General features: G+C 47.8%; 2 protein-coding genes across 3 annotated transcripts in view; both read right to left on the bottom strand.

Moving 5' to 3' along the window:
• RMC1 (regulator of MON1-CCZ1) overlaps positions 1-56,126 on the bottom strand; it is a 204,160-nt gene extending 148,034 nt beyond the window's left edge. The window contains exons 1-4 of one of the 2 annotated variants that reach the window (XM_063923596.1): positions 55,815-56,126; positions 28,343-28,419; positions 26,508-26,592; positions 8,407-8,463 (exon numbers count right to left, since the gene is read on the bottom strand). In XM_063923596.1, coding sequence (XP_063779666.1) covers positions 8,407-8,463; positions 26,508-26,592; positions 28,343-28,419; positions 55,815-55,916 — 321 coding nt within the window. In that variant the 5' untranslated portion in view covers positions 55,917-56,126. The remainder of the gene's footprint in view (positions 1-8,406; positions 8,464-26,507; positions 26,593-28,342; positions 28,420-55,814) is intronic. The other variant, XM_063923595.1, reaches the window with a different exon arrangement.
• A 24,928-nt stretch (positions 56,127-81,054) lies between these two features.
• Positions 81,055-121,393, bottom strand: RIOK3 (RIO kinase 3). Its single transcript, XM_063923593.1, has 13 exons — positions 120,929-121,393; positions 97,766-97,887; positions 96,550-96,695; positions 96,356-96,463; positions 90,186-90,295; positions 88,830-88,973; positions 88,569-88,696; positions 87,862-88,044; positions 86,622-86,781; positions 86,132-86,212; positions 85,876-85,965; positions 84,073-84,180; positions 81,055-82,087 (listed from the first exon to the last, which is right to left on the bottom strand). Exons 1-13 carry the CDS (start codon positions 120,965-120,967, stop codon positions 81,977-81,979), a joined length of 1,530 nt encoding a protein of 509 aa, XP_063779663.1. The 5' UTR covers positions 120,968-121,393; the 3' UTR covers positions 81,055-81,976.
• Between the last annotated feature and the right edge of the window lie 22,786 nt (positions 121,394-144,179).

Genomic DNA, 144,179 nt, shown 5'->3' with positions numbered 1-144,179 from the left:
CGTCCACCCCTGTGTTCCCCAGAATCGATCCGACCCCCGCCCAGAAAGCCCGCAGCACCGGACAATCCCAAATGAGGTGCCAAAAAGTACCTGCAGTCATCCCACACTTAGGGCAGTCACCCACACGACCCGTCCCGAATTTGGCCAGTCTGGCCGGGGTCATATATATTCTATGCAAAAGGAAGTATTGTATCTGTTGATACCTGATGGATTTGGTAACCGTGCACGGAGTTTCCAAAGCAAGGGCCCAGTTCTCTTCATCTATGGGGCCCAGATCCTGCTCCCATTTGACACGGAGACGTGTCAAAGGATCTATATGGAGTTTGGCGAGTAGATAACCATAAGCATGGGAAATCATCTTAACTCGACCCAGCATACTTACAAAGGTCTTAATGGGAAATGGTATAATTTTAGGGGGGGAATTGGCGAATTGGGACTGCAAGGCATGTCTGAGCTGGAGGTATCTAAAAAAATAGGAGTTAGGCAAATTAAACTCATCTTTTAGTTGTTGGAAGGATTTGAGCGTATTATCCGTATAAAGGTGATTTATGGAAATCACTGATTTAGGGGCCCAAACTTCCCTCCCCTCGAGCGCATACAGTTCAGGGAGCCATTTAGAATACCAGAGGGGGGTGTCCGGGTCCAATCCATCAAATTTCAAAAGAATTTTTAGTGCCTGCCACACCTTCATGGCTTGGTATATAAGAGGAGGGAGGAACCGGGCCAAGCTCCCACTCAGCAACACCTGCAGGGGGGATAAGTCGAAGAAGTAGCATTGGACAAATACCCAGTGTAGAGAAGTGACGCCAGTATCCTGTACCCATGCACTAATATGAGACAGCTGAGCGGCATAGTAGTACATCTGAAAGTTTGGCAAGGCCAGACCTCCGTCGCTGCGCAGCCTGGTGAGAGTGTTCAGTTGTATTCTAGGACGTTTGCTAGCCCATATTAAAGAAGACAGGACACTATTCAATTTTCTAAAGAAGGATGGATGAATATATACAGGGGATTGCAGAACCACATATAGAATCTTAGGTAGTATTATCATTTTTACGAGGCTGACCCTGCCAGATACAGTCAATGGAAGCTTACACCAAGTCTTGGATTTACGAGTAATTTGTTGCATGATCGGATCAAGGTTCAAAGGTGTAAAGTCAGAGGGGTCATTGGTTACCTGAATCCCAAGATATTTAAATTTCGCCGTCCAACATAGCGGTAGGGAGATTTTAGGAGCAGCAGGGGGGGGGGGGGGGCAATCACAGGCATAATAGAGGACTTAGACCAGTTAATATGAAGGCCTGAATATACACCGAACTCCTCAATCAATTGCAACACTGTAGGCATAGACCTGGTGTAATCCTGCAGAAACAACAGCATGTCGTCAGCGTAAAGGGCAATCCTATCCTCACGAGGGCCGGTATGAATGCCCACCACGCCTGGGTGGGACCTTATTAGACAGGCCAAGGGTTCGATGGCCAGGGCAAACAAGGTTGGGGACAGAGGACATCCCTGCCTGGTCCCGCGAAACAGGCGGAACGAGGGAGAGATATAGCCATTCACTGAGATCCTGGCAGTCGGGTGCTGATAAAGCAATTTAATCCATTTTATAAAATTAGGCCCGAAACCCATAGCTGTCATGACCTCCCATAGATAGGACCACTCGATACTGTCAAATGCCTTGGCGGCATCCAGTGAGACCACTACCGAGTCAGAGGGGAAGTCATATGGGATTTGTAAAATGGTATATAATCTACGTAGGTTAATAGAAGTGGACATCCCTGGCATAAAGCCGGTCTGGTCGGAGTGGATAATGGAAGTAATTACGGTGTTGAGTCGAACTGCTAAAATCTTTGCCAGGATCTTAGTGTCAGTGGGAATCAATGATATCGGTCTATAGGATTCTGGGGATCTAGGGTCTTTTCCGGGCTTCGGGATCACTATAATAATCGCCTCCGCCATAGAGGGGGGAAGTTGATCATTAACAAAAATATCAGAATACAGGGCGTGAAGCCTAGGACCGAAGAAATCAATGTGGGTCTTGTATACCTCTGAGGGGATGCCGTCATAGCCCGGTGCCTTGCCGCTGGGAGACAAGCCAATAGCCGCCGTTACCTCTTCCAGAGTTAAGGGTGCCTCCAGCATCTCAGAGGCCTCCGGGGGGAGTGTGGGTAGGGGAATATTACTTAAATAAGCGGAGAGGTCTGATGTCGAGTCTACCAGTTGTGAACTGTAGACCTCAGCATAGTAGGAGCGGAATAGCTGCGCAATTTCCGGCGTGGTGTTCACAAGGGCACCATCGCTACCGGTCATCTGAGCAATTGTAGAACCTGGGCGGTCACTGTGCACCAATCGAGCCAACAGGCCACCTGGCCTATCGCCCTGCATGTAAATATTAGTAGCCTGAAATAGAAGCGAGCGCGAGTTTTTATCAGACAGATGAGCCACCCATGCCGACTGGGCCGCCAGCCAGCGTACCTTCAGCGCAGGGGTGCCATCCACCAAGTATCTAGATTCCAAATCCCTGGCGTCACTCTCAAGGGCTCGCTCTCTCTCCCTGCAGGACATTTTGAGGACAGAAATACGTCTAATATACGTTCCCCTTAGGAATGCCTTAAATGAATCCCAAACCACTGTTCCGGGGGCCGAGCCTACATTGTCAGTAAAGTATCCCTCCCACTGAGTCACCTGGTCAGAGCAGTCACCTATTTGCAGCAGCCAGGAAGGATGCAGTTTCCAATAAGATTGACCCCTCTGGCTCACCATAGCGAGAGTCAACACCATAGGGGAGTGATCAGATATACCCCGGGCCTCGTATTGGACGTCAACCACCCTAGGGAGAAGAACGGGGGAGAGTAGGGTCAGATCGATCCTGGAGAACAAACCATGCGTGCCAGAGAAGCATGAAAACTGTCTAGTCGTAGGGTGCCGAGCTCTCCACACATCCACCCACTGCAAATTATTCAGAAAATCAGCAAATTTAGTAGGACTAGAGCGGACCCCAGCAGCCTGCGGAGAGCGCCATCTGTCTAAAGCTAAATTCATGACATTGTTAAAGTCACCCAAGCAGATTACCGGGTGTCCGGAGAGGAGGCTATGAATGAAGCGGCTTGCTGTAGTACATCGTACGAGAATGGGGGGGGGATATAAACCGCCAGTATGTAGTAGGGTTGGGAACTTAGTCTACATTCAAGGAACACAAATCGACCGTATTTGTCAGTCTTGACCGATACCAGCTCAAATTGGACCGATTTCTTTATCAGGATTGACACACCCCTGGAGGAAGAGGAGTGAGAAGCGTGATAGGCCCAGCCCACCCAGGGTCTTCTAAGTGACAGTAACCTATTCCCCTCCAAGTGAGTCTCGCAGAGACATGCAACATCCGGGCCATATTTCCCAAGTGTAGTTAATACTAAGGAACGCTTTATCTTATTATTTAAACCTCGAACATTCCATGTCAGAAATTTCAAATTAGCCATAGATCTGGTAATATTCTATGTAGTAACCTAAAGATACAGTCCAGCGAATATTCCTGGAAATTGTTAGTGAGGGTAATAACAGTGCTATACTACTCAATCCCTGATTCTTAATCGACAGTATCCAATGCATCAGACATACTTCCCACATCAAAATGAATGTACTCCAAAACAAATTTAAGCATGAGAAAAATAAACTATAGAAAGAAAAAAACTTGTGTAAGGCACAGCAACAAGCTGTTCGCTGAACTCTCCCCCCCTCCCCGTATACCACCCCTAACTTCGGCATACTTAAATCCCAAACTATCGTTTCTATCTCTCAAGGGCTAAATACTAAACAAAACCCTTAACCAAAGTCAAGCGATCAAGAGAAAGAAAAGAAAAGTCCTGAGCCACCAACGCCAAGGGGGGGCTCCCTGGACAATGGGTAGATGCCTCTGGTGGTCCCAACCGATCATTAGACAGTGCAGGGCCTCAATCCGGGGCCATCTGGCGCGCTCCCGGAGCATATCTGTCCAGCCATTGGGCCGCCTCTCTAGGGGAATTGAAGAATTTGGTTTCCCCGTCCGCTACCACCCGGAGTCGGGAGGGGAATAGCATAGAGTAGGAGACGTTCAGGTCTCTGAGGCGCCTCTTGATAGGCATAAACTGGGCTCGATCCTTCTGGACTTCCGCGGCAAAATCAGGAAAAGCAGACACGGTAACCCCGTTTCTGGTAAGGGGGCCTTTTGTGCGTCCCAACCGGAGGACCGAGTCACGGTCCTTATAATGCAGAAATTTGGCGATGAAGGTGCGCGGAGGGGCGCCAGGAGGTAGAGGATGAGATGGTATCCGGTGTGCACGCTCCACCGTAAACTGTGCCGTGAAGGATTCAGCGCCGTACAGTTCCTTAAGCCATGACTCCAGGAAGACCTCAGGCTGGGAGCCCTCCTCCTTCTCCGGCAGGCCCACAAATCGCACATTATTTCTACGCAGCCGACCCTCCATGTCTAGTAATTTGGATTGAAGGGATGTTACTTGCTGGGTTACCGTGGAAATAGATTGTTTCATAGGACCGCACATATCCTCCAGATTCGAGACACGGGTTTCTGCCTCTCCCACTCTCTCTCGTATGCGCTGGACGTCCTGCCAAAGCAGTGAGAGATCACACTGCACTTTCTCCATCTTATCTGAAAGACGCTGTTCCGATACAGCTATTGCCTCCAGCACTTGTTGAAGAGATGGAGCTGCGGGTGTGTTAGGGGATTCAGCAGCTGTTGCAGATGGGGAGTAGGAGTGGGACGGAGAGGCCCCCTGCGAAGCGGCCTGCGAGGCCCGTTGGTTTAGTGGGTTAGGTTGTCTGGCAAATTTCTCCAGCTTCGCCGCAGCCGTGCGCTGGCCGTCCCGAACCATGACGGACAATAGGTAGTAACAGACACTCCGGTATAATCTCAGGTCAAAAGCGTAGAAGGAGACTTCAGCAATGAGTGAATTTTAGGGTTGTAATAAGCAGAAACACATCCGCAGCTGGTCTCCAAAGTAGTAGGCAAATGTAAAAGAAAGTACTGGCAGCGTCCCAGAATATAGGTGAGAGCAGGAGCGATGCGGTTATTTAGTATGTAAAATAAGACAGCAACTGAAGTCAAAGTGTAATTTGATCCCAGGAGGTAGAAGTCACTCACCAGTTACATATCAGTCAGCCTTTAAGTGAGAGTGTTCCCTCTATGACTGGAAGCAGCAGTCCAGAGCAGTGGGGCCGGGAATCTCCAAAATTGAGGCCGGGGATCCGGAGGAGGTATAGGCCGCAAATCCGGAAGTATGTCTCCTCGGCCGTACAGACCCCGGGGAGAGCGGGGAAATCGCCTGCCGGTGCCCTGCAGCGTAGGGAAGAAAAGCAGGGTATTCAGGCACACCAAAGGGGCCAGGATATTACAGGAGGATGTTTAATCCAGGGAGCTCCCGGGATCTGCTTCCTACTCCTGTGCTGCCGTGCCCCCCCCCCCCCCCCTCTCTTTTTTAACCCTTTTCTGTGTTGTAAACTGCAGGGGAGAGCTAGGGAGCTTCCCTCCATCGGAGCTGTGAGGGAAAATGGCGCCAGTGTGCTTGAGGGAGATAGCTCCGCCCCTTTTCCGCGGCCTATTCTCCCGCTTTTTTATGGAATCTGGCAGGGGTATTTTCCTCATATATAGCCCCTGGGGCTATATATTGAGGTATTTTTGCCAGCCAAGGTGTTTTTATTGCTGCCTCAGGGCGCCCCCCCCAGCGCCCTGCACCCTCAGTGACCGGAGTGTGAAGTGTGTGAGAGGAGCAATGGCGCACAGCTGCAGTGCTGTGCGCTACCTTGGTGAAGACTGAGTCTTCATGCCGCCGATTTTCCGGACCATCTTCTTGCTTCTGGCTCTGTAAGGGGGACGGCGGCGCGGCTCCGGGACCGAACACCAAGGACTGGGCCTGCGGTCGATCCCTCTGGAGCTAATGGTGTCCAGTAGCCTAAGAAGCCCAATCCGGCTGCAAGCAGGCGAGTTCGCTTCTTCTCCCCTTAGTCCCTCGCTGCAGTGAGCCTGTTGCCAGCAGGTCTCACTGAAAATAAAAAAACCTAAGTCTATTTCTTTCTAAGAGCTCAGGAGAGCCCCTAGTGTGCATCCAACCTCGGCCGGGCACGAAATCTAACTGAGGCTTGGAGGAGGGTCATGGTGGGAGGAGCCAGTGCACACCAGGTAGTCTAAGATCTTTCTAGAGTGTCCAGCCTCCTTCGGAGCCCGCTATTCCCCATGGTCCTTACGGAGTTCCCAGCATCCACTAGGACGTCAGAGAAAAGATTTTAAACCTACCGGTAAATCTTTTTCTCGTAGTCCGTAGAGGATGCTGGGCGCCCGTCCCAAGTGAAGACTACTTCTGCAAGACTTGTATATAGTTATTGCTTACATAAGGGTTATGTTATAGTTTCATCGGTTTTGGGCCGATGATATGTTGTTCTTCATACTGTTAACTAGATAGTATATCACAAGTTATACGGTGTGATTGGTGTGGCTGGTATGAATCTTGCCCTTGGATTACAAAAATCCTTTCCTTGTACTGTCCGTCTCCTCTGGGCACAGTTTCTCTAACTGAGGTCTGGAGGAGGGGCATAGAGGGAGGAGCCAGTGCACACCCAGAGTCAAAGTCTTTCTTAAAGTGCCCATGTCTCCTGCGGAGCCCGTCTATCCCCATGGTCCTTACGGAGTCCCAGCATCCTCTACGGACTACGAGAAAAAGATTTACCGGTAGGTTTAAAATCTTATTTTCTTTTGGGTACCCCCTCTTATTAAGCACTTTTTATCACACCATAGATGCTGATCAACAGGTAGTTATACAAGATTTCTGCAGCACCTTACGTAGTGTTTATAACTATTATAATCCCGTGTATCGGGATTGAAAAATAGCATCCGGGATTGGCTTTTAACTATGTGCCCGTCCCCTCGCCCCGCCTCGCACACATAACTCACCATATACCAGGGGCGGGCAGGTGGGGAACATCCTCCGCTCTCTCCTGGCAGCTCCCAGCGGCGTGTGACGGTGTAGCGTGACCTCTCACGCTGCGCTGGGGAGCCGGAAGAAGGAACCTGGGCAGCATCTGAGTGTCCTGTGGACGCTCAACGCTGATCCCTCAATCCCCGGGATTGGAGCTTCCAATACCGGGATTGAATCCCGGACGTTTTTGGCTCTAAATCCCGGGATCCCGATCCCGGGATTGGCCACCATAACTATAATCTTGTACATTCATCATATGCTATCATCGTGTACAGGATTCATGAGAACATCCAATAACATGCCCAACTTCAGTAATGTGTTGTGTATTATCTTTCCATGACATTCATTATTTTCTCATCAGGACAATATTAAGTCATTAGTTTATAAAGTGGAGGTATTTATTTTTCAGAAATATAACACTAGGATTAAAATGTCAATGAAAATAGATATCCATTTACCATGTATGATACTTTCTAATCTATTAACATACAAACGGGTAGAATTATGAAAGTGTCTGTTTTGAAGTTTAAATCTACCTCATAACGTTTATACTCCTTTCACACCGCACAAATAACCCGGTATCGACCCGGCATGGGTCTGCGTGCGGTGTGAAAGCGCCATAGCCGAATGACCCGCCAATTCAACCCGGTAATAAAGCAGTGTTATTCCAGGGTTGAATACCGGGTCAATGGCAGTGTAAACAGGCGCGACCCGGGACCCGTTCACTACAACAGGGAGAGGTGGCGCGGAGATAATCTCATCTCCCAGCGCCGCCTCCGCCCCCCGCTGCTATGGCAACCCGCCCAGCATATTGCCCGGTTGGGGAAGCCAGCAGCAGCGTCCAATGCAGGATCCCACCCGGGAAGGACTCGTTTCCAATTCCCGGGTGGGATCCGGCATTGGCAGTGTGAAAGGGGTATTACTCACATCAAATAACCAGCAAAAGAAAGACTGTGCTCAAGAAATGGTGCTTTTTTTGTTGCAATGTCCAGAACAATGGTTCCTAAACTTTTTTGAATAACTGTGCCACAGCGTGTAACATATTTTTTAGTTTTTTTTTACAGCACCCCTAGGCCAAAAGTTTCATATATTGATATTCATTAAAAAAAATAAAAAAAATCTAAAATGAAGTAAATTGTGTTTATATGTCATTCTTAGGCTCACTTATGTGGTGAGGAACAGGATTCGCTTCTGTTTATCCACCACATATTTTATGACTGGAAGCCAACAAGCACTGGTTTTCCTTATCACATTGACCATGCATAATTTTAATTGGTCCTGGACCACCAACTCATGGCACCCCTGCAACTGCCCTAAGGCACCCAGTTTGAGAACCACTGGTTTAGAACATAACAACTGCTGGCTATGCCAAACAACACTCTTTTTAGCCAACAGTTTCGCCATCAGAATCTCATTCCGAAACTCGCAAACAAAACACATTTACCTTACATTCCTGAAAATATTCCAGCTGAGAATAGTCCTGAATCAAGTTGATAAAATCCTGAAAAAATGGAAATAATTATCCATAAACCAAAGGATAATAGGCAGAAAAATGAAAAGGTGCTAAAATCAGAATGTTTATAAAATAATACATTCAATAAAAAAAAAAGTTATCTAAAACACTTATTGAATAACTGTAAAAATAATATTTTGCGTAACCACTTAACTGAAGAATATTTTTTTTTAAAAACGCTTAGAGATTTTTGTTTTTTTTACTTTTGATTGAATTAGGTTAAGAACATTTAAAAATAAGAATTTACTCACCGGTAATTCTATTTCTCGTAGTCCGTAGTGGATGCTGGGGACTCCGTAAGGACCATGGGGAATAGACGGCTCCGCAGGAGACTGGGCACATCTAAAGAAAGATTTAGGTCTATCTGGTGTGCACTGGCTCCTCCCCCTATGACCCTCTTCCAAGCCTCAGTTAGGACACTGTGCCCGGAAGAGCTGACACAATAAGGAAGGATTTTGAATCCCGGGTAAGACTCATACCAGCCACACCAATCACACCGTATAACTCGTGATAGGAACCCCGGTTAACAGTATGATAACAACGGAGCCTCTGAACAGATGGCTCGCAATAACAACCCGATTTGTGTAACAATAACTATTTACAAGTATTGCAGACAATCCGCACTTGGGATGGGCGCCCAGCATCCACTACGGACTACGAGAAATAGAATTACCGGTGAGTAAATTCTTATTTTCTCTGACGTCCTAGTGGATGCTGGGGACTCCGTAAGGATCATGTGGATTATACCAAAGCTCCCAAACGGGCGGGAGAGTGCGGATGACTCTGCAACACCGAATGAGAGAACTCCAGTTCCTCCTCAGCCAGGGTATCAAATTTGTAGAATTTTTCAAACGTGTTTGCCCCTGACCAAGTAGCAGCTCAGCAAAGTTGTAAAGCCGAGACCCCTCGGGCAGCCGCCCAAGATGAGCCCACCTTCCTTGTGGAATGGGCTTTTACAGATTTAGGCTGCAGTAGTCCCACCGCAGAATGCGCCAGCTGAATAGTGCTACAAATCCAGCGCGCGATAGTCTGCTTAGAAGCAGGAGCACCCAGTTTGTTGGGTGCATACAGGATAAACAGCGAGTCAGTTTTCCTGACTCCAGCCGTCCTGGAAACATAAATTTTCAGGGCCCTGACTACGTCCAGTAACTTGGAATCCTCCAAGTTCCTAGTAGCCGCAGGCACCACAATAGGCCGGTTCAAGTGAAACGCTGAAACCACCTTCGGGAGAAACTGAGGACGAGTCCTCAACTCTGCCCTATCCGTATGGAAAATCGGATAAGGGCTTTTATAGGACAAAGCCGCCAATTCTGACACACGCCTGGCCGAAGCCAGAGCCAACAGCATGACCACTTTCCACGTGAGATATTTCAAATCCACAGTCTTAAGTGGTTCAAACCAATGTGATTTCAGGAACTCCAAAACCACATTGAGATCCCAAGGTGCCACTGGGGGCACAAAAGGAGGCTGAATACGCAGAACTCCTTTGACAAAAGTCTGAACTTCAGGCAGTGAAGCCAGTTCTTTCTGGAAGAAAATCGACAGGGCCGAAATCTGGACTTTAATGGACCCCAATTTGAGGCCCAACGTCACCCCTGCTTGCAGGAAATGCAGGAATCGACCCAGTTGAAATTCCTCCGTTGGGGCCTTCCTGGCCTCACACCAAGCAACATATTTCCGCCAAATGCGGTGATAATGTTTTGCGGTGACATCCTTCCTGGCTTTGATCAGGGTAGGGATGACTTCCTCCGGAATGCCCTTTTCCTTCAGGATCCGGTGTTCAACCGCCATGCCGTCAAACGTAGCCGCGGTAAGTCTTGGAACAGACAGGGCCCCTGCTGCAGCAGGTCCTGTCTGAGCGGCAGAGGCCAAGGGTCCTCTGAAAGCATCTCTTGAAGTTCCGGGTACCAAGCTCTTCTTGGCCAATCCGGAACCACGAGTATAGTTTTCACTCCTCGCCTTCGTATTATTCTCAGTACCTTGGGAATGAGAGGCAGAGGAGGAAACACATAAACCGACTGGTACACCCACGGTGTTACTAGAGCGTCCACAGCGATCGCCTGAGGGTCCCTTGACCTGGCGCAATCCTGCTGAGGTAGTCTGCTTCCCAGTTGTCCACTCCCGGAATGAACACTGCTGTCAGTGCTAACACATGATTTTCCGCCCATCGGAGAATCCTTGTGGCTTCTGCCATTGCCATCCTGCTTCTTGTGCCGCCCTGTCTGTTTACATGGGCGACCGCCGTGATGTTGTCTGATTGGATCAGTACCGGCTGGTTCTGAAGCAGGGGCCTTGCTTGGCTTAGGGCATTGTAAATGGCCCTTAGCTCTAGAATATTTATGTGAAGCGAAATCTCCTGATTTGACCACAGTCCTTGGAAATTTCTTCCCTGTGTGACTGCGCCCCAGCCCCGAAGGCTGGCATCCGTGGTCACCAGGACCCAGTCCTGTATTCCGAATCTGCGGCCCTCTAGTAGATGAGCCCTCTGCAGCCACCACAGCAGCGATACCCTGGTCCTTGCCGACAGGGTTATCCGCTGTTGCATCTGGAGATGGGACCCGGACCATTTGTCCAACAGGTCCCACTGGAAAGTCCTTGCGTGGAACCTTCCGAATGGAATTGCTTCGTACGAAGCTACCATTTTTCCCAGGACTCGTGTGCATTGATGTACCGACACCTGTCCTGGTTTTAGGAGGTCTCTGACTAGAGATGACAACTCCTCGGCTTTTTCCACTGGAAGAAACACTTTTTTCTGGTCTGTGTCCAGAATCATTCCCAGGAACAGAAGACGTGTCGTCGGGACCAGCTGTGACTTTGGAATATTGAGAATCCAGCCGTGCTGTTGTAGCACTTCCCGAGAAAGTGCTACCCCCACTACCAACTGTTCCTTGGACCTCGCCTTTATCAGGGGATCGTCCAAGTACGGGATAATTAAAACTCCCTTCTTGCGAAGGAGTATCATCATTTCGGCCATTACCTTGGTAAATACCCTCGGTGCCGTGGATAACCCAAACGGCAGCGTCTGGAACTGATAATGACAGTCCTGTACCACAAATCTGAGGTACTCCTGGTGAGGAGGGTAAATGGGGACATGCAGGTACGCATCCTTGATGTCCATGGAGACCATGTAATCCCCCTCGTCCAGGCTCGCAATAACCGCCCTGAGCGATTCCATCTTGAACTTGAACCTTTTGATATAAGTGTTCAAGGATTTTAGATTTAAGATGGGTCTCACCGAACCGTCCGGTTTCGGTACACAAACATTGTGGAATAGTAACCCTTCCCTTGCTGAAGGAGGGGTACCTTGACAATCACTTGCTGTGAATACAGTTCTTGGATAGCCACCAACACTGCCTCCCTGGCAGAGGGAGTTGCTGGTAAGGCAGATTTTAGAAAACGGCGGGGGGGGGGGGGGGGGGGACGTCTCGAATTCCAGCCTGTACCCCTGAGATACTACTTGAAGGGCCCAGGGATCCACCTGTGAGAGAGCCCACTGTGTGCTGAAATTTCTGAGACGGGCCCCCACCGTACCCGGATCCGCCTGTGAAGCCCCAGCGTCATGCTGTGGACTTACAGGACGCGGGGGAGGACTTCTGCTCTTGGGAACTGGCTGTATGCTGCAGCTTTTTCCCTCTACCTTTGCCTCTCGGTAGAAAGGATGCGCCTCGAGCCCTCGTGATTATGGGGCCGAAAGGACTGTACTTGATAATACGGTGCCTTCTTTTGCTGTGGGGTAGCCTATGGCAAAAATGTCGATTTCCCAGCCGTAGCTGTGGAAACGAGGTCTGAAAGACCATCCCCAAACAGTTCCACCCCCTTATAAGGCAAAACTTCCATGTGCCTTTTTGAATCGGCATCACCTGACCACTGCCGAGTCCATAACCCCCTTCTGGCGGCGATGGACATTGCGCTTATTTTTTATGCCAGCCGGCAAATATCCCTCTGTGCATCACGCATGTATAAGACAGCGTCCTTTATATGCTCTACTGTCAGCAAAATAGTGTCCCTATCCAGGGTATCAATATTATCCGACAGGGAATCTGACCACGCAGCAGCAGCACTGCACATCCATGCTGATGCAATCGCTGGTCGCAATATAATGCCCGTGTGTGTATATATAGCTTTTAGGGTAGCCTCCTGCTTTCTATCAGCAGGATCCTTTAGGGCGGCCGTATCAGGAGACGGTAGTGCCACTTGTTTTGATAAACGTGTAAGCGCTTTATCTACCCTAGGGGACGTTTCCCAACGTGACCTATCCTCTGGCGGGAAAGGGTACGCTGCCAATAACCGTTTAGAAATTATCAATTTCTTATCGGGGGAAGTCCAGGCTTCCTCACACACCTCATTTAATTCCTCAGATGCAGGAAAAACTACTGGTAGTTTTTTCTCACCGAACATAATACCCTTTTTTGTGGTACCTGGGGTACTATCAGAAATGTGTAATACATTTTTCATTGCCTCAATCATGTAACGGGTGGACCTATTGGAGGGTACACTAGTCTCATCGTCGTCGACACTGGAGTCGGTATCCGTGTCGACATCTGTGTCTGCCATCTGAGGTAGCAGGCGTTTTAAAGCCCCTGATGACATTTGAGACGCTGGAACAGTCACAAGCTGAGTAGCCGGCTGTCCTATGTCGTCAAACCTTTTATGTAAGGAGCTGACACTGTCACGTAATTCCTTCCATAAGTCCATCCACACAGGTGTCGACCCCTCAGGGGGTGACAACACATTTACAGGCATTTGCTCTGCCTCCACATCATTTTCCTCATCATACATGTCGACACAGCGGTACCGACACACAGCACACACACAGGGAATGCTCTGACAGAGGACAGGACCCCACAAAGCCCTTTGGGGAGACAGAGGGAGAGTATGCCAGCACACACCAGAGCGCTATATACCACAGGGATATCACCTATAAAGAGTGTTTTCCCTTATAGCTGCATATATATATTATACTGCGCCTAAATTTGTGCCCCCCCTCTCTTTTTTACCCTTTCTGTAGTGCAGGACTGCAGGGGAGAGCCAGGGAGCGATCCTTCCAGCGGAGCTGTGAGGGAAAATGGCGCCAGTGTGCTGAGGGAGATGACTCCGCCCCTTTTTCGGCTGGCTTTCTCCCGCTTTTTGTGTTATTCTGACAGGGGTAATTTACACCTATATAGCCTCTGGGGCTATATATGGTGTCAGTTTTGCCAGCCAAGGTGTTAATATTGCTGCTCAGGGCGCCCCCCCCCCCCCCAGCGCCCTGCACCCATCAGTGACCGAAGTGTGTGGTGTGCATGAGGAGCAATGGCGCACAGCTGCAGTGCTGTGCGCTACCTTGGAGAAGACAGAAGTCTTCAGCCGCCGATTTTCCAGACCTTCTTGCTTCTGGCTCTGTAAGGGGGACGGCGGCGCGGCTCCGGGAACGGACGACGAGGTCGGGTCCTGTGTGCGATCCCTCTGGAGCTAATGGTGTCCAGTAGCCTAAGAAGCCCAAGCTACCACCACTTAGGTAGGTTCGCTTCTTCTCCCCTTAGTCCCTCGCTGCAGTGAGCCTGTTGCCAGCAGGTCTCACTGTAAAATAAAAAACCTAAACTATACTTTCTTTCTAGGAGCTCAGGAGAGCCCCTAGTGTGCATCAAGCTCGGCCGGGCACAGAAATCTAACTGAGGCTTGGAGGAGGGTCATAGGGGGAGGAGCCAGTGCACACCAGATAGACCTAAATCTTTCTTTAGATGTGCCCAGTCTCCTGCGGAGCCATCTATTCCCCCATGGTCCTTACGGAGTCCCCAGCATCCACTAGGACGTCAGAGAAATAGGATTTTAATACCTACCGGTAAATCCTTTTCTCTTAGTCCGTAGAGGATGCTGGGGATGCATCAAGAACCATGGGGTATAGACTGGATCCGCAGGAGACATGGGCACACTATAAGACTTTGAATGGGTGTGAACTGGCTCCTCCCTCTATGCCCCTCCTCCAGACACCAGTTATAGGAATTGTGCCCAGGGAGACGGACATTTCGAGGAAAAGGATTTAATTATTTTAAACTAAGGTGAGATACATACCAGCTCAAACCTCCAACACGCCGTACAACATGGTATTCAACAAACAACGCATGCAACGGCATGACCAACAACAGTCACAGATTGACTGAACTCAACGCAACATGAGCGTAACTATAGCCAAACTGCAGATACAGCCCGCATTGGGACGGACGCCCAGCATCCTCTACGGACTAAGAGAAAAGGATTAACCGGTAGGTATTAAAATCCTATTTCTCTAACGTCCTAAGTGGATGCTGGGGACTCCGTAAGGACCATGGGGAATAGCGGCTCCGCAGGAGACTGGGCACATCTAAAGAAAGCTTTAGGACTATCTGGTGTGCACTGGCTCCTCCCCCTATGACCCTCCTCCAAGCCTCAGTTAGATCTTTGTGCCCGAACGAGAAGGGTGCACACTAGGGGCTCTCCTGAGCTTCTTAGTGAAAGTTTTAGTTTAGGTTTTTTATTTTCAGTGAGACCTGCTGGCAACAGGCTCACTGCATCGAGGGACTAAGGGGAGAAGAAGCGAACTCACCTGCGTGCAGAGTGGATTGGGCTTCTTAGGCTACTGGACATTAGCTCCAGAGGGACGATCACAGGCCCAGCCTGGATGGGTCCCAGAGCCGCGCCGCCGGCCCCCTTACAGAGCCAGAAGGCAGAAGAGGTCCGGAAAATCGGCGTCAGAAGACGTCCTGTCTTCAACAAGGTAGCGCACAGCACTGCAGCTGTGCGCCATTGCTCTCAGCACACTTCACACTCCGGTCACTGAGGGTGCAGGGCGCTGGGGGGGGGGGGCGCCCTGAGACGCAATAAAAAACACCTTGGATGGCAAAAAATGCATCACATATAGCTCCTGGGCTATATGGATGCATTTAACCCCTGCCAGAATACATAGAAAAACGGGAGATAAGGCCGCCGATAAGGGGGCGGAGCCTATCTCCTCAGCACACTGGCGCCATTTTCCCTCACAGCTCCGTTGGAGGGAAGCTCCCTGTCTCTCCCCTGCAGTCACTACACTACAGAAAGGGTTAAAAAAGAGAGGGGGGGCACTAATTACGCGCAGTATTAAAGATACAGCAGCTATAAGGGGAAAAACACTTATATAAGGTTATCCCTGTATATATATAGCGCTCTGGTGTGTGCTGGCAAACTCTCCCTCTGTCTCCCCAAAGGGCTAGTGGGGTCCTGTCCTCTATCAGAGCATTCCCTGTGTGTGTGCTGTATGTCGGTACGTTTGTGTCGACATGTATGAGGAGAAAAATGATGTGGAGACGGAGCAGATTGCCTGTAATAGTGATGTCACCCCCTAGGGGGTCGACACCTGAGTGGATGAACTGTTGGAAGGAATTACGTGACAGTGTCAGCTCTGTATAAAAGACAGTGGTTGACATGAGACAGCTGGCTACTCAGCTTGGGCCTGTCCAGACGTCTCATAGGCCGTCAGGGGCTCTAAAGCGCCCGTTAACTCAGATGGCAGATATAGACGCCGACACGGATACTGACTCCAGTGTCGACGGTGAAGAGACAAATGTGACTTCCAGTAGGGCCACACGTTACATGATTGAGGCAATAAAAAATGTTTTACACATTTCTGATAATACGAGTACCACCAAAAAGGGGTATTATGTTCGGTGAGGAAAAACTACCTGTAGTTTTCCTGAATCTGAGAAATTAAATGAGGTGTGTGATGATGCGTGGTTTTCCCCCGATAACAACTGATAATTTCTAAAATGTTATTGGCATTATATCCTTTCCCGCCAGAGGTTAGGGTGCGTTGGGAAACACCCCCTAGGGTGGATAAAGCGCTCACACGCTTGTAAGGGCTCTACCCTCTCCTGAGATGGCCGCCCTTAAGGATCCTGCTGATAGAAAGCAGGAGGGTATCCTAAAATGTATTTACACACATACTGGTGTTATACTGCGACCAGCAATCGCCTCAGCCTGGATGTGCAGTGCTGGATTGGCGTGGTCGGATTCCCTGACTAAAAATATTGATACCCTAGATATGGACAGTATATTTTTGCCTATAGAGCATTTAAAAGATGCATTTCTATATATGCGTGATGCACAGCGGAATATTTGCCGACTGGCATCAAGTCTAAGTGCGTTGTCCATTTCTACCAGTAGAAGGTTATGGACACGTCAGTGGTCAGGTGATGCGTATTCCAAACGGCATTTGGAAGTATTGCCTTATTAAGGGGAGGAGTTATTTGGGGTCGGTCTTTCAGACCTGGTGGCCACGGCAACAGCTGGGAAATCCACGTTTGTACCCCAGGTCGCCTCTCAACATGAGAAGACGCCGTATTATCAGGCGCAGTCTTTTCGTGAACAAGAGGGAGAGGAAAAAGGCTGCAGAAATCAGCCAGTTCCCAGGAACAGAAACCCTCTCCCGCCTCTGCCAAGCCCTCAGTATGACGCTGGGGCTTTACAAGCAGAATCAGGCACGGTGGGGGGCCCGTCTCAATGAATTTCAGCGCGCAGTGGGCTCACTCGCAAGTAGACCCCTGGATCCTTCAGGTGATATCTCATGGGTACAAATTAGAATTCGAGACGTCTCCCCCTCGCCGTTTCCTAAAGTCGGCTTTACCGATGTCTCCTTCTGACAGGGAGACAGTTTTGGAAGCCATTCACAAGCTGTATTCCCAGCAGGTGATAATCAAGGTACCCCTCCTGCAACAGGGAACGGGGTATTATTCCACACTGTTGTGGTACCGAAGCCGGACGGCTCGGTGAGACCGATTCTAAATCTAAAATCTTTGAACACTTACATACAGAGGTTCAAATTCAACATTGAGTCACTCAGAGCAGTGATTGCGAACCTGGAAGAAGGGGACTACATGATGTCTCGGGACATCAAGGATGCTTACCTTCATGTCAAAATTTACACCTCTCATCAAGGGTACCTCAGGTTTATGGTACAGAACTGTCACTATCAGTTCAGACGCTGCCGTATGGATGGTCCACGGCACCCCGGGTCTTTACCAAGGTAATGGCCGAAATGATGATATTCCTTCGAAGGAAGGGAATTTTAGTTATCCCTTACTTGGACGATTCCCTGATAAGGGTAAGATCCAGGGAACAGTTGGAGGTCGGTGTAGCACTATCTCAGGTAGTGTTGCGGCAGCACGATTGGATTCTCAATATTCCAAAATCGCAGCTGGTTCCGACGACTTGTCTTCTGTTCCTAGGGATGATCCTGGACACAGTCCAGAAAAAGGTGTTTCTCCCGGAGGAGAAAGCCAGGGAGTTATCCGAGCTAGTCAGGAACCTCCTAAAACCGAGCCAAGTCTCAGTGCATCAATGCACAAGGGTTCTGGGTAAAATGGTGGCTTCCTACGAAGCAATCCCATTCGGCAGATTCCACGCAAGAACTTTCCAGTGGGACCTGCTGAACAAATGGTCCGGGTCGCATCTTCAGATGCATCAGCGGATAACCCTGTCACCAAGGACAAGGGTGTCCCTCCTGTGGTGGTTGCAGAGTGCTCATCTTCTAGAGGGCCGCAGATTCGGCATTCAGGACTGGGTCCTGGTGACCACGGATGCCAGCCTGCGAGGCTGGGGAGCAGTCACACAGGGAAGGAATATCCAGGGCTTATGGTCAAGCCTGGAGACATCACTTCACATAAATATCCTGAAGCTAAGGGCCATTTACAATGCTCTAAGCTTAGCAAGACCTCTGCTTCAAGGTCAGCCGGTGTTGATCCTGTCGGACAACATCACGGCAGTCACCCACGTAAACAGACAGGGTGGCACAAGAAGCAGGAGGGCAATGGCAGAAGCTGCAAGGATTCTTCGCTGGGCGGAAAATCATGTAATAGCACTGTCAGCAGTATTCATTCCGGGAGTGGACAACTGGGAAGCAGACTTCCTCAGCACGACCTCCACCCGGGAGAGTGGGGACTTCACCCAGAAGTCTTCCACATGATTATAAACCGTTGGGAAAAACTCGACAGGTATTGCGCCAGGTCAAGGGACCCTCAGGCAATAGCTGTAGACGCTCTGTTAACACCGTGGGTGTACCAGTCAGTGTATGTGTTCCCTCCTCTGCCTCTCATACCCAAGGTACTGAGATTGATAAGATGGAGAGGAGTAAGCACTATATTCGTGGCTCCGGATTGGCCAAGAAGGACTTGGTAACCGGAACTTCAAGAGATGCTCACGGAGGATCCGTGGCCTCTACCTCACAGAAGGGACCTGCTCCAGCAAGGACCCTGTCTGTTCCAAGACTTACCGCGGCTGCGTTTGACGGCATGGCGGTTGAACGCCGGATCCTGAAGGAAAAAGGCATTCCGGATGAAGTCATCCCTATCCTGATCAAAGCCAGAAAGGATGTAACCGCAAAACATTATCACCGCATTTGGCGAAAATATGTTGCGTGGTGCGAGGCCAGTAAGGCCCGACGGAGGAAATTCAACTGGGTCGATTCCTACATTTCCTGCAAACAGGAGTGTCTATGGGCCTGAAATTGGGGTCCATTAAGGTTCAAATTTCGGCCCTGTCAATTTTCTTCCAGAAAGAACTAGCTTCAGTCCCTGAAGTTCAGACGTTTGTAAAAGGGGTACTGCATATACAGCCTCCTTTTGTGCCTCCAGTGGCACTTTGGGATCTCAATGTAGTTTTTTGGGTTCCAAAAGTCACATTGGTTTGAACCACTTAAATCTGTGGAGTTAAAATATCTCACATGGAAAGTGGTCATGCTGTTGGCCCTGGCCTGGGCCAGGCGCGTGTCAGAATTGGCGGCTTTATCCTGTAAAAGCCCTTATCTGATTTTCCATTCGGACAGGACGGAATTGAGGACTCGTCCTCAGTTTCTCCCTAAGGTGGTTTCAGCGTTTCACCTGAACCAACCTATTGTGGTGCCTGCGGCTACTAGGGACTTGGAGGACTCCAAGTTGCTAGACGTTGTCAGGGCCCTGAAAATTTATGTTTCCAGGACGGCTGGAGTCAGGAAAACTGACTCGCTGTTTATCCTGTATGCACCCAACAAGCTGGGTGCTCCTGCTTCTAAGCAGACTATTGCTCGTTGGATTTGTAGTACAATTCAGCTTGCACATTCTGTGGCAGGCCTGCCACAGCCAAAAATCTGTAAATGCCCACTCCACAAGGAAGGTGGGCTCATCTTGGGCGGCTGCCCGAGGGGTCTCTGCTTTACAACTTTGCCGAGCAGCTACTTGGTCAGGAGCAAATACGTTTGTAAAATTCTACAAAATTGATACCCTGGCTGAGGAGGACCTGGAGTTCTCTCATTTGGTGCTGCAGAGTCATCCGCACTCTCCCGCCCGTTTGGGAGCTTTGGTATAATCCCCATGGTCCTTACGGAGTCCCCAGCATCCACTTAGGACGTTAGAGAAAATAAGAATTTACTTACCGATAATTCTATTTCTCGTAGTCCGTAGTGGATGCTGGGCGCCCATCCCAAGTGCGGATTGTCTGCAATACTGGTACATAGTTATTGTTACCAAAAAATCGGGTTATTGCTGTAGTGAGCCATCTTTTCTAGAAGCTCCTCTGTTATCATGCTGTTAACTGGGTTCAGATCACAAGTTGTACGGTGTGATTGGTGTGGCTGGTATGAGTCTTACCCGGGATTCAAGATCCTTCCTTATTGTGTACGCTCGTCCGGGCACAGTATCCTAACTGAGGCTTGGAGGAGGGTCATAGGGGGAGGAGCCAGTGCACACCAGATAGTCCTAAAGCTTTCTTTAGATGTGCCCAGTCTCCTGCGGAGCCGCTATTCCCCATGGTCCTTACGGAGTCCCCAGCATCCACTACGGACTACGAGAAATAGAATTATCGGTAAGTAAATTCTTATTTTTCTCATACGTCCTAGAGGATGCTGGGGATGCTTCAAGAACCATGGGGTCTATACCAAAGCTCTAGAACGAGCGGGAGAGTGCGGATGACTCTGCAGCACCGATTGACCAAACAAAAGGTCCTCCTCAGCCAGGGTATCAAACTTGTAAAACTTCGCAAAGGTGTTTGATCCCGACCAAGTAGCAGCTCGGCAAAGTTGTAACGCCGAGACTCCACGGGCAGCCGCCCAGGATGAGCCCACCTTTCTGGTAGAATGGGCTTTCACCGATTTCGTTAACGGCAATCCTGCTGTAGAATGAGCCTGCTGAATCGTATTACAAATCCAGTGCGCAATAGTCTGCTTAGAAGCAGAAGCCCCAATCTTGTTGGGAGCCCACAGGACAAACAGAGCCTCTGTTTTCCTAATCTGAGCCGTTCTGGCGACATAGATCTTCAAAGCTCTGACCACATCGAGAGACTTTGAATCCGCCAAGGCATCAGTAGCCACTGGCACCACAATAGGCTGGTTCACGTGAAATAACGAAACCACTTTCGGTAGAAATTGCTGACGAGTTCTCAACTCCGCTCTATCAGCATGGAAAATTAAATAGGGGCTTTTGTGAGACAAGGCCGCCAACTCAGACACTCGCTTTGCGGAGGCTAAGGCCAACAACATGACTACTTTCCAAGTAAGGAATTTTAACTCAACCTTGCGCAAAGGTTCAAACCAATGCGATTGCAGGAACTGCAACACCACATTAAGATCCCACGGTGCCACAGGAGGCACAAATGGAGGTTGGATGTGTAGCACGCCTTTCACGAAGGTCTGAACTTCTGGAAGGGAGGCCAATTCTTTCTGAAAAAAAGATCGACAAGGCCGAAATCTGTACTTTATAATGGAGCCTAACTTTAGGCTCGCATCCACACCTGCTTGTAGAAAATGGAGCAAACGCCCCAGGTGAAATTCTTCCGTAGGAGCCTTCTTGGATTCACACCAAGACACATTTTCTCCAAATACGGTGATAATGCTTTGCTGTTACTTCTTTCCTAGCCTGAAGAAGTGTGGGAATGACTTCACTTGGAATACCCTTTCGGGCTAGGATTTGGCGTTCAACCGCCACGCCGTCAAACGCAGCCGTGGTAAGTCCTGATACACGCATGGCCCCTGTTGTAACAGGTCCTCCTGAAGAGGAAGAGGCCAGGGATCTTCTATGAGCAACTCCTGAAGATCTGGATACCAGGCCCTTCTTGGCCAATCTGGAACAATGAGTATCGCCTGAACCCTTGTTTTTCTTATAATTCTTATCACCTTTGGAAAGAGTATAAGTGGAGGGAACACATATACCGCTGGAAACACGCACGGTGTTACTAAGGCGTCCACCGCTATTGCTTGAGGGTCCCTTGACCTGGAACAATATCTCTGAAGTTTCTTGTTGAGGCGGGACGCCATCACGTCTACTTGAGGAACTCCCCAACGACTTGTCACTTCTGCAAAGACCTCTTGATGAAGACCCCACTCTCCTGGATGGAGATCGTGTCTGCTGAGGACGTCTGCTTCCCTGTTGTCCACTCCTGGAATGAAGACTGCTGACAGAGCGCTGGCATGTCTTTCTGCCCAGCGAAGAATCTTCGTGGCCTCGGCCATCGCCGCTCTGCTCCTTGTTCCGCCTTGGTGGTTTATGTACGCCACTGCTGTCACGTTGTCTGACTGAATCAAGACAGGCAGACCTCGAAGAAGAAGATGTTCTGCTTGCAGGATGCCGTTGTAAATGGCCCTTAATTCCAGAATGTTTATGTGTAGACAAGCTTCCTGGCTTGACCACTTTCCCTGAACGTTTCTTCCCTGTGTGACTGCTCCCCAGCCTCGGAGGCTTGCATCTGTGGTCACCAGGATCCATACCCGAATCCCGAACCTGCGTCCCTCCAGAAGGTGAGAACTGTGCAGCCACCACAGAAGGGAGATTCTGGTCCTGGGAGATAGAATTATTTTCCGGTGCATGTCCAGGTGAGACCCGGACCACTGGTCCAACAGGTTCCACTAAAACACCCTGGCATGGAACCTGCCAAACAGAATGGCCTCGTAGGCCGCCACCATCTTCCCCAGCAACCAAGTGCATTGAAGAACTGACACCTTTGCTGGTTTCATAATCTGTTTTACCATGTTCTGTATTTCCAGAGCTTTTTCCACTGGAAGAAAAACTCTCTGTAATTCTGTATCCAGAATCATACCCAGGAACGACAGCCGTGTCGTCGGATCCAACAGTGATTTTGGCAAATTTAGGAGCTAACCATGTTTTTGCAGAATCGTCAGTGAAAGGGCAACATTTTTCAGAAACTGCTCCTTGCATCTCGCCTTTATGAGGAGATCGTCCAAGTACGGGATAATTGTGATTCCCTGCTCGCGCAGGAGAACCATCATTTCTGCCATCACTTTGGTGAAAATCCTCCGTGCCGTGGACAGACCAAACGGCAACGTCTGAAATTGGTAATGACAATCCTGAACAGCAAACCTCAGGTAAGCCTGATGTGGAGGATATATGGGGACATGCAAGTAGGCATCCTTTATGTCGACCGACACCATAAAATCCCCCTCCTCCAGAGTGGAGATCACTGCTCGGAGAGATTCCATCTTGAATTTGAATTTTTTTAGAAATAAATTTTAGGGATTTTTGGTTCAGAATCGGCCTGACTGAGCCATCTGGCTTCGGGGCCACGAACAGGCTCGAATAAAAACCTTCCCCCTGTTGTGCCGGGGGCACTGTAATAATTACTTGATTTTGACACAACTTTAGTATTGCAGCGCTTACTACCTCCCTTTCTAGAAGAGAAGCTGGCAAGGTTGATTTGAAAAATCGGTGAGGGGGCATGTCTTGAAACTCTAACCTGTATCCTTGGGTTACTATCTCTATTATCCAAGGATCCAGGTCCGAGTGCACCCAGACCTGACTGAAGAGTCGGAGACGTGCCCCCACCGGTGCGGACTCCCGCAGAGGAGCCCCAGCGTCATGCAGTGGATTTGGTAGAAGCTCTTGGGAACTTGCCACAGCCTGTGACCTTTTTCCCCTTCCTCTTCCCCTTGCAGCAAGGAAGGAGGACCCACGTCCTTTTTTGAATTTATTGGGCCGAAAGGACTGCATCTGATAGTGAGGTGATTTCTTCTGCTGTGCAGGAACATAAGGTAAAAATGAAGACTTACCCGCGGTAGCTGTAGATACCAGGACAGTGAGGCCGTCACCAAACAAGACCCTACTGTTAAACGGTAGAGACTCCATCGCCTTCTTAGAGTCAGCGTCAGCATTCCATTGATGAATCCACAATGCTCTCCTCGCTGAGACTTCCATGGCATCGGCCCTTGATCCCAAAAGGCCAATATCTCTTACAGCTTCTTTTAAATATGCTGCAGCATCCCTGATGTGACCCAGAGTCAAAAGCACGCTATCCCTGTCCAGGGTATCTACCTCAGATGACAAGTTATCTGCCCACTTTTCAATAGCGCTACTCACCCATGCTGAAGCAACGGCAGGCCTGAGTAGTGACCCTGTAGTGACATAAATGGATTTTAGTGTATTTTCCTGCTTACGATCCGCAGGATCTTTTAGGGCTGCCGTGTCAGGAGACGGAAGCGCCACCTTTTTGGATAGACGCGATAAAGCTTTGTCTACCGTGGGGATGGACTCCCACCTTTCCCTGTCCCCAGAGGGGAACGGATATGCCACTGAAATTCTTTTGGGAACCTGTATCTTCTTGTCAGGATTTTCCCAAGCCTTTTCAAAAAGCGCGTTCAGTTCATGAGAGGGAGGAAACGTTACCTCCTTTAAACATACAGACTCTAGTATCAGGAACAGCAGGGTCCTCAGTTATATGCAACACTTCTTTTATTGCCACAATCATGTACTGAATACTCTTAGCCAGTTTTGGATTTAATCTGGCATCACTATAGTCGACACTGGAATCAGAGTCCGTGTCGGTATATATATCATCTATCTGGGTAAATGCACGTTTCTGTGACCCCGAAGGGGTCTGGTCTTGTGACAAAGCATCCTCCATGGACTTCCTCCATGTCTGGTTCTTAGACTCAGATTTATCAAATCTCTTAGTCAACCGAGTCACATTTGCGTTTAAAACACTCAACATATTCATCCAAACATCCGTCGGCGGTGCAGACACAGCCACTCTCACAGTATTGTCTGTCCCCACTCCAGCCTCCTCCTGGGAAGAGCACTCAGACATGTCGACACACACACACGTACCGACACCCACAACCACACTGGGGCTATAGGAGACAGACCCACAACAAAGCCTGTAAGAGAGACATAGAGGGAGTTCTGCCAGCTCACAACCCAGCGCCTATCCCGGTACTGAAGCAAGTAAAAAGACTGCCCAGACCTGTTAGCGCTTTCTATATATATATATAAATTAGCACCAAATCACTTGTGCCCCCCCCCCCCGTTTTGCACCCTGTTACTTGTAGAGCAGTGTGGAGGTCAGGGCCAGCGTCTCTGCAGCTTCTGTGAAGAGAAAATGGCGCTGGTCAGAGCTGTGTGGGCTAAGCACCGCCCACTACATGGCGCGCTTCAGTCCCGCTTAAGTTAATATTTATACTGGCAGGGGTCCCTTAACTAGTGCCTAGGCACTGTTATCACTTATGCCAGTGCTGATTGAGGTGTCCATGCTGCCCAGGGCGCACCCCCTGCACCCTGCAGTGCCGTGTTATGTGTGGGAGCATGGCGCTGCGCGGTACCTCAACCGCCATGCGGTACCTCAACCGCCGTCTTCTGCCGTCACTGAAGTCTTCTGATCTTCTCATACTCACCCGGCTTCTGTCTTCTGGCTCTGTGAGGGAGGTGACGGCGTGGCTCCGGGAACAAGCAGCTAGGCGCACCAAGTGATCGAACCCTCTGGAGCTAATGGTGTCCAGTAGCCTAAGAAGCAGAGCCCTTGAACTCAGAGAAGTAGGTCTGCTTCTCTCCCCTCAGTGCCACGATGCAGGGAGCCTGTTGCCAGCAGGTCTCCCTGAAAATAATAAACCTAATAAAAGTCTTTTTCTGAGAAACTCTGGAGAGCTCCTCAGTGTGCATCCAGTCTCACTGGGCACAGAATCTAACTGGGGTCTGGAAAAGGGGCATAGAGGGAGGAGCCAGTTCACACCCATTCAAAGTCTTATAGTGTGCCCATGTCTCCTGCGAATCCTGTCTATACCCCATGGTTCTTGAAGCATCCCCAGCATCCTCTAGGACGTATGAGAAATAAAGGTTGCCTGAAAAGAAAGCCAAAACTAACATTTAAGGTAAAAAAAAAAAATTGGTGCAAACATCGATGGTCGGAACATTGTGACCATCAATGATCGGAACATTGCCACCATCGTGACTTCCTGCTTCAGATCCTCTCAGCAGCCCCTCAGGAAGTTTTTTTACATTTCCCCAGTGGCTGCTAGTGGTCTGTAGCCGTTGGGTAGGAGGTGCTGCCAGGCTGACCGATCAGCAGCATGGCAAGCACTAGGGGGGGATCAGGAATAGAGGGACCGGAAGTCCCCCTGAGAGCAGCAATTACATGAAGCGTCACTTCCTGCTGCTGCACAGTGAGCGTTCTGACTGGTCGCATCAGATGCAACCATGTCAGGGAAAGCCCAGCCTGGTGTGGTCGCATCTGATTCGACCATGCTAGCCAAGTGATTAAAAGTTGTTGCTTGACATGTGGATACATGGTGACTCCCCATCTATGTCTTTACTTTACGCCTTCCGTATGCACTGGCTGGAGGTTACCCCTCATAAAGAGGAGAACACAGAAAAAATTATTTCAACATTAGGAAGGTTTTATAGGGGATGGGTACAGGATCCTGGCGCTTACAATGCCGGTGGTCACATGACCAACACCAGCATCCCAAGGCTAAGAATTCAGGCACTTAGTGGTTAAGTGTGGTAACCCTGTATCTATAAATCATTTTTAACTTAAGGTTGGAAGAGCAAGCAATATTCTACCGTGTACTAAATGCAAATAAAATAAAAAATCAGGCAAGTCAGGGCAAACCGCAAATAATGTTCCGGGTTCCTTATTGCAGTCTAAGCAACATCCGGTGCTGTCGTCAGTATATTAACTTCTCATGGGGTGAGATTGGGAGGATGTCCACGTTTCATGTACGCATTTTGTATTACTAGATCATTACTTATGCGTTATCAGTTACACTGTTATATGAAAAGAAGCACATTACTAACCACAGTCTTACTGGTCCTCTGCACAGCGAGAATCTTATTTCCCAATGAAAACTTAATACACTTCACTTCTCCTTTGTCTTCCATTCTTGAGAGAGAACACAAAGCGATAATAATGGACAAAATGCTTTCAGACACAATTATATACTAAAACTACATATGAAACTAATGCAGGAGTTATTTATAAAATACAGTTCAGTATGTTATAGTAAAGGTAAGTCCCAATTGCTCCACTCTGCCTTTACATTGATTTATACATGAATGAGACATATTTTCAGCATTCAGCCTCCATTTAATTTAATATAAGTACTTCAGAGAACGGCGACCAGAGCAGTCGTGTAGCAGAGGTGACGTAATGGTGAAATCAACTGCTCAGGTGCAGCCTTAATCAGAGCTTTATGACCAACAGAGCTTCACCTGCAGCCCTAACCCTTAAACTGGCCATATGACAATTGACCATTTGCCCTGAAATCCCGAAGCACTGACAAAAACGATCATTCAGACAAATTGGTTAAATCAAATGGACTTAACCAACACGTCTGATTGACCATTTTTGTCAGTTTTCTGGCATTTCGGTGCAAATGGTCAATTGTCATTTGCTCCCATGCATTACCAGATTTTCATTCCAACCAGACAGATTGGACAATAAATCTTTAGGTGTAGGGCCAGCTTTAAGCCCCGTACACACGGTGCAATTTGTCCTTACGATTTCGACTATATAGGGGTGTATTCAATAACTGTCGGAAGCTGCCGTCTTGTCGGAAAGATGGCAGCTTCCGACAGTTTTAGGTCGGAAGGGGTTCCAACCTATTTATTACAGCCCCATTTTTTCCGACAAGTCGGGAAACCCGACTTGACGGAATGCACGCCGATCGGCGGCTTCTGCCGCGATCAGCGTGCATTGTCGGAAGCGGGACCAAACCAGACAGGTTTTAGCCCCGTTTCCGACAATCTCAATCCAACTTTAAAAAAAAAGTCGGATTGAGATGAGGGAGCTGAGAGCAGGAAGCAGGAGACGGAGGGAGCAGCGGGGAGAGCAGGAACCCAGCGGCAGCGTCCACCCGGCTCCAGCAAGTGAGGTCCCGCTTGCTGGAGCCGGGTGGACGCTGCCAAGAGCCTCCAGTTACGCTGCTCCCCCCATCTCCTCCCTACCTCCCCCCGTCCGCTCAATCTCCTCCGCCGCAGACATCCCCCCCCCCTCCCTGGCGCTGTCAGCGCACCCGCAGCCGCTGACAGCAGCAGCAGGTCAGGAAATCGGGAATGGCCAAATTCGTCAGTCGGATTTGGCCGCTCTCTGAATAGGGGTTGTCGGGTCCATTCCGACAACTGCATGTCGGAATGGACCCGACTCTTATTGAACATACCCCAGAGTCAAATTAGTAAACAAAGTTACTACAAATCGCACCATGTGTATGCTCTTGCGATGCTGATGCCTGCTCCCACAGGATCCGCATCGTAAGAAAATATAGACTGTGCAGGCAGGGTTAATATTGGCTAGATCGGAGGCTCATGCCTCCGGGCAGTTTCTAGCCGATATTGGCCATAAGCTGAAATCGCGCCGCGTGTACGCACCATCACTTAGCAGTGATGCGGAGTATGGTATACAGCAAACAGTAAGTGCTGGGAGCAACTGGAAGACATGGACCAGGAAGAAAGCTGGAGGATGCAGATGAGGACTCCGCGGATCACAGATTGCTCGAGGGCTACCCCGTTACCCATTAATGATGTGCTTATAATTTTGGATTCTTTGTTTTGCGATATAATACTTTCATAAAACAATGCAAATTAAAGATTTAATTTATAACAGCAATAATGTTTTATCATTGGAATACTATTACCTGAAAGAGATGGGAATCCTGTCTTCGGGACCCTTAACCACAACACCAATAGCTCCGCCAGACCGTACTGCAAATACCTTCACGAGAAGGACATTTATTATCATTATGCAAAAAAAGATTAGAAATGTCCATTTAAATATTACAAAATGGATTACAATGTTTTGTCACATGATCAAACATTAGGAAAAAAATATTATTTTTTGTTTCAATCTAATTTCGCACGCATGTAATTAATTGAAAAAACAAAAACAAAAATACACGGGTATATCCTGTAAATATTTCAGAGGTACAGACTGTAATACAATTTTGCCATTAATTTCCGTACATGTAACCTAGTCAGCGGTTTTATTGTTTTTATGAAAGGGACATAATGAAAGTCCACAGCGCGTTTTAGAGGATTAGGAGTCTGTCACCGTAAGGTTTCCCCAGATTACTAATCGATAAAAGGACTGCTCGTAGCACAACAACTGATTACAAATCCACTTTTATTATATTTGCACCCTCCGGGTTTTATATTTCTATTACATTGAACTAGGACAAAGGTATCTATTTTTACATTCAGTCTGAATAGCCTGATTCTTTAGTGCTGAGATAACTGTATTAACTAACTGGAGCATGTGTGTGTCATTAGCTTCCTAATTTACCATACAGTCTACTCTTTCACAATACACCAGCTCACAGAAGTGCTTGCATGTCTCATGTGCTAGTAGCAGGCACAGAACACAAGTCATTCATAAGCAATAAGAATAATCACTGAATCACACAGAAATTACCACATAGGTTATACCACCAATGAACAGGATCGGCTATCAATACATTGTTAACTCATACTTGCCTACTTTTGAAAAAGCATTTCAGGGAGATTGTGAAAGTAACACCTATCAGCGCGGACGTGTACTGCTACATCTGAGAGGTGTGTCCTAAACATGACTTACATCCAAATGTAAATGAGCCCCAAAGTAATGGTGTGTACATACGGTGAGATTTTTTCTTACGATTTTGACTATATAGTCAAAATCTAAGAAAAGTTAGTGCAGATCGCAAAGTGAAAGTCACCTTGCGATCCCGATTCAATTCCGATGCGCGGCCCCACCTGGTCGGCATCGCAAGAAAATATAGACTGTGCAGTCAAGTCAATCCTTGCTAGATCGGTGTACTATCTAGTTCATACTGCAAGTAGCTAGTCAAAATCTCACATAAGCCAAAATCGTAAGCACACATAGTCCATATCTCAAGAAAAGTTAGTCAAAATCGGTGGTGCTGGGCTCCGAGGAGTTCAGGGGAAATCGCAAAGTGAAAATTGAACATAAGACAGAATCTCACCGTGTGTACACACCTTTAGTAAGATCTACTTGTTGAAGAGGGTATGGGTCGTTGGGTCGACTCAACTTAGGTCGACAGTCATTAGGTCGACAAAGGTCGACATGAGCATTAGATCAACATGTACTAGGTCAACATGGGCATTAGGTCGACCTGTACTAGGTCGACAGGTGAAAAGGTCGACGTGAGGTTTTTTTGGGAGGGGGGGGGTTGGTGTCATTTTCTTTGTCAAGTGACGGGGAAACCCAATGAATGCACCGCATCCCCTTGCATGGCTCGCCATGCTTCGGGCAAGGTGCCTCGCTCCGCTACCACTGCGCTCGGCACAGGTTATCGTTCCCAATTGTAGTCCATGTGGATCGTAAAGTATGAAAAAGTCCAAAAAGTGAAAAAAAGTGAAAAACTTATGTCGACCTAATGCTCATGTCGACCTTCAGTGGTCGACCTAATGACTGTCGACCTAAGTTGAGTCGACCTAACGACCGTATCCCGTTGAAGAAAAGACACTTATATTTTTCAGGATTTGTTTGTGTATTGTGTTTTACAAGAGGTTCCATATACTGTAAGTGGCCACAAGAAACCTTATTTAAAATGCATGTAGCGATAGGGATCATTGTACCTTATAACCAATGCAGGGAAATGACACTGATGATGCCATTTGAATGTATATATCTATGATTTCTTTTTTACTACAAGAATGTAACAGCTACATAATTGGGATAAGGTACAATCATTAAGATTGATGGACTATTCAGGGAGTCAGGGTGATTGCTGCTATTTCAGGGAGTCTCCTGCAGAATGAGGGAGGGTAGGCAAGTATGTATTAACTATACATCCAAAAAGTTTTTTTTAGATTTTTTCTAATTTATTAAAAATAAAAAATCACATGTATGGCTTCCGTCTGACCACTCTACCATACAGGCCTGATTGGTGGATTGCTGCAGAGATGGTTGTCCTTCTGGAAGGTTCTCCTCTCTCCACAGAGGAATTCTGCAGATCTGACAGAGTGACCATTGGGTTCTTGGTCACCTCCCTGACTAGGGCCCTACTCCCCAGATTGCTCAGTTTAGATGGCCGGCCAGCTCTAGGAAGAGTCCTGGTGGTTCCAAACTTCTTCCATTTATGGATGATGGATGCTACTGTGCTCATTGGGACCTTCAAAGCAGCAGGTATTTTTCTGTACTCTTCCCCAGATTTCTGCCTCGAGACAATACAGTCTCGGAGGTCTACAGACAATTCCTTTGACTTTATGCTTGGTTTGTGCTCAGACATGCACTGTCAAGTGTGGGACCTTATATAGACAGGTGTGTCTCTTTCCAAATCATGTCCAATCAACTGAATTTACCACAGGTGGATTCCAATTAAGCTGTAGGAACATCTCAAGGATGATCAGTGGAAACAGGATGCACCCGAGCTGAATTTTGAGCTTCATGGCAAAGGCTGTGAATACTTACGTACATGTGATTTCTTAGTTTTTTTATTTAAATAAAATTGCCAAAATCTAAAAAAATATATTTTTTCACGTTGCCATTATAGGGTATAGAATTTTGAGGGGAAAAAAAATAAGATTTTAAACCTACCGGTAAATCTTTTCTCCTAGTCCGTAGAGGATGCTGGGGACTCCGTAAGGACCATGGGGAATAGACGGGCTCCGCAGGAGACATGGGCACTAAAAAGAATTTTAGATATGTGCACTGGCTCCTCCCTCTATGCCCCTCCTCCAGACCTCAGTTAGAGAAACTGTGTCAAGAGGAGACGGACAGTACGAGGAAAGGATTTTTGTTAACCTAAGGGCAAGATTCATACCAGCCCACACCGTATAACATGGAATATACGAACCAGTTAACAGTATGAAACAAAACAGCATCAGCCAACTACTGATCCTAACTGTAACATAACCCTTATGTAAGCAAAAACTATATACAAGTCTTGCAGAAGATAGTCCGCACTGGGACGGGCGCCCAGCATCCTCTACGGACTAGGAGAAAAAGATTTACCGGTAGGTTTAAAATCTTATTTTCTCTTATGTCCTAGAGGATGCTGGGGACTCCGTAAGGACCATGGGGATTATACCAAAGCTCCAAAACGGGCGGGAGAGTGCGGATGACTCTGCAGCACCGATTGAGCAAACATGAGGTCCTCGCCAGCCAGGGTATCAAACTTGTAGAACTTTGCAAAGGTGTTTGAACCCGACCAAGTAGCAGCTCGGCACAGCTGTAATGCCGAGACACCTCGGGCAGCCGCCCAAGAAGAGCCCACCTTCCTAGTGGAATGGGCCTTTACAGAATTTGGTAACGGCAATCCAGCCGTAGAATGAGCCTGCTGAATCGTGTTACAGATCCAGCGAGCAATAGTCTGCTTCGAAGCAGGAGAGCCGACCTTGTCGGCTGCGTACAGGACAAACAGTGCCTCTGTTTTCCTAACCCGAGCCGTTCTGGCCACATAAATTTTCAATGCCCTGACCACATCAAGGGACTCGGAATCCTCCCAGTCCCGCGTAGCCACAGACACCACAATAGGTTGGTTCATATGAAAAGATGAAACCACCTTGGGCAAAAATTGAGGACGAGTCCGCAATTCCGCTCTATCCACATGGAAAATGATATAGGGGCTTTTGTGAGATAAAGCCGCCAACTCCGACACTCGCCGCCGATGCCAAGGCCAACAACATGACCACTTTCCAAGTGAGATACTTTAATTCCACCGTTTTAAGTGGTTCAAACCAGTGAGACTTAAGGAACCGCAACACCACGTTAAGGTCCCAGGGTGCCACTGGAGGTACAAAAGGAGGCTGGATATGCAGCACTCCCTTCACAAAAGTCTGTACTTCCGGGAGAGAAGCCAATTCCTTCTGAAAGAAAATGGATAGGGCTGAAATCTGAACCTTAATGGAGCCTAACTTTAGGCCCAAATTCACTCCAGTCTGTAGGAAATGAAGGAAACGGCCCAGATGGAATTCTTCCGGAGGAGCATTCCTGGACTCACACCAAGATACATACTTCCGCCATGTACGGTGATAATGTTTTGCCGTCACGTCCTTCCTAGCCTTTATCAGAGTAGGAATTACCTCATCCGGAATGCCCTTTTCCGCTAGGATCCGGCGTTCAACCACCATGCCGTCAAACGCAGCCGCGGTAAGTCTTGGAACAGACAGGGCCCCTGTTGTAACAAGTCCTCTCTGAGAGGAAGAGGCCACGAATCTTCTGTGAGCATTTCCTGCAGATCCGGATACCAGGCCCTTCGCGGCCAATCTGGAACAATGAGAATTGTCTGTACTCCTCTTCGTCTTATGATTCTCAATATTTGGAGATGAGAGGAAGAGGAGGAAACACATAGACCGACTGGAACACCCACGGTGTCACCAGGGCGTCTACCGCCACCGCCTGAGGTTCCCTTGACCTGGCGCAATACCTCAGTAGTTTCTTGTTGAGGCATGACGCAATCATGTCTATCTGAGGCAGTCCCCACTGACTTGCAATCTCTGCGAAGACTTCCTGATGAAGTCCCCACTCTCATGGATGTAGATCGTGTCTGCTGAGGAAGTCTGCTTCCCAGTTGTCCACTCCCGGAATGAAGACTGCTGTCAGAGCGCTTACATGATTTTCCGCCCAGCAAAGAATCCTGGTGGCTTCTGCCATTGCCATTCTGCTCTTTGTTCCGCCTTGGCGGTTTACATGAGCCACTGCGGTGATGTTGTCTGACTGAATCAGAACTGGTAGGTCGCGCAGCAACTGCTCCGCTTGACGAAGGGCGTTGTATATGGCCCTCAACTCCAGGACGTTGATGTGAAGACAAGCCTCCTGGCTTGACCAGAGACCTTGGAAGTTTCTTCCCTGTGTGACTGCTTCCCAACCTCGGAGGCTCGCGTCCGTGGTTACCAGAACCCAGTCCTGAATGCCGAACCTGCGACCCTCTAGAAGGTGAGCACTCTGCAACCACCACAGGAGAGATACCCTGGCCCTGGGGGACAGGGTGATCATCTGATGAATCTGTAGATGTGACCCGGACCACTTGTCCAGAAGGTCCCATTGGAAAGTCCTCGCACGGAACCTGCCGAATGGAATGGCTTCGTAAGACGCTACCATCTTCCCCAGAACTCGAGTGCAGTGATGCACCGACACCCTTTTTGGCTTCAATAGGTCCCTGACCAAATTCATGAGTTCTTGGGCCTTTTCCATCGGAAGATAAACCCTTTTCTGGTCTGTATCCAGAATCATGCCTAAGAAAGGCAAACGAGTCGTGGGAACCAACTGTGACTTCGGGATATTGAGAATCCAGCCGTGCTGTTGCAACACCTTCAGGGAAAGTGATACTCTGTTCAGCAACTGCTCTCTTGATCTCGCTTTTATTAGGAGATCGTCCAAGTACGGGATAATTGTGACACCCTGCTTGCGCAGGAGCACCATCATTTCCTCCATTACCTTGGTGAAAATCCTCGGGGCCGTGGAAAGCCCAAACGGCACTGTCTGAAATTAGTAAGGACAATCCTGTACAGCAAATCTCAGGAACGCCTGATGAGGTGGATATATGGGAACATGAAGGTATGCATCCTTTATGTCCAGGGACACCATATAATCCCCCACTTCCAGGCTGGCGATGACCGCTCTGAGCAATTCCATCTTGAACTTGAACCTTTTTAAGTAAAGGTTTAAGGATTTTAAATTTAAAATGGGTCTGACCGAACCGTCCGGTTTCGGGACCACAAACAGGGTTGAGTAATACCCATCCCCTGCTGAAGCAGGGGAACTTTGACCACCACTTGTTGAAGACACAATTTTTGAATTGCATTTAAAACTATCTCCCTCTCTGGGGGAGAAGCCGGTAGGGCCGATTTGAAAAATCGGCGAGGAGGCACCTCTTCGAATTCCAGCTTGTAACCCTGGGAAGCAATTTCTATTGCCCAGGGATCCACCTGTGAGTGAACCCAGACGTGGCTGAAAAGTCGAAGACGTGCCCCCACTGCGGTGGATTTTGTAGAGGCCGGGGAGGACTTCTGCTCCTGGGAACTAGCTGTGGTTGGCAGCTTTTTCCCCCTGCCCTTACCTCTGGCAAGAAAGGAAGATCCCCGTACTCTCTTGGGTTTATGCGACCGAAAGGACTGCATCGGATAATGTGGCGTTTTCTTAGGCTGTGAGGAAACATAAGGCAAAAAAGTTGATTTACCTGCCGTAGCTGTGGATACTAGGTCCGTGAGACCTTCCCCAAACAATTCCTCACCCTTGTAAGGTAAAACCTCCATATGCCTCTTCGAGTCGGCATCACCCGTCCATTGTCGGGTCCATAGGGCTCGTCTAGCAGAAGTCGCCATAGCGTTGGCTCTGGAACCCAGTAGGTCAACGTCCCTCTGAGAATCTCTCATATAGAGGACAGCATCTTTAATATGACCCAGGGTCAATAAAATAGTTTCCTTATCCAGCATATCTATATCAGCCGATAAGGTATCTGTCCACGCTGCTACAGCGCTACAAACCCAAGCCGACGCTATAGCCGGTCTGAGTAAGGTACCCGTATGTGTGTAAATTGACTTCAAGGTAGTCTCCTGCCTGCGATCAGCAGGATCCTTGAGGGTTGCCGTATCTTGAGATGGCAGCACTACCTTTTTGGATAAGCGTGTCAACGCTTTGTCCACCCTTGGGGAGGATTCCCACCGTATCCTGTCCTTAGCCGGGAAAGGATACGCCATAAGAATCCTTTTGGGAATCTGCAGTTTTTGTCTGGAGATTCCCGAGCCTTTTCAAATAGCTCGTTCAGCTCATGAGATGGGGGAAAGGTTACCTCAGGTTTCTTTTCCTTATACATGCGCACCCTCGTGTCAGGGACAGAGGGGTCATCTGTGATATACAACACATCTTTTATTGCAATAATCATATAATGAATACTTTTAGCCAATTTTGGCTGCAACTTTGCATCATCGTAGTCGACACTGGAGTCAGAATCCGTGTCGATATCAGTGTCTACTATTTGGGATAGTGGGCGGTTTTGAGGCCCAGAAGGTCCCTGCGACATAGTGAAAGGCAGGGTTCGACTCCCTGTACATTCCCTGGACTCTGCTTTGTCCAACCTTTTGTGTAATAAATTCACATTTGCATTTAAAACATTCCACATATCCAACCAGTCAGGTGTCGGCGTTGCCGACGGAGACACCACACTCATTTGCTCCACCTCCTCCCTAGAAGAGCCTTCCGCTTCAGACATGCCGACACACGTGTACCGACACCCCACACACTCAGGGACTTCTCTATCTGGAGACAGTTCCCTCACAAGGCCCTTAAGAGAGACAGAGAGAGAGTATGCCAGCACACACCCAGCGCCAATGACCCTGGAAAAAATACCCAGATAGTGCTTTTATTATATTATATTCACTGCGCCAAATTATGTGCCCCCCCCCCCCCCCCCCCCCTTCTTTAAAACCCTCTGTCACCATGTTCAGCAGGGGAGAGTCCGGGGAGCCAGCTTCTCAGCTGTGTGCTGTGGAGAAAATGGCGCTGGTGAGTGCTGAGGGATCAAGCTCCGCCCCCTCAGCGGCGGGCTTCGGTCCCGCTCGATTCCTTTTAAAAACTGGCGGGGGATCTCTAATATACAGTGCAGAGTATATATATATATATATATATATATATATATATATATATATATACATATATATATATATATATATATATATATATATATACACACACACACATACTCTTTTTGCCAGTCCCAGAGGTTTAAATTGCTGCCCAGGGCGAAGCCCCCCATTCGCCCTGCACCCTTACAGTGCCTGCCGTGTGTTTTTTGTGTGGGAGCAATGGCGCTGCGCGTTACCTCAGTGAAGATCTGAAGTCTTCTGCCGCCTCTGAAGTCTTCTTATATTCTCATACTCACCCGGCTTCTATCTTCCGGCTCTGTGAGGAGGACGGCGGCGCGGCTCCGGGACGAACAGCTAGGGGAGACCTGCGTTCCGACTCCCTCTGGAGCTAATGGTGTCCAGTAGCCTAAGAAGCAGAGCCTAGCATTTAAGAAGGTCTGCTTCTCTCTCCTCAGTCCCTCGATGCAGGGAGCCTGTTGCCAGCAGGCTCCCTGAAAATAAAAAACCTAACAAAAATTATTTCTTTCAGGAAACTCAGGAGAGCTCCCTGTAATGCACCCAGTCTCCTCTGGGCACAGTATCAAACTGAGGTCTGGAGGAGGGGCATAGAGGGAGGAGCCAGTGCACACCCATATCTAAAGTTCTTTTTAAATTCAGTACTTTTTTTATTAGTTTTCAGATTAACATTAAACACATTACAAAACAAAACAAAAAACACAAAAAAAACAACAGCACAACCCACAGTAGATCCCCAGCCCAGGGAATACGCAGATTCTCCTGTCCACTAGGGACCAATTATCATAGTTATCATAGAACACCGGTGCAGGCCTAACTTCCGAAACATAGGTTGTACTTTAGAATCAGTATTGCATGCTAACAAGGCGCATATAAATCAATGAAAGCTGTATATGGATATCTATGGCAGCACATCATAAATTTGAGCTGATTTCAGAGCTAAAGCAATGGCAGGGGAACGGGAACGGGAATGGCTGACCGCGGGCGCAGGGGATAACATAGAGAAAAGAGGCAGTGTACCCAGTGCAGATTAAAAGTCACACACCCGCTCTAATCCCTTGCAGCATATCTAAACACCTCGGGTTCCAGAAAGCGGGGACTCAAGCCATCGACCCCACAGGTCCTGATATTTTTTCTCCGCTTTTCTAGCTAGGTATACATATTTCTCGTGAGAGGCCGTATCATTGACAAGAGAGACCCATGATCGCAGTGTGGGTGCATCTCTGGCTAGCCAAAGCCTAGCGATACACACCTTGGCCAGGCCGCACAGATTAATTACATATCGTTTGGCAGGGGGGTCCAGGGCATCCTCCTCCACAGCAGATAACACACATGTCGTCGGGGAGCACACAGACGAGGGAATACCCGTTGACACCAGGGCGTCAGTAACACCCGTCCAGAATACGGCTATCTTGGGACACTGCCAGAGAATGTGCCAGAAGTCTGCATTCAGACTATCGCACCTAGGACATCTGGAGGAGTGGGTACCCCCTACATGTCTCAAGCGCACCGGCGTCATATATACTCTGTGTATTATAAACAGTTGAATTTGCTGATATCTAGTGGTGGTAGTGGATAATCGTGGAGAACATAAAGCACCCTCCCAGATCTCATCAGAGATGGCACCCAAGTCAGACTCCCACTTGTTTCTGAGAAGGGACAACGGGTCAGAATAGTGAGAGCGGAGCATGCTTGCATAAATGTTGGACACCAGATGTCCGCTTCCCAGGGACCGCAGGAGAGACTTGACCGGGGAGTCGGCAATCATTGGAGGAGTTTCGGGAAATTGTGCGTTAAGCGCGTGTCTCAGCTGCAGGTATCGGTAGAAATGAGAAGAGGGCACACTGTACTCCTGTTGAAGCTGCAGGAAGGACCTCAGTATACCATCATTATATAAGTGGCCCAGGGACGTCACACCCCACCTCCCCCACACCGCCCCAGTCCGCAGCGAAGCCAATTCTGGGAAGCCGAGGGCATTGTCCAGAGGGGTATCTGGGTCAATACCCTGGCCTAGTAGGATAACATGTACCTTTTTCCATATGAGGACGGCCTGTCTTATTATAGGGATCTTGGACAAGTTAGGGTTCCCACAAAGAAGCATCTGTAATGGAGAGCCGGCAGGGTATATCTGGAGAAGCAATTGGGAGTGCAAAGTGAGAGCATCCGTGGCGTTCACCCACTCCCATATATGTGCCAACTGTGCGGCATAGTAGTAAAATCGAAATAAAGGGAGAGCTAAGCCTCCCAACACTTTCGGCCTGGACAGAACGTCTAGTCTCAGCCTTGCTCTCCTGCTGGCCCATATCAAAGAGGAAAGCAAACCGTCAATCTGTCGAAATGTCTTCAGGTTAATATATATAGGGGATTGCTGGAGAACGTAAAGGAGTTTGGGCAAGTATACCATCTTTACCAAACTGACCCTGCCAGTAACAGTCAGGGGCAGAGACCCCCAAACCCTAACCTTCGAGCGGAGATACCCTATCAGCGGCATGACATTAAGGGAAACATAGGTACAAGGGTTATTCGATACCCATATCCCCAGGTATTTGAAGGAGTCTACCCATTTAAGGGGGGTTGGAATCACCGGGGCCTCCGAAACCGGGCCTCTAAGTGGAGTAATGGTGGATTTATCCCAGTTAATTTTGAGCCCGGAGAAACGTCCATAGTCAGTTATCAAGTCAAGAAGTTTAGGTAAGGAGGAAACAGAATCGTCCACAAAGAGCAACAGGTCATCAGCGTATAACGCTATCCTGTCTTCCCTTGCGCCAACCCTAATACCCTCAATATCTTGAGCTGCCCTAATCAAACACGCCAGTGGCTCAATAGCGATAGCAAACAGAGTCGGGGACAAAGGGCAGCCCTGCCTCGTTCCCCTGAATAGGGGGAAGGAGTCCGAGACAAACCCGTTCACCGAGACTCTGGCCATGGGCTGAAAATATAACAATTTAACATACTTGATAAAGTTGGGGCCCACACCAAACCTACTCATAGCCTCCCAGAGGAAGGCCCACTCCACCGAATCAAAGGCCTTTGCGGCATCTAAGGAGGCTATAACGGCAGAGCAGTCCTCCTCCCGAGAAGCCTGAAAATGAGTAAACAGGCGCCTCAAGTTCACAGCAGTAGACTTGCCAGGCATGAAGCCCGTTTGGTCCGGGTGGATAATTTGGGAGACAACCCGGCCAAGTCTGGAAGCCAGAACCTTGGCCAGGATTTTAATATCCGTGGGCAACAGGGAAATAGGACGATAGGATTCAACCCTCCTGGGGTCTTTATCCGGCTTGGGAATCACTATAATCAATGCCTCCGCCATAGACGGGGGAAGCGCACTTTGGGCAAGAATTTCACTGAACAACTCAAGCAACCGAGGGGCAAAGAATTTTATATATTTCTTATACAGTTCTGACGGGATGCCATCAAGGCCAGGGGCCTTACCATCGGGGGAGGCAGAGATCGCAGTCTCAATCTCCTCCACTGACAAAGGAGCATCTAGAAGGGCCCTGGCCTCACTGGAGATGGAGGGCAAATGGACCCCATCCAAGTATTCACATAGCTCCAGTGGGGAACAGGTCAACTGAGAACTATATAATGCCTGATAATATGAGACAAATTCCGCCACGATCTGGGGGGTGCGATCCAGCACCGACCCAGCCGAGTCCAAAATCTCCACTACAGTATGAGAGGAACGGTCACCCCTTGCAAGATTGGCCAAATAAGAACCTGGTCTATCGCCCGTAGCATACTGGACATGCGAGGAGAAGAGAAGTCTGTGCTGAGTTTTCCCCCACAGATAATCATTCCATTCACCCTGCGCATGAAGCCACACCAGCTTAGAAGCATCCGTGCCATCACGCACGTACGTCACTTCTGAAGCGGCCACCCGAGCCTCCAATTCAGACTCGTGTTTTCTAAAGGAGGATTTAAGACTCCCCACCCGTTTGATCAATGTACCTCTCAAGAAAGCCTTGAAAGTGTCCCATAGCAGAGACACATCCGAGGTGTCATCATGCATGACAAAGAATTCTAGCCAGCTAGCCTCCAAATCAGATCCCTCGCCCATATGCGTCAGCCAAAAGGGATTAAATTTCCACACTGCTTGGCCTCGCTGACAGTTTAAGTCAATATGTAACGATATAGGGGAGTGATCCGAGATACCCCTAGTTTCATATCTTACATTCTGAACTTTGGGCAAAAGCTCCCGGGACAGAAGAGCTAAATCTATCCTAGAGAAGGAAGAATGAGAGCGTGAAAAACATGAGTATTGCCTCAAATCAGGATTCTTCAATCTCCATGGGTCTATCAGACCCAACTCTGACACAGTGTCTGCAAACGGGGAGTTCCCGGGTCGCGGGTTGGAGGACACCCTGGACAACCTATCCAACTCATGATTTAAAACATTGTTAAAGTCCCCCATACAGATAACGGGCATGTCAGGGGAAGCAGCCATAAAGACAGATGCCTTTTTAAGGACATCGTGCGAGTATGGAGGGGGTACATACACAGCCAGCAATAACAAGGGGACGGAGTTAATTCTGCACTTAAGAAATACATATCTACCCCATTGATCCGTTTGCACAGAGTCAAGCACAAAGGGAACAGATTTCCTAATTAGAATCGACACTCCCCGGGACGCAGCTGTATGCATAGAATGGTAAGCCCATCCCACCCATGGTTTTTTAAGGGACATAATCTTAGTACCCAGTAGGTGGGTTTCCATCAAGCAAACAATATCCGACGCATAAGATTTAATCTGTCTAAGGATCAAGGAGCGCTTAACCTTGTCATTGATCCCCCGCACATTCCACGACAGAAACTTAACCGACGCCATAACAGGGCATTGTTGTGATTTCGCATAGCACCCGCGGCCAGCCACCGCCAGTGAATACCAAAGAGGATACGCCTGCAGTCAGCTGCAACATAAACACAGCGGAAATAAGCACATTGCACAGCAAAAAATAAGAACACCTGAATGTTAACAATCTAAAATAACCCCCATCCCCACCCCGTATACCACCTAAAACTAGCGGCATACCTGATTCCCTAACAACAAAACACCCTAAGGGCTAACAATCCCAACTATGGCGGAGAGCCCAATAACATACTCCACCAGTACCAACTAAGGTCAAATTCCTATATCCACTAAGGGGGCCAAGAATTTAATGACCATAAGACAGGAAAATCCCCCAGCTAAACTCAAAACAAAACCAATCCCCCCCTAGACCTTTACCCCCACCCCAACTGAGCACCCGTTAACCCCTTGAGGACTGTATGGCAGAACAACCACCGAGATCATAAGGCCCAAAATAAGCATAAAGGCAACCTCTACCAATCGCCCGTCCACAAAGCCACCCCCTCCCAGTAAAGGCCCGTAAGGGCCGCAGATAGCCCTCCGTAAATCACATAGCAGCACATTACAAACAGTGGCGTATTGACTTAGCTGAGAAATCCGAGACAGGAGTGCAATCAGCAGCCATTGCTCCCCCATTTGAAAAGTGTCCCTCCAGCCAAACTGACATCTTGCAGGGAATCATACGGAACATAACCACAAACAACTATACATCCCTCCCAAGACAACATAACAATAACATATCGAGCATAAACTAAGCAGTATACTTGCAAGTAGGGAAATCAAACACATAAGTTCAATCAGCAGCAAGCGCTCGCCGTGCCGGAAAGCGTCCGTCCAGCCACATTGATGCTTCGCGAGGGGTCGTGAAGAATTTTGTTTCCCCATCCGAGACCACCCGCAGTTTAGACGGAAAGAGCATGGCATAGGGGATATTCAATTCACGCAGCCTGCGTTTCACAGGGACAAACTGCGCTCTATCCTTCTGGACATCGACAGCAAAATCCGGAAAGACTGACACTGGGGAACCTTTCCACTTAAGGGGACCCTTGGTGCGGGCCAGTCTCAGAATCACATCTCTATCCCGGTAGTGGAGGAGCTTGGCAATAAATGTACGGGGAGGTGCCCCTGGAGGTAATGGGCGCATCGGGACCCTATGGGCGCGTTCCACTGCGAAATGTGAAGTGAACTCCTCCGCTCCAAATACATCCAACAGCCAGCGTTCAAGAAATTTTTCAGGGGAAGCACCCTCTTCTTTCTCCGGGAGTCCGACGAAACGGACATTGTTTCGCCGCAATCTCCCCTCCATATCCGTCATCTTTCTATGTACATCCATCATCTGGGACTCCAGAGCAGAAGTGCGTCTACCGAGAGGCGTAACAGTGTCTTCCAGCGTGGAGGTGCGCGTCTCAACCTCACCAACCCTCTCTCGCACCCGCTGAAGGTCCTGGTGTATAATGGATAAATCCGACTGGACCTGACCGATCCTGTCGGCCAAGCGGGCTTCACTGGCCGTGACCGCATCCAGCACCCTCTGCAGAGCAGCATCGGCGGCATCCGCAGATGAGGAGCCAGCCGACGGGGAGGGCGGCGCTGAGGTCGACTGCACCTCCCCACCCTGTTGGGACCGCGTCGGCGGATTTCTGACATACTTTTCCAACTTCGCCGCGGCCGCGGCAGACCGATGCGGCTTGACCATTATGGCCGATCGGGCAGCAGGAGGCAAGAATATATGAAATAGTATATCAAGAACTGTCCAGGGACGGCCAAGGAATAACTGAATGTAGTATATCAGAATTATCCAGTCGCTGCTTACGGGTAAGTATAGTATACCAGAACTGTTCAGTGACCGTGTATAATACCGGGAGCCTCAGTTAGCACAGAATAAATATTTGCGGGAGGATATATAGAAATCTTTCCTTCCCTCTCAGCATATGAGGCACAATAAATTGAAGGGAAGTGTGTGCTGGGAGGCTGGGGTTGACCAGCGTGTTACAGGGTGTTACAGGATCTGCAGGGGTTAACTGCACTGCTCCCTATCCTGATGGAGCAAAGCTCAACTAGGCATCAGTATTAGTATTATGGGGAGGGCACAGGCACTTATAAATTCAGCCGTGCCGTGTACCTCCTCCCCAGCGGCAGAGCACAGTGCAGGAGCCGGAGGGCACAAGCCGGGGCCGCCGGAGCGAGCAGGGAGAGAGAGCGGCGGCGGGTCACGTGGTGCTGCAGCGGCCGGGGGAGAGTTCGCCCGCCGGAGCACAGCAGGAGAGGCGCCACAGAGGGGAAGCCGCGGACCCGGCGAGGACGGGAGCAGGTCTCGGTGCGGGATGACGGGAGCCGGATGCAGGTCTCTGTGGCGGCAGCAGGAAGCCGCGGACCCGGCAATCAGTGCCCAGGACGGGAGCCCGGTGGAGGTGACAGCAGGTCTCAGTAGGGAAGACGGGAGGCGGGTGCAGGTCTCTGTGCGGGCAGCAGGATGTCAGCTACCCACGTGTAGTAGCAGGCCCGGGGCCCCCCGCACACCGCAGTCACTCTAATTCAGAGGGTAGTTTGCTGGCAAGTCTCCAAGCGGGCCAGGGGTACCCCTACACTATAATGCTGATATTGGGGTGGATTGCAGGCCCAGGGGGGGACACAGGATATTGGTGCAGGAGTTTAATAGCTGGAGAGACACACAGTCTGTGTGCTACTCCATGTCCGTCGAAGCCACGCCCTCTAAAGTTCTTTTTAGTGCCCATGTCTCCGGCGGAGCCCGTCTATTCCCCATGGTCCTTACGGAGTCCCCAGCATCCTCTAGGACGTAAGAGAAATTAATTTATTCCATTTTGGAATAAGGCTGCAACATAACTGTCACAACTGAGGGCCTGAGCTGACGGGAGGCAGCCTCAGTTGTAGGGGCTGAGATGTACCGGAACCTGGGAGGTTGTATCAGACCCCTGGACATGTAAGTAACATGAATAATAACTGCCCGAAGGCGTGACCACGACAACTTGGATAAAAGTCAATGATGTTTATTATGACAACTCCGCAACACAGCAGCAGTAAAAGAAAACGTAAAAAGTCAGCAAAGAATAAATACAGTTCCTGGGTACTACAGGATGGCAGGAGCCACAGGGCACTGGTAGTGTGAGATAGTTCTTATGATCTTCTAGATGGAAAGTCCTTACCAGGCCCGACTGTAGCAATGGAGATAACCCAGGATTGTGCCAGCTGGTGTTCCAGGAAAAGCTGGGTTGCTGAAGATAAAACAGCTGCTGTGGATACTGGCTGGAACCAGACTGTTGTTAGCACGGAGTGGATACTGGCTGGAACCAGTTAAATAATAAATGAACTTGGGAGCGATGAAATATGAACTGAAATGTAGAACTTGAGAGCGGAGAAATAATAATACCGGTGGAGAGTGGTAAAGTGTAGAAAGGACACCGGCCCTTTAAGGGAAGCTGTACTCTGCTGGAAGCTGAGCTGGAAGCAGGTAATGTTGTAGCTGGAAACAGATGAATCCACAATGGATTGGAGAGTCAGGCTACACCGCAGGTGGAATGCTGGTGCGGGTCTCTATGGTGGAAGTCTTGAGACAGGAGCTGGAACCTGGAAGACAATCACAGGAGAGAGACAAACAGGAACTAGGTTTGACAACCAAAGCACTGACGCCTTCCTTGCTCAGGCACAGTGTATTTATACCTGCAGCAAGGAAGGGATTGGCTAGGCAATTATGCAGATTATCAATACTGAGAACAGATTGGTGGAAATGATCAGCTGACAGAATCCAAGATGGCTGCGCCCATGCAGACACTTGGAGGGAAGTTTGGTTTGTAATCCATGTGGTAATGAAAACAGTAATGGCGGCGCCGGCCACCGGAGACAGGAGGCGCCAGGCTGACAGATGCACATCCAACCACGCGGACACAGCGGAGGCCGCGGCTGACGTAATCGCCACTCAGACACTCTGCATGCAGAAGTTCAGGGACGGCGGCGGAGGCCGCGGGAGACGCCATGCCAGGTGTAATATGGCATTTACTGTGACAGCGTCCCAGAGTGACAGGAGAGGATACAGGAATGTACACATCAGGATAACAGATGGGATCCGGTCCTGGAGCACTGAGCCAGCCTTAGGAGGCATCTGATGGGTAAGAAATGGCGTCCAGATACCCGGATCGTGACAGCACCCCCCCCTTTAGGAGTGGCCCCAGGACACTTCTTTGGCTTTTGAGGAAACTTGGAATGGAATCTCCGGGCCAAGGCAGGAGCATGGACATCAGAAGCATTGGTCCATGAACGTTCCTCAGGACCATAACCCTTCCAGTCAATAAGATATTGTAGTTGACCGTAACGGTGACGTGAGTCCAGGATCTTGGCCACTTCATACTCAACGCCTCGTTGAGTTTGGACTTTCGGAGTTGGAGGAAGTGAGGAATGAAACCGATTCAAGATCAGCGGTTTCAACAGGGAAACATGGAATGTCCTGGGTATTTTTAAGAAGGGAGGCAACTGGAGTCTGTAAGCAACAGGATTGATGACTTGTTCAATCTTGAAAGGACCGATATAGCGAGGTGCAAACTTCATACTGGGAACTCTTAACCTCAAATTCTTCGTGGATAACCATACCCGATCACCCACCTTGAGAGCAGGAACTGCTCGACGCTTCTTATCCGCAAACTTCTTGTACCTGAACGATGCCTTGAGCAGAGCTGATCGTACGCTCTTCCAGATATTGGCAAATTGATGCAAGGTGATATCCACTGCGGGAACAGAAGTTGCTGGAAGCGGTTGGAACTCAGGGACTTTAGGGTGGAATCCAAAGTTAGTGAAGAATGGTGTTGAAGCAGATGAAGAATGATACTGGTTGTTATGACAGAACTCGGCCCAGGGAAGTAATTGAACCCAGTCATCTTGAGAGGAGGACACATAGATGCGGAGGAAGGCCTCCAAGTCCTGATTCACCCTCTCGGTTTGACCATTGGTCTGAGGATGGTAAGCCGTGGAAAACTTTAGCTTGACTTGGAGGACTTGACATAAACTTCGCCAGAATTTGGCTGTGAATTGAACTCCTCGATCTGAGATAATTTCTTCAGGAAGACCGTGGAGTCGGAAGATCTCTTGTATGAATACTTGAGCCAACTTGGAAGCTGACGGAAGACCGGTGAGAGGAATGAAGTGTGCCATCTTGGTGAACCGGTCAACTACCACCCAGATGGTATTGAACTTGTTGCACATGGGTAAGTCTGTAATGAAATCCATCGACAAGTGGGTCCATGGTCGACGGGGAACGGATAGTGGAACCAGTTGCCCCGCAGGCGACTGGCAGGATACTTTATGTTGGGCACACTTTGGGCAAGATGCAATAAACTCCAAGACGTCCTTTTTCAGAGTTGGCCACCAATAGGACCTAGAGATAAACTCCAGGGTTTTTTGGATACCTGTATGTCCGGCAAAACGGGAAGCATGGGCCCAATGCATGAGCTTCTTCCTTAGCATCGGCTTCACAAAACTTTTCCCTGATGGGGGCGTAGAGTCCATCCCTACCGTGGAGAATGCCAACGGATTTATAATAGGATGCTTGTCTGAAGACTCTGACTCATTTTCTTGCTCCCATGAGCGGGAAAGGGCATCGGCCTTGCGATTCTGAGAGCCCGGACAGAACTGGAGTTTAAAGTCGAACCTGGAAAAGAAAAGTGCCCATCTGGCCTGACGAGGGTTGAGACATTGTGCGCCCTTCAGGTATAAAAGGTTCTTGTGGTCTGTAAGTATGGTGATTGAATGAGAAGCTCCCTCCAACAGATACCTCCACTCTTCTAGAGCGAGCTTGATGGCTAGCAACTCCTGGTCGCCAATGGCATAGTTGCGCTCAGCTGGGGAGAACTTCCGGGAGAAGAAACTGCAAGGGTGTAAATGGCCATCTTTAGCCCTCTGAGATAACACCGCTCCTACTCCAACGGAGGAGGCATCCACCTCTAAGATGAAAGGAGAGTCGATGTCAGGCTGTTTCAGAACAGGCGCAGAGATGAACCTTTGTTTTAAAAGATGGAATGCTTGCATGGCTTCTTCAGACCACTTGGACGGGTTAGCACCCTTCTTAGTGAAAGCAGTAATAGGCGCCACAATGGTGGAAAAGTCTCGTATAAACTTTCGGTAATAGTTGGCGAACCCTAAGAACCTCTGGACCCCTTTGAGGGTTAAGGGTACCGGCCAATTTTGGATTGCTTGTAGTTTCTCAGGATCCATCTCTAGTCCGGAACCGGACACAATGTACCCTAGAAACGGAATGGACTTGACTTCAAAGACGCATTTTTCTAATTTGCAATAGAGATGATTGACACGGAGACGGGACAGAACCTCTTTAACCCAAAAACGATGTTCCTCTAAATCGTTGGCAAAAATGAGGATATCGTCTAGATAGACCACGACATGACGGTATAGAATGTCTCTGAAGATCTCATTGACAAAATGCTGGAAGACAGCTGGAGCATTGCTCAATCCGAAGGGCATGACGAGGTACTCATAATGTCCGTCACGGGTGTTAAAGGCGGTCTTCCACTCGTCACCCTCACGGATCCGGATGAGATTGTATGCACCTCGCAAGTCCAGCTTTGTAAAGATGGTAGCTCCGCTAACTCTGTCAAAGAGCTCAGTAATCAGGGGTAAAGGATAACGGTTCTTGATGGTAATGTCGTTCAAACCTCTGTAGTCGATGCACGGCCGCAGACCACCATCTTTCTTTTTTACAAAAAAGAAGCCTGCGCCGGCTGGGGAAGAAGAAGGTCGAATGAACCCCTTTGCTAGGTTCTCTTTAATATATTCCTCCATAGAATGCGTCTCAGGCAGAGACAACGGATAAGTTCGGCCTCGAGGTGGAACCTTCCCTGGAACGAGATCAATCGGACAGTCCCATTCTCTATGAGGAGGAAGGATATCAGCAGAAGCTTTACTGAACACATCCGTGAAATCTTGATATGGAGGAGGTGGAACATCAGACGACCTGGGGGAGGAAGAACAGACAGGCAATACTTTAAACAAACATGTCTCAGCACAGGAGGAACCCCATGCCAGGATTTGCGTAGTCGTCCAATCAATTGTAGGATTGTGAAGACGGAGCCATGGAAGGCCCAGGACCACAGGATGTGTGGCTCTTGGAATCACTAAAAAAGAAATAAGTTCGGAATGAAGAACTCCCACTCTCAGACGAACTGGTAGAGTCCTTAAAGAAATAACTGCATCAAAAATTTTGCTGCCATCCACGGCAGTTAAAGAAATGGACGAAGGAAGTCTCTCGGTGGGTAGGGACCACCGTTTAACATAGGCTTCGGTAATAAAGTTCCCAGCTGCTCCGGAATCAAGGAGGGCAAGGACGTTCCGATAACGTTGAGCAACTTGAAGCGAGACTGGGAGATTACAATCTTGAGGAGATGGAGAGGAGATCATTACTCCTAGCCGGCCCTCTCCATGGCGAGCTAGGATTTGGAGTTTCCCGGACGTTTGGGACAGGCATTAATGGTGTGAGACGGAGCTGCACAATAGAGACAGAGAAACTCGGAGAGACGTCTTCGGCGCTCAGCAGGAGTTAAACGGGAACGGCCAAGTTGCATGGGCTCATCTTTAGATGGTGACAGTTGACGAGGAGGAGGAGCAGAAGATTTTGGAGCAGATGATCTTCCACGCTCAGTTGCTCTCTCTCTGAAACGTAAATCAACTTTCGTGCAGAGTGAGATAAGCTCATCTAACTTAGAAGGTAAGTCTCTGATAGCTAACTCATCTTTAATACGCTCAGATAAGCCATGCCAGAATGCAGCATACAGGGCCTCGTCGTTCCATGCCAGTTCGGATGCCAGGATCTGGAACTGTATCAGATATTGTCCTACAGTACGTGACCCCTGGCGTAAACGGAGAATCTCGGATGAAGCTGAGGTTACCCGGCCTGGCTCGTCGAAGATGCGCCTGAATGTTGACACGAAGGCAGTGTAGGAAGATAGCAGGGTGTCGGACCTCTCCCATAACGGTGATGCCCAATCAAGGGCTGAGCCACTGAGAAGAGAAATAATGTAGGCAATTTCTGTACGGTCACTGGGAAAATTGCCAGGTTGTAGCTCAAACTGAATCTCACACTGGTTGAGAAATCCCCTGCAGAATCTTGGAGATCCGTCAAATTTTGCTGGCGTTGGAAGATGAAGACGTGGAGCAGAAATGGGTAAGGTGGGTGGGGTTATAGCTGGAGTCACTGTGGTTGACGCACCAGACGCGCCTGATCCACGGAGAGTTGTCTGAATCCCATCCAGCCGAGTAGAGAGATCCTGGAGACAGCGGATGATGTGGCCCTGTGCAGCCTCCTGATGTTCTAGTCGGGCTGCCAGTTCTTGCATCGGCCTGGCCGCTTGATCCTGGTCTCCGGCTGGATTCATTAGGTCAGTGCTTACTGTCACAACTGAGGGCCTGAGCTGACGGGAGGCAGCCTCAGTTGTAGGGGCTGAGATGTACCGGAACCTGGGAGGTTGTATCAGACCCCTGGACATGTAAGTAACATGAATAATAACTGCCCGAAGGCGTGACCACGACAACTTGGATAAAAGTCAATGATGTTTATTATGACAACTCCGCAACACAGCAGCAGTAAAAGAAAACGTAAAAGTCAGCAAAGAATAAATACAGTTCCTGGGTACTACAGGATGGCAGGAGCCACAGGGCACTGGTAGTGTGAGATAGTTCTTATGATCTTCTAGATGGAAAGTCCTTACCAGGCCCGACTGTAGCAATGGAGATAACCCAGGATTGTGCCAGCTGGTGTTCCAGGAAAAGCTGGGTTGCTGAAGATAAAACAGCTGCTGTGGATACTGGCTGGAACCAGACTGTTGTTAGCACGGAGTGGATACTGGCTGGAACCAGTTAAATAATAAATGAACTTGGGAGCGATGAAATATGAACTGAAATGTAGAACTTGAGAGCGGAGAAATAATAATACCGGTGGAGAGTGGTAAAGTGTAGAAAGGACACCGGCCCTTTAAGGGAAGCTGTACTCTGCTGGAAGCTGAGCTGGAAGCAGGTAATGTTGTAGCTGGAAACAGATGAATCCACAATGGATTGGAGAGTCAGGCTACACCGCAGGTGGAATGCTGGTGCGGGTCTCTATGGTGGAAGTCTTGAGACAGGAGCTGGAACCTGGAAGACAATCACAGGAGAGAGACAAACAGGAACTAGGTTTGACAACCAAAGCACTGACGCCTTCCTTGCTCAGGCACAGTGTATTTATACCTGCAGCAAGGAAGGGATTGGCTAGGCAATTATGCAGATTATCAATACTGAGAACAGATTGGTGGAAATGATCAGCTGACAGAATCCAAGATGGCTGCGCCCATGCAGACACTTGGAGGGAAGTTTGGTTTGTAATCCATGTGGTAATGAAAACAGTAATGGCGGCGCCGGCCACCGGAGACAGGAGGCGCCAGGCTGACAGATGCACATCCAACCACGCGGACACAGCGGAGGCCGCGGCTGACGTAATCGCCACTCAGACACTCTGCATGCAGAAGTTCAGGGACGGCGGCGGAGGCCGCGGGAGACGCCATGCCAGGTGTAATATGGCGTTTACTGTGACAGCGTCCCAGAGTGACAGGAGAGGATACAGGAATGTACACATCAGGATAACAGATGGGATCCGGTCCTGGAGCACTGAGCCAGCCTTAGGAGGCATCTGATGGGTAAGAAATGGCGTCCAGATACCCGGATCGTGACAATAACACTGTGAAAAAAGTGAAGCGCAGTGAATACTTTCCGGATGCACTGTAGGTCCAGTAATAAACCAGTTGTAGCAAATAGAGGGGCAGATGTATTAAGCCTGGAGAAGTGATAAAGCAGTGATAAGTGGAAGGTGATAACGCACTAGCCAATCATTACGGGTTTGAAAAACTACAGGAGTTGATTGGCTGTTGCGATATCACCTTCCACTTATCATTTCTCCAGGCTTAATACATCTGCCCCAAAACTTTAGACCATTATATAATTTGTTTCCACAGCAGCGCACTAGAACTGAGGGGAGGCACCACCAACCCCTCCCCTCAGGGACATAGTGCCCAGACCTCCTCTCCCTGCCCATGTCAGTCACTTCCCCACCTCCTTTAACCCCAACTCCACCAATCTGGTGATGAATTATGCCCAAGCTCCACCCACTTCAGTCTCTATGTAAGAGAACCGCACCATCCTCCCTCCTCAACTGACGCAGAAGAACTCGAGTAATGCTCTCCTCATTGCAAAAGTCCGTCACGCATTAATCCAGTGAGCAGTCTCACCGATCTCCGTCCTTTTTTTTTTTTCCTTTTGTATCATAAGCTATTTGCTATAGTTATAATTTTTTACTTTTTAGAAAGAGCAAGATGGAAATAATGATGAAGAACATGCATATACAGTAAGTAGCATATTGTAAAAAGTAATGAAAAAGCTGTACATGTTACATGATAGAAAAAGAAAACAAATAATTCCAGCGCCTCTCAACCACCTAACTAATACAATTTGGTCGTATGTGTTGAAAAAAGCAGCTCTCAACTGGACAGTACTGACCTGTCCACCAACAAAACAGCACAAGAATGATAATACAGGTTGAGTATCCCTTATCCAAAATGCTTGGGACCAGAGGAATTTTGGATATGGGATTTTTCCGTAGTTTGGAATAATTGCATACCATAATGAGATAACATGGTGATGGGACCCAAGTCTAAGCACAGAATGCATTTATGTTACATATACTCCTTATACACACAGCCTGAAGGTCATTTTAGCCAATATTTTTTTGTAACTTTGTGCATTAAACAAAGTGTGTCTACATTCACACAATTAATTTATGTTTCATATACACCTTATACACAGGGCCTGAAGGTCATTTAATACAATATTTTTAATAACTTTTAGTATAAAACAAAGTTTGTGTACATTGAGCCATCAAAAACAAAGGTTTCACTATCTCAATCTCACTCAAAAAAGTCCGTATTTCGGAATATTCCGTATTCCGGAATATTTGGATATGGGATACTCAACCTGTATATTATCAGAGAGCGCATATAGCTGTATATATATCCAATTTATTACATATAAAATAAACACATGCACATATAAAATAAAAGATAAAAAATCAATTAAAAATTCCCCCTACTGCAGCGGATTGAATTTGACCGGACACTTCTACAATATCCAGATTTAAAGTTCATAATATGGAAATATTCTCAATGTAAAGTCCCGAAAAATATACAGTCCTATTTATAAGAACAGTTGATGATGCCTGCCGTTTTTATCCAGCTGTGAGCATTTTCACATGCTCTTAGAGATCTCCTTATGTATCTGATGGACAGCCGGCTTTCAACTCCCGTTAATTGGTGCCGCAAACGGCCAGGTGCTTTAGATGTTTAAGCCTTAATGTCCGTATTTAATGGACTTGTACATCTACTCTCACTGTGCTAATAGGGCCACATTGCAAGATTGTCCACTTTACTCACGGCCAAGAGCGTGCCTGTTTATCATCCGTGGACGGCCCCCTTTGTCGATGTCAGCCACAGTCGAGAGATGGCACCTTTCTTTGTTGCGGGGTTTTTCAAATCACTGTATGTAACAGCCAGCAAATAGCTGCACTCACCTGAAAGCCACAAGCTTGAAACACATCTCCGTCTTTTCTGATAGGTAAAAGGACTGCACCACCTCCCTCTTCAACATAGGTAGCAGAAACTCTACTAAAGGCCCATAAACATTAGACCAGAAAGTAAAAGATCTCGCTCAGAAGGGCCGATCTGAGCGAGATCTTTCCCAATCTCGTCCAGTGTGTAAACTAAATGTCGTTAAGGATACGCGCTCCCGTGCATGGTTAATGACCCCCTCCCTCACCTGAACATGTACAGACGAGGGAGGTCCTTGTTGACGACAACCATGCTTCAGATGCAGCATGGCCGTCGTCGTCGTCCCCCCGCGCCAGTATCAGCATGTATCACTTGTCGATGCCGGCACCCCGCCGGGTGTACTGGGCTTAATATGTGATCACACAAACATGTCACGTGTTAGTCTAGTCCCTCCGCATCCACTGAGGAAAGTGGTGAGGCGCAAAGAGTTCTTGTTGATATCGATGTGGATCATGGCAAAGGCAGCAAGGTAGGGAGAAAAGAGTGGAAGAGGAGAGCTAGATGAGGCAACACAGGTAAAGAGAGAGAGAAATGGATGGGATTAGGAGAGCCAGATAAGGGATAGGGGTATCCGGACTATAGATCGAACTAAAAAGGTCGACAGTCAATAGATCTACCACTAATGGTAGACATGCAGAAAAGTGACAAAACAGCCAAAAAAATAAAATAAAATTGTGTCTATCTTTTTTGTGTCTACCATTTCCATGTCGACTTTTGACCCTGTTGACCTAATGCATGTCTACCATTAGTGGTAGACCTATTGACTGTAGATCTTTTTAGTGTAAATCTAATAATCCACACCCAGGGATAGGACAGGTAGAGAGACACACAGTGAGATGGGAGAATAAGCGGGCAGACATGGAATAGAGGGAGTGGGTTCAAAGGGCGTTTTTCAAATGATATATCACGCCCAATCTCCTTTCTAAAGTGATCCCCAATATCGTGAGTTGGGCGCCCTCGCTACCCTGGGGGTAGCGAGCTGAAATAATTATACCACGCCCGTCAGCAGAAACAGAATGGGTGTGGAAGGGGGTGAAAAGAATTGAATACCGCCAAAAGAATCCCACACTATCCACAGTAGCTGCAGTGAGAAAATGAGACAGAAGGAAACTAATACAGAGGTAAGAATAGCACAAGAACAATAGTATTAAGGGGAGAGAAGGAAGAAACAAGAGGAGATGAGAAAGAGAGGTAGATGGGAAGAACAGAGCGATAAGTAGTGGCAAGAATAGGGGGTGACAGGATCAATAGAAAGATAACTATTATGGCAATAATGGGGGAGATGCCAAAAATAGGGGGAGATGGGAGGACTAGGGGAAGACGGGTGAAATGGGGGGACAAATGGGGGAGATGTGACAAATAGGGTGAATAGCAAGAGAGGCAGGAATAGCGGGAGATGGGGAAAATGGGGGACAAATAGGAAGAAACAGGGAGAATAGGGAAACATATAGGATAAAAGAATAGGAGATGGGAGAGATAGAAGGAATAATAAAGGGATACGGAAGGAATAGAGGGAAGGAGATGGAAAGCTGGAGAAAGAACGAGGAAATAATGTAATATAATAGCTAGTGACACAGAAAATGAGGAGTGCAAAATACTAGTGCGTCAAATAGGTGTATGGGGGAAAGTATCACAGCTTGGAGAGTGATAAAGTGGTTACAGGCTGTGTTTGAAAAATGACAAACTGATTGGTTGGGAGTTTCTCTCTCCCCAAGCTTTGCTAAATCCCTGCATATATTATCTCGGGTTGGGTATGTGTAACCGGCGGTCACAACGCTGCGGGATCGGTGCGCCAAAGGTTCTATTCCTACTCTATGGGTGTCGTGGACATCCACGACCAGAGGCGTAACTAGGGTTTTCGGAGCCCAGGGCAAGATGAAGAGTGGTGCCCCCCCCCAAAAAAAAAAATAAGAATTTACTTACCGATAATTCTATTTCTCATAGTCCGTAGTGGATGCTGGGACTCCGTCAGGACCATGGGGAATAGCGGGCTCCGCAGGAGACAGGGCACATCTAAAAAAGCTTTTAGGTCACATGGTGCGTACTGGCTCCTCCCCCTATGACCCTCCTCCAAGCCTCAGTTAGGTACTGTGCCCCCCCCCCCCAAAAAAAACCCACCAAAGAGAGTATGTGCGCGCGCCGGGAAAATGGGCATGGCCACACTCCAGAAGGGGTGTGGCCACGCACCAGAAGGGGTGTGGCCACTGAAAATGCCCCACAGTGCCAGATACATGCCCCACAGTGCCAGATACATGCGCCAGTATGTATACATGCCCCACAGTACCAGTTACATTGCCCCACAGTGCAAGTTACATGCCCCACAGTGCCAGTTACAATGCAGTGCCAGATACATGCCCCACAGTGCCAGTTACATGCCCCACTGTGCTCCCCCCCCTGGTCACTCACCGCTTCTTTGTGTTGTGGCTCTGATATGTGAGGGGGAGGAGAGCGCAGCGCCTCTCCTTCCCCTCACCGCTCCAGGTCTCCGGCAGCGGCAATGTAGCGCCGGTTCGCTAGCCAATCAGAGCTCGCGGACCGGCAGCCAATCAGGAGCCGGTCCGCAAGCTCTGATTGGCTAACGCCGCCGGACACCGGACACACGCAGCGCTGCTGGTGTTCAGGTGCTGGCAGCGGCGGTGAGGGGAGGGAGAGACGCTGCGCTCTCCTCCCCTCCAATTGCGGCGTGACGGGGGCGAGTGGGGCATGATGCCCTGGCTGCCGCCGGCGCCCCCCTCTGCTGGGCCTGCCAAGGCGACCAGGGCACGTGCCCCACTCACCCTATCCTAGTTACGCCTCTGCCCACGACTGGGAATAGTCCCTGTTGGTCAGCATGCCAACAATCGGGATAGTGAGGGGGCGGGATGTAGATGCCGGTATCACATAACTACATCCCATTATCTCTCTAGAACTTGTCACACAGCCGCTAAGACAGTATAAAATAAACTTTTCAGGCATTATTATTATTATAAGGACACTAATATACAGAGGAGCTTCCGTCCTGCCTGTGTAACACCTCTACTAATTGCTCCCCAATATACAGCAGAATATTAGCACATATCATGCAGCACTCGTCTCTATCACCTGTTTATTGGCCTCATCGAAGAACACGCTGTTGACATCGGTGGCTTTTTCAAACAGAATGGGCCGGTCACACAGCTCCAGGTAATAATCCTCCCTCTCCATAGCTGCTGGGTTCGCTGTGCTATATCTTTGCGGGGACTCTCTCGTCTACTGTATGTGCATAGCGCGATGCTCCTGTAACAGCTCTGCCTTGTACACAATTTACACCGTTCCTGCAGCAGTTAACAGTGTGTATTACAGTCCCTTCCAGGCTTCCACTGCCAACCCGGAAAACAAACCATGAGTTTATTTTGTCCCGGGTAAATGCATCATTTTGTTGTAGCCATACAACTACACTTTGACATATGATCTCTTCCAACATGGCCGTCTTTCAGGAGAATCACTTTAGTAGGAAGTCACTGAATCACGTGGATGTACAGCTGCTATCACTAGAGTGCGCATAGTACTGTCAAAAAGCGTCTCGGTGACAGCTCGGCGGCCATTTTGTTGGTTGTAAATACTTTCTCAAAAACAATAGCTACTTGTAATTTGTAACTTACTAGCATTATATTTTCTTTTTTTAATAGGCAAGGTTCCTAATACATGCTTTTTGCAGATTTTAAATAGCCAAATCAGTTGAAAGAATTGCCTTTTATTATGTTCGAACGCAAATAATTTGGGCACAGAACACTGTCAGAAAATCCTTACTATACCTACAGTATAGCCAGGGGTGTCCCTATGCCCTGTATCACCCGGTGCGCTGTACGCTTCCCCCCTGTGCTGGCTAAAGGGGGCATGCATAGGCAAATGCAGGGGGGGGTTCCGGTTGCCCAGAAACCCCTCCTCTTGGAAAGTGGCTCCAATTATGACAACTGTAGCAATGGTATATAATGCGATTACTAGAGCTGCCCCCACAACATGCAGTTTAAGGGGCATAGCAGAGCTGCTACACATGCCCAGTGGTAGCAGCACAGGCTTACCTACATTCTGGCTGCTCTCTGCGGGAGAGAGCAGCCAGGTCAGCTCAGAGGGCGGCCAGGGGAGGCTGTGATGTCGAGAAGGGGGTGGGCCGGAGGCGGAGTAAGGGCGGAGCGGGGGCGGTGCGGGGGTGGGGTCATGACGAAGCCTCTTTTAAGCCACGCCCCCCGCTCTGTAATGCCGCGATCACCGGCATTACACTGCAGGAGGCGTGGCTATGATGACGCGATTCAGAAAGAATCGCGTCATCAACTGCCCAGACCGCCCACTTTACACACTAAGTGGGCGGACGGGCAGGGGGGACCCCACGAATCGGGAGACTTGCCTGACCGGGAGGGTCACCCGATTTTTGGGAGCCTCTCGGCCATTCCGGGAGAGTAGGCAAGTATGTAGCAGCATCTTCTACCAAGTTTGCTTTGTGTGTAGATCTGAGTCCTCAATCAGTGCTCTGATCCAGAAAGTAGCTACCAGGAAGAAGAGACAGGAGCGCGTGCGTGTGTGTGTGTGTGTGTTTAACCTTTTCCTGACCACTTATTTATATTATTTAAATATGTTTGATACAGTCTATACTATAGACCATCTAGTGTTAAATATTAATACTGTATTCCATACAGTATCCAGTGTATAAAACCAATGTGTACATTAATGTTCTGGGTTGTTACTTTGTTCTTCTGCCGCCTTCCTAGACTCCTGCATTTGCTCCAATGGTCTGCAGAGTGGGATTGTGGACTGCATTAGGAAACCCCCCTCTACAAATCCTACGTTTGCCACTGGCATGGTCCCTCATGAAGGGGGAGTGGTCTTGAGGCCCAACCTCCATTTTCATCACTTCGGGGGTCCAGGAGATGCTGGACTCTGTGTCCGTCAGGTTCACAGAGGATTTGCTTCCAGCTCATTATACCGGGACAATGTTTAGAGGCACCTGGTTATCTGCACTCGCATTCACATGCAATACAAGTAGCTGGTGTAAAGAGCTGGGTGCTTCTAAACATTGTTACGGCATGAATGGACCAGAAGCAAATCCCCGATCAGCCAGGCCGACACTAAATAATAAAATCCTACAAGTAGTGCGCAATAAATATACCTAGCTGCCTGCATCAGAATTTCTGAGGGTCTCTCAAATGCACCCTCTACAAAAGCATCATCTTTCATTTAGCCAGGCCGACACTGGCTGGGCTATCCCTGGACGCTGTTGTGGCTGCTGTACTGCCGGGTTGCAGTTATGCCGGTCTCCTGACCGCCAGTCACGCATACCCATACCTCCCAACATGACCCTCCCAGGAGGGACAAAATGCTCTGCTTCTGGACTTTTTTTTTAATTGATGATTGCCGGCACCTGTGTTGAACAGGTAAATGGATAAGAAAGGTGTTTCAGCACAGGTGATGGCAATCCTAAATTAAAAGGGAAGTCCAGGAGTAGAGCATTCTGTCCCTCCTGGAGAGGGTCATGTTGGGAGGTATGCATAACCTCCCAACATGACACTCTCTAGGAAGGACATAATGCTCTGCTTCTGGACTTTTCTCTTAATTTATGATTGCCGGCACCTGTTTGGAACAGGTTAGTGGATAAGAAAGGTGTTTCAATACAGGTGATGGCAATCATATATTAAGAGGGAAGTCCAGAAGCAGAGCATTCTGTCCCTCCTGGAGAGGGTCATGTTGGGAATATGCTGTAACAGGAGCCAAGTGCTTCTCATGTAGGCTGACCATATTATCCCTTTAACCTGGGACACTCATGAATTACACAGGTTCTGTGGCTGGCTGGCTACAAGCCTGCATTTCACCTGGTTTTAAGCAGCCACAGAACCTGTGTAATTCATGAGTGTTCCATGTTAAAGGGATAATATGGTCAGCCTAACTCATGGCACTGAGGAGGAGCTAGCATTTTGGTGTCACCACTCGGAGGGTGAGACCCAGGAGCGTCCCCCACCCCCCTAGTGACGCCACTGCCCATAGCTTTGATGAGTAGGATTGCAAAGTCAGTTATTTAAAATTGTTAAAGGTGTGATCCTTGCTATGCCCAATTTTGACTATGCGATTTCCCTTGAACTCCCCCAGAGCCCAGATAGCCCCAATTTTGACTATCTGTACTTGAGATTTTGACTATGCACGATTTTGACGATAGTACACTAGATAGTCAAGATTGACTTGCCTGCACAGTCTATCTAGCCTTGCAACACGAACCCCGCGGCAGTGCTCATTGGAATCGAGTCGGTATCACAAGCTGCCTAACACCTTGAGATGTGCACTAACTTTCCTTAAGATTTTGATTGATGGCAGGGATCCAATGGTTTGTATACAGATGGATGGTCGACAGTAACCATGGCAACATCCATAATGTCAACACCACAATGTGAACATCTACATGGCTCAAATTTCCACAGGCACCATGTGGCACCTAGCCCTAACCGTTGGCATCCTCAGACTGTCAACAGGTTCACAACATCGACATCTAAAATATTGCCAAATGTCGACAGTGTGAGGATGCCGACAGTTACAGATGCACAGGATGGGTATAGTTAGCCTGCTGCTGGGAGAAGGTAAGGGACGAGGGGTCCACCAGTGATGGCTTGTTGGCAGTTCATCATGTTGACATATCTGGGTAGACAAGATAAATTTTTATGTCAATACGCTGAGTACACCAACATGCATGTCAACCTAAATACTTTTGACAACTCATACCACACACCAATGGTTCTCTGCCATTGATGGCATATTTATTTTTTTCCCTTGGTGCTGGGATACAATACCTAGCCACACCTCCTGGTTGGACCACAAAGCCCTGGCCCACTGCCTGATGAGTAACAGAACAAGGATGACTATTAGTGGGTGAAACCGTTAATGCTTTTCATCAATGGTTTCATACCGATTACCATCATGGGTGACAGTCGGTGGTTAACCCACCAATGCCCAACCTTAGCTGAGAGGTATGAAAGTTAACTAAGTTTGCCCATTGCTCAGTTCCCCTTGTCTGCTGCATGCTTACCTCCTGGGGGGGTCCTCCTCCTCTCCTACTAGGGCCTGTCTCTCCGTTCTAGCTGTACGAGCCATTAACGGTGCATGTTCAATCTACCATTGCACATGCACGAAGGACAGCCTGATGTCTAGCGGATAGCATGGCCATACAGAGATATTTTACTGTGTATGTGCTACAATATTTGCTGTCCTCCTCTATGAATGAACAGGGGAAATTTCAGTAGGTCAGCCGCAGCAGTAGATTGTTCACAAGGACCAGAGATTAAATCTAAAAGCCTTGTAGGTCTTGTTCTTGACCATCTCCACTTGTGCAAAACTGTAATACACTGGGTAAGAGCTATTAACTGTCCATACAAGCAACAGGCAGATTTGGAAGCCCCCACTATAATTCATTCAGAGGTATGCTGTATGGATGTAGTGGTTACTGTGCAGTTATAAAACAAGTATTAATGCAGCATATACCTAAAACCTGGCAACCATACTTACAGAGCCTGGAGATTAGTGTGCCACTGAATATTACCAGGTATTTCTTTACGTTTACCCTTTGTTTTCTATACATAGGGGTCAATCGAATTACCTTTGAAGGGTGCAAAGTGAAGTTGCAATGGCATTTAAATGCCAGCATTGGCACCCGATGTTGCACCCTTCTTGGCCACGAATCAGCCACAAGTCACACAAAACTGCTCGGACCTTTATGGGGTGGGGAGCAGTCTTGTGCAAATTCTGTCCGCCATAAAGTGCGTCTGCTGCCACGCTGATTTGTAGCTGCGATAACATCGCAGCCAATTGAATTGAGCCCCTAGTAAGCCGAATAAGTGTTGGGTTTGTGAGACACAGCCTTTGCCCTGCATCACTACTGCCATCAGCAGTCCCAGAATGGATCACTGCCCATGCATCGTGACTTAAAGCTTCTACTGCCAGGAAATAGTTGACTATACCAACTAAAACTAATAAAAGGATTTGTGAGAGCATTCCCGGATGGGAATTACACAGTTAAAAAAAAAAAAAAAAAAATTAGTTTTATGGTAAGAACTTACCTTTGTTAAAACTCTTTCTGCGAGGTACACTGGGCTCCACAAGGACTGGACAATGGGGTGTAGAGTAGGATCTTGATCCGAGGCACCAACAGGCTCAAAGCTTTGACTGTTCCCAGAATGCACGGCGCCGCCTCCTATATCACCCCACCTCCCAGCACAGGAGCTCAGTTTTTAGTTAACCAGCCCAATGCAGTAACAGGAAAAGAGACGACAGCGGTTAATAGCCACAACACCGCATTCTCACGACAGGAGACGTGTCAGCGTCTGATGCCATACCAACCCAAAGAAGCTAAGTGCGTCAGGGTGGGCGCCTTGTGGAGCCCAGTGTACCTCGCAGAAAGAGTTTTAACAAAGGTAAGTTCTTACCATAAAACACGTTTTCTGCTGCGGGGTACACTGGGCTCCACAAGGATTGGACAATGGGGATGTCCTAAAGCAGTTCCTTATGGGAGGGGACGCACTGTAGCGGGCACAAGAATCCGGCGTCCAAAGGAAGCGGCAGTATCGAAGGCATAGAACCTTATGAACGTGTTCCCGGAAGACCACGTAGCCACCTTGCACAATTGTTCAAGGGTCGCACCACGTTGGGCCGCCCAAGAAGGTCCAACAGACCGAGTAGAATGGGCCTTAATGTGAACAGGAGCAGAGACCAGCCTTCACATAAGCATGTGCAATCACCATTCTAATCCATCTGGCTAGGGTCTGCTTGTGAGCAGGCCAGCCACGTTTGTGAAATCCAAACAAAACAAAAAGAGAATCAGATTTTCGGATAGAAGCAGTTCTCTTCACATAGATAAGGAGAGCCCGTACTACATCCAAAGACCGCTCTTTGGGAGACAAATCAGGAGAGACAAAGGCTGGAACCACAATCTCCTGATTAAGGTGTGATATAGATAAGTGAATACACAAAATGGAAGCTGGATGTCAGTTTGTCTATTGCTTAAAAGAAACTGTTGCTTTAAATGTGATTCTTATATGTTTGCAGAAACTTTGATTTTAGTAGCAATTAAGGAAGTTAGTCTAGCTTTACAGTATTTCATAGACTGTGGTTAGCTAGTATCCTATAGAAAAGGGAAGTCGAAAGTATGTTGAAGGTAAAAGTATATTTTTAATGTAACAGTCATAATCACAAGATGCTGAGCTAATTAATTGGAAATCCCCCATAAGGGGAGTTTATAAATTATAATATATTCTGATATTTGAAATGTAATTGGTCTATGTATATGATTGGCTTGTTAATTTGATTAGATCATGTAATGCTATGATGAAAGTATATAAGATGAAATCAACGTGTCAATGTGCAGTTCATGATATTCTTTTATCGTGAGCCCTGTGAACTTCACAATGCAATAAATCTACCAAAGAGACTTCATTGTTCTTCAATTATTTTACATGACCATATCATTTTGGAGGTCTGTGCCACCGAGATCAACCCAACATTGACACACGAAGAAGGAAGGTGGGCTGGAGCCGGGACACCTGAACCAACAGTGGCCACAGGTAAGAGCTGTTATCTTACTTCTGCTCCATGTGTCCCTGCCTCGGTCTGCTGACTTTGTGTGTTATTGTTGGCTTGTAACTCCTTGAAGTCTTTTTGGAGATTGTGAGTATGGAACCAAATTGATTTTAACTGCATTTTATTACCAGATGCAGTGATTAGTATAGAGTGTTAAGATTGTAATTTCTGTCATTATCATATTTAATGATTTTATGGGATCTTTTGCCTGCCATATCTTGCTAAATTAAGCGTGAAGTCTGTGAGTGATTATGAGTGTGATTGGCCGAGGCTTTACGCCGGCAGATTCTGGACAGGGCCCAGGTAGGAGAGAGGCTCCGGTTAAACTCTCCTATGCTGGATAGTATCAGGGATACTCACCCACTGTGAAAAGCACCTTGTACACTATAAGGCCAAGCTTAGCAGAGTGTGGAACACGTGTGCCTGTTCAGAGCCGTGGCACCTGACGAGGTGGTGAGGTTTCCTAAGTGGAGTAATATCTCTCTAAACAAGGGGAGCGTCCCTGTTTACCATTGTATTGGACATTGAGGCTGGACTGTAAAATAAAGATTAGCCATTACAATGGGTCAAGAGATGTCCACACCGAAGGGCTCTTCTATGTTAGAGATCCCGCACGGCAGTCCAGCGAGTGTGATGTATCAGAGACAAGGGAGTGTGGCTGTGAAATTTCTCAGGAGATGGCATGCAAAATACCTTGATAGATCATTCATAGGAACCTTTAGCATAGACAAGTGGATAGAATTAAGTAAATTAAGGGAAAAAGGCTGAAGAATGGAAGGTATATACATTATGGCTAGAAACATCTCGTTATATTCCCCCTTCTGCCTATTTAGCACAGATATCATTGTTTAGAGAGAAATGAAGACAATGAATGTGTTCCACTTAAAAAGGGAAAGGAAAAAAAAAAAAAGGGTGCAAATTATGCCAACATACACCCAGATAACATGACTGCAACTGGAATTACATGAAGTAAGGTAGCACAGCAACAAACACTTTTACGTGCTCCACTAAGAGTAGTAACTACTGATGAGGTCAAGTTATGGTCAATCCATGGGCCCTGGACCCTAGAAAAATTTAACCATTATAGGGGAAAGCCAAAGTAAGTTAATCAAGCTAGTACGGCTGTATAAGACACATTCATTTACACATAGTAATATGGTACAATTGTTTACTGGTTAATTAACAACTGAAGAATAAAAGGCACTCACTAAAGAAGAAGGGTGAGAAAACATCCATTTCAAACACACAGGATACAAATAGAGTAAGAAAAGATGTTTCTCAGAGACCTACAGAGAAAACATACCAGAGATTATTGGGTAAGGTTCAAACCAGAAGTACAAAATTATGGACAAATAAAAGAGATATTTGATCACAAGAAACCTTTTACAATGTTGACCATTGCTTTTGTTGAGGGTCTTAGATCGCATATCAAAAATTGGTTGACCATTAATGATCTACTGTGGCGCACACAAGTCCCAGAGGATTTGACAACCTTAGCAGTACACCATGAAGATAACTTGGTGTTCAATAAAGTTAGAAACAAGTTAAAGTTGCTGAAGTCACTGGTAATATGGCTGGGTGGGCAACAGAAAGGTACCACCCCTAGACATAGACCGTTTCAGCGTGAAACAGGCAGGTGTCCAATCTGATCAACTGGATACTTGCGCTGTCGAGCTGAAATTGTTTGTTAATTCTGTAGAAACCAACTGCAGATAATACGTTGTTAATTTGACCTGCAGACCGTGCTGGGCAGGACAGTTACAGAGAAGAATAAAATATATTAGTTTTTAATTAAGGCATATAATGTAATTTCACCTCATATTGTATAGCAAACCATGCTAACAGAAATCCCTGCAAAGCAAAATAATAATAATAGCAGCTCTACTAACTTGTCAGAAAACTCGGCATGACACTGTGGCACGCTTACCAGAATGGGAACTGGTCCTCATTATTTCTACCACCATTACCCTGGTCAAATGTAATATTTTGAAGTCTGCTACTTTACAAATGGTTAATGAAACTGATGGGTTTCAGAGAGAGGAATGGGGGGAGGAAAGTGTAACCCCTCGTGCTTGCTTAACATACCCTGACTAAGCTGATAATAACTGCCAAGGTAGCAGCACGAAAATAAATTGTAATAAAAATGTTTACATGTTTACTAAAGATATATGTATACTAAATGAACAAACATTAATCAAAATGCAAAAAGCTTGTTATTTACAGGAAAGGACTAAAGAGGGAAAATGCAATGAAGGCTTGTGGCACAGCTCTGAAGGTAAAACTGTTGCCCCAAAATCACTCTTGCCAGCATTGGCACAGATGTCCCATGGACTGACCCATGCAGAGGAATGCTGGAAGAACAGTTAAGACTATACCTTCACATCTTCCCCAGACAACTGGTCCTTTCCAAGTTATACAAATTGATGTCATTCAGCTTCCAAAGGTTAGGATGTTTTAGCATATATTGGTTTGTGTAGACAGGTTCAGTGGCTAGGTAGAGCATCAAGTCCAGCACAGAAATTGGTACAGGAATTTATAGGTATACCATATGTGATATGGTATAGCATATGTGATATAATCTAACCAAGGCATACATTTTATGGGACTAGTGTTTAAAAAGATGTGCCAACCAGCAGCAAAATTGAACATTGCAACGGGACTATTAAAAATAAGCTGGCCAAAATATGTAAAGAAACCAGCTTGCAGTGGCCAGAAACTTTGCCATTAGTGTTGCACTCGATCAGAACAACACCAAGGGGGGAGTTGAACATTTCTCCGTATGAAATACTGTTTGGAAAATTGCCCAATGTTGCTATTGCACCCGCATATGAACTCAGTAAAACAAATGATTTAACTGTGAACTATCTTATTTCATTAAGCAACCAGCTAAAGAAGATCCAAGCTACTGTGACCAGCACACAACCAATCCCTGTGGAAGGTGCTTGTCATAATCTACATCCTGGTGATGAGGTGATGGTCAGAAATTTCCTGAGATCGGGCTCGCTGACAGACCGGTGGGAAGGACCTTACCAAGTCTTGTTGACAACCCCAACTGCTGTTAAGATAAAGGAGAAGACTTCGTGGATCCACTCCACCCACTGCAGAACAGTCACGCCTCCTGAGACAGCACATGTGGAAGATATACTCCAAGACTCCTCTGCACTTCACCAGTAAAACCAGCAAGTGAGTGGTTCGGGCATAATAATCCCTTGAGCCACTTGCCAACGCAGTATCTCTGTGGAGGGTACATAACTCCTAGAAGAGTACTGTGAAGATCAAAGGACAACAAAGACAATGCTAAACAGGATGATGCTGATAGGCCAAAGGCCAGACCGTGGACTATGGGGGTGCATTCTCTCATGGGCATGTCTGATTACAATCATACTCATTGTGCTTGAGTGTTGTATATACATTCCAGGGTCTGTTAACAATGTGACCAGTCAAACAGGTAATGTAACATCTTACAATGAAGCATTATTCAAGACACGTGTGTGTAGGGCCTTACAAAAGAATAATTATGGAGGAGAATTTACAGGTAATTCCATGATAGCAATGCACAGTAAAATTGCAAAGGCTCTCAACACAAGCAAATGTTGGATTTGTACCCACCTACCCATCAGTGTAGATGCAGGTATACCCCTCCTGGCTCATTACATAAGCACAGCTGACATGATAGACAGAGATTGGTCCTGCCATAAGCGAAAGAATGGTAGTCGCAGTTGTGCCAATAAGACACCTAAAGTACAGAATATAGTAGACTTCCCATATTTGGATGTCTTAGATGCAGGCTTGCTGTATGCGCCCGCTCTGCAGGTATCTGCAGCCAAAGGGAAACCTGAATTCTGCTTAAGTGTTAATGAAAAGTCCAACCCATATGTGTACAAGGAAAAAATATTACAGGTAAAAAGCCCAAACCTAGGGTACACTAACTATACTGGAGCCACATTTGTGGTAAAGATGTCCGGTAGATGCTCCCTCAAGAATCTCAAAACCTGTTGGCATTCCATAGATGCAAATGGGGCATTAACACCTAACGATACTTTATACCAACTACAGAGAAAGGTGTACACTTGATAACAGCACATGTGGAGATGCCAATGGTAATAACACAGGGTACTTTATGATATACATAAGGCTCATTTATACCAAAACTTTTGGGATGCCTCTGCCTAAGGGTATGTATTGGGTTTGTGGAAAATGGGCATACTCATGGATTCCCTTAGGTGCTAAAGGACAATGTGTACTCTCCTCAGTATTCCTATAGAGCATGACTTGGTGCCAAGTGACCTGACATATTTAAGACATCTCAGTAAAAGAGAAGTGAAAAAAGGATATGTATCTTTCAGATTTTCTGATGGTGAACGTACGGCTGGAACTTTGTTTCCTCTGTCCACTATCTATTTGGTGGAAAAAGCTGTGTCCCAAACCTTAACGGTACTAGATCAGATGGTAGGGGAATTGGTAATTTCAATCAATCAGACAGTGGAAGAGCTGGCTCAAGTAAGAAAAGTGGCTTTACAAAATAGGATGGCACTGGATCAGCTGTTGGCAGCAGAAGGGGGCACGTGTGCAGTGGTAGGACAAGAATGTTGTACTTATATTGAAGATCACAGAGCTGAAATAAGTGCTCATCTGAGCAAGGTGGGAGAGTTGCAGCAGGAAATGATAAGGTTAGGTGCTAGTGAAGGTTGGGATCCACTTGGATGGCTAGGAGGAAGTATTGCAAAGCTTTTTTCTGGAGTATTGCAGTACATTGTGTTTGCTGCACTGATTGCAGGAATCATATATCTTACCATCAAGTGTGGACCAGTAGTCTGTGTACAATGTGGTAAAGGATTTAAAAGGTTGAAAGTGCACCATGAAATGACCATTGTGGTGGTAGATGATGAGGTTCCACTAGAACAGGTGACTCAGGGAACAAGTCAGGGGCAGCAGGAAAGACAGGTGGTATATGCTGACATGAGCAAATCTTATGAAAGTTTACAACTCCAGGAAGCTGAGCCCATATACCAGGCTTTAGAGGAGGATCAGGCAGGTAGGGAAAGTACACAGCTTGTTAATTTTACTTATGGACTGGATAACAGGGTAGAAATGAATCAGGATGAGTATGTTAGACATGAAAATAAGAATTTACTTACCGATAATTCTATTTCTCGGAGTCCGTAGTGGATGCTGGGGTTCCTGAAAGGACCATGGGGAATAGCGGCTCCGCAGGAGACAGGGCACAAAAAGTAAAGCTTTCCGATCAGGTGGTGTGCACTGGCTCCTCCCCCTATGACCCTCCTCCAGACTCCAGTTAGGTACTGTGCCCGGACGAGCGTACACAATAAGGGAGGAATTTTGAATCCCGGGTAAGACTCATACCAGCCACACCAATCACACTGTACAACCTGTGATCTGAACCCAGTTAACAGTATGATAACAGCGGAGCCTCTGAAAAGATGGCTCACAACAACAATAACCCGATTTAGTTAGCAATAACTATGTACAAGTATTGCAGATAATCCGCACTTGGGATGGGCGCCCAGCATCCACTACGGACTCCGAGAAATAGAATTATCGGTAAGTAAATTCTTATTTTCTCTATCGTCCTTGTGGATGCTGGGGTTCCTGAAAGGACCATGGGGATTATACCAAAGCTCCCAAACGGGCGGGAGAGTGCGGATGACTCTGCAGCACCGAATGAGAGAACTCCAGGTCCTCTTTTGCCAGGGTATCAAATTTGTAGAATTTTACAAACGTTTTCTTCCCCGACCACGTAGCTGCTCGGCAAAGTTGTAATGCCGAGACCCCTCGGGCAGCCGCCCAAGATGAGCCCACCTTCCTTGTGGAATGGGCCTTAACAGATTTAGACTGTGGCAGGCCTGCCACAGAATGTGCAAGTTGAATTGTGCTACCAATCCCACGAGCAATCGACTGCTTAGAAGCAGAAGCACCCAGCATTGTTGGGTGCATACAGGATAAACAGCAAGTCAGATTTCCTGACTCCAGCCAACCTGGAAACTATATTTTCAGGGCCCTGATAACATCCAGCAACTTGGAGTCCTCCAAGTCCCTAGTAGCCGCAGGTACCACAATAAGCTGGTTCAGGTGAAACGCTGACACCACCTTAAGGAGAAACTGAGGACGAGTCCGCAGCTTTGCTCTGTCCGAATGGACAATCAGACATGGCTTTGTGAGATAAAGCCGCCAATTCTGACACTCGCCTGGCCGAGGCCAGGACCAACAGCATGGTCATTTTCCCTGTGAGATATATCAAATCCACAGATTTGAGTTGTTTAAACCAATGTGATTTTTTAGGAATCCCAAAACTACGTTGAGATCGCCCAGTGCCACTGGAGACATCAAAGGGGCTGTATATGCAGTACTCCCTTAACAACTTCTGGACTTCAGGAACTGAAGCCAATTTCTTTCTGGAAGAAAATCAACAGGCCGAAATTTGAACCTTAATGGACCCAATTTGAGACCCATAGACACTCCTGTTTGCAGGAAATGTAGAAATTAACCTAGTTGAAATTCTTCCGTGGAGCCTTCCTGGACTCACACCCTGGCACATATTTTCACCTAAGTGGTGATAATGTTGTGCGGTCACCTCCTTCCTGGCTCTGACCAGGGTAGGGATGACCTCTTCCGGAATGCCTCTTTCCCTTAGGATCCGGCGTTCACCCGCCTTGGCGTCAACGCAGCTGCGGTAAGTCCCGGAACAGACACGGTTCTTGCCGAATCAAGACCCTTCTTAGTATCTCTTGAAGTTCCGGGAACCAAGTCCTTCTTGGCCAAACCGGAGCCACGAGTATAGTTCTTACTCCTCTCCTTCCTATCATTTTCAATACATTGGGTATGAAAAGCAGAGGATGGAACACATACACCGACTGGTACACCGACGGTGTTACCAGAGCGTCCCAGCTATTGCCTGAGTGTCTCTTGACCTGGCGCTTCAGGTGGGACGCCATCATAACCACCTTTGGTCTTTCCCAACGGTTTACAATCATGTGGAAACTTCCAGATTAAGTTTCCACTTTTCCGGGTGGAATTCATTTATGCTGAGGAAATCTTCCCAGTTGCCCACTCCCGGAATGAACACTGCTGACAGTGTTATCACATGATTTTCCGCCCAGCGAAGAATCCTTGCTGTCATTGCCCTCCTGCTTCTTGTGTCGCCCCGTCTGATAACGTGGGCGACCGCCATGATGATGTCCTACTGGATCAGCACCGGTTGACTTTGAAGCAGGAGTCTTCCTAGGCTCAGAGCATTGTAAATTGCCCTTAGCTCCAGTATATTCATGTGGAGAGAAGTCTCCAGACTTGACCACACTTCCTTGGAAATTTTTTCCCTGTGTGACTACTCCCCAGCCTCTCAGGCTGGTATCCGTGGTCCCCAGAACACAGTCCTGAATGCTGAGTGTGCTGCCCTCTAAAAGATGAGCACTCTGCAGCCCCCACAGAAGAGACACCCTTGTCCTTGGAGACAGGATTATCCGCTGATGCATCTGAAAATGCGATCCGGACCATTCGTCCAGCAAATCCCCTGAGATCTGCCGAATGGAATCGCTTCGTAAGAAGCCACCATTTTTCCCAGGACTCCTGTGCATTGATGCACTGATACTTGGCCTGGTTTTAGGAGGTTTCTGACTAGGTCGAATAACTCCTTGGCTTTTTCCTCCCGGAGGAACACCTTTTTCTGGACTATGCCCAGAATCATTCCTAGGAACAGCAGACGTATCGTCGGAAAACAGCTGCGATTCTTGGAATATTTAGAATCCAGTCGTGCTGTCGTAGAACTACTTTAGATAGTGCTCTTCCGACCTCCAACTGTTCTCTGGAACTTGCCCTTTTCAGGATATCGTCCAAGTAAGGGATAATTTAGATGCCTTTTTTCTTTGAAGAAACATCTTTTCGGCCATTACCTTGGTAAAAGGCCCGGGGTGCCGTGGATAATTCAAACGGCATCGTCTGAAACTGATATTGACAGTTCTGTACCACGAACCAGAGGTACCCTTGTTGAGAAGGGCAAATTTGAAACTGGAGGTAATCCTTGATGTCCAGGGACACCATATAGTCCCCTTTTTTCCGGTTCGCTATCACTGCTCTGAGTGACTCCATCTCGATTTGAACCTTTTATGTAAGTGTTCAAAGATTTCAGTTTAGACTATGTCTCACCAAGCCGTCTGGCTTCAGTACCACAATATAGTGTGGAAAAATAATACCCTTTTCCTTGTTGTAGGAGGGGTACTTTGATTATCACCTGCTGGATATACAGCTTGTGAATTGTTTCCAATGCTGCCTCCCTGTCGGAGGGAGCCGTTGGTAAAGCAGACTTCAGAAACCTGCGAGGAGAAGATGTCTCGACTCTCCAATCTGTACCCCTGGGATAATACTTGTACTATCTAGGGGTCAACCTGCGAGTGATCCCACTGCGCGCTGAGACTCTTGAGACTACCCCCCCACCTTGAGTCCGCTTGCATGGCCCCAGCGTCATGCTGAGGACTTGGCAGACGCGGTGGAGGGCTTCTTTTCCTGGGAAGGGGCTGCCTGCTGCAGTCTACTTCCCTTACCTCTATGTCTGGGCAGATATGACTGGCCTTTTGCCTGCATGCCCTCATGGGAAAGGAAGGATTGAGGCTGAAAAGACGGTGTCTTTTTCAGCTGAGATGTAACTTGGGGTAAAAAGGTTGGATTTCCCAGCTGTTGCCGTGGTCCCCAGGTCCGATGGACCGACCCCAACTAACTCCTTCCCTTTATACGGCAATACTTCCATGTGCCGTATGGGATCTGTATCACCTGACCACTGTCGTGTCCATGACATCTTCTGGGTGATATGGACAACGTACTTATCTTGATGCCAGAGAGCAAATATCCCTCTGTGCATCTCACGTACATATATATAGAATGCATCCTATTAAATGCTCTATATGAATAAAATATTTTCAGTCAGGGAATCCGACCAAGCCAACCCAGCACTGCATCTCCAGGCTGATGGCGATCGCTGGTCGCAGTATAACCACCGTATGTGTGTATATACTTTTTAGGATATCTTTCCAGCTTCCTATCAGCTGGCTCCTTGAGGGCGGCCGTATCTGGAGACGGTAACGCCACTTGATAAGTGTGTGAGCGCCTTATCACCCTAAGGGGCGTTTCCCAACGCGCCCTAATTTCTGGCGGGAAAGGGTATAACGCCAATATTTGCTATCGGGGTAACCCCACGCATCATCACACACTTCATTTTATTTTATCTGATTCAGGAAAAACTACAGGTAGTTTTTTCACTCCCACATAATACCCTTTTTTTGTGGTACTTGTAGTATCAGAAATATGCAACACCTCCTTCATTGCCCTTAACGTGTGGCCCTAATGAGAAATACGTTTGTTTATTCACCGTCGACACTGGATTCAGTGTCCGTGTCTGTGTCTGTGTCGACCGACTGAGGTAAATGGGCGTTTTTAACGCCCCTGACGGTGTTTCTGAGACGCCTGGACCGGTACTAATAGTTTGTCGGCCGTCTCACGTCGTCAACCGACCTTGCAGCGTGTTGACATTCTCACGTAATTCCCTAAATAAGCCATCCATTCCGGTGTCGACTCCCTAGAGAGTGACATCACCATTACAGGCAATTTCTCCGCCTCCTCACCAACATCGTCCTCATACATGTCGACACACACGTACCGACACACAGCACACACACCGGGAATGCTCTGACAGAGGACAGGACCCACACTAGCCCTTTGGGGAGACAGAGGGAGAGTTTGCCAGCACACACCAAAACGCTATAATTATATAGGGACAACCTTATATAAGTGTTTTCCCTTATAGCATCTTTATATATATCTCAATATCGCCAAAATCAGTGCCCCCCCTCTCTGTTTTAACCCTGTTTCTGTAGTGCAGTGCAGGGGAGAGCCTGGGAGCCTTCTCTCCAGGCTTTCTGTGAGAGAAAATGGCGCTGTGTGCTGAGGAGATAGGCCCCGCCCCTTTTTCGGCGGGCTCGTCTCCCGCTATTTAGTGAATCTTGGCAGGGGTTAAATATCTCCATATAGCCTCTGGGGGCTATATGTGAGGTATTTTTCGCCAAAAAAGGTTTTCATTTGCCTCCCAGGGCGCCCCCCTCCCAGCGCCCTGCACCCTCAGTGACTGCCGTGTGAAGTGTGCTGAGAGGAAAATGGCGCACAGCTGCAGTGCTGTGCGCTACCTTTAGAAGACTGCAGGAGTCTTCAGCCGCCGATTCTGGACCTCTTCTTACTTCAGCATCTGCAAGGGGGCCGGCGGCGCGGCTCCGGTGACCATCCAGGCTGTACCTGTGATCGTCCCTCTGGAGCTGATGTCCAGTAGCCAAGAAGCCAATCCATCCTGCACGCAGGTGAGTTCACTCCTTCTCCCCTAAGTCCCTCGTTGCAGTGATCCTGTTGCCAGCAGGACTCACTGTAAAATAAAAAACCTAAGCTAAACTTTCTCTAAGCAGCTCTTTAGGAGAGCCACCTAGATTGCACCCTTCTCGTCCGGGCACAAAAATCTAACTGGAGTCTGGAGGAGGGTCATAGGGGGAGGAGCCAGTGCACACCACCTGATCGGAAAGCTTTACTTTTTGTGCCCTGTCTCCTGCGGAGCCGCTATTCCCCATGGTCCTTTCAGGAACTCCAGCATCCACAAGGACGATAGAGAAATACAAGCGAGTTTCACCTAACTGTGTCAACACCCTCTTAGCCAACACCAGAAGGTTCCTATAAAAAGAACAGGGATTCCCGTCCGGTGCGGTGAGCATTGGCGCCAGGCCCATCCCCGTGAACCTACCTTTTTCCTATGTTGTGCGTCTACCTAACCCTCATTAGAAATTGTGAAATTGAACCTTCTGATTTGTGTAATAGAGTGCCAAGTATATTGGCAGAGAGAGCAATGATATAGATAAGTGAATACACAAAATGGAAGCTGGATGTCAGTTTGTCTATTGCTTAAAAGAAACTGTTGCTTTAAATGTGATTCTTATATGTTTGCAGAAACTTTGATTTTAGTAGCAATTAAGGAAGTTAGTCTAGCTTTACAGTATTTCATAGACTGTGGTTAGCTAGTATCCTATAGAAAAGGGAAGTCGAAAGTATGTTGAAGGTAAAAATATATTTTTAATGTAACAGTCATAATCACAAGATGCTGAGCTAATTAATTGGAAATCCCCCATAAGGGGAGTTTATAAATTATAATATATTCTGATATTTGAAATGTAATTGGTCTATGTATATGATTGGCTTGTTAATTTGATTAGATCATGTAATGCTATGATGAAAGTATATAAGATGAAATCAACGTGTCAATGTGCAGTTCATGATATTCTTTTATCGTGAGCCCTGTGAACTTCACAATGCAATAAATCTACCAAAGAGACTTCATTGTTCTTCAATTATTTTACATGACCATATCAGGTGGAACGAAGAAACCACCTTAGGTAAATATCCGGGACAAGTTCGAAGAACCGCCCGATCACGGTGAAAAATCAGATATGGGGAACTACAAGACAAGGCACCCAGATCCGACTCTCTTCTAGCAGAGGCAATAGACAGCAAGGACACCACCTTAAGGGAAAGCCACTTAAGGTCAGCTGAACCAAGGGGTTCAAACGGAGGCTCCTGCAACGCCTCCAAAACCACCAACAAGTCCCAAGGAGCCACAGGCGGGACATAGGGAGGTTGGATACGCAACACACCCTGAGTGAAAGTATGAACATCAGGCAAAGTCGCAATTTTTCTCTGAAACCACACCGACAAGGCAGAAATATGAACCTTTAGGGAGGCCAGACGCAGGCCCAACTCTAGACCTTGCTGCAGAAAAGCCAAAAGCTTGGCTGTACTAAACTTGGAAGCGTCATAATTGTTAGATGCGCACCAAAGTAGGAATGCCAGACCCTATGGTAAATCCGAGCAGAAGCCGGTTTCCGGGCCCGCAACATAGTTTTAATGACCTCTTCAGAAAAACCCTTAGCCCTCAAGACGGAAGCTTCAAGAGCCACGCCGTCAAAGACAGCCGGGCTAGGTCCTGGTAGACACACGGGCCCTGAACGAGGAGGTCTGGGCGTTGAGGAAGTAGAATTGGACGCTCTGACGATAGACCCTGAAGGTCTGAGAACCAGTGCCGTCTGGGCCACGCCGGAGTTATGAGAAGCAGATTTCCTTTTTCTTGCTTGAACTTCCGAATTACCCTGGGCAGGAGTGACAGCGGAGGGAACACATATGGCAGCCGAAACCTCCACGGCACCGCCAGCGCATCCACAAATGCTGCTTGAGGATCCCTTGTCCTTGGTCCGAAGACCGGAAACTTGTGATTGTGTCGAGACGCCGTCAGATCCACGTCTGGAAGACCTCACTTTTCCACGAGGAGTTGAAACACTTCTGGATGGAGGCCCCACTCGCCGGCATGCACGTCCTGACGACTGAGAAAGTCTGCTTCCCAATTCAGGACTCCCGGAATGAATATTGCCGATATGGCCGGTAGATGGCGTTCCGCCCAACGTAGAATCCGTGAGACTTCCTTCATTGCCAAACGGCTTCGAGTGCCGCCTTGATGATTTATGTAAGCCACTGTGGTGGCATTGTCCGACTGTACTTGAACAGGACGGTTCTGAATTAAATGCTGGGCCAGGTTCAACGCATTGAAGACCACCCGCAATTCCAGAATGTTGATCGAGAGGAGAGATTCCTCCTTGGTCCACCGACCCTGAAGGGTGTGTTGGTCCAGCACCGCGCCCCAACCTCTCAGACTGGCATCTGTCATCAACAGGACCCAGTTGGATATCCAGAAGGGACGACCCCTACACAATTGTTGGTCCCGGAGCCACCAGTGTAGCGACAGACGGACCTCTGGAGTCAATAAGATCATTTGAGATCTGATCCGGTGAGGCAGGCCGTCCCACTTGGCTAGAATCAGCCTCTGGAGGGGGCGAGAATGGAATTGAGCATACTCTACCATGTCGAATGCTGATGCCATTAGGCCCAGCACCTGCATTGCCGAATGTATCGACACTTGCGGACGAGAAAGGAAGCAACGAATCTACTACTACTTGGAAACTACTGAGGAGGAAAGAGATTTAGGAGTCACTATTTCAAGTGACTTGAAGGCAGGAAAGCAATGCAACAAAGCAATGAGAAAGGCAAGTCAGATGCTTGGTTGCATAGGGAGAGGAATCAGTAGCAGGAAAAAAGAAGTGATAATGCCACTGTATAGGTCATTGGTACGGCCCCATCTGGAATATTGTGTCCAGTTCTGGAGACCCTATCTCCAGAAGGATATAAATGCATTAGAGAGTGTACAAAGTAGGGCAACTAAAATGGTGCATGGCCTACATCACAAAAAACTTACCCGGAAAGGCTAAAAGATCTTAACATGTATAGTTTGGAGGAGAGAAGGGAAAGGGGGGACATGATAGAAACTTTCAAATATATCAAGGGTCTTAACAAAATTCAGGAGGGAAACATTCTTCAAAGGAAAAGAAGTATTAGAACTCGAGGGCATACATTGAGACTGGAGGGGGGGGGCTTCAGGGGAAATTTAAGGAAAAATTACTTCACAGAAAGGGTAGTGGATAAGTGGAATAGCCTCCCATCAGAGGTGGTAGAGGCTAAGACTGTAGGGCAATTTAAACATGCTTGGGACAGGCATATGAATATCCTTACAAAGAATTAAGGTTAAAAAAGGGTTGAGATTGCCTAAAGCAGGCCTGTCCAACCTGCGGCCCTCCAGCTGTTGAGAAACTACACATCCCAGCATGCCCTGACACAGTTTTAGCATTCTCTAACAGCAAAACTGTGTCAGGGCATGCTGGGATATGTAGTTTCACAACAGCTGGAGGGCCGCAGGTTGGACATGCCTGGCCTAAAGGATAAAATAAAAAAGGGGCAGACTGGATGGGCCAAGTGGTTCTTATCTGCCGTCAAATTCTATGTTTCTATGAATCCTGTCCTGAAGCTTCAGGACTTTCTCCTGAGACAAGAACAACCTCTGGTTGTGAGTGTCCAACAATGCTCCCAGGTGCACCATGCTCTGAGCAGGGACCAGGGAGGATATCTTCCAGTTGATGAGCCTCCCGTGGGCTTGTAGAAACCGGACCGTCATATCCAGATGACATAGGAGAAGATCTGGGGAATTTGCCATGATTAACAAGTCGTCCAGATACGGCAGTATCCTGACCCCTTGACGGCGGAGTACCACCGTCATCACCGCCATGATTTTGGTGAAGACTTGCGGAGCCGTTGTTAAACCAAAAGGTAACGCCCGAAACTGGTAATGTAGGTTGCCAATAGCGAACCTCAGGTATTGCTGATGTGACACTGCTATAGGAATATGCAGATAAGCATCCTGTATGTCCAGGGAGACCATGTAGTCCCCAGGTTCCATGGCCAGAACTATAGAGCGAAGGGTTTCCATACGGAACTTGGAAACCTTCACAAACCTGTTCAATGCCTTGAGGTTGAGAATAGGCCGGGAGGACCCATTCGGTTTCGGGACTAGAAACAGCGGAGAATAGTACCCCCAGCCCCTCTGAGCAAGAGGCACCTGTACTACGACTCCTGTATCCAGGAGGGTCTGTACCACCGAGTGTAGAGTTTTTGCCTTTGTCTGGTCCAAAGGGACGTCTGTCTGGCAAAATCGACGAGGGGGTCGGTTTTTGAAGGCTATGGCGTAACCTCGAGTGACGACTTCCCGTACCCAGGCATCTGAAGTGGTCTTCAACCATTCCTGGGTATACCCTAGAAGCCGCCCCCCCCCCACCCTGGGATCCCCCAGGGGGAGGCCCGCCCCGTCATGCGACAGGCTTATCGGTCTTGGCAGCTGGCTGACGGGCAGCCCAGGCTTTTGGGCTTCGGCTTACCAGGTTTGGAAGTGTGGTCCTGCTTATGGTACGCCTGACCTTTTGCTTTACCTGAAGGACGAAAGGGGCGAAAGGACGTACCTTTAGCCTTCGACACAGAAGAAGCGGTATTAGGCAGACAGGCAGTTTTGGCAGTAGCCAAGTCAGCCACTATCTTATTTAAGTCCTCCCCAAACCGAATATCTCCCTTGAAAGGGAGTACCTCCAGGGTTTTTCTAGAGTCCAGATCCACAGACCAGGATCTCAGCCACAATATCCGGCGAGCCAGGACTGACGTAGTAGAGGCCTTGGCTGCTAGGATACCGGCATCAGAAGCCGCCTCTTTAATATATCAAGAAGCTGTGACAATATAGGACAAGCATTGTCTAGCATGGTCAGAAGAGATTTCAGCTTCTAACTCCAAGGCCCATGCTTCAATAGCCTCTGCAGCCCATGTAGCTGCGATAGTGGGCCTTTGTGCAGCACCCGTGAGGGTGTAAATCGCTTTCAGACAACCCTCCACACGTTTATCCGTATGCTCTTTTAGAGACGTGACGGTAGTGACAGGTAGAGCTGAGGAAACCACCATCCTAGCCACATGTGAGTCCACTGGAGGAGGCGTTTCCCAATTTTTAGACAGCTCTGGCGCGAGGGGATAGCGAGCCAGCATCTTCTTTTGAGGCACAAACTTCGTACCCGGGTTTTCCCAGGGTTCCTGACGTATACCCACTAGGTGGTCAGAGTGAGGTAAAACTTGCTTAACCACGTCCTGACGCTTGAACCTATCTGGTTTCTTAGGAGGGACGGATGGCTCGGGATCATCCGTAATCTGCAGAATTAACTTAATAGCCTCCAAAAGATCAGGAACATCCACATGTGAACTACCCTCCCCATCAGCCGTATCTGAGTCAGAACCTGAGGGGTCAGTATATGTGCCGTCTTCATCAAACGAGGTGTCAGTGACAGCAGTTGATTGTGAGGAGATAAGCGCTCGCTTAGAGGACCACTTGGACTTAGGCGAGCGTTGGTCAGACGTTTTAGTAGTCAAGGACTGGTTCAACTTCTTTAATGAGCAGATAAATCGTCCGCCCACGGCGGGTTAGCTGCAGGGACCACATATGGTTGTACCGGCATTGGGGGTCCCACAGGGGGTGTCAGTTTATGAACTAGAGTATGCAGAAGCGTGGAAAAAGCGACCCACGGCGGGTCATTATTTGCCCCCGTTGCCACCGTCCCACTGGGGGGCAAGGAGCCCCCAGAACCAGAGCCTAAAGCTGCTATATTCTCATCATAGTTATCTGCGGCTTCAGCAACACCGGCAGTGTTTTCAGCCCCAGAACCGTTACCCTCAGAAGCAGACATGATATAACTTGCAGTATCAAGTAACACAGTACAATTATCAGCAGCACTATACCTCTAAACCCAAATCCCTGCGCAGTGTAGTCAGCACTAGCAGAGATAAAGGAGAGATATGGTGACTAAATCACAGAGAAAAATATGTTATACAGTATATCTTTTGTGAAAATCCTATATTAGATAAAACCTGACGCACCAAGCCCCCTCAGGTTATGGAATATAGGGATAGCAGGTTGAGTGAAAGACACGAAATGGACACCACTCAGCTATCAAATGCACACACACAGAAAGTCACAGTTTGTACAATGCAGAAGTTATTACTGACAATAATACTGCACTGGACTAGCTTACACAGCTATATAACAGTACACAGTAAGAACTGGATGTATATCACAGGGTAATTGTACTATAAAACCCTGACTAAATGCACAGCGCTGACAACCAGGCGGCTTTACATAGGAGGATTTGCCCAAGCAGTCCCAGGAACAGTGAGCTGAGGGATAATGGCGTCGCAGACACTGACAGGGAGTGAGGAAAAGACAGATATGCAGCTCCAGGGCGGGAACACTTGCTAGAAATGGGGCCCTGGTGCTGGGGGAGGGGCTTCAGGTCTAAGCCTTATCCCCTCTGCTGGCAAAACCACCGGGTACTGTGGGCGATATTAAAATCGGTTTTAAGAGAAAACCTGACCTGCGCCCATGCCCTGGCGATCTAGTAAGATCGCCTGTATCCAGTGACCCACTTCCCACCTCCCAAAGCGCGGCCACGCGATCCTGGAGAGCCCCAGCCTTGTGTGTCTAACATGAAGAAAACCGGAGCCTCCGCTGTAGGTACCCGGCAACCAGGGCTCGGGAGTGTACAGCGCCGCTGGGGAGAGCTGGAGCTGCAGCAGTGAATGTCACAAGACATTTACCACCGCTGCTGCCCTTGAAGTCTTCACTTTTTACCTCATTAAAAGCTTTTCTCAGGGCTGCTTGGAGCAGCCCCTCTGTTAAGTGCCTGCTTACTGCAGCACCAACTGACAAACTGAGCTCCTGTGCTGGGAGGCGGGGTGATATAGGAGGCGGCGCTGTGCATTCTGGGAACAGTCAAAGCTTTGAGCCTGTTGGTGCCTCGGATCAAGATCTTACTCTACACCCCATTGTCCAATCCTTGTGGAGCCCAGTGTACCCCGCAGCAGAAAAAAACACTTCCATAATGGCTAACATTTCACCTTCATGTACACAATTTTTTTTTGTAGATTTAAACTATGTCAAAAACATATTTTGGAGAGTCTCAAGCTGCAACAAGAATCCCACAGGAGGTAACAGTGGCACCGACATCTCACTTCTTACGGTCATGCTGCGCGCCCATATGGATACTCACAAGTGTAATCTCTTGGTCTATGACAGGCACTGTGTCTTCATACACAGCCGGTAGGTGGCTCGGTACATATCCAGGCAGCTGCGGCGTTTGCATGTTTTCACGCAGTTTCTACATACACATTCGCAGCGGCATTCGTGTACAACACTGAAACAGGACAATGGATGCTTTCAGGATGGTGGAGATTTAGGCCCACACTCACCAACAATTTGGTCTAAAATAAAAACGTGTTGGCGATGGAACATTGTTACCCCTATAGCCATTTGAGTTTATAAAATGAAACTAGCTTAATTAACAACCACCACTGTTTTACTAGATGGCCACACCCTGGTACAGGCAGACACTGACGCGTTAATGGCTAGAGTGCACATTTCAGTCATGATGCTATGGGTTCAGTATGAGTTACCGATGGCCTGTATGCCGGTGGTCAGTATACAGACAGCGGCATCCGGTCCATCAGAATCCCGACAGCCACCTAACCCTCCCCTTTTACCTAGCCCAACACCCTCCCCCGCGTGGCAGTGCATCCCGTTGTCCACACGATCGAAATGCCAGTTGTTGGTATTTTGATGTCGGCATTCCTCCCGGCGTCGGTTTATCAATGGCGGGTTTGTGTCCTCCTATCGGTATATCGACCGCCAGGATCCTGTTCATCAGGAAGCTAATTGCTTCCCGGTGCTAGTACCACTGTAATCCTGCTTACCGGTGCTAGTACCACTGTAATACAGCACCGAGACTTGTTTGACCCAGTCATGTGTTCCTGTCATTCTTCTGTCCAAGGAACTGGACTATGGGGCAGATGTATTAACCTGGAGAAGGCATAAGGAAGTGATAAAGCAGTGATATGTTTAAGGTGATAAAGGCACCAGCCAATCAGCTCCAATATGTACATTAACAGTTAGGATCTGATTGGCTGGTGCCTTTATCACCTTGCACTTATCACTGGTTTATCACTTCCTTATACCTTCTCCAGGTTAATGCATCTGCCCCTATGTTTGAGTATAGCCAGTAATATCTATAAAGTAACCCAGAAGTCAGTCAAAATTAAATGTGGTACTCCATTATCAAAGGTAATTTATTGCTGCTAATAGGTTAGCCCCGATAACTGGCATTTATCAGGGATTATGATCGGGGATAATTCAATATACCCCCTTAAAATTTATCTGAATTATTAAAAGAATACAAATAAAAAAAAAAAAAAACACACACTGAATCCATGATGCTTTATTTTTCAATCATCTTATTAGAGCACTGGATCAGCAACTTGATTAGTTGACCTATCCGATTAATGACTACACAGTTACTAACCAAACATCCATATAGTAGGGATTATAAAATATTGTAATAAAGATACTATTAAACGCCATTTCCTTGTATCAGATTATTGCTTTACTTTGAGAGAAACAAGCAAAGGCACCCATTCTAGCCAGATAAAACACTGCTTGCTTCTGCAGAGATAAGCAACAAGTCAGGTTTTATTTAAAAACCTAATATGGATAATAGAGAGTCTACTACATCATGTAGCTTGGTGACAGAAATACATGTGCATCTGGCACCACATCCTATAGCCCACTACAATGGCAATACAACAAGTTACATTAATCCATGTTCAAACAAATCTGGAAAGGTTTCTGGATATTCTCCCATGACACTTTATGTGGAAATAAGATCACACTTAAACTGTATGGAATAAAATGACATCATAAACATTGACAGCGTCGTCATCATTAATCCCATCTGGTTTGCAAGATCTTCAAAGAAATTAAGCCTTTTTTTTCTTAATTTTTTTTTTTGCCAGTCACCCTAAACACACAGCACTCTATTTAACCCATTTGCTTCATGCCCCATGACTTGAAGAAAGAGTTAAACATTTTAGCTAAAGTTAAAAACCATGCACAGCAGTATCTGCAGCTGGTGCCATTTCGGTCTCACTTTGTATGCAGGTTATAACCAGATGACATACACTATTAGGAACAGTGTTCTCTAGGGTGCGTGGCGGTCTGGTTCAGCGTTTCGAACCTGCATTAGGCAGGGGCATTAACCACTGCAGTAATGCTGTCGGAACACAGCAACCGATTTCTCTGCAACTTTTTTGCTTTATTTATTCTTAGTGCAAGCATCCCACTAGGGTTATTCATCATATAATCTGGGAGGGCCATCATCATCATCTTTCTGGAATTCAGAAATCTTCTTTCCATGATTCTGAACATGATCTTCATTCACTTTCTCCAGAGCTTCAATCTAGTGAAGTGGGTTAAAAAAATAAAACAATTATACACCTGGAGCCTATTAATCATTCATACTGAAGATAGTGTAGCCTGAGATCTCCTCCTTCCCTATCCCCCCTCCTATCCATTACCATTTAAAAGTGGCAAATGCAACAAATGTGGCATGCTTTGTAATGCAGAATCACAGACGACACCCAAAAAAAAAAAAAAAGTCGTAGTGAAGCTTTAAGCTGCTCACGAAATAATGTTATCATTTTGGGAAAGTCTATCCCTATGATATAAATAATATGGGCAACTGTCTATCCCTATGATATAAATAACATGGACACCTATGATTAGTACTCCGATATTGTGGCAAGGGTTGAAATATTTAGCAATCTCCCATTTTGTTTTTTTAATGCAACAAACCTCAGAAAGTGTTTTTAGGCAGTCTTTCCCTGCGTAAGTTACAGCTGCCCAATGATAATGTGTAATAATGTTACCACCTGCCACCATGTTGGAGCAGCAGCGTGCAGAACTACAGGAGCCGATGCCAGTGTATGTGTAGGGAGAAGTGACAGCTGGGCTTACACTGGCACAAGCATAATTTGTATGGCTGCTGTGCCACATAAGAGGGTTTTAAGAGCTGAAAATGTATTGCAGTCTAAGTCCTGTTTGTAAGAAAATGGGATCTATAGATTGTAAGCTTGTGAGCAGGGCCTTCCTACCTCTATGACTGTTATATCATTGTTATTTCCAATTGTAAAGTGCAACAGAATTTGCTGCGCTATATAAGAAACTGTTAATTAATAATAATAATAAATAATTCTAGGTGTTTAGTGTTAAATTCTTGTCATGTAGTTGACGATGGATCCTGTCCATGCTTCCTGAACTAGAAAGGAATAACTACTCCTGCAAAACATATTCCTAAACATAACTGCAGGCTGACCGCTTTTATCATGCAAGACTAATGCTGGACATGCATTATACAATTATCAGCCCGATCTCCAGTTTACCAGCCCGATAAGGTGACCTATCAGCAATGATTTGATGATCGGGTATCAGAAATCTTCCAACATGGCCAACTGATCCGATCATGGGTTGGCTGCATCTAGCGACACCACACCCAACATTTTCTCTGTTCCTTCACAGAAGAGAAATGGGGAAAAGTTTCCTTCCCAGGGTGGGAACCCGGATATTGTATGGCCATATACTGTGATAACTCCATGTATGGCCACAATATCTGCAGTGTGTCAAGCTGCTAGATAAAGTGTCTGCCGGTCTGACAGCCATTTTAGCTGACCTTGTAGGCCCAGCATTAGGAGGATACAAAACATAACTAGAAGGCAACTTGATGGGTCAACCAATAAAACAACTCATTTGATAAGCATGTGCACAGCTGGTAACAACCCTATTACCCAAAAGAGCTACATGGGACATGCAACCGTAAATGAAAATATTAAGAAAAAATAAAAATCCTGATTTCTCATGTGTTGCACTAGGGAACATGAGAGAATACAAAGCAATCAACCTGAAAGCTCGGTGACAATTGAGAAAGAAAGAGCAGCAGAACCTTACAACCAAGGCTGCCATCTGCTGAAGCTATTGCCTGACTTCGTAAGAGCGTGTTGAATACATTAGTGCTGCTTTCCACAGCTTAATAGCAAAAATCCAAGGATATGCTCACAATCTGCCAAGGGTCCTTGAGAGGGGGAGCATTGCCCTTAAATGAATATGCCTGAACATCCATCATTAGCCACAGGTGTCACCCCAAGACAAAGCTTATGAACAAGGTTATGAGATGAGCATTCAGGGTGCACACTACAACCAATGAATAAAAGGTCACCTCCAAAGGATATGGAAAGGTAATAGACAGGGCATACTCCCATCATTGTGTCCTCCCCTTTCCCTAGCAATACATGCACAATGTACATTGTTACTAGCTGCATGCCACTAGCGTAAGTAGCGTAGACAGATCATTTCCTTTAGTCATTTCAGTTTACAAATAACATTATTTACCTCTGCCATGAAGTCCGCTTGGTTATCAGAAGCAATATTCAAACCAGATACCATGTTAAAGAGTTCCCGTTCATTTAGGGCTTCAGAAACACCACATTTTTGGAAGAACTATTCCAAGAAAAAAAAGAAAAAAAACATTTCTTTATTATAAGAAGCAGTAAATACTGGCACCAAACATAGACAAATACTGTAAGTGGCCGAGTCTGCGTTTGAGGAACATTGGGGCAGATGTATTAACCTGGAGAAGGCATAAGGCAGTGATAAACCAGTGATATGTGCAAGGTGATAAAGGCACCAGCCAATCAGCTGCAATATGCAAACTGACAGTTAAGAGCTAACTGGCTGTTGCATTTATCACCTTGTACTTTTCGCTGGCTTATCACTTCATTATGCCTCCTCCAAGTTAATACATCTGCCCCACTAATTGCCCCACTAATTCCAGACTACCAAGGATAAGTTATGCCAAGGTATGCTATGTTCTCAGTGTACCTCATTACTTACTACTAATATCTTCATTATCACTGGGGGTGGATATATTATGCCAAATATCACCATGATTTCTCCTATAGTATTACTGTATATACAGCAGTGACTAGTAACAGGGCTCTCTGTATTTTCTTCTTTCATATGTGCTTTTAAAGAAAGAGATTGCCAAAAAAGTGCTCACATGCCCAGGAGCTAGGGCACTAGTCTACAAGAGCTCTACAGAAACAATTCCATCCCGGTACTCTCAGCTATAAGTTAAAAGGGATTCCTGCCTACAGTACATGTGGTAAGGAGTCATCCTATGTATTCCGACAACTCCAAACAGGAGTTACAATGCCAATTAGAACTAGGGACACCTCTGGAGGATAACTATAATGGAGCATACACAGGGCGATTTTTGACTAATTTCTAAGCGATCTGTCCAGATCGCTTGGAGATTAAGCACGGATCGCTCTGCGAGTACACCCCTTAGCTATGGCAATGCGCGGTTCCGCGTGGCGCCATCACCCGCTCAGATCTTTAGCACATGCAGGCAACATCTAGTTAGATCACCTAGCATGTGCATAAAGAACACTGGTTAGCACAGCACACATCGCTGTGTGTATAGTGATGTGTGCTGAGCGATCTGTGCCAACCTAGATGGCTTACCACAATGCATTGTGTTGCACCGTGTGTATACCCCATTAGTCCATAATCTGGAAAAGGTTGTCTATTTCCACCCAAATTAAGGAAAATGCCCACAAGGTTTAAATCTGTTGGTATACGGTGCCCTCCAGATTATACATATATAGCCAACATTGTTTTACGGCATTGTGTGGAGTGACATATCAATGATGGGTGGTAGTCATGTGACCGCCGGTCGGCTGACAGAGTCACATGACCTCCTCCGTGAGCCCGACGGCTCACTATCCCGATGGTCGGCATGCCGACCAACAGGGACTATTTCCACTCGTGGGTGTCCACGACACCCATAGAGTGGGAATAGAACCCGTGGCGACCGCAGGTCGCCACCGAGCCCGCAGCGGGCTTGCTGCACTCGCCCGTCCCCGCCGGGATCCCGGCGTCGGTATGCTGCCGGGATCCCGGCGTCGGTAAGGTGACCGGCGGTCAGGAGACCGCCGGTCACCCGTACTACACCCATCAATGATATGGAGGAAATAGTACTGCAACTGTACCATATATGGATGATTAAAGAGTTTGTCGAAATGCAAACATTGTTATACAGGATGGGCAGAGATACAGTCATAAAATGCTAGGTTTACGCCTCAGTGAAACTATTTTTTATAGTATCCCTTTAATGGCATAGTTCTCTTGTACCTGGGACACATTTCTGCAGTCCCTGTATAGAAACTCCAGTCCATGGGGGTGAGTAGGCTCCACAGATTGACTTACATCAATAAGCCACACCTGCAAAGAGAAAGGGTATTATGTTATAATAGGAGAATATTTCTATCAACCCCTCATAGTGTCCAACGTTTGCTATTAATGTGCTAAAGCAGATTAATACAATTCTATTTTCCCGATTTAATGGCACCACCCTGAACAACTGCCTCAATCACCAATTTATACAAACCTTCCCATCATGCCACATCATGTTATATTCACTCAGATCTGCATGAACTAGACTACACTCGTCAAAGAGCTGTTTCATCATCTGAAAGGAAAAAAAAATAAAAAAATTATATATATATATATATATATATATATATATATATATATATATATATATATATATATATATATATATATATATATATATATATATATATACATATACACATACACATACACACACACACACATACTGAAAAGAAAAACAACAAAAGAAAAAAAAACAAACACAAATCTAAAATAAGTTTTCTAAAAAAATATTATTTTTTTATTAAAGGGTTCTATAATGTTTCATTTGCAACAAAGCATATTCTAATATTTGGAAGAAAAGTAAAAGCAGCACCACATTCAGGCTGCAAGATACACAAATCATATTCGTAACTAAACATATGTTCAACATATACTCAATATAATAAAATGAATGTCAGTACTGCCCAGAACTGAAAACTTACAGCAAGAACCTGATAATAAGCAGTTTTAGAGTCCTCCAGACCAAGCTTTGCTTCTTTTAGAGTGGGAGCAGGCATCTGATCCTTTCCAATAAAGGACATGACCAAGACATGCTTCTTTAACATGACCACTTCTGGACAAGGAATGCCAGCTTTCGCCATTCTGTACAAATATAGAAGCTATTTAAGGAGAGGGAAATGCAGAGATATATGTTGCACACAACAGTATGGAGAAAAGACACCTTTTCACAAGTATTGCTACCATTAAATGTGTTGGTTATATGCATTTATGAACATGGTCTACCTTAAAGTCTATATGACAAGCCCTTTAAAAAAAAAAAAAAAAGGTGGCAAACTTTTAAATACAGGACCATCCTAATGTGTGTAGGAGCGGACCTGCTTAAAATATTGTAGATTAATATGAAGGGAAAGGATTATACTGAATCTATGAGAAGGACTACAAATGTCTAGGAAGACTGTATATACACTTGGGTTTTTGATTTGACTTCACATACTACAGAGGTTCTCAAATGCAGTCCTCAAGGCACCCCAACGGTCCACGTTTTAGGTATATGTATCGCTCAGCACAGATGGTTAAATCAACCGATGTGCTAATTAAATCACCTGTGGCAAAGCATGGATATACTTAAAACCTGGACTGTTGGGGTGCCTTGAGTACCGCGTTTGAAAACCTGTGACATAGTACATCATTTACAACTTGTTCTATTCCCCATAGTTCTGGATATATTAGTCCTTACCCAGAAAGAGGTCTTGTGTTTAGCTTTCCCTACCTCAAAAGGAAAACACTGCCTATATCCATTCCATTGGAAGACCACTAATAAGGCATGAATGTTAAATGTTTTAATGTTAAATGTGTATTACCATCAGTGTATAGGTCTAAAAAACCTCTTTCACACAGAAAAGCAAATGACCGAATCAAGCACTTTAACCCGGTAACTTAACAATCAACACGGGTCCTTTTCCTGTGTGAAAAGGTTAATCCAAGTCTAAAATTCCCGGGACTTCGACCCTGGTTGACCCTTTCACACATAAGAAATACCCATGTTGAATGGCAAATTACCAGGTAGAAATGCTTGCCCCGGTAATTTGCTTTTCTGTGTGAAAGGCGGTCCAAGCTAGGAACAGCAAAACAACTCGGCACTCAAACATGCCAGGTAAAAGACTGGATTTAGGGACATTTCTGTCTGAAAGTGGTATAAAATGTGTATAACTCTCTATATACCTCTTTAAGTTGTGCTTCTCCTTCTCTGCCCACATACGAATGATCTTGCGTGGATTCAGCTTGCTAAAACGATCCTTGAATCTGTAATCATCCTTTATATATTTGTCCCTGTTCTTGAACTCATTCAAGGTGGTCTTGAATACTTTGATGGCACATTCAGAAGGCACTTCCTGCTCTTCCATACTTCAAAAAAAAAAAAAAAAAAAAAAAACAACAACAATTTTAGAAAATATTTTATTGGTAAAATGAAGGTACCCAGCTTAAAGCATAGTTTCACCCAAAATACCTATTTCAGTAGTAGGTCCATTCTCCCACAGCATCCTCTTTCCAGAGGTGAGCTCATTATGGCTGGGGAAGGCCGTTGTCACTATGTACATCTGTACTCCTAACCCACGCAATTAAGCGCACAACCATTTTATATGCAGCAGAGACCTGTCACAAACAGGTGGAGGGAACATGCATAGGAGTAACTAGGTTACCACTTCTGGTGCCTGGGGCAAACAAATTTGGAAGTCGATAGCGTTTATAAAAAATTTTTTCATCTAAAGTAAAATACCAGCCAAAGGGAGAATAAAATAGTAACTATGTATACAGATTAAAACAAGATTTTCGCAGAGATGTATTTTACAAAAAGATGTTAATCACATTAATAATGCAATTTCCATTAGACTATAGTTTAGTTCTAGTAGAACATATTTTGCGCATACCTTCCTCCATTAGCATGAAAAACAACAGACTCTTTCCCAGTGCTCACACAGCCATTGATATTGTCCAACACTCCTGCATTCACCATTTTATACAACAGCAGTCTGGTCTTCGGGTCCACTACTTTCTCCTGCACACATCAAAATAGAGTACTTAATCCGACAAAAATAAAACCGTACATGCTTGAGTCATAGAATGACAAAATGTCAGCGACAATGGTTAGCTATGGGGGATGTGGTGGAATAAATAGGTGAGCTACTTACAGAAGTAGAGACTTCCTTCTTGTCATGCAGTCTGGCACTCCTGCGCTGCTCAGAAATAGAGTGCTGCTTTAACACATTGAAAACCTGGTTGGACAACTTCAAATCCATTCCAATTCCATCTCCAACCTGAAACTCAGGTGCAAACTGGAAGAGACAGAGTTAAATTAATGCTGATAACTGGATTAAACAGGCAATAATAAATAAAAAAAAATATACATAAAGGGCTTGTTTAGCGATTTGTTAATTTTACAGTGGTGTAGAATTAGGAGCTGATCTTGCACTGCAAAGTGTGCAAACTAATGACTTTTTTTATTTTTTGTGCACGCCCACTACTGCATGCCCTTGCAGGCTGCATTCGCAATGGTAAGCTGTATTTTCACACTGCATTTTACAGTACGGCTTGGCTGCTCCACTGGTTGCTGAAAAGAGACAATCTCAACAAAGACAATGGGGTATATTCAATTGAAGTCGAAAGCTGCCGTCTGTCAAAAAGATGGCAGTTTTCGACTTTTTTAGGTCGGAAGGGGTTCCGACATATGCAATCTAACCCCAAATTATTAGACAAGTCGAGGAATTCGACTTGTCGAAAAACACGTGGATCGGCGGAATAGCTGCCGATCCGCGTGCTTGTGTCGGTTTTGGCCCCCTTTTCAATCATCTCAATTCGACTTTAAAAAAAGTCGAAGTGAGATGCGAGAGCAGAGACGGGGAGAGTAGCGCCAGAGGATGCATCACAGCCGCCGCTCACCGCAGCGTCCACCCGACTCCAGCAAGCCAGACACCTCGCGCCCGCGGCTCTTCCCCGTCTAAGCTCCCGCATCTCAATTCGACTTTTTTTTTTTTAAAGTCGAATTGAGAATGCATTGACTAGCCCTGGTCGGATCCATTCCGACAAATGAATGTCGGAATGGATCAGACTTCAATTGAATATACCCCAATGTTGACAGGTACTCCTTATTCTCCTTCTGGGAGGTTAGAATAGTGACGAAGGATGCTTGCGAGGCTGGAGGGATGTCACTATTCAAAACAGTTAAAAATGCCCATAGACCACTCTCACATTCAGGGCAATATTTAACACTCTGGTGCCCGCAATGTTCCAGAGACCAAATTCACTATTGACAATGTGCGGGGGCCATTTTGGAAGAGATTTTTGTAGCGGCTGTAGCGCCCGACGCTGGACTCCCGAGACGATAAGTATTAAAATATTGGTGCAATGTGTACTGTGTGGGTCCCCCCTGGACCCGTGCGCGCGCGCACACACACACAGTACCCATTATCGAAACGCCAGAGTTTAATACAAGTCCAAAAATTCTATTTGTAAAACCTATGGGAAAAAATGGCAAAACCTATACTTACATTTTCCATGCGAGCCGTATTCTTCCTTCCACAAACCACCTCATCATGTTTAGTTGTAATATCTTTCCCTTTTCCTACAAAGCCCTTCTTAGGGGTTACGGTGGGCTTATCTACAGATGGAAGAAAAAAAAAATAAGAATTTACTTACCGATAATTCTATTTCTCGTAGTCCGTAGTGGATTCTGGGGACTCCGTAAGGACCATGGGGAATAGCGGCTCCGCAGGAGACTGGGCACAAAAGCAAAGCTTTAGAACTACCTGGTGTGCACTGGCTCCTCCCCCTATGACCCTCCTCCAAGCCTCAGTTAGGATACTGTGCCCGGACGAGCGTACACAATAAGGAAGGATTTTGAATCCCGGGTAAGACTCATACCAGCCACACCAATCACACCGTATAACTCGTGATCTAAACCCAGTTAACAGCATGATAACAGAGGAGCCTCTAGAAAAGATGGCTCACTACAGCAATAACCCGATTTTTTGGTAACAATAACTATGTACCAGTATTGCAGACAATCCGCACTTGGGATGGGCGCCCAGCATCCACTACGGACTACGAGAAATAGAATTATCGGTAAGTAAATTCTTATTTTCTCTAACGTCCTAAGTGGATGCTGGGGACTCCGTAAGGACCATGGGGATTATACCAAAGCTCCCAAACGGGCGGGAGAGTGCGGATGACTCTGCAGCACCAAATGAGAGAACTCCAGGTCCTCCTCAGCCAGGGTATCAATTTTGTAGAATTTTACAAACGTATTTGCTCCTGACCAAGTAGCTGCTCGGCAAAGTTGTAAAGCCGAGACCCCTCGGGCAGCCGCCCAAGATGAGCCCACCTTCCTTGTGGAGTGGGCATTTACAGATTTTTGGCTGTGGCAGGCCTGCCACAGAATGTGCAAGCTGAATTGTACTACAAATCCAACGAGCAATAGTCTGCTTAGAAGCAGGAGCACCCAGCTTGTTGGGTGCATACAGGATAAACAGCGAGTCAGATTTTCTGACTCCAGCCGTCCTGGAAACATATATTTTCAGGGCCCTGACAACGTCTAGCAACTTGGAGTCCTCCAAGTCCCTAGTAGCCGCAGGCACCACAATAGGTTGGTTCAGGTGAAACGCTGAAACCACCTTAGGGAGAAACTGAGGACGAGTCCTCAATTCCGCCCTGTCCGAATGGAAAATCAGATAAGGGCTTTTACAGGATAAAGCCGCCAATTCTGACACGCGCCTGGCCCAGGCCAGGGCCAACAGCATGACCACTTTCCATGTGAGATATTTTAACTCCACAGATTTAAGTGGTTCAAACCAATGTGACTTTTGGAACCCAAAAACTACATTGAGATCCCAAAGTGCCACTGGAGGCACAAAAGGAGGCTGTATATGCAGTACCCCTTTTCTGAACTTCAGGGACTGAAGCTAGTTCTTTTTGGAAGAAAATTGACAGGGCCGAAATTTGAACCTTAATGGACCCCAATTTCAGGCCCATAGACACTCCTGTTTGCAGGAAATGTAGGAATCGACCCAGTTGAATTTCCTCCGTCGGGCCTTACTGGCCTCGCACCACGCAACATATTTTCGCCAAATGCGGTGATAATGTTTTGCGGTTACATCCTTCCTGGCTTTGATCAGGATAGGGATGACTTCATCCGGAATGCCTTTTTCCTTCAGGATCCGGCGTTCAACCGCCATGCCGTCAAACACAGCCGCGGTAAGTCTTGGAACAGACAGGGTCCTTGCTGGAGCAGGTCCCTTCTTAGAGGTAGAGGCCACGGATCCTCCGTGAGCATCTCTTGAAGTTCCGGTTACCAAGTCCTTCTTGGCCAATCCGGAGCCACGAATATAGTGCTTACTCCTCTCCATCTTATCAATCTCAGTACCTTGGGTATGAGAGGCAGAGGAGGGAACACATACACTGACTGGTACACCCACGGTGTTACCAGAGCGTCTACAGCTATTGCCTGAGGGTCCCTTGACCTGGCGCAATACCTGTCGAGTTTTTCCCAACGGTTTATAATCATGTGGAAGACTTCTGGGTGAAGTCTCCACTCTCCCGGGTGGAGGTCGTGTCTGCTGAGGAAGTCTGCTTCCCAGTTGTCCACTCCCGGAATGAATACTGCTGACAGTGCTATCACATGATTTTCCGCCCAACGAAGAATCCTTGCAGCTTCTGCCATTTTTTTGCCCTCCTGCTTCTTGTGCCACCCTGTCTGTTTACGTGGGTGACTGCCGTGATGTTGTCCGACTGGATCAACACCGGCTGACCTTGAAGCAGAGGTCTTGCTAAGCTTAGAGCATTGTAAATGGCCCTTAGCTTCAGGATATTTATGTGAAGTGATGTCTCCAGGCTTGACCATAAGCCCTGGAAATTCCTTCCCTGTGTGACTGCTCCCCAGCCTCGCAGGCTGGCATCCGTGGTCACCAGGACCCAGTCCTGAATGCCGAATCTGCGGCCCTCTAGAAGATGAGCACTCTGCAACCACCACAGTCCTTGGTGACAGGGTTATCCGCTGATGCGTGGAATCTGCCGAATGGGATTGCTTCGTAGGAAGCCACCATTTTACCCAGAACCCTTGTGCATTGATGCACTGAGAGTTGGCTCGGTTTTAGGAGGTTCCTGACTAGCTCGGATAACTCCCTGGCTTTCTCCTCCGGGAGAAACACCTTTTTCTGGACTGTGTCCAGGATCATCCCTAGGAACAGAAGACGAGTCGTCGGAACCAGCTGCGATTTTGGAATATTGAGAATCCAATCGTGCTGCCGCAACACTACCTGAGATAGTGCTACACCGACCTCCAACTGTTCCCTGGATCTTACCCTTATCAGGGAATCGTCCAAGTAAGGGATAACTAAAATTCCCTTCCTTCGAAGGAATATCATCATTTCGGCCATTACCTTGGTAAAGACCCGGGGTGCCGTGGACCATCCATACGGCAGCGTCTGAACTGATAGTGACAGTTCTGTACCATAAACCCGAGGTACCCTTGGTGAGAAGGGTAAATTGGGACATGAAGGTAAGCATCCTTGATGTCCCGAGACATCATGTAGTCCCCTTCTTCCAGGTTCGCAATCACTGCTCTGAGTGACTCAATCTTGAATTTGAACCTCTGTATGTAAGTGTTCAAAGATTTTAGATTTAGGATCGGTCTCACCGAGCCGTCCGGCTTCGGTACCACAACAGTGTGGAATAATACCCCGTTCCCTGTTGCAGGAGAGGTACCTTGATTATCACCTGCTGGGAATACAGCTTGTGAATGGCTTCCAAAACTGTCTCCCTGTCAGAAGGAGACATCGGTAAAGCAGACTTTAGGAAACGGCGAGGGGGAGACGTCTCGAATTCCAATTTGTACCCCTGAGATATCACCTGAAGGATCCAGGGGTCTACTTGCGAGTGAGCCCACTGCGCGCTGAAATTCATTGAGACGGGCCCCCCACCGCGCCTGATTCTGCTTGTAAAGCCCCAGCGTCATACTGAGGGCTTGGCAGAGGCGGGAGAGGGTTTCTGTTCCTGGGAACTGGCTGATTTCTGCAGCCTTTTTCCTCTCCCTCTGTCACGGGGCAGAAATGAGGAACCTTTTGCCCGCTTGTCCACGAAAAGACTGCGCCTGATAATACGGCGTCTTCTCATGTTGAGAGGCAACCTGGGGTACACACATGGATTTCCCAGCTGTTGCCGTGGCCACCAGGTCTGAAAGACCGACCCCAAATAACTCCTCCCCTTAATAAGGCAATACTTCCAAATGCCGTTTGGAATCCGCATCACCTGACCACTGTCGTGTCCATAACCCTCTACTGGTAGAAATGGACAACGCACTTAGACTTGATGCCAGTCGGCAAATATTCCGCAGTGCATCACGCATATATAGAAATGCATCTTTCAAATGCTCTATAGGCAATAATATACTGTCCCTATCTAGGGTATCAATATTTTCAGTCAGGGAATCCGACCACGCCAACCCAGCACTGCACATCCAGGCTGAGGCGATTGCTGGTCGCAGTATAACACCAGTATGTGTGTAAATACCTTTTAGGATACCCTCCTGCTTTCTATCAGCAGGATCCTTAAGGGCGGCCATCTCAGGAGAGGGTAGAGCCCTTGTTCTTACAAGCGTGTGAGCGCTTTATCCACCCTAGGGGGTGTTTCCCAACGCACCCTAACCTCTGGCGGGAAAGGATATAATGCCAATAACATTTTAGAAATTATCAGTTGTTATCGGGGGAAACCCACGCATCATCACACACCTCATTTAATTTTTTTAGATTCAGGAAAACTACAGGAAGTTTTTCCTCACCGAACATAATACCCCTTTTTGGTGGTACTCGTATTATCAGAAATGTGTAAAACATTTTTCATTGCCTCAATCATGTAACGTGTGGCCCTACTGGAAGTCACATTTGTCTCTTCACCGTCGACACTGGAGTCAGTATCCGTGTCGGCGTCTATATCTGCCATCTGAGGTAACGGGCGCTTTAGAGCCCCTGACGGCCTATGAGACGTCTGGACAGGCACAAGCTGAGTAGCCGGCTGTCTCATGTCAACCACTGTCTTTTATACAGAGCTGACACTGTCACGTAATTCCTTCCAACAGTTCATCCACTCAGGTGTCGACCCCCTAGGGGGTGACATCACTATTACAGGCAATCTGCTCCGTCTCCACATCATTTTTCTCCTCATACATGTCGACACAAATGTACCGACACACAGCACACACACAGGGAATGCTCTGATAGAGGACAGGACCCCACTAGCCCTTTGGGGAGACAGAGGGAGAGTTTGCCAGCACACACCAGAGCGCTATATATATATATATATATATATATATATATATATATATATATATATATATATATACATACATACATACACAGGGATAACCTTATATAAGTGTTTTTCCCCTTATAGCTGCTGTATTGTTAATACTGCGCCTAATTAGTGCCCCCCTCTCTTTTTTAACCCTTTCTGTAGTGTAGTGACTGCAGGGGAGAGCCAGGGGAGCTTCCCTCCAACTAAGCTGTGAGGGAAAATGGCGCCAGTGTGCCGAGGAGATAGGCTCCGCCCCTTTTTCGCGGACTTTTCTCCTGCTTTTTTATAGATTCTGGCAGGGGTTAAAATTCATCCATATAGCCCTGGGGGCTATATGTGATGTATTTTCGCCAGCCAAGGTGTTTTTATTGCTGCTCAGGGCGCCCCCCCCTAGCGCCCTGCACCCTCAGTGACCGAAGTGTGCTGAGGAGCAATGGCGCACAGCTGCAGTGCTGTGCGCTACCTTGGTGAAGACAGGACGTCTTCTGCCGCTGATTTTCCGGACCTCTTCTGTCTTCTGGCTCTGTAAGGGGGCCGGCGGCGCGGCTCTGGGACCCATCCATGGCTGGGCCTGTGATCGTCCCTCTGGAGCTAATGTCCAGTAGCCTAAGAAGCCCAATCCACTCTGCACGCAGGTGAGTTCGCTTCTTCTCCCCTTAGTCCCTCGATGCAGTGAGCCTGTTGCCAGCAGGTCTCACTGAAAATAAAAAAACCTAAACTAAAACTTTCACTAAGAAGCTCAGGAGAGCCCCTAGTGTGCACCCTTCTCGTTCGGGCACAAAGATCTAACTGAGGCTTGGAGGAGGGTCATAGGGGGAGGAGCCAGTGCACACCAGGTAGTTCTAAAGCTTTGCTTTTGTGCCCAGTCTCCTGCGGAGCCGCTATTCCCCATGGTCCTTACGGAGTCCCCAGCATCCACTTAGGACGTTAGAGAAAATGGTCTCTAAGTGCATGATTTCAGGCAAGAACTATTGTGCAGAAAGGCAGCAGCAGTTTATAGAAGGTGCAGGAGACTGCTCTGAACTTCCTCCTTCGTCTGCTGAAGAATTATATATGGCAAGCGACACAGAAAAAGCTGTAGTAGTACAAGTCTTACCAAGAATAGGCAATTGTTTTCTTACAGTAACATACCTCCCAACATGACCCATTCCAGCTGGGACAAAATGCTCTGTTCCCGGACCTCCCTCTTAATTTGTGATTGCCAACACCTGTGTTGAAACGTCTTTTTTATTAATTAGATCAACACAGGTGACAGCAATCATAAATTAAGAGGGAAGTCCAGGAGCAGATCATGTTGTCCCACTTGGAATGGGTCATGTTGGGAGTTATGCAATTCAGAGGGAAATTCAATACACAGTTGTGTCTTTGTCCTTACCGGCTTTGTATGGGTCATGGCGTGTGTCCTGCCAATCCACTTCATCCTCTGAACTATCACTGTCCTCAGAAGGGTGTACCTTGCGGTAGTTTTCGAAGGATATGGAAACTAAATAACCAAACAAAATACAGTCATTGCATGGATATTTGGTATGTCCTTCCCCCTACTAATACTACTACATTCATCTCCATTACCTTTACTGTCACCATTAAATTTCTTCTCCTCTCTACTCAGTTGAGCATCATATTCCTTGTCAAACTGTATTTGCAGCATCTGAGCCAACACTTCATCACTCGATGTATCAATGTTCTCCCCAGTTAAGAAAGGTCCATCATCCAAACTAGAGTAACACAGTTTAAGCAAATACTGAGGTATGTCACCATTTCCAATGAGAACATAGTGTAACAGACATATTACATTCAAATCTGCATAACCAGATACACCAGAGGCTCTCAACTCCAGTCCTCAAGTATCACCAACATGTCATGTTTTGTGGATTTCTTTAATTATGCATAGGTGAGTTCATCTATTTTGCTGTGTCAGCACCTATCCCACAGACAGAAGTCCTCAAAACTTGAACTGTTGGTAAAACATGAGGGTTGAGGATGAAAATCAGTGGTATACACAATTTATTGTTTATTATTGAAATTATTATTATTTGTACCACTATCCGCTTGATTGAACTGCACTTCTAATCAGAATCCCTGACAAGGCCATGTGGGCAATGTTGAATGGTGACTCCAGCCACTGTAATAACTTATAGCAGGAACCCAGTAAAAGGAGTTGGCGCAAGGGGAACATGTTCTTATCTATAGAGTGCAATAATGTGTCTCCAATGTGACCATATGTGACATACCATGTCTGTCCAATGTGACATACAGGTTGAGTAGCCCTTATCGAAAATGCTTGGGACCGGAAGAATTTTGGATATGGGATTTTTCCGTATTTTGGAATAATTGCATACCATAATGAGATATCATGTCGATGGGACCTAAATCTAAGCACAGAATGCATTTGTGTTTCATTTACACCTTATACACACAGCCTGAAGGTCATTTTAGCCAATATTTTTAATAATTGTGCATTAAACAAAGTGTGTGTACATTCACACAATTAATTTATGTTTCATATACACACAGCCAGAAGGTCATTTAATACAATATTTTTAATAACTTTGTGTATTAAACAAAGTTTGTGTACATTGAGCCATCAGAAAACAAAAGGTTTCACAATCTCACTCTCACTAAAAAAAATTCCGTAATTCGGAATATTCCGTATTTCGGAATGTTTGGATATGGGATACTCAACCTGTATATTGCGACCTTACTGCTGTCTGACACAGTCACAGATTCCCATTACACAGGGTATGAGTACAAGTTGTTGTTGCAGCCAGCATGAAATAGAACTTACAGTGCTTCCTGTGGGAGTACATGGCTCTCTTCCTCTATCTGGAGTTCTCTGGCCAGCTCCTCACTCATGACCTCTGCTAGAGAGCAGTGACTTACAGGCTTTGCAGCTAAACCCCAAGGGCTCTAAAAGGGAAAAACACACGTTTTAATCACGAGTTGAGAAGCAACAAAGATGCCTGGTGTGAGTGAGCCGACAGGTCCTGTGCAACTCCATTAGCGTCAACGACTTTTTCCCCAAAATGTGTCTTATTCACATCACTATGCAAATAGGACGCACAAGCAGACTGACGATTTAAATGTTATGAGGCATGCCTATATTCTCTGTGCATCTGCGGCTGTAACTGCAGAAGAAATGGTATACTGCTTTCTAGGAAAAGACTGTAGCGTAGTATTTTACATGCTGATACACCCTCGGTTGCACAGAATATAGGCATGCTGCATACCATTTTAATCAGAATAGGCTTACCATTTTAATCAGAATAGGCTGCTTGTGCGTCCTGTTCGCATAGTTGGGAGAAAAAAAAAGAAAAAAAAAGTCACGCAACAGCATGGCGTGATTAAAAGGGCTATTTAACATGCAGGGAGGCTAGACGTGAACACATCCGTAAAAAGTTGTAAGATATCTTTAAAACATTAACTGCGCTCTGCTTAAGCTTTCACCCAAATCACTCCTCCAATGATGGACCAATATAATTGGAGGCGAGAACACAGCCCTAGAGGTAGAGCCCCAGAATTGGAATTCCAGTAAGGGGGGAGTGAAAACAGATCCCCTGCCACAAAAATCACAAGTGGCTGGCGACTGTTCTTCTATTACCACTTACATTGACAGGTTACCCTGTTATAAACGGTGAGATTAAGGAACAGAAAAATAAGAATTTACTTACCGATAATTCTATTTCTCGTAGTCCGTAGTGGATGCTGGGAACTCCGTAAGGACCATGGGGAATAGCGGCTCCGCAGGAGACAGGGCACATCTAAAGAAAGCTTTAGGATCACCTGGTGTGCACTGGCTCCTCCCCCTATGACCCTCCTCCAAGCCTCAGTTAGGATACTGTGCCCGGACGAGCGTACACAATAAGGAAGGATTTTGAATCCCGGGTAAGACTCATACCAGCCACACCAATCACACTGTACAACTTGTGATCTGAACCCAGTTAACAGCATGATAATAGAGAAGCCTCTAGAAAAGATGGCTCAATACAACAATAACCCGAATTTTTTGGTAACAATAATTATGTACCAGTATTGCAGACAATCCGCACTTGGGATGGGCGCCCAGCATCCACTACGGACTACGAGAAATAGAATTATCGGTAAGTAAATTCTTATTTTCTCTGACGTCCTAGTGGATGCTGGGAACTCCGTAAGGACCATGGGGATTATACCAAAGCTCCCAAACGGGCGGGAGAGTGCGGATGACTCTGCAGCACCCAATGAGAGAACTCCCGGTCCTCCTCAGCCAGGGTATCAAATTTGTAGAATTTTACAAACGTATTTGCTCCTGACCAAGTAACTGCTCGGCAAAGTTGTAAAGCAGAGCCCCCTCGGGCAGCTGCCCAAGATGAGCCCACCTTCCTTGTGGAGTGGGCATTTACAGATTTTTGGCTGTGGCAGGCCTGCCACAGAATGTGCAAGCTGAATTGTACTACAAATCCAACGAGCAATAGTCTGCTTAGAAGCAGGAGCACCCAGCTTGTTGGGTGCTTACAGGATAAACAGCGAGTCAGTTTTCCCGACTCCAGCCGTCCTGGAAACATATATTTTCAGGGCCCTGACAACGTCTAGCAACTTGGAGTCCTCCAAGTCCCTAGTAGCCGCAGGCACCACAATAGGTTTGGTTCAGGTGAACGCTGAAACCACCTTAGGGAGAAACTAAGGACGAGTCCTCAATTCCGCCCTGTCCGAATGGAAAATCAGATAAGGGCTTTTACAGGATAAAGCCACCAATTCTGACACGCGCCTGGCCCAGGCCAGAGCCAACAGCATGACCACTTTTTCTGTGAGATATTTTAACTCCACAGATTTAAGTGGGTCAAACCAATGTGACTTTTGGAACCCAAAAACCACCTGGAGATCCCAAAAGTGCCACTGAAAGCACAAAAGGAGGCTGTATATGCAGTACCCCTTTAACAAATGTCTGAACTTCAGGGACTGAAGCTAGTTCTTTTTTTGGAAGAAAATTGACAGAGCCGAAATTTGAACCTTAATGGACCCCAATTTCAGGCCCATAGATACTCCTGTTTGCAGGAAATGTAGGATTCGACCCAGTTGAATTTCCTCCGTTGAGCCTTACTGGCCTCGCACCACGCAACATATTTTCGCCAAATGCGGTGATAATGTTTTGCGGTTACATCCTTCCTGGCTTTGATCAGGATAGGGATGACTTCATCCGGAATGCCTTTTTCCTTCAGGATCCGGCGTTCAACCGCCATGCCGTCAACGCAGCCGCGGTAAGTCTTGGAACAGATAAGGTCCTTGCTGGAGCAGGTCCCTTCTTAGAGGTAGAGGCTACGGATCCTCCGTGAGCATCTCTTGAAGTTCCGGTTACCAATTCCTTTTTGGCCAATCCGGAGCCACTAATATAGTGCTTACTCCTCTCCATCTTATCAATCTCAGTACCTTGGGTATGAGAGGCAGAGGAGGGAACCCATACACTGATTGGTACACCCACGGTGTTACCAGAGCATCTACAGCTATTGCCTGAGGGTCCCTTGACGTGGCGCAATACCTGTCGAGTTTTTCCCAACGGTTTATAATCATGTGGAAGACTTCTGGGTGAAGTCCTTACTCTCCCGGGTGGAGGTCGTGCTGAGGAAAACTGCTTCCCAGTTGTCCACTCCCGGAATGAAAACTGCTGACAGTACTATCACATGGTTTTTCGCCCCGCGAAGAATCCTTGCAGCTTCTGCCATTGCCCTCCTGCTTCTTGTGGCACCCTGTCTGTTTACGTGGGTGACTGCCGTAATGTTGTCTGACTGGATCAACACCGGCTGACCTTGAAGCAGAGGTCTTGCTAAGCTTAGAGCATTGTAAATGGCCCTTAGCTTCAGGACATTTATGTGAAGTGATGTCTCCAGGCTTGACCATAAGCCCTGGATATTCCTTCCCTGTGTGACTGCTCCCCAGCCTCGCAGGCTGGCATCCGTGGCCACCAGGACCCAGTCCCGAATGCCGAATCTGCGGCCCTCTAGAAGATGAGCACTCTGCAACCACCACAGGAGGGATACCCTTGTCCCTGGTGACAGGGTTATCCGCTGAAGCATCTGAAGATGCGACCCGGACCATTTGTCCAGTAGGTTCCACTGGAAAGTCTTGCGTGGAATCTGCCGAATGGGATTGCTTCGTAGGAAGCCACCATTTTTACCCAGAACCCTTGTGCATTGATGCACTGAGACTTGGTTCGGTTTTAGGAGGTTCCTGACTAGCTCGGATAACTCCCTGGCTTTCTCCTCCGGGAGAAACACCTTCTTTCTGGACTGTGTCCAGGATCATCCCTAGGAACAGAAGACAAGTCGTCGGAACCAGCTGCGATTTTGGAATATTGAGAATCCAATCGTGCTGCCGCAACACTACCTGAGATAGTGCTACACCGATCTCCAACTGTTCCCTGGATCTCACCCTTATCAGGGAATCGTCCAAGTAAGGGATAACTAAAATTCCCTTCCTTCGAAGGAATATCATCATTACGGTCATTACTTCAGTAAAGACCCGGGGTGCCGTGGACCATCCCTACGGCAGCGTCTGAACTGATAGTGACACTTCTGTACCATAACCTGAGATACCCTTGGTGAGAAGGGTAAATTTTGACATGAAGGTAAGCATTCTTGATGTCCCGAGACATCATGTAGTCCCCTTCTTCCAGGTTTGCAATCACTGCTCTGAGTGACTCAATCTTGAATTTGAACCTCTGTATGTAAGTGTTCAAAGATTTTAGATTTTAAAATCGGTCTCACCGAGCCGTCTGGCTTCGGTACCACAATAGTGTGGAATAATACCCCGTTCCCTGTTGCAGGAGGGGTACCTTAATTATCACCTGCTGGGAATACAGCTTGTGAATGACTTCCAAAACTGCCTCCCTGTCAGCGGGAGACGTCGGTAAAACAGACTTTTGGAAACGGCGAGGGGAATACGTCTCGAATTCCAATTTGTACCCCTGAAATATTACCTGAAGGATCCAGGGGTCTACTTGCGAGTGAGCCCACTGCGCACTGAAATTCATTGAGAACGGGCCCCCACCGTGCCTGAACTTGTAAAGCCCTAGCGTCATACTGAGAGCTTGGCAGAGGCGGAAAAGGGTTTCTGTTCCTGGGAACTGGCTGATCTCTGCAGCCATTTTCCTCTCCCTCTGTCACGAGCAGAAAAAAGGAACCCTTTTGTCCGCTTGCCAACCAGGACTGCGCCTGATAATACGGCGTCTTATTTTGAGAGGCGACCTGGGGTACATCCCCTTTTTTAAGGCAATACTTCCAAATGCCGTTTGGAATCCGCATCACCTGACCACTTTACTGGTATAATTGGACAAAGCACTTATACTTGATGCCAGTCGGCAAATATTCCGCTGTGCATCATGCATATATAGAAATGCATCTTTTAATTGCTCTATAGGCAATAATATACTGTCCTTATCTAGGATATCAAATTTCCAGTCAGGGAATCCGACCACGCCAACCCAGAACTGCACCTCCAGGCTGAGGCGATTGCTGGTCGCAGTATAACACCAGTATGTGTGTAAATACATTTTAGGATACCCTCCTGCTTTCTATCAGCAGGATCCCTAAGGGCGGCCATCTCAAGAGAGGGTAGAGCCCTTGTTCTTACAAGCGTGTGAGCGCCTTATCCCTCCTAGGGGGTGTTTCCCAACGCACCCTAACCTCTGGCGGGAAAAGGTATACTGCCAATAACTTTTTAGAAATTATCAATTGTTATCGGGGGGAAACCCACGCATCATCACACACCTCATTTTATTTCTCAGATTCAGGAAAACTACAGGAAGTTTTTCCTCACCAAACATAATACCCCTTTTTTTGGTGGTATTTATATTATCAGAAGAGTGTAAACTTTTCCCATTGCCTCAATCATGCAATGTGTGGCCCTATTGGAAATCACGGTTGTCTCTTCACCGTCGACACAGGAGTCAGTATCCGTGTCGGCGTCTGTATCTGAGGTAACGGGCGCTTTAGAGCCCCTGTATGAGACGTCTGGACATGCACAAGCTGAGTAGCCGGCTGTCTCATGTCAACCACTGTCTTTTATACAAAGCTGACACTGTCACGCAATTTCAACAGTACATCCACTCAGGTGTCGACCCCCCAGGGGGTGACAACACTATTACAGACACTCTACTCCGTCTCCTCATCATTTTTCTCCTCATACATGTCGACACAAACGTACCGACACACAGCACACACACAGGGAATGCTCTGATAGAGGACAGGACCCCACTAGCCCTTTGGGGAGACAGAGGGAGAGTTTGCCAGCACACACCAGAGCGCTATATATATATATATATATATATATATAACAGGGATAACCTTATATAAGTGTTTTTCCCTTTATAGCTGCTGTATTGTTTATACTGCGCCTAATTTGTGCCCCCCTCTCTTTTTTAACCCCTTTCTGTAGTGTAGTGACTGCAGGGGAGAGCCAGGGAGCTTCCCTCCAACTGAGCTGTGAGGGAAAATGGCGCCAGTGTGCTGAGGAGATAGGCTCCGCCCCTTTCTCGGCGTCCTTATCATCCGTTTTCTTGTATGTTTTGGCAGGGGTTAAATGCATCCATATAGCCCAGGAGTTATATGTGATGCATTTATTTTAGCCATAAAAGGTTTATCGATTTATTGCGTCTCAGGGCGCTGCCCCCCCAGCGCCCTGCACCCTCAGTGACCGGAGTGTGAAGTGTGCTGAGAGCAATGGCGCACAGCTGCGGTGCTGTGCGCCTACCTTTATCTGAAGACAGGAAAGTCTTCTGCCGCCGATTTTTCCGGACCTCTTCGCTCTTCTGGCTCTGTAAGGGGGCCGGCGGCGCGGCTCCGGTGACCCATCCAGGCTGAACCTGTGATCGTCCCTCTGGAGCTAATGTCCAGTAGCCTAAGAAGCCCAATCCACTCTGCACGCAGGTGAGTTCGCTTCTTCTCCCCTTAGTCCCTCGATGCAGTGAGCCTGTTGCCAGCAGGTCTCACTGAAAATAATAAACCTAAACTAAAACTTTCACAAAGAGCTCAGGAGAGCCCCTAGTGTGCACCCTTCTCGTCGGGCACAGAAAATCTAACTGAGGCTTGGAGGAGGGTCATAGGGGGAGGAGCCAGTGCACACCAGGTGATCCTAAAGCTTTCTTTAGATGTGCCCTGTCTCCTGCGGAGCCGCTATTCCCCATGGTCCTTACGGAGTTCCCAGCATCCACTAGGACGTCAGAGAAATAAGAATTTACTCACCGGTAATTCTATTTCTCGTAGTCCGTAGTGGATGCTGGGGACTCCGTAAGGACCATGGGGAATAGACGGGCTCCGCAGGAGACTGGGCACTCTAAAGAAAGATTCAGTACTATCTGGTGTGCACTGGCTCCTCCCTCTATGCCCCTCCTCCAGACCTCAGTTAAGGAAAACTGTGCCCGGAAGAGCTGACATTACAAGGAAAGGATTTTGGAATCCAGGGTAAGACTCATACCAGCCACACCAATCACACTGTACAACTTGTGATAAACTTACCCAGTTAACAGTATTAACAACAACTGAGCATCACTCAACCGATGCTACATAACCATTACACTTTGTTAAGCAATAACTATATACACGTATTGCAGAAAGTCCGCACTTGGGACGGGCGCCCAGCATCCACTACGGACTACGAGAAATAGAATTACCGGTGAGTAAATTCTTATTTTCTCTAACGTCCTAGTGGATGCTGGGGACTCCGTAAGGACCATGGGGATTATACCAAAGCTCCCAAACGGGCGGGAGAGTGCGGATGACTCTGCAGCACCGAATGGGCAAACACCAGGTCCTCCTCAGCCAGGGTATCAAACTTGTAGAATTTTGCAAATGTGTTTGAACCCGACCAAGTAGCCGCTCGGCAAAGCTGTAATGCCGAGACCCCTCGGGCAGCCGCCCAAGAAGAGCCCACCTTCCTTGTGGAATGGGCTTTCACCGATTTTGGATGCGGCAATCCAGCCGCAGAATGAGCCTGCTGAATCGTGTTACAGATCCAGCGAGCAATAGCTTGCTTTGAAGCAGGAGCACCCAGCTTGTTGGATGCATACAGGATAAACAGCGAGTCAGTTTTCCTGACTCCAGCCGTCCTGGCAACATAGATCTTCAAAGCCCTGACTACATCAAGCAACTTGGAATCCTCCAAGTCACGAGTAGCCGCAGGCACCACAATGGGTTGGTTCAAATGAAAAGATGACACCACCTTTGGCAGAAACTGCGGACGAGTCCGTAATTCTGCCCTATCCATATGGAAAACCAGATAGGGGCTTTTACATGACAAAGCCGCCAATTCTGACACACGCCTAGCTGAGGCTAAGGCCAACAGCATGACCACTTTCCACTTGAGATACTTTAGCTCCGCTGTCTTAAGTGGCTCAAACCAGTGGGATTTCAGGAAACCCAACAACACGTTAAGATCCCAAGGTGCCACTGGTGGCACAAAAGGAGGCTGAATATGCAGCACTCCCTTAACAAACGTCTGAACCTCAGGCAGTGAAGCCAGTTCTTTTTGAAAGAAAATGGATAGGGCCGAAATCTGGACCTTTATGGACCCTAATTTTAGGCCCATAGTCACACCTGACTGTAGGAAGTGCAGGAATCGACCCAGCTGGAATTCCTCTGTAGGGGCCTTCCTGGCCTCACACCAAGCAACATATTTTCGCCATATACGGTGATAATGTTTTGCTGTCACGTCCTTCCTAGCCTTTATCAGCGTAGGAATAACTGCATCTGGAATGCCCTTTTCTGCTAGGATCCGGCGTTCAACCGCCATTCCGTCAAACGCAGCTGCGGTAAGTCTTGGAACAGACAGGGCCCCTGTTGCAACAGGTCCTGTCTGAGAGGCAGAGGCCATGGGTCCTCTGTGAGCATATCTTGCAGTTCCGGGTACCAAGTCCTTCTTGGCCAATCCGGAACAATGAGTATTGTTCTCACTCCTCTTTTTCTTACGATTCTCAGTACCCTGGGTATGAGAGGAAGAGGAGGAAACACATAGACCGACTGGAATACCCACGGTGTCACCAGTGCGTCCACAGCTATCGCCTGAGGGTCCCTTGACCTGGCGCAATACCTCTTTAATTTATTGTTGAGGCGGGACGCCATCATGTCCACCTGTGGCCGTTCCCATTGATTTACAATCTGCGTGAAGACTTCTTGATGAAGTCCCCACTCTCCCGGGTGGAGGTTGTGTCTGCTGAGGAAGTCTGCTTCCCAGTTGTCCACTCCCGGAATGAACACTGCTGACAGTGCTTGCACGTGATTCTCCGCCCAACGAAGAATCCTGGTGGCTTCCGCCATTGCCACCCTGCTTCTTGTGCCGCCCTGGCGGTTTACATGAGCGACTGCCGTGATGTTGTCTGACTGAATCAGCACTGGTTGGCCTTGAAGCAGAGGCTCCGCTTGACTCAGGGCGTTGTATATGGCCCGTAGCTCCAGGATATTTATGTGCAGACAAGTCTCCTGACTTGACCACAGCCCTCGGAAGTTTCTTCCTTGAGTGACTGCCCCCCACCCTCGGAGGCTTGCATCCGTGGTCACCAGGACCCAGTCCTGTATGCCGAATCTGCGGCCCTCGAGGAGGTGAGCACCTTGTAGCCACCACAGAAGAGACACCCTGGCCCTGGGGGACAGGGTGATCATCCGATGCATCTGAAGATGCGATCCGGACCACTTGTCCAGCAGATCCCACTGAAAGATCCTCGCATGGAACCTGCCGAAGGGAATGGCTTCGTATGACGCCACCATCTTTCCCAGGACTCGTGTGCAGTGATGCACCGACACCTGTTTTGGCTTTAGGAGGTCTCTGACCAGAGTCACGAGCTCCTGAGCCTTCTCCTCCGGGAGAAACACCTTCTTCTGGTCTGTGTCCAGAATCATGCCCAGGAAGGGCAGACGCGTCGCAGGAATCAGCTGCGACTTTGGAATGTTCAGAATCCAGCCGTGCTGACGCAACACTTCCTGAGAGTGTGCTACGCTGATCAGCAACTGCTCCCTGGACCTCGCCTTTATGAGGAGATCGTCCAAGTATGGGATAATTGTAACCCCTTGCTTCCGAAGGAGCACCATCATTTCCGCCATCACCTTGGTAAAAACTCTCGGCGCCGTGGACAGGCCAAACGGCAACGTCTGGAATTGGTAATGACAGTCCCGTAGCACAAACCTGAGGGACTCCTGATGAGGCGGATAAATGGGGACATGCAAGTAAGCATCCTTGATGTCCAGAGACACCATAAAATCCCCCTCTTCCAGGCTTGCAATGACCGCTCTGAGCGATTCCATTTTGAACTTGAATTTCTTCAGATAAATGTTCATGGATTTTAAATTTAAAATGGGTCTGACCGAACCGTCCGGTTTCGGTACCACAAACATAGTGGAATAGTAGCTCCTTCCCCGTTGAAGGGGGGGAACCTCTACCACCACCTGCTGGAGAAAAAGTTTGTGAATTGCCGCCAACACTATCTCCCTTTCCATGGGGGAAGTTGGTAAGGCCGATTTTAGGTAACGGTGAGGGGGCATCACCTCGAATTCCAGCTTGTATCCCTGAGACACAATTTGTATAGCCCAAGGATCCACCTGTGAGCGAACCCACTGGTGGCTGAAATGTCGGAGACGCGCCCCCACGGCTCCGCCTGTGGAGCCCCAGCGTCATGCGGTGGATTTAGTGGAAGCCGGGGAAGACTTTTGTTCCTGGGAACTAGCTGCATGGTGCAGCATTTTTCCTCTACCCCTGCCTCTGGCAAGAAAGGACGCACCTCTGACCACCTTGCTCTTCTGAGAACGAAAGGACTGCATTTGGTAATACGGTGCTTTCTTAGGTTGTGGAGGGACATAAGGCAAGAAATTTGACTTCCCAGCCGTAGCTGTGGAAACTAGGTCCGAGAGACCGTCCCCAAAGAATTCCTCACCCTTATAAGGTAAAACCTCCATGTGTTTTTAAGAGTCGGTATCCCCTGTCCATTGCAGAGTCCATAAGACCCTTCTGGCAGAAATGGACATTGCGTTTACTCTAGAGCCCAGCAGGCAAATGTCCCTCTGGGCATCCCGCATATATAGGACCGCGTCCTTGATATGTGCCAGGGTCAGTAGAACAGTGTCCCTGTCCAGGGTATCTATCTCCTCAGACAGAGTATCCGTCCATGCAGCTACCGCACTACACATCCAGGCCGAAGCAATTGCTGGCCTCAGCAGTGTGCCAGAATGTGTATAAACAGACTTCAGGATAGCTTCCTGCTTTCTATCCGCAGGATCCTTTAGGGCGGCCGTATCCTGAGACGGCAGGGCCACCTTCTTAGACAAGCGTGTCAACGCCTTGTCTACCCTAGGGGAGGATTCCCAGCGTTAACTGTCCGTTGGCGGGAAAGGATACGCCATAAGTAATCTCTTGGAAATTATCACCTTCCTGTCAGGGGAATCCCACCCTTTTTCACATAATTCATGTGAAGGGGGAAAAGTCACTACATGCTTTTTCTCCCCATACATATAAATCCTCTTGTCAGGGACAGGATTTTCCTCAGAAATGTGTAGTACATCCTTCATTGCTACAATCATGTAGCGGATGGCTTTAATCATTTTAGGCTGCAACTTTGCCTCATCGTCATCGACACTGGAGTCAGATTCCGTGTCGACATCTGTGTCAACTATCTGGGATAGTGTGCGCTTTTGAGACCCTGACGGCCTCTGCGCTGTAGGACCAGGCATGGGTTGAGACCCTGACTGTCCCAAGGTTACAGTTTTATCCAATCTGTTATGCAAGGAGTTTACATTATCATTTAACACCTTCCACATATCCATCCAATCAGGTGTCGGCAGCGACACCACACTCAGCTGCACTTGTTCTGTCTCCACGTATCCTTCCTCATCAAAAATGTCGACACAGGCGTACCGACACACAGCACACACACAGGGAATGCTCTGACTGAGGTCAGGACCCCACAAAGGCTTTTGGGGAGACAGAGAGAGAGTATGCCAGCACACACCCCAGCGCTATATAACCCAGGGATTACACTGTACCTTAGTGTTTACCCCGTAGCTGCTGTTAAATATATCTCTGCGCCTAAATTTATGTGCCCCCCCTCTCTTTTTTACCCTCTATTGCACCTGTACACTGCAGGGGAGAGCCTGGGGAGCGTCCTTCCAGCGGAGCTGTGAAGAGAAAATGGCGCTGGTGTGCTGAGGAAGAAGGCCCCGCCCCCTCAGCGGCGGGCTTCTGTCCCGCTTTAATGTGTAAAAAATGGCGGGGGCTCGGGCATATATACAGTCCCAGACTGTATATATGTCTATTTTTGCCAAAAAGGTAATTAATTGCTGCCCAGGGCGCCCCCCCCTGCGCCCTGCACCCTACAGTGACCGGAGTGTGCGGGGTGCTGTGGGAGCAATGGCGCACAGCTGCAGTGCTGTGTGCTACCTTAAGTGAAGACAGGAGTCTTCAGCCGCCGATTTCGATGTCTTCATGCTTCTGCTGCTTCTGTACTTCTGGCTCTGCGAGGGGGACGACGGCGCGGCTCCGGGAACGGACAATCAAGGTTAGGTACCTGTGTTCGATCCCTCTGGAGCTAATGGTGTCCAGTAGCCTAAGAAGCGCTACCTAGCTGCCGTGAGTAGGTTTGCTTCTCTCCCCTCAGTCCCTCGTAGCAGAGAGTCTGTTGCCAGCAGAAGCTCTCTGAAAATAAAAAACCTGACAAAATACTTTCTTTACTAGCAAGCTCAGGAGAGCCCACTAGGAGCACCCAGCTCTGGCCGGGCACAGATTCTAACTGAGATCTGGAGGAGGGGCATAGAGGGAGGAGCCAGTGCACACCAGATAGTACCGAATCTTTTTTTTTTTTTTTTAGAGTGCCCAGTCTCCTGCGGAGCCCATCTATTCCCCATGGTCCTTACGGAGTCCCCAGCATCCACTAGGACGTTAGAGAAAAACAGCTTAATGCGTCAGTTAAATTACAGACACTGACTCATCTGGAAACTCCCAATAACTTTAGTAACTACACAACAGGTAGACAAAGCATTAGGTATATAATGGAATAAGAGTGATGTCTCAGCACATCTGATGCCTGAGGTGGGTATGAGCAGATCAGCCGGCTGGCAAACATCACCAGAAAGGGAGGAGACCAATGTTACCCAGCTAGCTCCGACACCGCACTAATAGAATGAGGTACACAGTATACAACCGTACAGCAAAGAAATGGAGCAAGAAAGGATAACAAATGGCACACAGATCACTGAAAAAGGCAACAGTAGGGGACATAAAGCATGTTAATAATACAAGAGTGAAGGAGGTACAACCCTAATGGCCACATTCCTGTATTTGCTGCACCACCACAAACAGGATACCATCTACTTTAAACGGAATGTAGTTATGAGCGGCAGTCAGGAGACCGCCGACTAAAAACCATCTCATCTGGCTACTGTAGAGAAGTGTTTACCAACATGCGGGTTAGGGATCACTAACTGGTGTCCCATATAGTGTTTTTGGAGTTCGTAGTTATAAAAAATAAATTACATCTTATTGGGAACTGACAATTCATGAGTGATCCTAAAATAAGGTCATGACAACAGTGGCACAGAGACATGTGGGGTGCCAGCTATAGAAGAAAATACATGTCACCTGTGGCCCTGGGCCATTGCACAGTTATGGGACTTTCCGGTCACTTGTGATATACAGTAAGAGAAGCAGTCTGGGTGCCGGTACTGCAGCATATATGCTCCTAGCAAATGTTCTATAATAGAGAGCAGATGACTCACCCATATTAATATGACATGGAAGTTATTCTATTTTCACACACACATAGCTAGAAGAGCGCTCATAATGTAGTAAGTACACCCTCTTAAAATAAGAATATACTTTCCGATAATTCTATTTCTCATAGTCCGTAGTGGATGCTGGGGACTCCGAAAGGACCATGGGGAATAGCGGCTCCGCAGGAGACTGGGCACAAAGTAAAAGCTTTAGGACTAGCTGGTGTGCACTGGCTCCTCCCCCTATGACCCTCCTCCAAGCCTCAGTTAGGATACTGTGCCCGGACGAGCGTACACAATAAGGAAGGATTTTGAATCCCGGGTAAGACTCATACCAGCCACACCAATCACACCGTACAACTTGTGATCTGAACCCAGTTAACAGCATGATAACAGAAGGAGCCTCTGAAAAGATGGCTCACAACAACAATAACCCGATTTTTGTAACAATAACTATGTACAAGTAATGCAGACAATCCGCACTTGGGATGGGCGCCCAGCATCCACTACGGACTATGAGAAATAGAATTATCGGTAAGTAAATTCTTATTTTCTCTAACGTCCTAGTGGATGCTGGGGACTCCGAAAGGACCATGGGGATTATACCAAAGCTCCCAAACGGGCGGGAGAGTGCGGATGACTCTGCAGCACCGAATGAGAGAACTCCAGGTCCTCCTCAGCCAGGGTATCAAATTTGTAGAATTTAGCAAACGTGTTTGCCCCTGACCAAGTAGCTGCTCGGCAAAGTTGTAAAGCCGAGACCCCTCGGGCAGCCGCCCAAGATGAGCCCACTTTCCGTGTGGAATGGGCTTTTACAGATTTTGGCTGTGGCAGGCCTGCCACAGAATGTGCAAGCTGAATTGTACTACAAATCCAACGAGCAATCGTCTGCTTAGAAGCAGGAGCACCCAGCTTGCGGGGTGCATACAGGATAAACAGCGAATCAGATTTTCTGACTCCAGCCGTCCTGGAAACATATTTTCAGGGCCCTGACTACGTCCAGCAACTTGGAATCCTCCAAGTCCCTAGTAGCCGCAGGCACCACAATAGGCTGGTTTAAGTGAAATGCTGAAACCACCTTAGGAAGAAATTGAGGACGAGTCCTCAATTCTGCCCTGTCCGTATGAAAAATTAGGTAAGGGCTTTTATAGGATAAAGCCGCCAATTCTGAGACACGCCTGGCTGAAGCCAGGGCTAACAGCATTACCACTTTCCATGAGATATTTTAAGTCCACAGTGGTGAGTGGTTCAAACCAATGTGATTTTAGGAATCCCAAAACTACATTGAGATCCCAAGGTGCCACTGGAGGCACAAAAGGAGGCTGTATATGCAGTACTCCCTTGACAAACGTCTGAACTTCAGGAACAGAAGCTAGTTCTTTTTGGAAGAATATTGACAGGGCCGAAATTTGAACCTTAATGGACCCTAATTTGAGGCCCATAGACAGTCCTGTTTGCAGGAAATGCAGGAAACGACCCAGTTGAAATTCCTCTGTAGGGGCCTTCCTGGCCTCGCACCACGCAACATATTTACGCCAAATACGGTGATAATGTTGTATGGTTACATCCTTCCTGGCTTTGATCAGGGTAGGGATGACTTCATCCGGAATGCCTTTTTCCTTCAGGATCCGGCGTTCAACCGCCATGCCGTCAAACGCAGCCGCGGTAAGTCTTGGAACAGACATGGTCCCTGCTGGAGCAGGTCCCTTCTTAGAGGTAGAGGCCACGGGTCTTCCGTGAGCATCTCTTGAATTTCCGGGTACCAAGTCCTTCTTGGCCAATCCGGAGCCACGAGTATAGTCTTTACTCCTCTCCTTCTTATGATTCTCAGTACTTTTGGTATGAGAGGAAGAGGAGGGAACACATACACTGACTGGTACACCCACGGTGTTACCAGAGCGTCCACAGCTATTGCCTGAGGGTCCCTTGACCTGGCGCAATATCTGTCCAGTTTTTTGTTGAGGCGGGACGCCATCATCCACCTTTGGTTTTTCCCAACGGTTCACAATCATGTGGAAGACTTCTGGGTGAAGTCCCCACTCCCCCGGGTGAAGATAGTGTCTGCTGAGGAAGTCTGCTTCCCAGTTGTCCACTCCCGGAATGAACACTGCTGACAGTGCTATCACATGATTCTCCGCCCAGCGAAGAATCCTTGCCACTTCCATCATTGCCCTCCTGCTTCTTGTGCCGCCCTGTCTGTTTACGTGGGCGACTGCCGTGATGTTGTCCGACTGGATCAACACCGGCTGACCCTGAAGCAGAGGTCTTGCCTGACTTAGGGCATTGTAAATGGCCCTTAGTTCCAGGATATTTATGTGAAGTGACGTTTCCATGCTTGACCACAAGCCCTGGAAATTTCTTCCCTGTGTGACTGCTCCCCAGCCTCTCAGGCTGGCACCCGTGGTCACCAGGACCCAATCCTGAATGCCGAATCTGCGGCCCTCTAGGAGATGAGCACTCTGTAACCACCACAGGAGAGACACCCTTGTCCTTGGAGACAGGGTTATCCGCTGATGCATTTGAAGATGCGATCCGGACCATTTGTCCAGCAGATCCCACTGAAAAGTTCTTGCGTGGAATCTGCCGAATGGAATCGCTTCGTAAGAAGCCACCATCTTTCCCAGGACCCTTGTGCATTGATGTACTGACACTTGGCCTGGTCTTAGGAGGTTCCTGACTAGGTCGGATAACTCCTTGGCTTTCTCCTCCGGGAGAAACACCTTTTTCTGTACTGTGTCCAGAATCATCCCTAGGAACAGCAGACGTGTCGTCGGAATCAGCTGTGATTTTGGAATATTTAGAATCCATCCGTGCTGTCGTAGTACTACTTGAGATAGTGCTACTCCGACCTCTAACTGTTCTCTGGACCTTGCCCTTATCAGGAGATCGTCCAAGTAAGGGATAATTAAGACGCCTTTTCTTCGAAGAAGAATCATCATTTCGGCCATTACCTTGGTAAAGACCCGGGGTGCCGTGGACAATCCAAACGGCAGCGTCTGAAACTGATAGTGACAGTTCTGTACCACAAACCTGAGGTACCCTTGGTGAGAAGGGCAAATTGGGACATGGAGGTAAGCATCCTTGATGTCCAGAGACACCATATAGTCCCCTTCTTCCAGGTTCGCTATCACTGCTCTGAGTGACTCCATCTTGAACTTGAACCTTTTTATGTAAGTGTTCAAGGATTTCAGATTTAAAATGGGTCTCACCGAGCCGTCCGGCTTCGGTACCACAAACAGCGTGGAATAATACCCCTTTCCCTGTTGTAGGAGGGGTACCTTGATTATCACCTGCTGGGAATACAGCTTGTGAATGGCTTCCAATACCGCCTCCCTGTCGGGGGGAGACGTTGGTAAAGCAGACTTCAGGAACCGGCGAGGGGGAGACGTCTCGAATTCCAATTTGTACCCCTGAGATACTACCTGCAGGATCCAGGGGTCCACTTGCGAGTGTGCCCACTGCGTGCTGAAATTCTTGAGACGGGCCCCCACCGTGCCCGAGTCCGCTTGTAAGGCCCCAGCGTCATGCTGAGGACTTGGCAGAAGCGGGGGAGGGCTTCTGTTCGTGGGAAGAGGCTGTTTGCTGCAGTCTTTTTCCCCTTCCTCTGCCCCGGGGCAGATATGAGTGGCCTTTTGCCCGCTTGCCCTTATGGGGACGAAAGGACTGAGCCTGAAAAGACGGTATCTTTTTCTGCTGCGAGGTGACTTGGGGTAAAAAGGTGGATTTTCCAGCCGTTGCCGTGGCCACCAGGTCCGATAGACCGACCCCAAATAACTCCTCCCCTTTATACGGCAATACTTCCATATGCCGTTTGGAATCCGCATCCCCTGACCACTGTCGCGTCCATAATCCTCTTCTGGCAGAAATGGACATCGCACTTACTCTTGATGCCAGAGTGCAAATATCCCTCTGTGCATCTCGCATATATAGAAATGCATCCTTTAAATGCTCTATAGTCAATAATATATTGTCCCTGTCCAGGGTATCAATATTTTCAGTCAGGGAATCCGACCAAGCCACCCCAGCACTGCACATCCAGGCTGAGGCGATTGCTGGTCGCAGTATAATACCAGTATGTGTGTATATACTTTTAAGGATATTTTCCAGCTTCCTATCAGCTGGTTCCTTGAGGGCGGCCGTATCAGGGGACGGTAACGCCACTTGTTTTGATAAGCGTGTGAGCGCCTTATCTACGCTAGGGGGTGTTTCCCAACGCGCCCTAACCTCTGGTGGGAAAGGGTATAATGCCAATAATTTTTTAGAAATTAGCAGTTTTTTATCGGGGGAAACCCACGCTTCATCACACACCTCATTTAATTCATCTGATTCAGGAAAAACTACGGGTAGTTTTTTCACACCCCACATAATACCCTTTTTTGTGGTACTTGTAGTATCAGAAATGTTCAAAACCTCCTTCATTGCCGTGATCATGTAACGTGTGGCCCTACTGGAAAATACGTTTGTTTCCTCACCGTCGACACTGGAGTCAGTGTCCGTGTCAGTGTCTGTATCGACCTGAGGTAACGGGCGTTTTATAGCCCCTGACGGTGTTTGAGACGCCTGTACAGGTATTAACTGATTTGCCGGCTGTCTCATGTCGTCAACAGTCTTTTGTAAAGTGCCGACACTATCACGTAATTCTTTCCATAAGACCATCCAGTCAGGTGTCGACTCCCTAGGGGGTGACATCACTAACACAGGCAATTGCTCCGCCTCCACACCATTTTCCTCCTCATACATGTCGACACAGCGTACCGACACACAGCACACACACAGGGAATGCTCTGATAGAGGACAGGACCCCACTAGCCCTTTGGGGAGACAGAGGGAGAGTTTGCCAGCACACACCAGAGCGCTATATATTTATACAGGGATAACCTTATATAAGTGTTTTTCCCTAATATAGCTGCTGTATATATTAATATGCCAATTTAGTGCCCCCCCTCTCTTGTTTTACCGTTTCTGTTGTGCAGGACTGCAGGGGAGAGTCAGGGAGCCTTCCTCCAACGGAGCTGTGAGGAAAAAATGGCGCTTGTTGCTGAGGAGATAGGCTCCGCCCCTTTTTCGGCGGCCTTTCTCCCGCTTTTTTGTGGAAAACTGGCAGGGGTTAAATACATCCATATAGCCCAGGAGCTATATGTGATGTATTTTTAGCCATTTAAGGTATTTTCATTGCGTCCCAGGGCGCCCCCCCCAGTGCCCTGCACCCTCAGTGACCGGAGTGTGAAGTGTGCTGAGAGCAATGGCGCACAGCTGCGGTGCTGTGCGCTACCTTATTGAAGACAGGACGTCTTCTGCCGCCGATTTTCCGGACCTCTTCACTCTTCTGGCTCTGTAAGGGGGCCGGCGGCGCGGCTCCGGGACCCATCTATGGCTGGGCCTGTGACCGTCCCTCTGGAGCTAATGCAGTGATCGCGCTGAACAAAAAAAATTGTGGGTCCTAGGGACCCCTCACTATAAAAAATTGGGGTCCTACTCCACCGTTTCTGGGTCCCATCACACTTTATGAGGGATGAGGGAAGGCTGCAGTTGGGACTGTGCGGGGGCCAGGTGGTATTTAGGATAGAGGGGTAAAAAAGCAAGTAGCATTTGGGACAGAAGCAGGGAGAAGTTGGGGCAGAGCTGGGAGTAGAGGGGGGCTGTAAAGGTAGACAGCACTGGGGGTAGGGAGAGGGTAAGTTCAGACAGCAGTTAAAACTGTGTTGGGGTGGCTAGTGGCAGGCAGTGCTGGGATTAGTTAGGGTTTAATTGTAGATAGCAGCTGTGGCAGTACTGGGGGGCAAGGAGGGATTTAGGGCCAGGAAGTACTGGGGGTAGAAAAGAGGCATGGCTAGTTAGCAGCTAGGGCAGTAGTGGGGGCATGGAGGGGGTTAGGGGCTGGTAGTATTGGGGGTATAGAGGGGGCACGAGTAGATAGTTTGGGTGGTACAGGGTGACAAGGAGGGGGTTAGGGGCAGGCAGTACTGGGGGTAGGGATACGGCTTGGGTAGATAGCAGCTGGGGCAGTACTGGAGAGCAAGGGGGGGGGTTAGGGGCAGAAGTACTGGTAGGGAGGGGGCATGGATAGATACTGGGGATAGAAAGGGGTCATGGGTAGATACTGTGGGTAGGGGATAGCTGGGGCTGTACTGGGGGCAAGGAGGGGGTTAGGTGCAGGAAGTGCTGGGGCTAGAGAGATGGCATGGGTAGGTACTGGGGGCAGTGGATAGGTGGGACAGTGCAGTGGGGCAAGGAGGGGGTTAGAGGCAGGAAGTACTGGGGGTAGAATAAGGGTAGATGGCTGCTGGGGCACCGGAGATACGACCTCTACACATGTGTATGGCTGGCAGCTGAGACCGTGGGCGTATATGACCCCTATAGTACTATACACATCTTACCAGGTGCCAAGTGCGGGAAGTAATGCTGAGGAAGTAGCCGCGGCTGTGTGTGGGCACTCTCCAATGATGGCATCCTGGTCAGCGTAGCTGCAGCCAAGGAGAGAATACTGAAGCGCTGGGTTTGTAGGAGGGGCGACAGCTGGTATCTAGGAGGCGATGTCCGGTGCTTGGCAGATGCTCCTTTCGGGACTCGTGAGACGGCTCTGCGTGTGACAGCTCGGCCGGTCTCTGTCACAGGGAGAGGGTGAAGGCTGAAGACAGACATTCTGCTGCCCAGGAGGTACTCTAGCTGCTGCTGCTACGTGGGTTGTTATTGTGAAGCAGTGGGGTCAGGCCACTCTGATGCGGTTGGCTGCTGTCAGTGTATCAGAGCAGACAAGTGGAGCAGGTCAGTGAATTCTTATTGGCTGACAGTGCACACGGGCATCAGCGCGTCATGCAGGACCCGCTCATTTTTTAAAAACTGGGTCAATGCGCTATAACGCGTATTTTGTGATCACTGGAGGGTGTTACAGAGAGAGTGGGAGGAGCAGGAGATAGGGAGGGGAGTAAGAGAGAGAGACCGTGTCAGGGTGAGGGACAGAGAGACAGCGTCAGGGAGAGAGAGACAGCGTCAGGGAGAGAGAGAGGGTCATTTAAGAGGGTGTCAGGGAGAGGTGCATGAGAGAGTATGTCAGGGTGAGAGATGGAGAGAAGCATGAGAGTGTGTCAGGAAGAGAGGGAGAGGCACATGAGAGTGTGTCAGGAAGAGAGGGAGAGGCACATGAGACTGTGTCAGGGAGAGAGGGGGAGGGAAAGCTGCATGAGAGGGATGGAGAGGCACATGAGAGAGAGTCAGAGAGAGGGAGGGAGAGGCACATGAGAGTGTCAGAGAGAGGCACATAAGAGAGTGTCAGAGAGAGGCACATAAGAGAGTGTCAGAGAGAGGCACATGAGAGTGAGGGAGGGAGAGCTGCGTGAGAGAGGGAGAGGCACATGAGAGTGTCAGGGAGAGAGGGAGAGGCACATGAGAGTGTCAGGGAGAGGAAGGGAGAGGCGCATGAGAGAGAGTCAGGGAGAGAGAGGGAGAGGCACATGAAAGAGTGTCAGGGAGAGGCACATGAGAGTGTCAGGGAGAGGAGCAAGACCGTGTATCAGGGAGAAAGGGAGAGGCACATGAGAGAGTGGAGCAAGACAGTGTTAGGGAGAGGCACATGAGTGTCAGCGAGAGGGAGGGAAAGCTGCGTGAGAGAGGGAGAGGCACATGAGAGATTGTCAGGGAGAGACATATGAGAGATTGTCGGGGATAGAGAGGGAGAGGCGCATGAGAGTGTCAGGGAGAGAGAGGGATAGGCACATGAGAGTGTCAGGGAGAGAAGGAGAGGCACATGAGAGTGTCAGCGAGAGGGAGGGAGAGGCACATGAGTGTCGAGGAGAGGCGCATGAAAGAGTGAGAGGGAGAGGCACATGAGAGAGAGAGGGAGGGGCACATGAGAGAGAGAGGGAGAGGCACATGAGAGAGAGGGAGAGGCACATGAGATTGTCAGGGAGAGAGAGGGAGAGAGTCATAGAGAGGGAGAGGCACATGAGTGTCGGAGAGGCGCATGAGAGAGTGAGGGAGAGAGAGGGAGAGGCACATGAGAGAGAGGGAGAGGCACATGAGAGAGAGGGAGAGGCACATGAGAGAGAGAGAGTCAGGGAGAGGCACATGAGAGATTGTCAGGGAGAGAGAGGTGCATGTGAGAGAGTTAAATATAGAGGAACAAGATAGTGTCTGTGTGAGAGAGGGGGGGGCAGCATGAGATACACTACCAACTACAGCAGCTAGCTCAGGCACAGGTCTCTGATGGGGGCGGGCAGTTCATTGCTTTAAGCCCCGCCCCCTAATTACCCGCGAATCGCGGCACGACCTGCATGTACTAGGGGCAGACACTGCAGAGCAGACTGACTGGGCCAGGCTTAGTGCTCGCTCCCTCCCCCCCCCCTCACCCCCTGTGCTACCTACATCCTTCGTGTCTGCCTGCAGCTACCTCGATACACAGGCTGCAGCTACCGCAGTGGTTTAAAGTCAGCATAGTACTTAGATCCTCCTCCTCTCTCTCCCTTCCTCCACGGCCAGAAGTGAAGGAAGGGGAAAGGTAGATTCCTCCGGCCGGACATCTGAGCCTCTCCTCCTCCATCAGCGATGCGGACACCTGCCAGCCCACTATAATGAGTCAGACTGACTCACTACAATACCTTGGTGTCTTGCACAATGCCGCCGGCCGCGGCCACTTAATTAAGGCTAGTTCTGCCCCCTCTGGCTCTGCTGCGGGATCGGAGCTGAGACTTCCGATCGTAGCAGTTAGCCAGAGCGGAGTCAGCGTTCACTACACTACAAACAGCAGCTGTCACTGACTGCTGTGACACCATGATGATTCCTGTCTTATGCGCGCGGAGCAGGCAGACGGTGAGGGGAGGCGGGGCGGCAGAACACACTGCATGGTCTCCTCTCCTTACAAGTTCCTCCCTCTGCTACCGTGGAGATGGAAATGACTGACAGTGCAGGACAGCGCTGCTGGTCAGACTCAGAGCGCGTCCTGAGGGACCCTGCGTTTTTTTATTTTTGAGTCCCCATCATCAATTCTCGGGTAAAATACGCGCCATAGCGCGTTTTTGCGATCACTGTAATGTCCAGTAGCCTAAGAAGCCCAATCCACTCTGCACGCAGGTGAGTTCGCTTCTTCTCCCCTTAGTCCCTCGATGCAGTGAGCCTGTTGCCAGCAGGTCTCACTGAAAATAAAAAAAACCTATTTAAACTTTTACTCTAAGCAGCTCAGGAGAGCCACCTAGATTGCACCCTTCTCGTTCGGGCACAAAATCTTAACTGAGGCTTGGAGGAGGGTCATAGGGGGAGGAGCCAGTGCACACCAGCTAGTCCTAAAGCTTTTACTTTGTGCCCAGTCTCCTGCGGAGCCGCTATTCCCCATGGTCCTTTCGTAGTCCCCAGCATCCACTAGGACGTTAGAGAAACCTTAAATAAGGTGCAAATTACTGCATACAGGCCCTCATTCTGAGTTGATCGCAGCAGCAAGAAAGTTAGCAATTGGGCAAAACCATAAGCACTGCAGGAGGGGTAGATATAACATGTGCAGAGAGAGTTGGATTTGGGTGGGGTGTGTTCAATCTGCAATCTAATTTGCAGTGTAAAAATAAAGCAGCCAGTATTTACCCTGCACAGAAACAAAATAACCCAACCAAAATCTAACTCTCTCTGCACATGTTATATCTGCCTCCCCTGCAGTGCACATGGTTTTGCCCAATTGCTATCAAAAATCCTGCTGCGATCAACTTGGAATTACCCCCCCAAGTCGGATGGCAGCTCACTGTGTTTATAACGTTTGGAGACTTTCTCTGGGATTTTAGGGCCATTCTATGGTGCAGTTCTATTCTACAGATCACTTTTGGAGATCCTTCTAGATGTGGAGTCGGATTTAGATATGCCTATATGGGTTACTGTTTTGTGAGAATATTTAATTAGGGGTCGCTCCCCTTTTGAATAAATATGAATGCTGTCTTATGGTTATACACCATCATGTGTTTGTGTTTATTGTAGATATACTACTGGTGACCATCAGTTTTGGATCCGTGGATTTAAAAGACTGAAAAGTGTCATCAGCCATTTCCTATATGACATGTACGTAGTAATTAGGCGCCTTATGTAAGGGCTAAGAGAGCGCACAGGCGGCAGCACACGAGTCTCCCCTCTATTTATAGGAATTGTTCCCTACCCTGAACATGAGCAGGACAGAAGAGGAGGGCGGCTGCCGTATGGACTAAACACTTTAGCTATGACATCATAAAGAAAATTATACACAAATATTTAGGGTGTCTCACCGGCCGGGTCTCGGGTGTTATGATCCCCACTTGCTCCATCTTCTCATTCAGGCTCGGGCTGGTGCCGGGCAGGTGCGGAATAGTCGGGTCTGAGAGGCTGGTGCGGGACAGAAACGGAATAGGAGGGACTGAGAGTGCGGGGAGATGGGACTTGCCCGGACCTGTCAGTGACACGGCGAGTAGCGGCCTGGCTGGCTGTAATGGATGATATATATATATATAGCACGGTGCTCGCCCTGCAGGTGTGTGCCCGGTCACAGTGATAGGACAGCGGCGGGTACGGTGTGATGGCCGGATGGCGGGTAGATATAGCAACAGTAGCGGCGACGGCAAAACAGCGATCACTAGTCTCAGAGTCAGCGGTGTCTGTGTCTCCGCCTCCCGCAGTATGGAGCCTTATGTCACCGGCGCGCTGCTTGCTGGGAAACCAACACTCCCCCCACCCTCCCTGTACCGCCCGTCACTGCCGGCCGGAGTGTCAGTCAGACCCATGTGACGCACCCGCGCCCTCACCCTGGCAGCACAATCCTCCTGCCCTGGCCACTAGAGAGACACATTGTCTCCATTACCGTGCCGGTGCCGCGTTGGCCTTCGGACAGGAAGCATACACTGGGAACATAGTAAATATGGCAGTAGTAATAATGTGTACTAGTGAGCTGTCCTAACACTACAATCTACATCTCTCGCGTCCGCCAGTACAGCGGCACCATGCACTTTTGTGAAAGTAACATTTCCTCAGAAATGTAGATAACTGTCCTTAATAAGATGGCTGCTGTAAGAGGGACAAGAACTCGGGTAATTGTGCGTCCTCTAGCGTCCACACTTCTACATGATGTCATTGACCAGTTATCTGCTAAACATATCTCCGCTCGGGGTTAGCTGCTGTTGGAACTGTGCAAAGGCCGTTACCATGGACACTGATGGCCGGCAGGCGTGTGGCATGGTGACACATACAGATCTCTGTTTGCACAGGGCGTGTGTTGTCATGGACATGACACACATTGCGTGACTAGGTGGTTCGTGCTTGTAAACACGACACTCAGATGTCACTCTCCATACACATACATACCAACGTCATTCTCTCCAGGAGGAACAAAATTCTCTGCTCCTGGAATTTCCTCTTAATATTACAATTAGTAGTCCTAGTATTCGCACATTTTTGAGGATGACCGAAAGTGATTTTAAAACTAACACTTCTAAAGGTTTTGCAAATTTGACGCCTGAACAATGCATAGCCTTGACATCTTTGAGGAACAATGCTAAAATTGTCATTAGGCCCGCCAATAAAGGCGGAGCTGTAGTCATTCAGAATTTTGTTGACTATGATGCAGAGGTCAGGCGCCAACTTGCGGATCCTGATACATACATCAAATGTGGACATAATCCGATGACCCTTGTTAAAAGAAGGGTTGATTCTCTGGTTGATAGATCGGTAAATCAAGGGTGGCTGACTGAACAGATAACCCTTTTTTTTAAAGTTGAATTCCCAGATCTGCCCTGTGTTATATACACTCCCCAAGGTCCATAAGACTATGGTCAACCCCCCTGGTAGACCTATTATATCTGCCAGGGGGTCCCTCTTACAACCATTAGCGATGTTTGTGGATGTTTTTTTGCAAGAACTAATACCATTCATTCCTAGTTATCTTAAGGATACGGGGGACTTTTTGACCAAAATCTTGGATCTGGGGGAGGATAAGGAGGAACTCAATGTATCGTCTCTTTATACCACATCCCTCATAATTTGGGCCTGGAGGCAGTCAGGAAATTGCTGGTCTCATCTGGGACGGCCACCATTCCGATTGAGTGTATTTTGGCATTTCTAGAGTTAATCTTGACCAATAACCATTTTATGTATCAAGGAGAGTATTATATGCAATGTTCGGGGACAGCCATGGGCTCTAATGTGGCCCCCGTGTATGCAGGCATATTCATGCATGAGTACGAGACAACCAACATTATGCCTACATACGGTAGTAAGATTGTTTACTATAAACACTTTATAGATGACGTCTTTATGCTGTGGGACGGCACCGAAGTAGAGTTTAATTGTATGTTGGAGTATTTGAACAACCTAGACTCCACTGCGCGCTTCACGGGACATTCCAATACAATGTCCATAAATTTTTTGGATCTAACTATTTTCCGTAATGGTACCAGATTGGGCACGACTTTATTTAGAAAAGAGACAGATCGTAACACGATCTTACATGCTATGAGTAACCATCCACCATCTTTGAGGTCCAGCCTACCTATTTCGCAGTTTATGCGAGTGTCGAGGAATAATACAGATCCAGACACTGCTGAAACACAGATTCTGTAAATGAAAACCCGTTTCCTCGAGAGGGGGTACAGAATGAGCACAGTTTACACCTGCCTGGATAAGGCGCGCTCCAGGCTTGTTGAGGCGAAACCAATGACGGATGATATATGTTACACAGTTTGATGCAAAATCACCCGCCATTAGAGCTTCTTTAAGGAGACACTGGGCGATATTGAATTCGGATCCAAATTCAAAAATATGTTTGAACATCCTCCTATGATGGCCTACAGACGTGGGCGTAATTTGAAGCAATTGTTGATGCATCCGGCTAGACAAACTGCCTGTGGTGATAGCAACTGGTTAAGAACGCAGAAGAAAGGCTGTGTCAAATGCCTAGGTTGTGTGACATGTCGCTCTATGTTGGTTGGTGATAAGTTTCCACATCCCTCGAGTGGAAAACTAATTACAATTCGTTACCGACTACATTGTCGGATGGACCATGTTATTTACATGCTATTATGTCCATGTGGTCTCCCATATGTGGGGATGACCACCTGCACATTTAGGGAACGGAGAGCGAACCATCGCAGTTCAATCCACCAGGAACTTCAAACAGGTCATAAAGATAAAGCGGTGGCTCAACACTTTTTAAATGCAGGACATCAAGTTTCTTCGTTAAAATGCAGGAACGTTGATTGGGTCCCTGTCCCGAAGAGAGGAGGAGATCATTCACTCCTCCTAAAAAAATTGGAAGCAAGATGGATTCATAGATTGGGTTCAGTAACACCAAATGGTCAGTGATCACTGTGCTGATTCTGCGCGGCACTGTGTGAGGACGGTGGGAGCTGCTGTGGCTGAGCATGCGCAGCCAGCAGCTCCCTCCGGACAGTCTCTATGCAGAGAGCTCTAGCTCTCTGTAACTGCAGCAGGTCCGCGGTCGCGATCGCGGCTTTTACTGAGACGGAGACAATGCAGTCTCCGTCTCAAAAATAAAAATTTGTCTCATCAGGGGGGTTTCCAGGTACTAGGAAACCCCCCCTGTGTGCGCCATTGTGTTTTGAACAGGTTAGTGGATAAGAAAGGTGTCTCACCACAGGTGATGGCAATCATAAATTAAGAGGGATGTCCAAGTTCAAGTTTATTGTCATCAGCCAAAACAAGTTGACAGACGAAATTACATTGTACAAAGCATCAAGTAGTAGCAGGCGACAACATAAAACAAACATAAAAATGAATCATTCATTTAACATACGTACAGCAGATGGAATAAAACTAACCCTAAACCGGTTGGTACGAGCTATCAGAGAACGAAATCTCTTTCGCGATGGAAGTTTTACAAAAAGCATATTAAAAGGATGCGCGCTATCTAGTAAAATACACCTGACTTTGCTTAAAACCCTACTCCTATACAAATCATCAAAGCTAGGCAATGGCATGCCCATGATTTTACTTGCCGTTTTCCTTATCCTTTCTAATGCCCATCGATCTTTTAGAGTACAACCACCATACCATGCCACGATCCCATAACTAAGAATGCTCTCTATCGAGCACCTGTAAAAATTTAACATGGTCTGAGCACCAACACCTGCGGCCCTTAAACGCCGCAGGAAAAAAAGTCGTTGTTGAGCCTTTTTTCCTATCAATAACAGGTGCTCAGACCAAGTCAAACATGACGAGATCTGAATGCCTAAAAACCGGAATGAGGTGACCATTTCCACTTCCTGATCACCAACAAACACTGGTGACTTCGGCAGCTGCCTTCTCCTAAAATCAATAATCAGTTCTTTTGTCTTCCCACTATTTAAAAATAAGTGATTTTCATTACTCCAATCGACTAACTTTGCAACTTCCGTCCTATATGCCAGCTCATCATCACCACTAATTAACCCAACTACGGCAATATCATCCGCAAATTTAATCAATTTAACTGATACGTCCGCTGATACACAATCATAAGTAAACAATGAATATAAGAAAGGACTAAGAACACAACCCTGGGGTACACCTGTATTAATTTGTGCCTCGCCAGACCTAATACTGCCCATTTTGACCACCTGAGGACGATTTGTCAAAAATGCTAAAATCCAATTACAAGTAAAACAATCAAGGCCTAGTGCGGATAATTTATTAATCAAGGACATTAGAATCACTGTGTTAAAAGCCGAACTAAAATCAACAAATAAAATCCTAACATAGGCATTACTCTCTTCCAAATGAGACAGGGTAAAGTGCAACAGTGAAATAATCGCATCATCAGTGCATCGGTTTTGTCTGTAGGCAAACTGAAATGGGTCAAAATCGGCAGGGAAAAAAGATTTAATATGATTCAGTACCAGTCTCTCAAAACATTTTGTTATAAGAGGTGTTAATGCTATAGGCCGATAGTCATTTAAGCCTTTTGCTAACCCTTTCTTCGGGACGGGGACAATACTAGTCATCTTAAAGCACCTCGGCACTACACAGTGCATGAGTGATAAATTAAACAAAACTGTCAATATTCCACACAATTGCTCCGCACAACCATGGAGAACCTTCCCTTGAATGCCATCAGGCCCTGCTGCCTTACCAGGATTTATTTGACGCAGACATTTAGCCACTGTGCCCTCATCAAGTATTAGGGGGGTATCACCCATACTAGGACACAGCGGTAACTGGGATAAATTGTTGCTCTCCTCAAATCTACAATAAAATAAATTTAAATCCTCCACCAGTGCCTTACTAGTCACACCATAATCACGCTTCTTAACTTTACACCCCGTCACCTCATATATCAGCTGCCACAAACTCCTCGGATTCCTATTCAAGCAACTAAGATCTTCGATCTTTTTTGAGTAGTTCATTTTTGCCTTTTTAATACCTACCCTAAGTGTAGCCCTAGCAAGTCTTAAAGCAGCCTGATCACCAGCCCTAAAAGCTCTATCCCTAGCTTTAATCAAAGCGCGAACCTCCCCATTTAACCAAGGTTTCTCATTGGGGAAAGTTTTTATTACCTTCCTTATCGTAACACTCTCTATACATGTGTTAATATAGCAAAAAATCAGAGAAGCCAATAAATCAGTCTCAATTGATCCATTGATCAAACTCTCTTCAATAAACAATTCCCTCCTGGAGAGGGTCATGTTGGTTGGTATGCACATACCACTTGGCATTACCAAACTAAAGGAGGACTCAGTAATCCCCAAATTCTTGCATTTGCAAAGTCTGCTCTGTCCCGATATGTGGTTGACTCACTGGCTATTACACACCAGTTATTATACTAACCCTGTGCTAGAAGAAGCTTTGTTCCATCTGTATGCTCTGCCTGCATTACTACATACACTGAAAGCACAACTTCCTCTGCTGTTCCATTCTAATACCCTTTTTTGGGACACGTACAGTACAAAACATGGATAAATGTCAATAAACAGCTAAAGAGAGACCCACATTCTGCACCTTTTATACCACTTTGGGGTAATCCAAGTTTTGCCCCCTCGCTTCCCAATTCGACCTATACCTTATGGTGCCAAAAAGGCATCCTGTCTATTAATACAATTAGATTAAAAAAAATTGGGCGCTGTAGTATATATATATCATTATAAAAAAGAAAGTTCTCCACATTAGTAGTGTCCTTTTTTCTTCTCTAAGCTGCTCCCAAATTACTTGGCAGTCATAAAGATAATTAACATAAAAAATTGAGTAGTACAGGTTACTCAATTCGAGAGCGCTCGTCAATTTATTAGTTAACACAATGGTTTAAAATAAAAACATATAACAAAATAAAATCAATGGTATTCTGTAGGCATATTCTCACCATCTACATTTGTGTTTAATATGCCTCCATCTCATATGATTTGTTTAGTCTCACAGGTATAATTGGTATAGATATCCTTATTGCACCAGAGAGTTCTGTTGCCAGCGATATGCTACCACCTCCCGCTTATAATACTGTGGCTCTTAGCGTCTGGCAGCCGCATCAGCTGGAATGATTGCTTTCTTGATGTCACGATCCGGGTACTGAGACACTATCTCCCTTCTGGTTGTTGTACGCCCTCCGCGGCCTCCGCCGCCGTTCCTGTGTTTCCAGTATACGGACTTACCAGTGTAACGTCTCGTGTCTGCCGCGGTCTCCGCTGTCATCCATGCGGTTCCAGTATACAAGTTGCCAGTGTGGCGTCTCCTGCCCTCAGTGGCCTTCGCCGCCATTGCTGCTGAATCTCCACATGGTTTTCCAAACTAACTTTCCCTCCAAGTGCTAACATGGGTGCAGCCATCTTAGTTTCAGTCACATGCCTCAGTTTCCACCAATCCACTACCTCTGGAATCTGCATAATTGCCCAGCCAATGCCTGCCTTGCTGCAGGTATAAGTATCCTGTGCCTGGGCCAGGAAATTGTCAGTGCTTCCATTGTCATTTGTGATTCCTGCCTACAAGCTTCACTACAGACTTTCTCCTGCAATTCCATTCTGCAGTTCAGCCTGACTTCCCTGGTGATTACACTCTGCAGTGTAACCCGACTCTCCAGTGTTAACCCTCTACAGCAGGGGTGTGGAACCTTTTCTCTACCAAGGGCCATTTTGATATTTATAAAATCCTTCGGGGGCCATACAAAAATTATCAACTTAAAAATTAGCCTGCCCCCAGCAGTTATGCCCCAGTAGATGTACCCCCAGTAGTTATGCCCCAAGTCAGTAGTTATGCACCCAGTAGTTATACCCCCACTCAGTTGTTATGCCCCAGTAGATATGCCCCCAGTCACTTGTTATGCCCCATTAGATATGCCACCAGTCAGTTGTTATGCCCCAGTACATATGCCCCCAGTCACTTGTTATGCCCCATTAGATATGCCCCCAGTCACTTGTTATGCCCCATTAGATATGCCCCCAGTCACTTGTTATGCCCCAATAGATATGCCCCCAGTCAGTTGTTATGCCCCATTAAATATGCCACATTAGATATGCCCTCTAGTAGCGCCACTTACACACACATTAAAAGAAAAAAAAACACAATACTCACCATCCCCACTCCTGCTTCCGGACCGTTGCCCTCCGCCTGGCCACCGGCTCCTCAGAACTATGGGAGAGACATTATGACATCTCTCCCATAGCACCGCACGGCCGCACACTGCCAAATCTCAGCGGGCGCCCGGCATCTCCACGGTTAGGTGAGCCTGGCCGTGCCGGATCAAGTGGCTCTGCGGGCTTTATACGGCCCGCGGGCCTGAGGTTCCCCACCCCTGCTCTACAGTCTACTTTGGATTCCTGTGTTTGAACTTTTGCTTTTCAGTAATCATCCTTCATTCCTCAGTTCCTGCGCACTCCAGCTTCTTTTCTCATCTTCCAACGAACCCCAGCTTCTTTACTCATCTTCCAGCGAACCCCAGCTTCATTTATTGTTTACAGAACTTTCCTCCATATTCCAGGTTACTGGTCTTTACCAATTGTGCAACTAATTATCACGCGTGACTTTCTATTATTCTTTTGCACGTTATTTGACTTTTTATTTAATAAAAGCACTTAAGGCATTTCCAGTTGTCGTGGTCACGCCCTCGGGCATTCATTGCTACTGTCATTACGCATGTCCAGGAGTCACATAGCTCCTCCTAAGTTCAAGTACCCGTCAGCCCCTACAACTGAGGCTCCCAGTCACGGTCTCCAGTCCTCAGTTGTGACACTTGACTCCAAATGGTTAGTTGGCTGAAGGTATAGATCACAGCATTTTTATTTCAGGTGCCAGAGGAGAAATTGTAACAGCTCACCGTATCTGTCTTGTGCATTGACGGCGGAGCCCAAACTCGGAAGCGTGTAAAGCTGTCAGACGTCCTTAATGTTGTCAAAGTCCTGAAAGCGGGAGGGAGGCCGCGGCTAGTACTCGTCTCCGTCCTCTGTATAGATGGATGGCAGGAAGCAATTAGCGGTGGTAGAATTGCCATGGATCCTTGACGCGTTTCTTCGCTTTCAAACTGTGGCGGTTTCTGCAGAAGAAAAGAGGCCTCTTCTGAAGAACCGCCACAGTTTGACGGCAGAGAAACCAATTATACCTATGAGACTAAACAAATCATGAGATAGAAGCATATTAAACACAAATGTGGATGGTGAGAATATGCCTACAGAATACCATTGATTTTATTTTGTTATATGTTTTTTCTGTTACGTCCTAGAGGATGCTGGGGTCCACATTAGTACCATGGGGTATAGAGGGGTCCACTAGGAGCCATTGGCACTTTAAGAGTTTGAGAGTGTGGGCTGCCTCCTCCCTCTATGCCCCTCCTACTAGACTCAGTTTAGAAAATGTGCCCGGAGGAGCCGGTCACAGCTAGGGGAGCTCCATAGGAGTTCTTTTAGTTTTATTATTTTATGTAGAGTTTAGGCACAGGGAGGCTGCTGGCAACAGCCTCCCTGCTTCGAGGGACTAAGGGGGGGAGTAGTGTCCACCCTGCGGGATCTGAGCCACTATCTCTGCTGACAGGACACTGAGCTCCTGAGGGGATTGATCGTTCCCCGCCACAGAGGCTCGCTCACCCCGGCAGCATGCCGCCACCCCCTTACAGAGCCAGAGATCAGAAGATGGCAAGATATGGTGGCACAAGGGTAAGAGCGCATCTCTGAGCGGCTGCACTCCGGGAAGGCTCAGCGGCACACAGTGTTGGCGCTATGAGGGGCGTCCTGAGCCAACGTCTAAATACCCTACACTCAGTAGTACATTGAGTAGTACACTGGTCACAGACGCTAACCGGAGACTGAATCCCCAGGCTAGCGTCAGAATCCTCTGTACACAAACGCTAACAGGGGACGGAATCCCCCGCCTAGCGACGGAATCCTCAGGCCAGTATAAAGAATTTGTGCGGGAAGACGCGCCATCTTCAAGGGGTGGAGCTTCTCAGAGCGGACCCAGCAGCATTCAGCGCCATTTTCCTGCCTGCAGTTCCTGTACACAGATGCTGACAGAGCTGTCCCTCCAAGCAACTCCAGCTATCCTGTATGATACCAGGGAGTTGTAGAAGGGGGGGAGGCGGTGAAATTGTCTGTGTAACCTATTACGGGTTCACTACGGCTGGCCGGCGGTCGGGCTCCCGGCGACCAGCATACCGGCGCCGGGAGCCCGACCGCCGGCTTACCGACAGTGTGGCGAGGGCAAATGAGCCCCTTGCGGGCTCGCTGCGCTCGCCACGCTACGTAGCGCGCCACACTATTTTATTCTCCCTCTATGGGGGTCGTGGACCCCCACGAGGGAAAATAAGTGTCGGTATGCCGGCTGTCGGGCTCCCGGCGCCGGTATACTGAGCGCCGGGAGCCCGACCGCCGGTATACAGAAGACCACCCACCTATTACAGTACACAGTGGGTGCTGGTAAGGGGGGGTCCTTTATCCTAAAAAGTCCTGTGTGTGGGTTGGCTCCAAACTCTGTCTCTTTTATATGCTGCTGAGAATATGTCCTCTCAGGATGATCCCATTCCATGTAATCAGGATTGCACTGTCTTAGCGCAGATACCAACAAGGGAGCCAGAGTGGTTATCCTCTATCAAAACTATGATTTGTCAGATTTCTACTAGGGTCGCGCAAAACAGAATTCTATGGCAGTCTGGTCCGGTTCTGTTACCTCAGGGCCCCCCACTGTATGTTCCCACAAACGTGCTCTTGCCCAGATTATGCAAGACAACACGGATACCGACTCTGATACGGTAGAAGGTGATGGGGATTTGCTGCATCTCTTGCAAAAGGGGTGCAGTTGATGATAGAGGCTATCAGAGATGTGTTGAATATTGCTGATGCAACATCTGAACAGGTTGAGGAGGCTTACTTCACTGACAATAAGAAAGCCTCGCTAACCTTTCCTGCTTCTAAAGAATTGAATGCTATATTTGAGAAAGCATGGGAAAACCCGGAGAAAAAAATTCCAGATCCCTAGAAGCGTTCTGGTTGCTTTTCCCTTCCCTGAGGAGGATAGGAAAAAATGGGAAAACCCACCCATAGTTGACGCATCTGTATCCAGACTCTCAAAAGAGGTGGTTTTACCTGTTCCAGGACCGATTCCCCTGACGGAGGCGCATTATCTCGATTGATGCCGACGTAGTTCTTCTGGGCTCATCGAAAATCTTTCGGAAAGTAACGAGGAATGCTGAATAAATATCGAGAAGAGGATCGGCTCTCTCCCACAGGGGGGACACCCAATCCAGGGCTGAACAAGCCAGGAGGGAGACGATATATGCTACCTTTGCCTTCTGAGACGGGAAGTTAAAGGGCTGTAATGATAAATGGATCTCGCATTGGTTCAAGAACCCGCGACACATCTTTGGGTTCCCATCATTGGCGTTTCTATAATGGGTGCAATACATGGGCCCCTGGGTCCAGGGGGGGCCCACACTGCACACATTGCACCCATTTAAATACTTGCCTAACCGGAGTCCAGCGGCGAGCGCAGCGTCCGCGGTGGAAATCGCTGCCAAAATGTCCGCCGGGCATGCGCAGTAGCCAAATTGGTCTCCGGATCATGGCGGACGCCATGTTTCCGAAGACCTGCGCATGCGCAGTAGACTCCGGCACATTGCCGGAGTCTACAGCGCCGTTCAGAGGAGGGGGCCCACCCGGAGGTGCACACGGCCCCCTTCTCTGTAGAAATGCCCCTGGTTCCTATCAAACTTGGTGGGTGTTGGCAGACGCAGGGACGAGGGAGAAGCGACTATAGGAACAGGGATGGATGGCGTTTGCTGAGTCTCCATGCGTCGACCAGTGGCAACATTAGCGTTGTGGACTTGCATGGAATCTTGGCGAGAAGACATCCTCTGAATAAATTGAGCCAATTGACGCTTGGACTCCTCTAGACTCTCCAGATGGGAAGCTATGCCCTGCAGAAGATCCGTACCGGAACCATGAGCACCCTCCGGATCCATCGGGCCAGTGCAAACTGTTAGAGTTCTAGGGTTTTGCGAATCCGGACTTGTGGCTTGTGGTTTGGTATCGGTGGTTTTAGTCAGGATTAGCCGGGTAGGCTGAATAAAGGTCTTTTTCATAGGTCCTCTTCAGGAGATTCCACTGATGCTGCAGTTGTTCTCGTTAGAGCAGATGGATCAGCAGAACCCGGTTGCCCGTGAGCGAACACCTGGTGGATTCCCGGGTCAGGAGGACTGGAGGCTGGGATGAACTGAGGCTCACTGGGAGAGAAGGTGCCCAGAGAGGCCTGCAGGTGTCGAGAGGTAACCGAGTGAATCTCTGGTATCTAGATACTTTAGAAGCGATGCAGTGGAGCACAGAATAACTAGCACACATAAAGCTGTGTGAGAGATGTTGCACTGGCGTATTCTTACCCAGAAATCCCCAGATTTATACCTGCAGCCTGTTTCTCATTGGTTTTGCAATGGGTGATTTTGGTCAGCTGAACCTTCCAAGATGGCGCACCCATCCTGGACCTCTGCAGCTGGAAGCTGCACAAACACTTGTTGCTGCCCCTGAGTCCTCTCCTCCCAGACATGCCTGCCAGTTGTGCCCATCGCCAGCAAGCCCGCACCCCCACCGGAGGGACCGCACCAGAGCGTCCGGACAGGTAAGTACCGGCGCTCCTGGAGCCCGACCCGCCGGACCGTGACAAGCAGACAATATTCTTTCTAACTCTTTCTGCACATGTTATATCTGCCTCCCCTGCAGTGCACATGGTTTTGCCCAACTGCTAACAAAATTCCTGCTGCGGTCAACTTGGAATTACCCCCTATATCCCATGGTACTAGGATTCCCAGTATCCCCTACGGACTACGAGAAAAGGATTTACCGGTAGGTAATTAAAATCCTATTTTTTCTTCCTTGTATAGATTGGAGGCAGCTAGTGACATGAGGATCCCTTGGCTAATGTAGACAGTCCTCACATCAGCCTCTTACAGACAACTCTAACCAATGGTCATAAGTCATGGGGACACCACATACCTTGTAGCAGAGTGTAGTGTACATGTTACATAGTGTCTGAGGTTGAAAAAAGACAATTTGTCCATCGAGTTCAACCTATTTGGGGGTTCCTATGCTGTATTATGTGTAGGACTACAGTATTTTTTATCTATTTTTTTCTAATGTTATCTATTGTGAAAGTTGGCCTTTTTGTTAATTTCTCTTTTTTTTTTTATTAAAGTGCATCACCTACCCACCATAACCCTGTATACTGTATCTTTATCTATTAGGAATTTCTCTTACGTCCTAGAGGATGCTGGGGACTCCAAAAGGACCATGCGGTATAGACGGGATCCGCAGGAGCTTGGGCACACTGAAAAGACTTAAACTGGGTGGGAACTGGCTCCTCCCTCTATGCCCCTCCTCCAGACCTCAGTTAGACTTTGTGCCCAGGACTGACTGGACACTCACTAGGGGAGCTCTCCTGAGTTTCTCTAGAAAATACTTTTGTTAGGTTTTTTATTTTCAGGGAGACCTGCTGGCTACAGGCTCCTTGCAGCAAGGGACTGAGGGGAGAGAAGTCAGACTTACTTCTACTTAGTTTAAGGGCTCTGCTTCTCGGCTACTGGACACCATTAGCTCCAGAGGGTTCGATCACTTCGTGCTCCTAGCTGCTTGTTCCCGGAGCCGCGCCGTCACCCCCCTCACAGAAGCCAGAAGAAAGAAGCCGGGTGAGTATGCAGAAGGCAGAAGACTTCAGGACGGCAGAAGACTTCAGTAACGGAGGTACAGCGCAGCGGTAGCGCTGCACTCCATGCTCCCACACATTATCACCAACGGCACTCACAGGGTGCAGGGCGCTGGGGGGGGCGCCCTGGGCAGCATGTTACTGAGGTCTGGGAGCCGGCAGAAGCCTTTTCGGTGCCTCGGCACCGCTTCTCAGATCCCCGCCGGCATTTTCAGTTTTTCAAATTTGGCGGGCTGAAGCACGCCTGGAAGGGGCGGATCTTTGCCGCGCGGCTCACAGCGCCATTTCTCCTCCACACGCGGCTGAAGGAGACGCTGACCCGGGACCTCCACAGCTCCTCTGAAAGTAACGGGGAGCTACTCGGGGGGGCGGGGGCGCATTTTGTGGTGCATATTATTATACTTTGAGCAGCGCTGGTCACATATATCCCTTGACGGGATATTTGGGCGCTGGGGTGTGAGCTGGCATACTCCCTCTGTGTTTCTCTATCCGGGCTTCATTGTGGGCCTGTCCCCTAGCTGAGACAGTCTGTGTGTGTGTCCGTGTGTCGATAATACGTGTCGGCATGTCTGAGGCTGAATGTTATTCACCGGAGGAGGTTATTGGGGGAGCAGATGCGGGTCTAGATTTGGCCCTGTCGGCGCAGCCGACACCTGATTTACTCACTTTGCTAAGTACAATTAATACGAATGTAGCTTCTTTGTCAAAGAGGTTGGATAGATCTGAGTCACAGACACAGGTGTGGAAAAAGTCCATGGAGGATGCTTTGTCTCAGGTGCAGACCGCATCGGGGTCGCAAAAGTGGCCATTTACTCAAGTGGTAGATACTGATACCAACACGGACTCTGATTCCAAGGTCGATTTCACTGAGGCTGCTTTACATCCACGATTAGTTAAGAGTATTCAATACATGATTGTGGCTATAAAAGATGTTTTACGCATTTCTGATGAACCTCCGGTACAGGAAACAAGGATTTGCTTGTTCAAGGGGAAAAAACCTGAGGTGAAGTTTCCCCCCTCTCATGAAATGAATACTCTTTGTGAAAAGGCTTGGGAGTCGCCGGACAAGAGGTGGCAGATTCCCAAGAGGATTTACATGGCGTATCCTTTCCCCTCTGATGACAGGGAAAAATGGGAGTCGTGTCCAAATGTTGACAAAGCTCTATCTCGTTTGTCTAAGAAAGTGGCGCTTCCGTCTCCTGACACCGCAGCTCTCAAGGATCCGGCGGATCGCAAGCTGGAGACATCTCTGAAGTCCATTTTCGCTAATTCGGGTGCATTGCTCAGACCTGCTGTGGCGTCGGTATGGGTGAGTAGTGCTATTGCTAAATGGGCTGTGAACTTAGCTAATGATTGTCAGGAATCGGCGGTCAGCTGCGTCTCACCTACTGATGTGTGTGCAGGCCTCCGGAGGTCATGGCCCCAGTCGCGGCTGCATGGATGCGCTGACCGCGAGCGTCATCTCCCGTGTCGCTGAGTACCCCTGAGTCTGGTCCTGCGTTTGTGTTCCGCTGTGTGCCGGCTTCCGGTCTGTATGGATGCTGCTATGACACCTGCACTCAGCTAATCCCGGCATCTAATCCAGCCCTGTGTTTCCAGCCAGAACACTGCGACCAATCACTGCAGAGCAAGGGGTATAAGTTCCTGTCCGGGGCTCACTCTCATCGCCTCGGACAACGAGTCACATACCCTGTGTCTAGTTCTCCCAGTTCCTGCGTTCCTGTTTCCAGCGTTCCCCTGTGGTTACCTCATTTGTTCCAGTTTCCATTTCTACAGCTCTCCTTTTACTCCGGACTTCAGCTACATCCAGCTTCAAACCCATCAGCAGTAAGAGACTCTCCTCAGGTGTTCTTTCTCATTACTTACCTGTGCACTAATTGTCAGCATACCATCTGTGCAACTCAGCAGTATAACATCTACTGGCTTAGAGACTGTCTCCTGCTTTAGCCTAAGTGTGGCTATATGGACTTGTGCTTTACAGAGACTGTGAGTTACTTATATATTCCGGAGTTCTGCTTTCCTAACCATTATCAGTTTGCCCTGTGTTATTCAGAGACTGTGTATTTCCAAATACTACTGGAGTTCTGTTATTTCACCTGCATTCATTATCAAGTTATTTTCCGTTCTGCTGCAAGAGACTTTTAAGTTGTTTGGATTCAGTTACCTGTCATAGTTTTCCACATTACCGGTTTCCATATTCAGTATTATACCATCTGCTTTGCATTAATAAATATCAGCACTTATGCGCAGGACTTTTATATTGCCTCCCCGCTTTGTACATCGCACCAACACTGACCCACTAGCGCCCCCGCCGGGGACAGACAAAACCAGAGACCTGACAGATTGTCCGAGGCCCATGGACCCGGACGGTGGTCAGAGTGTGGGGTCAGGGACACTCCAAGGCTTAGTGTCACGACTAGATGGTCAAGAGGCTGCGCAGCAGCAGATTATACAATACCTGCAGGAAATGTCTTCTCGCTTAGATACTCTGCAACAGTCATTTCCAACTTCAGCTCCTCCAGTGTCCCCATCAGTTTCTGCTCCTGTTCCTAGTTCCATAGTTTCTAGCTCTCCAGTTGCTTCTATTCCAATGTCTCGCATCCATCTTCCTACACTAAGTAAATTTGATGGTAATCCTAAAATGTGTCGTGGATTTTTGAATCAATGCGAAGTCCACTTTGAATTGCAACCACAGAACTTTCCAACACCTAGAGCAAAGGTTGCATATATTGTCTCTCTTTTAGCTGGTTCTGCTCTGAATTGGGTCTCTCCGCTGTGGGAGCGAGCAGATGCATTGCTGAATAATTATACAGAGTTTGTTGCTGCATTCCGACGTATCTTTGACGAGCCTGGGCGTACGACTTCTGCTGCCTCAGACCTCCTTCAGATCCGCCAGGGAACACGTACTGTGGGTCAGTACGTCATTCAGTTCCAGACATTGGCATCAGAGGTGAAGTGGAACAACCAGGCATTGGTTGCCGCCTTCTGGCATGGTCTGTCTGACCGCATAAAGGATGAATTGACTACCCGAGATCTACCAGAGCAACTGGAGGCCCTAATCTCTCTATGTGTCAAGTTGGTTCTACGTTTACGCGAGCGTGCCTGTGAACGCTCTCGAGGTGATCTTCGCAAGCACCGAGTTATGCCTCCTGTACAGTCTCCACCTATTACTGCTGACGAACCTATGCAGGTAAACAAATTTCGTTTAACACCTGAGGAGCGGTCCAGAAGATTAAAGGGAAGACTGTGTCTCTATTGTGCTGCTGATGGTCATCTGATTGGTTCCTGCCCTGCTCGGTTGGGAAACGCCAGGTCCTAACTTGCAAAGGAGGAGTCAAGTTAAGGACCTTGAATACAGCTCCTTTATCTCAAGACCTAATATTGCCTGTCACTTTGGAAATGCCAGATGGACTCCAGTCTTTGTCCGCTTTAGTGGATTGTGGTGCTGCTGGGAATTTTATCACACAAGCTGCAGTGGATAGACTTTCTCTACCAGTGTCAAAGCTGTCTCATCCGGTTTATCTTACTGCCGTAGATGGAAGCCGTATTGCTGAAGGATCCATCACTCAGCAGACCAAGTCGGTAGTTCTGGGAGTGGGCTTCTTGCATTCTGAGCTCATCAAATTCCTGGTCATACCAAAAGCTACCTATGAGATTGTACTGGGTATGCCTTGGCTTCAATTGCACAATCCACAATTTGACTGGTCTACCTTACAGTTGACGGCGTGGAGTTCCTCCTGTCTCCATTCATGCTTAGCTCAAGTATGTCCAATAAAATCCACAAGTGTAAAACCTCAGTCTGGCCTTCCAGAGGCCTATCAGGAATTCACTGACGTCTTCAGTGAGAAAGCTGCTGATGTCTTGCCGCCTCATCGAGAATGGGACTGTCCCATCGATTTGGTTCCAGGGAGCAAGCCACCTAGAGGGCGTACATACCCTCTTTCAGTTCCAGAGACTCAAGCAATGAGCGAATATATAAAGGAGAATTTACAGAAAGGGTTTATCCGGCCATCTTCTTCCCCGGCCGGTGCGGGATTCTTCTTCGTTAAGAAGAAGGATGGAGGACTACGCCCCTGTATTGATTATCGGGGTTTAAATGACATCACGATTAAAAACAGCTACCCGTTACCTCTCATCACAGAGCTGTTTGACAGAGTCAGAGGTGCCTCCATCTTCACGAAACTGGATCTTTGCGGGGCTTACAATCTTATCAGGATTCGAAGTGGTGATGAGTGGAAAACCGCCTTCAATACTCGTGATGGCCACTACGAATATCTAGTGATGCCCTTCGGTTTAAGTAATGCCGCGGCTGTGTTTCAAAATTTTGTCAACTAAGTATTTAGAGATCTCCTGTATAAATGTGTGGTAGTTTACCTCGATGACATCCTGATATTTTTCCGTGATTTAGTTTCTCATCGCCAACAGGTAAAAGAGGTTCTTCGACGTCTTCGACAGAATCATCTGTATGGCAAACTATCTAAATGCACGTTTGAAGCTTCTTCAATATCTTTCCTGGGATACATCATTTCCGGAACAGACCTTCAAATGGACCCAGCTAAACTAGAAGCCATAGAGAACTGGTCTCTTCCAACAACACTCAAGTCAGTTCAACGTTTTATTGGCTTCGCTAACTACTACAGGAAGTTTATTAAGGGCTTTTCCACATTAATAGCCCCAATTACCTGCCTAACCCGAAAAGGGGGAAATCCTTCCCAATGGTCTGATGAAGCGTTGTCTGCTTTTCATAAAATAAAACAGGCTTTTATTTCAGCCTTCATCTTGGAAGTAGACGCCTCAACGGTTGGCGTGGGCGCAGTCCTGTCCCAGGTGGGCGTTGATGGTAAGACTCACCCTTGCGGGTTTTTCTCTCGTAGATTCTTGCCCGCAGAAATTAACTATACCATCGGTGACCAGGAGCTGTTGGCAATCAAATTGGCCCTTGAACAATGGAGATATCTGCTGGAGGGTGCGAGATTCCCTATTACCATCTACACGGATCACAAGAACCTTCTTTACTTGAAGGCAGCGCAGTGTCTGAAACCCCGACAAGCAAGGTGGCCCTATTCTTTTCTCGTTTTGATTTTAAGTTGATGTTTAGATCTGGCTCACAAAATGTTAAGGCAGATGCATTATCTCGCTCTATGAGTTCAACTGAGGAATCATCAGAACAAGCTGCTCGACCCGTATTAAATCCTGTGGTGTTCGCAGCTACAGGGGTATCCCAAGTTCCACCTCCAGGCAAGATGTTTGTCTCTCCTGAGCTTCGTCCAAATCTCCTGTTCTGGGCTCATGCGTCTAAATTTACTGGTCACCCTGGAGTCCTAAAAACTTTCAAGTTTTTGTCCCAAACTTATTGGTGGCCTCATATGAAAGTAGATGTTCAAGAATTCATAGCTTCATGTCCCAAATGTGCTCAGCACAAAGTTCCTCGTCAGGCTCCTGCAGGCCAATTGCTACCAAATTCCATTCCCAAGCGCCACTGGTCTCATTTATCTAATGGGTATGATACCATCTGGGTAGTGGTTGATAGGTTTTCAAAAATGGCACACTTCATCCCACTCATGGGGTTACCCTCTGCTCCAAAGCTGGCACAGTTATTTCTTTGTGAAATCTTTAGGTTACATGGACTTCCAACAGAAATAATATCTGACCGTGGTGTACAGTTTGTGGCAAAGTTTTGGAGGGCTCTGTGTTCTGCGCTACAAGTCAAACTTAAGTTCTCTACGGCCTATCACCCTCAAACAAATGGGCAGACGGAGAGGGTAAATCAAGAGCTTGAGACTTATCTTAGACTGTATATTTCCTCTTCACAGGATGACTGGGTAGATTTATTGCCTTGGGCGGAGTTTGCTCATAATTTCCGTTATCATACTTCTTCAGATACAACTCCTTTTTTCGCAGTTTATGGTCAACATCCTAGAGTACTGTATTTCCAAGATTTACCCGTCATAGACGTGCCTGCAGCTGCTTCTGCTCTTCAGCGGTTCTCTCAAATTTGGAAGAAGATTCATCTATCTCTTAAAAAGGTTTCTCAACGGTATAAAATGTTTGCTGATCGAAAGAGACGAGCAGTTCCTAGTTTAAAGCCAGGCGACAAAGTCTGTTTATCTACTCAGAATCCCCGTCTCAGAGTTCCTTCGATGAAATTTGCTCCACGGTTTATTGGACCATTTCCAGTAGAAAGTGTTATTAATCCGGTGGTTTATAAATTAAAACTGCCTTCCTATTTGAAAGTTCCCAACTCATTCCATATTTCTCTCCTCAGACCACTAATTCTCAATTGTTTCCAGAGAGCGCTTTCAGTAGCCCCAAAGGTACAAACTCATCGGGGCGTGGAATACGAGTGTCAGGTCCGGGTGTTTTTGTGAATCCGTTAACCTGGAACCAACCACAGGTGTAGGTGCTGGGGTATGAAGAAAACAGGGAGGACGAAGGAAGTTCCGTTTCATATATTTATTAAAGTAACAATTCAGTAAGGAGTTAAATGACTAGTTGTTAATCATCATTATACTGTAGTATTGCAGGAATGGCAGAAATAATATGCAAGAGAAAACTCAGAAATAAATAAAAGAAATGTTCATGGAAACATATGCAAAAACAAGCTGAAGAATAAATGTTGAATTGTCCAAATGTAAACAAGCTTTGATGCTGGACTGCAGATTGTGTTTAACTGGTAAATGCAGACATGGAGAATTAACTGTAAGAATTTGCAATGGAGTTTTAAGAGTTAACTGAGAGACTGTGAAGAATTATCCTTGTAATGACAACATAGAAAATAAAGTACTGAATTGGGTTACTTGCGGGTTCCGGAGATCACTGTGAAACTGTAGTAGGTGGCAAGGTGATGAATGGGTTAAATGCAGAGTTGAGCAAACGAACAGCTGAAGGAATTGGAATCCTCCAGACTTTGTATGATAGGCAGACAGACAAGGTAACCTCATGCAGGATACTGGGAATCCAAGTATTTCCAATAGGTGTGCAATTGACTGATAGCACAATGGAGAGCCAGCGGATCTTTGGCAGTGAAGGCTGCAAACGGACCTCGGGGAACGGAGGCGATATCTGGACCACGGGAATCACACAGGAATGCACGGAGAGAGTTCAGAGCTAGAGCACAGCTTTGATACAACAAAGCACTGGCCCAGAGTGACATAATCCCAGCCTACTTAAAGGCAGCACAAGCACGGGATTGGCTTACACCTGCCCACAGGTGTTTTCACAAGTGCTCAGTATTAGCTATTTGGTCTCCAACATGGCCACCTCCTATACAGCAGACACACCGCAGTGCCTTAGGCCATTTGGTCCCCGCACTCACAGTTCCCAGATTCTGCATTACCTGTGCCATTGATCACGCCGTGTCCCCACACGGGCGCACAGCACCGCGAGCAACCGCACTGGCAACGGATGAACCCCAGAACCTGCAAAGGTGAGAGACCGGTTCGTGACAACGAGGTGGAAAAGATCTTGGACTCTCGTCATCGTTACGGTCATTTGCAATACCTAATTGACTGGTCTGGATATGGTCCTGAAGAGAGGAGTTGGGTAAACGCTACGGATGTGCACGCTCTACGGTTGGTACAAGCCTTCCACAGATTCTTCCCTGCCAAGCCTCTTGGGTGTTCGGTGCCCACCCATAAAGGAGGGGGTACTGTCAGGAATCGGCGGTCAGCTGCGTCTCACCACCAGCACGCTGGTGTGCAGGCCTCCGGAAGTCATGGCCCCAGTCGCGGCTGCATGGATGCGCTGACCGCGAGCGTCATCTCCCGTGTCGCTGAGTACCCCTGAGTCTGGTCCTGCGTTTGTGTTCCGCTGTGTGCCGGCATCCGGTCTGTATGGATGCTGCTATGACACCTGCACTCAGCTAATCCCGGCATCTAATCCAGCCCTGTGTTTCCAGCCAGAACACTGCGACCAATCACTGCAGAGCAAGGGGTATAAGTTCCTGTCCGGGGCTCACTCTCATCGCCTCGGACAACGAGTCACATACCCTGTGTCTAGTTCTCCCAGTTCCTGCGTTCCTGTTTCCAGCGTTCCCCTGTGGTTACCTCATTTGTTCCAGTTTCCATTTCTACAGCTCTCCTGTTACTCCGGACTTCAGCTACATCCAGCTTCAAACCCATCAGCAGTAAGAGACTCTCCTCCGGTGTTCTTTCTCATTACTTACCTGTGCACTAATTGTCAGCATACCATCTGTGCAACTCAGCAGTATAACATCTACTTGCTTAGAGACTGTCTCCTGCTTTAGCCTAAGTGTGGCTATATGGACTTGTGCTTTACAGAGACTGTGAGTTACTTATATATCCTGGAGTTCTGCTTTCCTAACCATTATCAGTTTGCCCTGTGTTATTCAGAGACTGTGTATTTCCAAATACTACTGGAGTTCTGTTATTTCACCTGCATTCATTATCAAGTTATTTTCCGTTCTGCTGCAAGAGACTTTTAAGTTGTTTGGATTCAGTTACCTGTCATAGTTTTCCACATTACCAGTTTCCATTGTATTCAGTATTATACAATCTGCTTTGCATTAATAAATATCAGCGCTTATGCGCAGGACTTTTATATTGCCTCCCCGCTTTGTACATCGCACCAACACTGACCCACTAGCGCCCCCGCCGGGGACAGACAAAACCAGAGACCTGACAATGATATGGATACCCTTGATAAAGATAATGTTATATCAAGGACGCTGCAGATTACCTGAAGGATGCGGCGAGGGATGTTTGTCTCTTGGGATCAAGAGTCAATGCCATGTCGATTTCGGCCAGGAGGGCGTTGTGGATACATCAATGGAATGCTGATGCCGACTCCAAGAGAGCTATGGAAGCTTTACCTTCAAAGGTAATGTTTTGTTTGGGGACGGCTTGGCTGACCTGGTCGCTACCGCGACTGCGGGTAAGTCCTCTTTTTTTTCCCTATGTTCCCACACAACAGAAAAAGGCACCTCATCAGCAGATGCAGTCCTTTTGTCCAAATAAATACAGGCGTGGAAAAGGTTCGTCCTTCCTCGCTTCAAAGGGTAGAGGAAGGGGAAGGAAGTCGCCTGCCGTGTCAGGCGCCCAGGACCAAAAGTCCTCCCCTGCCTCTACCAAGTCCACCGCATGACGCTGGGGCTTCCCTGGGGGAGTCCGGACCGATGGGGGGCCGTCTGCGGATCTTCAGTCAGGTCTGGATTCAATCACACCTGGATCCTTGGGTCCTAGAGATTGTGTCTCAGGGATACAAGCTGGAGTTTCGGGAGGTGCCCCCTCACCGGTTTTTCATTTCGGCCTTACCAGTGTCTCTTCCGGATAGGGGGGGGGGGGGGGGGTGCTGACAGCGATACAAAAGTTGTGTCAACAGAGGGTCATTGTTCCCGTTCCCCAATCCCAACGGGGGGAGGGGTTCTACTCGAGCCTCTTTGTTGTACCGAAACCGGACGGTTTGGTCAGACCGATTCTGAAGCTAAAATCCCACAATCCATACTTGAAAGTTTTCAAGTTCAAGATGGAATCTCTTCGAGCTGTGATTTCCAGCCTAGAAGGGGGGGATTTTATGGCGTCAGTCGACATAAAGGATGCCTACTTACACGTCCAAATATATCCTTCGCATCAGGCCTTCCTCAGGTTTGCGATACAGGATTCTCATTACCAATTTCAGACGTTGCCGTTTGAGCTTTCCACGGCCCTGAGGATTTTCACCAAGGTCATGGCAGAAATGATGGTTCTCCTTCGCAAGCAAGGGGTTACAATTATCCCATACTTGGACGATCTCCTGATAAAGGCGAGGTCCAAGGAACGGTTGCTGAGAAGTGTGAATTTGTCGCTGTCGGTTCTGCGACAGCACGGTTGGGTGCTAAATTTGCCAAAATCTCAGTTGATTCCGACCACTCGGCTGCCTTTTCTGGGTATGATTCTGGACACGGAGTTACGGAGAGTATTTCTTCCAGAAGAAAAAGCTCTGGAACTGCAGACGATGGTCAGGGAACTTCTGAGGCCGACAAGTGTGTCGATCCATCACTGTACTCGGGTTCTGGGGAAAATAGTTGCGGCCTACGAAGCCATTCCATTTGGCAGGTTTCATGTCCGGGTGTTTCAGTGGGACTTGCTGAGCAAATGGTCCGGGTCTCACCTGCACATGCACCGGAAGATTAGTCTATCTCCCAGAGCCAGAATTTCTCTCCTGTGGTGGCTACAAAGTTCTCACCTAGGAGGACGCAGGTTCGGTATCCAGGACTGGGTACTTCTGACAACAGATGCAAGTCTCCGGGGCTGGGGCGCAGTCACCCAAGGAAGAAACTTCCAGGGGAAATGGTCGCTCCAGGAAGCTTGTCTCCACATATATTTTCTCGAGTTAAGAGACATTTACAACGGCCTGCTACAAGCAAGAAGCCTTCTTCAGGGTCGAGCTGTCCTG

This window comes from Pseudophryne corroboree, chromosome 5 (assembly GCF_028390025.1).
Source record: "Pseudophryne corroboree isolate aPseCor3 chromosome 5, aPseCor3.hap2, whole genome shotgun sequence".
NCBI lineage: Eukaryota > Metazoa > Chordata > Amphibia > Anura > Myobatrachidae > Pseudophryne > Pseudophryne corroboree.
The sequence above is the reverse complement of the archived record's forward strand: the minus strand, read 5'-3'. Positions and strand labels throughout refer to the sequence as shown.

What these genes read in the sequence shown, in the direction of transcription:
- RIOK3 (XM_063923593.1), bottom strand. Translation starts at nt 120,967, where the DNA reads ATGGAGCAAGTGGGGATCATAACACCCGAGACCCGGCCG. An exon ending in ATTTAATGGTGACAGTAAAG is followed by an intron (nt 96,464 to 96,549) that starts GTAATGGAGATG and finishes TTGGTTATTTAG; the next exon opens with TTTCCATATCCTTCGAAAAC. An exon ending in CTTATTATCAGGTTCTTGCT is followed by an intron (nt 86,213 to 86,621) that starts GTAAGTTTTCAG and finishes TTTTCCTTTCAG; the next exon opens with ATGATGAAACAGCTCTTTGA.